We start from the raw sequence: 144,179 nt of genomic DNA on the forward strand, positions 1-144,179 counted from the left end.
ATTTTTAATATCCTTTTAAATAAAAATAGTTGTGGCTGCAATTTCAGCAAATTTAGGCAGTTTCCTGGAGACCTCTGAAAGTTGGACAGTTTACCATTTCCTTGTAGGTCTTATGTTACAATACTCAATCTACCTTTTATATCCTTGTGATATCTGGTTTCTTGTATAGGATATTGTTTCATATTCCATAACATTCCTACTAGAGATGTGCAAACTTAATGCATTTTTACCATTTACTGCATTTGCTGAATCATGGGGAACTGCAACTAAATTGATACACTCATAGTTCCCAGCTGGCCTGTGACAAGGTTTCGACACCACAGTTGCCTAATTTTTTTAATGAGGATGGGAAAAGAGACGGTGTCAAAAGCCTTCCTAAAGTCCAGAAAGACTATATCCACCACGCCACCTGAATCCAAGGCTTGTGTGACCTGGTTGTAGAAGGCAACCAGGTTGGTCTGACAGGACCTGCCTCTAATGAACCCATGTTGGTTGCCCCTAAGCATAATCTCCCCTGCTGGTCCCCTGCAGATGTGCTCCTGGAAAATTTCTCAAAGAGCTTCCACAGGACCAAGGTAAGACTAATGGGCCTAAAGTGTCCTGGGTCCTCTTTCCTTCCTTGTTTGAAAATGGGGACCACATTGGCCCTTTTCCAGTCCTCTGGCACCTGGCCAGAGCACCATGAGTACTTCTAAAGCTGTGCCAGGGGTCCTGCAGTGACCTCTGCCAATTCCCTCAACACTCTGGGGTGGAGATCATTGGGACTTGCTGATTTGAACATGTCTAGTCCCTGACTAGGTCCTCACTGACTCTGGGCCCGGCTGCACCTCCTCTGGGTTTGTCTGGATTCCCAGAGGCGGGGATGTCCCTGTCCTGGCTTAGAAAAATGGAAAAACAGGATGTCCCTGTCCCTGCTCAGAAAAAAATAACTTACTTCATTTAATGCATTCTGTAGCCTAGTGATTTATTACTTAAACTGCTTAAATTTATAATTGTGTTTTCTAGTAACTGGTTAAGTTCATGTGGACACCTGAACTCTCTCTTCTTGCTTTGGCTACAGCAGAAGGTCTGATGGCACAGATCCTAGTTTTCTCTGATAAAAAAAAAATCTCCAATTTTCAGATTTGAAAAAGTAAGTCCAAATCTGCATTTTTCCATGATTAAAATGAAATCCCACTATATATAGGACTATATATTGGTGGTGTTTCATTTTAATCATAGAAAAATGTGCATTTTGGGTTACTTTTTACATTTTTTTTTCCAGGGGGGAGGGGAGTTATCATCAAAGAAAACCAGCATCCCTGCTGATCACACCAGAACCCCATTGTATTACATGTTATGTATCAACAAAGAACAAAAAGGATGGTTTCCACCCTATGCAGTTTACAGTCTGAGGAGGGATCAAGGGAAATAGATGCAGGCAAGCAAACAACAGAATGCAAGGTAAGAATGACATGTTATTGCAAGCCAGTTGTTTCAGCAAAAGAGTGGGTTAACTTGCAAAGATTTTCATAGCCATTATAGAAAAGAAGAATAGAGGTGGTATGAAGAAGACACATGGTTATATTTAGGCCAGTGATCTAGCTCTTTTATAAATTACTTAAAAGTTCAAATTGAGGGAAGATGCTTATAAGATCTTTGTCTCAAATGTATGTGGAATAATTACAATTATCTACATTTCCAATTTTAGCTTCTGATCTCATGAAGTAGTTATCTACTCATGCTGGCATTTGGTAATTCCCGTCCCCCCCCCCCCCCCGCATGTTCCCCTACCTGCACTCTAGACTCTAGAGTATATCTAGGGAAGGAGCAGAATTGTGCTTCCCCCCCACACACTTGCCCATAATCTTTGCTACAGCAGGCCCATTGTTCAATCCAATAGTATATCTTTGGTGGGGAGAAAATGGGGCACCAGGGATGGCTTCGAGGGAGCCTGGACTACAGTGCTGATGCTTATAGATAGAGGGAGAAAAAAGGAAATGGGGGGGCTGTGCGAACACATGTATGTGTGCATGCACCACTCCCAATGGGAAAGTCTGCAGGAGAAGGAGGGAAGGGGGAAGGACCTTGGAGGAATGTGGGGGCAATGGGGCTTGGACCAGGCATGGATCAGAGCGGAGCTGGGCCTGGGATCAGGGCTGGGGTCTGCTGTGCTTGTCCCTTCCCCCACACCCAGAGACATTGCCCAGCACTGGCAGTCATTTGCCACCCACCAGCCCCACACCGATCCTGGCTGTCTCCCTCCACCAGCCCCAGCCCCGCACCACCCAGGGAGGCCCAAAATGGGGCCAGCCTCAGCTACACCACTGGGCCAGAGGGGTTGGAGCCCGTGCCTGCCCCACATCATCCCTGGGAAGAGTCCAAAGCAGCCCAGTGGCTCCTCCAGAGGTGCAACACTGGGCAGCCAAGGGGGGAGGAGGGGCACAAGATAAGACTTCCCTTCTCCTGACCATCCCTACTGTCTACAGTGCCCCACCATGGACATGAAGGAAAATGCTATGCTTCTGACTGCCACCAACTAATGTGAGATCCTAAAACTAGAAGAATATGTAGCCTAAACTGGTGAGCCTTTATGGGTTGGGACTGGGATTAATGTTTTGGAAAATCTAGTTACGTAGGAAAATGCTTCAACCCCTGAAAAGTTTCTTTCTTTGGTTTAGTTAGTAATGTACTCTGTTTCATTTTTTAAATTTCCAGTGCCACTAAATTAGTTAGTCTAATCAAGTAAAACAGTCAGTCTTCAATGAAAATGAATCAAAATTTCTTTTAAGTCTTTGGACTTCATTAAACTACAATACCTAAAGGACATTTGAGTGAAACATCACCCATAAATACAGATTTAGAGGATCATTTTCCTCTTTTTTTTTTTGTTTTAGTTGATTGTGCAGCCTCTAACAGAAATAGGCAGATCTGTATGTGAATGGTACTATGACAGTGAAACCCTCTTCATCTTATATTCTCTTCCTATTGTTACCTAGTATGACCAGACCACATTTTCCTCTTGCAATTTCTTCCTAATTCTGTTGCCTCCAATACATGGATATAATTCAGAGAGAGGCAGGAGATAAAACTGGAAACTGTATTGTAAATGGAGTTGATAGCAGTGCCTAAAGTTAAGGTTGCCTCACATTTATCATTGTAAGCTTCAGCTTATTTTTGTTTTTTCTTTTAAATAAAACTTTGCCAAACTTTTGGTCTGAAGTACAAATAATCCCACCCCAAGAGCCTGATTCTTGTTTATTGAAAATGTTGTGTGTAAAGGTCTCAATTTATAAGAATTAGATCAGGGAATACCCTGTTTTCCCATGGTAAAAATTCTTACAATCATTTAATTGAAACACTGTAGCAACTTAATTCCCAGGAGTGAAAATTTAGAATCTGGTAGGTTGTTTGAACTTGCATCAGAATGACACGTTTGCTTCCCTAAGAAAATCTGGCCAACTTTGGTCATATTTTAATACTCTGAAAATTGTAGCTCATGTATGCTCAGCGCAGGCTTTGCTACTGCATGGGTGAGACAGAATAACATTCATTATCATAATAGAATTGTGGTTTCATGAGTAAGAATGTAGAGTAAAGAATCATGAAAAGCCTAAAATCATGAAAAAGGTGGGTATAGGCCTCCTTTTACAAAGAAAGGATTAACACTCATTGTTTAGTAAGAGTTATTAATAGTTTGGATTGTGTTATGGAAGCAGAAATTATATTCATAATAAGTCACAGTAAATTTGTGATTCCCACAGTTGCTAATTCTAATAACGTTATTGCATATCTGCTGAAATTTGGTGTTTTTCTTTCAGTGTCAGTTGAGTCATGCATGTTACATTTAAAAAACAACAACAAAAAACCCCCCAACAAAGAACCAGCCCACCTCAGCATTCATGAAAAGAAAATATTTCTAGCTTTCAAAACTTCAGGGGGAAAGTTTTTGTGGGTCATGAGAACAAGACTGAATGCCTGAAGACACTCGAAGATGTCCCAACGTGTATTATTTTGTAAATCACAGTTTAGGGGCCTGCATCATGGATTTTGATTCTTAGGGTTAGCAATAGTGTAGTCCACAAGAAAAAAGTACATTTCAATTAATAATTCATAGGATGTATGTTCTTCAATATGCTACAGCATATTGTTTTTCATACACTGCAACTTCTGAGGCTTTGATACAAGATATGATAATGACAGTTTATGACTAAGAAACAAATGGTTGTAAGATAACTATATGGCATAAAAGATGGTAGAAGTTTGCACTTTGTCAACTTTTGCATATAAATCATTAGTTTATGTAGGACATTGAAACTGCACAAATCTTGATGGTTGCTGCTCTCTTTACAATGGGCTAGTTTTCTAATGAAAATGAGATAGAAATGGAGTGCATCAATAGATGTATTTTGTATATGTGAACTGAACTGTATTGTTGTATTTAAATATATGGACATGCGCAGATCAATATTGAGACTGGTCCTTATGCGGTATAAAATAGCATAGCTCCATTAACTTTGATGGTTTGACTGATTTATCCTAAGTAAAGAGCTGGGCATTCTGCCCTTTAAATTAAATAAACATCTTCTTAGGCATACAAGTGAGTGTTTTATAAATTGAAAGTAATAATAGGAATCATTGATTGTTACTGAATGACTCCCAATACATGGAGGGCCAAGACAACTGGCATAACTTCATCCATCAGAGATTTTGATCCTTCTGTAAGAAATATCAGTGCTTGAGTGTCAAGCCCCTATCCACATAATTTAGTAATTCAGTGGTTTTAATAGATGGAGGTTACAGCTAAGGCAATTAGTAGACTTGTTTTCCTTTGCACATCTGACACAACATGGGCAATAGAGGTTATATAGGCAACTGGAATGGAAGATTGGACCACAACTCTACTGGCAAAGAAGACTGGATTATACTAAAGTATATGAATGGCTGGATATTTATGTTATTGAAACTCCCATACTGTGGGTAATGTTTAGAGAATTTTTGGGAAGAATTTTCCAAGATTCAGCAAACCTCAAAATACTTAGACTTTCGCTCTGAAAAATGTTTGAAAGTTTGGGGGCTTATGCACAGTATATCAGCGTTATCTGAGACATTTTAGCCCATGAAATTGGGCAGGAAACTACTTGAAAAATACTGTAAGGCAGTTTCAGGATTGCAGCTAATTCTCAAAGAACACCCTCTATTTTGGCAATTCCAATTCAGGTGTCTTGAAGCCAGACGATAAATCATATTTAAGCATTTTGGTACTTAAAGACAATTTAAATCAAACTTGAGTCTAAAAGTGGGCGGAGGTTGGAGAAGTATTTCTATTTCCTCTAGTTCACTGATACATGTGTTTGACATATCTGAGAATTATATTGTGACATCAGAAACTGTTTTTAGTTTGAAACGTGACAGTATTCCAACAAAAAAATAAAATACCTTTTATCACTGGTTATTCTAAGAACGCTGTCACAAGTGTGTGCACGTCTATCCATAAGATATCCACATGAATTCAAATCCTTATGGTAGTAGTCAGAAATCTTTTCAGATTGTAGGCTGAAATGACTCAGTTTGGGTCAGGGACAGGAGGTAGGAACCTGGCCACCACCACACTTCTCTCCACAGCCACTGCTTCTCTCTACAGCAGCACGTATAGAGCAACTCCCACTGAAGCCCACTGCTACCAAACATTGCTGAAGCCCCACTTTTGTGGACTAGATCATACGGCTCCACAACTTGGATTTGGCCTGTAGGCTATAGGTTCCTGACCCTGGACTTACACAACTAAAAAAAGTAACACAGGATTGCTGTTTACTTGAGCCACAATAGAAGTTTTGTACCTGTGAGCATTATTTTTATTAGAGTAGTCCACAAATATATTTTAATTCAATATCCCAGTTTCCTGGAATATCCAGATAACAAAATCTCTAACTTGTGTGAACTACTTAACAAGTAAAGCAAGTGGGGGAAATAAAAGTTTGTCAATAATCAATAGCAAGTAATAAAAATATGTGAATTAGTTTCTTAGTTGATCACAGAGTCCAAAAACATTTCTACTAACTCCTGTGAAAGGCCAACATTTTAGTCCTGGAAAGCTATCTGGCTGACTGAGTACTGCATGCAGTATTATTTTCAGGAGTAAAATTAGGCAAACATAATCCTTTTAAGCACACCATATCATGATGGTGGCATATATATTATAAAGGTAAACTCCTAGTCCCATTGAATATATATATTTTTTTGCCACTATCTTCAGTGAAATAAGAATTTTCTCTCAAGAGATTAGGCTCATGGAAATTTGAAAACATTTAGCATTATGAATATATATTCCATTCTTTATTGTGCTGAAAATGGGTAAATTTGTTCAAATATATAACGCAGCCTGCATGAAGCTTAGGGGCCGACTTGAGCCTGTCAGTCAGTGGCACCAAAGGATTTTTTCTATCTGTACAATGATCTCCCATGGGTGCACTACTGCTTCTATGCAGTGTCATACTGAAGTCAAAGGCTGCAGGAACCTTCCTGTTTGGATCACTATGCAGGCTTGAGGTCATAATGCTGGTCTAAGCACAAAGCTTCAACAACACTGGTATAATTAGGTGGTACTAATTCCCCAAAATTGGGAATGATGATAAAACTATCTTAGAGCTGTATAGTTCATGCAGAAAGAATTTTACACTAGTGTAAAATTCCTTTTAACTGGTATAATTTCATTTATACTACAAGTTGCACTGATATAACTACTTCAGTTAAAAAAACCAAAAATGAAATAACACCCATAATTATTATAGCTAAGTTGGCATGCAGGCCAGGGCTTAAGTTACAGCATTTTATTGTAAAGTGCGTTGAGAAAATAATAAATGGCTGATGTAGTAATGTTGACAACTCTACTTCCATTGTTTTCTTGCATGCCTTGGCGATGTAGCCAGGAACCTACTGATTGAAACGGTAGGTTGGGTTGCCTAGGGCAGAGATTGCAGAAAATAAAAATATCTACTGTTGATCCTTTCAAGTATTTTGGGAATAATATAATGAAATATAAATATTTAGGCATTTTCTCAAAATACTTGTAATTATTTTTTCAAAACAAATGTTATGGTACATGAATAATGGTGCATAAAGCCCTTCAGTAGACTTAATGGCTATTCAAACAAAGATCACGCAAACATAATTATGCACACTTCTCCATTTATAATTCACCAGTTACAAACCAGACTAAACCCACTTTGTATTGCTGGCTTTAGAGACATAATCTCCTGAATTTATTTCCTGGATTTTTGTATTATGCAGGCCACATCCACACGAGACTCTGACTGCACAATATCTCATTACTACTGCACAGTAGCTCAATACTACCGCTCAGTAGCGTGATGTGGTATTAAGCATGACACAGTTACTGCAGTCATTTAGTAGTTGTTGCATGCAAGTACTAAATGACTGTGCAGTAACCACTGTGCAGCCAGTGTCTCATGTGAATTTAATACTCAGGGGCCTTGTCTACTTGGGATGCTGACTGAGCAGTAGCATGTTATTGCTGCTCAGTAGCATCACATGGCATGGAGCATGACATGATGGTACTGTGCAGCAAGCCTGTGCAAATAGAGAAGTATTCAATTTGGATTCAGATTCGACCAATTCAGAGTGCAGTGATTTGATCTGGAGATTTGGATCACTGTCCTGAATCAATTCGGCCGAATTGGCTTCGGAAGGTTTGGCACCGATTTGCAGATTCAGCCATAGATTATAATGGTGAATCACTGAAAAACCTGTAACTTTTGTTATTTTGTGTTTGCTTTGGATAAAAATTGTAGATATGGTAGCCCCACTTAGGGCACAAAGCCTGTCAAGTTTCAAGGAGGTAGGTGCAGAGATTTCTGGGAAACTGCACCCCAAACTATTGAAAGCTAAACTTGTGTGGTATATATGTTATAACAGATTTGGATGAAAACAACAGGGATAGTAGCCCCTTCCAAGGGCATGAGACCTGCCAGGTTTCAAGGAGATAGGTGCAGGGGATTCTGGGAAACTTCACCTCAAGCTGCTGACAAGCAAAACTCATGTCATGTATGTGTTAAGGCACAGTGGCGTGAAAACTGCAGGCACGTTAGAACCTGCTGAGGCCATGAACCCTGCCAGCTTTCAAAGAGATAAATACAGGTGTTTCTGGGAAACAGCACCTCAGGCTGCTGACAAGCAAAACTCATGACATGGGTGACACTGTGTGTCTTTTACGGTGCACCCTCATTGGTGCTAGGGCCTCTACATGACATAGTAGTGTGCCCCAATGAGGGCTCCTCCTCCCCTACAATCTCATTCCGGTCGACCACTTTAAATAAAAATGGGTAAGCAGTGCACTGCAGCACAGTAGCACCAAAAGCATCTGAGGCAGACAAACTGTCACAGATTAGAGCCTTTCTTTCCTTTCCTGCAGAAGCTTCTTCTCCAGCAGCTGCCAGAGAACTCTCCCTGCCAGCCCCAGCCCTGGGGCCTAGATTTGCCCAGGGCCCTGGGTCGTTCCAATCAGCTGACCAGGGATAGGTGCTAGGGGTGTTGGTCTAAGGACATGGCACTGGCAGATAAGGTTACTTGGGTCAATCTGGTATCTTTTAGTAGATCAACTGAATAGTTACAGAAATATATCTTAGGAAGCTTTCAGGTTAAAAACCCTTTGTCAGGCTGAGGAAGCACCTGCAGTTCGTGTGTTTGTTTGTTGTTCCTGGATAGAAGAAATAGTAAAGAAGTCAGAGGCTGGCACACAATGCAGACAAAAAAGCTAGTCAGCGTAAGTAGTAATCAAGGCATCGGGGTGAGAGAGACAGGCTGGGGTAGACAGCGGGGAAAGGGGATGTAGCAGGTAAAAGTGGAGAGGTACCTGGGGAATCAGATGTCCAGCAGGTTGTAGTATGTCACAATTCCAATGTCTATATTGAGTCCATGAGTTTCTGTACCTAGGAGGCTGATTAAGTGAAGTTTCATAGTTTCATAGTAGATTTCATTTCATAGATTTCATAGACATCAGGGCTGGAAGGGACCTCCGGAGATCATCGAGTCCAGCCCCCTGCCCAAAGGACAGGAAGTCAGCTGGGGTCATAGGCTAAGGTTAGGAGGGTCCTGAACAGATCATCTAGCCTGACCTCCTGCCACAGGCAGGAATGAATGCTGGGTCCACAAGACCCCAGACAGGTGATCATCTAACCTCTTTTTTAATTTACCTAAGATAGGGGCAAAGACTGCTAGGAAGTTTGTTCCATATTCTGGCCACCCTAAATGTAAAATATTGCGTCCTGATTTCTAAACTAAATCTATTCTCCATCAGCTTATAACCATTGTTCCTCATCACCCCAGGTGGTGCTGGGGAGAATAGGGCTCTTCCTATTTGCTGATGATCTCCTCTGATGAGTTTGTAAGCAGCCACCAGGTCCCCCCTCAACCTCCTCTTGCTGAGGCTGAACAGGTTCAGGTCCCTCAGTCTCTCCTCATATCGCCTGTCCTGCTGCCCTCTCACCAAATGGGTGGCCCTCCTATCAACTCTCTCCAGGCTGGCCACATCCTTTTTAAAGTGTGGTGCCCAGTACTGGACACAGTACTCCAATTGTGGTCTGACCAATCTCACATAGAGGGGGAGTATCAACTCTCTGAACTGGCTTGAGATGCATCTTTGGATGCATGACAAGGTATGGCTGGCCTTGCTGGCTGCGGTCTGGCACTGGTGGCTCATGTTCATCCTGGAGCCAATAATGAATCCAAGATGCCTCTTCGCCCCTGTGCTTTCAAGAGGGGAACTCCCCAGCCCATATGTATGCTGTGGATTCCTTCTCCCAAGGTGTATCACCCTGCATTTATGTACATTGAACCCCACCCTATTGTCATCTGCCCACTTTTGTAGGCTGTCTAAATCTATTTGCAGCCTCTCTCTCCCTTCAAGTGTGTCCACTTAGCCCCACATCTTTGTGTCATCATCAAACTTGGACAATGTGCTTTCAACCTCCTTATCCAAGTCACTGATGAAGACGTTAAACAGTGCAAGCCTGAGGACTGAGCCCTGTGGGGCCCCACTGCTCACATCTTGCCAGGTTGAGTACGACCCGTCCACCACTACTCTCTGGGTGCACCCCATCAGCCAGTTTTTTACCCATCCAACTGTGTAGGCATCAATGCCACAGTCACTTAAATTATTGATGAGGATGGGGTGAGAGACAGTGTCAAAGGCCTTCTTAAAGTCTAGAAAGACTACGTCCACAGTGACACTATCATCCAAGGATTTAGTTACCTGGTCATAAAAGGCAATCAGGTTAGTCAGGCAGAACCTGCCTTTGATGAACCCATGCTAGTTGCCCCTGAGCATGATCTCCCCTGCTGGCCCCCAACAGATGTGCTCCTTGATGATTCTCTCCAAGATCTTCCCAAGCACCAAGGTGAGGCTTACGTCTGTATATAGTTACTTGGGTCCTCCTTCCTCCCTTTCTTAAAAATGGGGACCACACTAGCTAGTTTCCAATCCCCCAGCACCTGGCCAGAATACCACGAATGCTCATACAGCTGTGCCAAAGGCTCCATGATGACCCCTGCCAGCTCCCTCAACAGCCTTGGGTGGAGGGCATCTGGACCTGCAGATTTAAAAATGTCTAGCCCTTCCAGAAGATCCCTAACTACCTCTGTACTTACCCTAGGCCTGACAGCTATCCCCAAGATTGTCCCTTCCTCTGGCAGGAGGGATATCCCAGTCCCTGTTCAAGAAAACAGAGGCAAAGAAACTATTAAAAATATTGGCTTTCTCATCTGGTGTAGCCACAAGCCACACATTTGAGTCTTTCAGGGGCCCTACATTGCCTGCTGCACACTTCTTGCTCCCAATGTACTTGAAAAAGGACTTTTTGTTGTCCTTAATCCTGGACGCTAGCTTGAGTTCCATCTCTGCCTTGGCCTTCCTAATAGCCCTGCTACACTCACGGGCTGAGGAGGAGTACTTCTCCTTGGTGATAGCCCCTCCCTTCCACTGGTTGTATGCCACCTTTTTAGTCCTCAGACATTCCTGAATGCCCCTGTTGAGTGATGGGGGTTTCTGAGCACTCTTACTTCCCTTGCTTCTCTCAGGGACTGTTACCCTTTGGGCTTGGAGGATCGCCCCCTTATGATACGACCATTCCTCATGGACTCCCATTTTCTGTACTTTCTGGGCCCTCATTGCCTCCCCCACTAATCTCCAAAGCTCATTGAATTTGGCCCTTCTAAAGTCAAGGGCCTTAGTCTTGCTATAAGCCCTTGACACCCTGCACTGGATAGTGAATTCCAGCGGGCTATGATTGCTATCATCCAGATGGTCAAGGACCTGCAGTCCCCTTACCAGGTCATCCCCAGTGGCCAGGAACAGGTCCAGCAAGGCGTTGCCCCTAGTGGGTCTGTGCACCTCCTGTATAAGGTGAAGGTCCTGTAAAATTTCATAGGCCTGGCTACAAAAACTGGTTTGTAAATTCAAGCAAGCACCAAACCTTGCTAACCTCATCACCAAAAGCCAACTTCCTGCAGCTTAAAGCACAAAATCTGCCAACATATCTATAGTACCCACACAAACTGCACACCAGAGTCTATCAAAGATGAGAATATCCAACTACCTGTGGGGGCACATTTCTCACAAAAAAACAAACAAACAAAGTTGGCATCATGGATGGCTTTGACCATATTGGCCCCAATTTCAGTGACCATGAACCTAAAAGTCAGCTCACCCTGCCAATGAGCCACCCCTGTACCATGTGTTTCATGGCCACCATGATCTCCCTTGCTGTATATGACTCATTCATCACCTTGGCTTGAAGGATAACCCACAAACAGCTTGACTGCTTACACTAGTGACCTATGAGGGAGAGATAGGCATGATCTCCACCCTGGGTGCTTCAGATGTTAGAGGTGAAGTGCAAGCCCTGGCATGCACAGCTTTTCCCTCAAGTACTCCCTGCATGCCTCATACAGGGAGGACACCCCCGTCCTGCTAAAGGTGGTCTGTGCGGCCATTTGGTAGTATGGGGCCATGAGTGCCATGAACTGCCTGAACCCTGGCCACTCAATTAAGGAAAAGGGCTGGCCACTCAGAGCAAGCATCTCCCCCATGTTCTGGGTGACCTTGCTCACCCTTGCAACATGCCCCACTTTCTGTCCACCTTTTCCTCACTGTTGCAGGGTGGCCTGCCTCTGCTTTGAGGGGTTTGGGGCTTTGGAGCGAGTGGGGGGCTTCCCTTTAGGCATGCTCCCACTGGTGCCAGGTTGAGCAGAAAGAAGGGTAAGAGGGTCCTGCCTCCTGAGATGCAGCAGCATCGCAATGGTGGTGAAGTGTTTCACATCCTTGCCCTGGCTGATCTGCCTTCAGCAGTGCTGGCAGATAGCATGCTTGGGATCATCTGCCACCTCAAAATGATCCCACACTACACTACTCCCCTGCTTCTGGGTTGAGGCTGCCCCGCTCTCCCTAAGACAAAACAAAAGGTGTTTGTTGTGGGAGACTCCATCCTGCAGGGGACTGAGGGGGCAATCTGCCACCCCGACCCCTTAGCCTGGGAAGTCTGCTGCTTCCCAGCGGCCCACATCCGAGACATTGCAGAGAGGATCCCACAGCTCCTCTGGCCCACAGACCACTATCCCATGCTCCTTATTCATGTGGGCACCAATGACACAGCTCGAAGCACCCCCAGCCAGGTCATGAGGTGCTACAGGGATTTGGGACCAGGGCTTAGGGGTCTGGGAGCTCAGGTGGTGTTTTTGTCAATCCTCCCAGTCTCGGGCTATGGGCTGACGAGAAGAGGAGGATCCACGTAGTGAACCAAAGACTGTGAAGCTGGTGTCATCGGGAAGGCTTTGACTTCCATGACCACAGCCCGCTCCTTGGCGAGAGAGGCAGCGAGCTGCTGGGAAGAGATGGCCTCCACCTCTTCCCCCTGGGGACGAGGCTCTTCTCAGCCAGGCTGGCTGACCTGCTCCACTGGGCTTTAAACTAAGCTTGTTGGGCGATGGGGGGACTACTGCCACTGCTGGCCCACTGAGCAACCCTTGCAAAGCCAGCAGACCAAGGCACTTAAGGGAGCTCACCCCAGCCCCAGCCCTGGCACAATTTGTGGGCAAGGCAAAAGCCCCCAAGGGGACACTTGCCTGCCTGTACACTAATGCCAGGAGCCTGGGCAACAAGCAGGAGGAGCTCATCCTCCTGCTCAGTGCAAAGAATTATGACGTCATTGGGTTAACGGAGACCTGGTGGGACTCTACCCATGACTGGACCATGGGTATAGAGGGCTATACCCTGTACAGGAGGGATCATGTTGAAAAAAGGGGCGGGGATGTAGCTCTCTATGTGAAGGAAAGCTACGTGTCCCTGCAAGCTGATGTTGGCGACCGGCATGGACAGCTAGAGACCCTCTGGGTAAAAATTTGTGGGGAATATGGCACAGGAGACACAATGGTGGGAGTCTACTACAGACCTCCCACTCAAAGTCCTGAGCTTGACCAGGAGTTCGCCCGGGAACTGACTGAGGCCACTTGCTCCAGGACCTTGGTTGTCATGGGTGACTTCCGTTACCCGGACATCTCGTGGGAAGATCACTCAGCAAAATCCAAGTGGTCACAAAGCTTTCACTCATGTGTGGATGACCTCTACCTGACTCAAGAAGTCTATGGGCCAATGAGAGGCAAAGCGCTGCTCGACCTGGTACTGGCTACAGGGGACGACCTAATCGGCGACCTAATGATCGATGGGAAGCTGGGTGACAGTGAACACGAGCTGATCACCTTCACCATCTGCCGTAAAGCTGGCAAGTCAGGTAGCAACACAGAAGTACTTGACTTCAGAAAAGCCGACTTTGACAAGCTCAAGAGGCTTGTCGGTCAGGCCCTTAGGGACCAGGACCCCAGGGAGATGGGAGTTCAAGAAAAGTGGTTGCTTCTCAAGTAAGCGATCCTCAATGCACAAGCTAAATCTATTCCAACACGGAGGAAAGGCAGCAAGAAGGCACAGCAGCCCCCCTGGCTCTCCAGGGACCTAGCGGACCTCCTACGGCTAAAAAGGAAAGCCTACAAAGGATGGAGGACAGGATTCAGCTCCAAGGAGGATTATTCTGCATTGGTCCGGTCCTGCAGGGAGCAAACCAGGAAAGCCAAGGCTGCAACTGAACTCCAACTAGCTTCAAGCATCAAGGACAACAAAAAGTCCTTTTTCAGATATGTGGGGAGCTAGAGGAAAAGCAAGGGCAACCTTGGACCCCTGCTAAACCAGATGGGGCAACTGACAACTGACGCCCAGGAAAAAGACAACCTATTAAATAGGTACTTTGCGTCAGTCTTTCATCAGTCCCATGGGACGCCCATGCCTGCTATGGGACAGGGAGATCTGGGTGATGGGGATCCCCTACCCTCCATAAATGCTGACCTCGTGAAGGAACACCTTGAGAAGCTGGATACCTTCAAGTCAGCCGGCCCTGACAATCTGCACCCCAGGGTACTCAAGGAGGTGGCGAGCGTCATAGCCCAGCCCCTGGCATGGATCTTTGAAAACTCCCGGCGCTCTGGTGTAGTGCCCAAAGACTGGAAGAAGGGCAATGTGGTGCCGATCTTCAAGAAAGGGAGGAGAGTGGATCCGGCTAACTACAGGCCCATTAGCCTGACTTCTATCCTGGGGAAGATCTTAGAAAAGTTTATTAAGGAGGCCATCCTTGATGGACTGGTGCAGGCTAACATCCTAAGGGATAGCCAGCATGGGTTTGTTGCAAGTAGGTCTTGTTTGACCAATCTCATTTCCTTCTATGACCAGGTGACCTATCACCTGGATGAGGGAGAAGAGATTGATGTCATATATCTTGACTTCAAAAAAGCTTTTGATCTGGTATCCCATGATCACCTCTTGGCCAAACTGGCCAGTTGTGGCCTTGGCTCCACCACGATCTGCTGGCTGGGAAATTGGCTCCGTGGTCGGACCCAGAGGGTTGTAATTGATGGCAGTCACTCATTGTGGTGCCCTGTGACCAGTGGGGTCCCTCAAGGCTCTGTCCTTGGACCCATACTGTTCAACATCTTCATTAATGATGTGGACGTTGGAGTCAGGAGTGGGCTGGCCATGTTCGCTGATGACACCAAACACTGGGGCAAAGCATCCACGCCAGAAGATAGCGGGTGATCCAGGCTGACCTGGACAAGCTCAGCAAAAGGGCAGACGAGAACCTCATGGTGTTTAACACTGATAAATGCAAGGTTCTTCACCTTGGGAGGAAAAACCTGCAGCATCCTTATAGGCTCGGCAGTGCTACGTTGGATAGCACTACAGAAGAAAGAGACTTGGGGGTCATCATTGACCACAAGATGAACATGAGCCTGCAATGCGATGCTGCGGCTAGTAAAGCAACCAAAACGCTGGCTTGCATCCATAGATGCTTCTCGAGCAAATCCCGGGATGTCATTCTCCCCTTGTACTCAGCCTTGGTGAGGCCGCAGCTGGAGTACTGCGTCCAGTTTTGGGCTCCACAATTCAAAAAGGATGTGGAGATGCTTGAGAGAGTCCAGAGGAGAGCCATGTGCATGATCAGAGGTCAGGAAAACAGATCTTACAATGATAGGCTGAGAAACATGGGACTCTTTAGCCTGGAAAAGCGCAGGCTCAGGGATGATCTGATGGCCACCTATAAGTTTATCAGGGTGACCACCAGGATCTGGGGGAACGTTTGTTCACCAGAGCACCCCAAGGGATGACTAGGTCGAATGGTCATAAACTCCTGCAAGACTGTTTCAGGCTGGACATAAGGAAGAATTTCTTTACTGTCCGAGCCCCCAGGGTCTGGAACAGTCTGCCAGCGGAGGTGGTTCAAGCACCTACATTGAACACCTTCAAGAGTAAATTGGATGCTTGTCTTGCTGGGATCCTATAACCCCAGCTGACTTCCTGCCCTTTGGGCAGGGGGTGCGCTCGATAATCTCTCGAGGTCCCTTCCAGCCCTGATGTCTATGAAATCTGTGAAATCCTGCCTTATTCCCCTCCTCAGCAGGCAGAGGCATAACAACAGGAGATGAATCAGTTGAGCTGCTTGCCTCCACAACCTCCTCTGAGATGCCTCTCTGAAAAAGATACCTGGGTCTAGGGGAACTTTGAGGGGTGTGGAGTACAAAGAAAGATTCCCCCTTGGTCCCCAGAATTTCTTTAGCTAGGTCCCTTGGTTCCAGATCTAGATCCTCCTTCGGGAGCGGGAGGCTGATGCTGGGAGATGAAATTGGGGTGGAAGAGACTGTCATTTTGCTGCTGGTACCTATTTCTGGAATTAAGGGAGGTGGTGCAGGTACAGCTCTCCCCCTATCCCCTCTAGCCCCTCTCCTTCCCCTGGTAGAAGACCTGGCACCTGGCTTTCCAGCATGCTTCATATTAATTTTTCCTGTGCTGGAAAATGTGATTCTGTGTATAACTAATATATATGTCTTCTTCTTCTTCTTGGACGTCTTACTGTGTCTGACTTGTTCTTCTTCTGTGTTGTGTTTACTGTTGTGTGTGTAACTAAAATAATATCTGTTGTTCTTCTATGACTGTCTGATTTCTGTGTCGTGTTTAATCTGGATCTCTATCTGACTTCTTCTGTGTTGTCTTTAGTCTGTATGTAACTACAACTAATAATAACTATATATAATCTTTTCTTCTTCTATGACTCTCCGACTTCTTCTGTGTTGTAATAAGATCTTACTTCTATGATGTATGTGTGTAACTGTGTGTAATGTATGTGCTTCCCTGCAAAGTGATGGATCATACTGCCAGGGAAAACACAGCTTTCTTTTTAAAAAGTGTTGGGAAAAAAAACACAAAACAGAACAAATATAAATTGAAAGAAAAGGATTGGATAGGGATAAGTAGAGGGATTCTAGTTAGTAAGCTATATCCAATCCTTTCCAAGAACAGAAAATAGCAGGAGACTGACTAGGTAGGAACTAAAGCCAGTCCAGTACCTTTCAGACGCTGTTGCTCAGGCAGAAACAGCTCACAAAATGTACCGGAAGCCTGCAGACAGAGGTTTATATGGTGTTTCTATATCCCTCCCCCAGAGCACTGTGATTGGAAGGGGACTCAGCAAAAGATTAGAGTCACAGGCCAGCTAGAGATGTCAGTCTTTCCCCACCTGCTCCCCCTCCCTCTTCTCAGTTTCTGTTCTCTCTTTCTGAAAGATTGCCTTCCGAAACTCTGAATTTTTCCAAATCAATTCAGAGCCTCTGAGTCAATTTGGAGGTTTTTTTCTTCTCCCAATTTGATTCGGATTCGGTGATTTAGCCTCTGAATCAAATTGTGAACCAAAGCTTTGCACACCCCTACTGTGCAGTAGTAATAAGTTACTGCACAGTCAGCATCACCTAAAAACTGTTCAGTGATGCTACTGCAATTCTGGTTACTGTGCAGCCCTTTAGTAACAACTGTACAGTCAGCATCTCATGTAGGTATGGCCAGGAAGTGTTAAATTGTGAGTGTTTAACACATACATGCATGAATGTGAATTTAACACTACCTGCATTGCTCTGGAGACCTAATGCTCAAGTGGCATAAACTGATGTAACTCCACTGTCTGGAGTGGAATGATACTGGTTTTATATGAGAGCTAATCTTTAGTTTTCCATTAATCTGAAAACCAGACAGTGGCAGTGCAAACTTGGTGCTTCACTCTACATCCAGCCATCATGAAGTGCAGCAGAGTAGTTGACCTATGTCTCTCTTTTTACCCCTCTGCATTTGTGGCTTCCATCCCTTTCTTTTCACTAAAATGAGTAATTACACATCATCTAGTGCTGTAGAAGTTTTGGTGCTTGTACCAGCTTCTTCATATGCTTTATCTTGTGTACTTCCCTCTGAGAAAATATGCAGTGTACTAGATGTAATATGCTGGTAGAGGGTAAAGAGCATAACCTACAGGTAATGTGGTAGGAGCAGAGACAGATGGTTGCCCTGAAAACATCAGAGGTACACTCCCAGAGTAGCTTTCAAAACAGAGATTGTTGTAAATTAGAATTACCTTTATTAAACAAGGTGTACTTCTCTAAAGCCTGGGCATCTGATTACAGCTGCAGATGGTCTGTGACTGCGGGGATTCAGAGGTGTAAAGGGATACATGACAAGTAGATGCCCTAAGCCCATGCTTCACTGGCCTAAGGTTAGAAAGACCTGATTCAGTTTGCATCCCTTATCTAAACTTCATTTCTCAGGTGAGAATATTAACAAGGATGCCAGTACAGTCATATTTTTGTGAAGTGGGTACTAGTTCACTAGGCAATTGATTGAAACCATCAAATATTTTTTATATGAACCACTGAGTAGCCACCAGGTCTTGTGAAAATAGATTACCTTCACTATGGATCTGGAACATCTAAATATTTGCACAGTAGTGCATACATGTGCTTCTCTCCATAAACAATAAGATAAACATATAAGAATACCTTTCCTAGTCAGACAGCACCTTGTGTATTTTCTATGAGTGCACTTCAAAAAAAACTGACTGCCTTTCTTACCCTCTGCTCCATTTAAACCCCAGAAGTCCAGCTGGTCTCATGGTAACTCTGACACCTGACCTAACAGGAAAACATCCCTGTTGGAAAACAGCCCTGCAATATACTTAAGTGCTCTAAAAGAGTCTCAAAACAGCATTTCTCTAACCTGTAGCATATAAAAATACATAACATCTTATAAAAAATTGAAATGATCTGCATAAATCATGTTTTTATCATGTGCATTCATCCTAAACTCATCAGAAAAGTATTTTTACCACATAAGATAGTATGTATTTATCTGCATAGTGACTATCCATATACACTCCTGTTTGTCTGTGTATGTGCGTAGATATATGTGTTTATATGTCTGTATATATATAAACTAGTATGCATGTGCACACACACACACACACACACATCTATACACATATATATTGAATATACAAGCTAGACACAGCAAGTATGTCTAGTAGATAACACAATAGAGTGGGAGTCAGGAAAGTTATGTTGCCTACTACTGTTTGATATCTCTATCCCTTTCTGCCCATTACCTTTCCTGACTTTTAAGAATACACTTCTTGAGGCCAGAATCATCTCTGACTATATATGTTTTTGACGGGTTATCTGGTAATGATTTGGCCCAGGGGTTTTGAAAGGGTAAAAGATGACCGGAGGGCTTGGGATTCCCTTTCCTCACCAATCAGGCCCCAGAAACTCACCCTCTATGTCCCCTGATTGGTCCTTTGGGTCACCTGGTGGGGGATAAAAGGGGCAGCGCAGCTGACTCAGGGGAGACCAGCAAGGGACCATGAGGAAGGAGTTTCAAAGAGCTGGCAAGAGCTGAGCCAGTGGGGCAAGAGCAGTTGCTCCAGAAGAGTTTGAAGGAGTGAGACCCTCAGCAGCGCGATGTGCGGCTGGCAGGACAGGCTCCCCACTGGGCTCCAGGATCCCCTACGAGAGGCTGCAGCCAGCAGGAGAAGTTCCCCAGCTCCAGCAAGAAGATAATCAGTGATCTGTGAAGCTCCCAGCTCTGCTTCCAGCTTCTCCAGCAAGATGCCAGGAAACTTGACATGCCGTAGGAGCTCTTGGAAGGTCAAAACAGCTCCAAGCAGCTTGGAGCACTCCCAACACTGGTGGCTGTGTGGTGGAGCTTAGTTGAAGTCCCAGCTTGGCCAAGTGGGGATTAGTGAAATGACAGGAAGAAATTCTTGTTGCAATGGAAGGGGGTCATTGTGTTTTCCTTCTTTCCCCCCATCCAGGTACCTAGGCCCTGCATTTCTTGTTATTTGACATTTTGTATTCTGTGCATTTTATATTTTGCCAACCAGTATTGTTTGTTCTGCTATTTGTGTTTTATATTTTGTTAAACCTGTCTTTTGTCAACTAGATGAATACGTCTATGAATGTAAGTGCCTAACCTTTATTGAATCCTGCCCCCTCGGGGCATTGTATATACCCCCTGGTTTATACATGTTATGTTCCCACTACTGGTTTTCTCATTAAAGGTATATGGTTAAGTCCCCATTGATGATCTGGCTCTGCTCTATAATGGAAGGAGGGTCCCTACACCTCTCACAGTGCTTGAGCACTTGCTCTGATACCTTCAATTGGAGAGGGGTTACATCTTGGACTACTGCCTGGGTTACATGTTTAAGCATCACCTATATATCTGTATGCCTGTTAGCACAATGCAATCTTGCAAGTTGTTGCCGTGATACAGTACAAAAAGTATAATACAGAATAGACATGCCTAGTATAACATGAACACATGTATACTATGTGCATGGGTGTACTCACACAGCACACGCACACACACATACATCCACGTATCAAATATACTATTTTAAAAAGAATACAGTGGTAGAAATGTATTAAGATTTATACAAGTACAGTATATACTTTTGCCTATCTTCTCTGAAAGATTTCTGTAGAATAGCCTTCATACTGAACCTTTAAACCCAAATAGATGAATTCATGATCTTTTGGATGAGAACGTTGTTTTTCATTTTTCTCTTTTTGCAGGAGGAGAGGGAGTGGTAGAAACCTAATGAAGATTATTGTTCATTGTTTTCCTTTTTTGGATTTATTGAACTGTGCATGCAATATTCTTTCCCTCCCCTCCCCCCCCCCCATTTGGATTTATTTGAAGTGGTGAGAATTAGTTTTCAAAAAAGAAGCTTGCAACCTTTGGATATTATCAATGTGTAATACTCCTATAAAGAACTATATTATTGATTTTTGTAAGCCTTCTAATGCCAGCATGTTTTTTGTATAGGCACAAAGTTTAACTCTCTCTGTTGATTAGAATAAATTTAGGATGTGCCACCAATAATTAAATATTGAATTCCTTTTATTTTCAATTCATCTGAAGTTTCATACGTAGGTGTAATTGAGGTGGGAAGGGAAAAATATTTCAGAAAAACAAGGATAATACAAAATATACCCATGTCGATTTATGTGCCAGCCCTGGGAATAATTATAGATGTGCTTAACTTGGAGTAGTCTGCTAACCTATCAAAGGTTGTAAAGATGAAGTTATTTGCCATTTGTAGTCATTTGCCAAAATGTAGGGTAATATATTTCAGCTTATTCTTAGAAAAATTTCCTTGTGATGTTTTAGTACTTCCTCATACATATAACTTTCCTTTTTTTTCCCCCTAGGAAAAACTAACCCTAAGCATTATGAATTTCCTTTAAATTATCTCAAAGGCAAACAAGGCTACATGAAAAACAAACTTTTTAAGACCCACAGTATCAGGTGCTTGGGAAAGTAACAATACCAAAGATAAAGATTGGTGCTCAAGGTAGCGGTGCTCAACCTCTGGCCTACAGGCCATATACAGCTCATGGAACCATGTCATCTGGTCCACAGGTCCAGAAATTTGGTGTCAGGAGTCGGTAACAAGCAACACCTCCCCCAGTACCAAATTTCCAAGCACTGAGGTCTATTTTATATGACCAGTGCATGGGGCTGGGGTCACAGGTGCAATTGGTTTTGGGTCCAATCTGTGTGCTGGATTGGGTCCCAGCTGAGCCAGTCCTGGATGCTGGATTGGGCCCTTGCAGGGCTGGCCTCACACACCAAATTAGGCCCAAGCTAGGCCAATCTTATGTGCTAGAATGAACCCTGGCCAAGCTGGCCCCATGTTGGGTTGGCCCCACAGAATAGACTGGGTCACAGCTGGGTAAGCCCTACATGCTGGATTGGGTTTCAGACAGGCTGGCCCCAGGAGCAGGATTAGGCCCATAGACTGGATCCAGCCCACAGACTGACTCTGCACCACTTATCTGGCTCATGGGGCTAAAAGTTGGGGCCCCACTGGTCTAAAGGATCAGGAACCTTTAGCTTTAAAAAAATAACCAATTATGAAATGATCCTTATGTGAATCTAAATCCTTCAGTGCAAGTCTCTGGAAATGAAAAGCTGTTTTGCCACTAATTTACTGTGTCCTCATTCCTGTATGCACATTTTAGAAGTACATCAAGATGCAAGATTTTCTAGAAGAGTGGGAACCAACCTTTTCTGTGGGCCTGACACAAGCTAAGACTAACATCTTCCCTGAGTGTCACTCCAGTCCCCTTTCACTGGTCAATCAGCTGCTCTGCTTTCTACTCCTTGCCCTACCTATTGCTTTTCTCCTTGCTCCTTCCCTGATCTACTTCCTGCTACACAGAGTTTGCCTTGGCCACTAGCCATCTCACTCTATAATGAAGTATCACAGCTTGCTCACATACAGCATTGGTAAGCACAGTTTCAGATATTCAGAGCTAATTTGTGGCAGTTGTCCCCAAAACTGATGAACTCTCAATAACCATATGTAACGCTGAACAAACAATGTTAATGCTCTACTCTCTGAATTCTTGATCTCTCAGTCTCAGCCTCAAAACCAGGAGACAATTTGATACCAGTGGTGACACTTTTTAAAGATGGAGACACCCTTCCATTCCCCATTGCTGCCTTACATATAAAATCACCAATTCACAAATATACCATATAATGATACTAATAATAAATATAACCTAATGGATAGGAGAACAGAAAAATGCAGTGAAATAGCCTTTCATTTCTGAATACTTGGATTGAACTGCTGATTATTAAAAAAACTGGACAGTTCCCAAACTTTGTACCACTACCTTAAATGGGATTTTGCATGTGAGTGGATGAATTTTAGATTAATATTTGACTCAAAAATGCTTCAGCACATTCTCCAGCACTAATAGAAATCAAGTCAAAATATTGCTCTTGTGTAGAGTTAAACTTGAATCTAAGAAGAGTAACTACCAAAGTTCAGGAAGTTACTCAAATTTCCCTATAGGGAAGCTTACAGAATGCTTCTCTTTTGGAATTCAACTTGACAATTTTTGTAATTATTAGAAAATATTTTTCTAGTGTTGCATGCTTGTATAATGAGTGCAGTACTGTTGTCCTTTTTTATCCTTATTTAAATAATATTCCCATTAAAGTCAATAATATTTGTTTAAATTTATATAAAACTGTGTTAAACTAAGGGACTTCAAAATGATTTCAAAACCCAATTTAATTAAGTCTCATAACAGGTGTTGCATTATATGCTTGTGAGCCAGGTTTTATTATATTGTCACTGTGAAATAGATGGATGGTACTTGACGGCTAAAACTTCCTCAAAGTTTTACCACTGTTTCTGCAAGCTTAAGCAATGTTTCAAGTGGAATGTATTGTACTGCAGAACAGGTGATGCTTGGTGCCATTTGACACAGTGTTAATAATTGTATGCCGCCTTTCTTATTAGATTTTCATTATCTATGCATAGGTTTAGTGTAGCAGTTGCCAACACTTGTTCAGGAGAAGATGGAATTCATTACCTGCAGTGGCTTGCTTGCATTGTTTTAGAGACGTTGGGCTTGAATTTGCCGCAGCCTACAGCTGTACACTAAATCCCATGCTACCCTTTACAAACATAATTTTAAAACATTACTTTAAAAGCCCTGAGTCATTCTAGCTTAGTTTAATGCCTTTCCTATATAGTACCTTTCATAAGCATGTGCCCCATAGCAGTAAACAAAATCTAATCAATAACATCCACTGAAATTTGACCTCTTCTTCACCCTAGATATGGTGGGGGGAGAGGTGGGGGAGGGTGTTTTTGTTTTAAATGACTAAACAAAAAGGTGAATACAATTTTGTGTGTTCCTTTATGGTTGGCTGAGATTGTTGTGTGTGTGTATAATATGTTACCACTGTAATAGCTCTTTAATTGTACAGAACATATAGAGAGTGGAACAATATAATCATAAATGTGTTCTGGTTTTCATTTAATACTTGAGTGCTCATGAAAAGGAAGCCTGATACTACTCAGTATAGTCAAGCAAAATGCAAGATTATTCACTGTAGTTTTGCTACTGTGCTGCAGTCTGGCGAGCAGAAACACCACTGTCCTTGTTGCAAAAGTTAAAAGAGGCTACCATATGTCTGGGGAAAAAATGAGTGGTGGCATTGTGGTGGTATTGTGATGCAGAGCAAAACAATGCATGGTGGCTTTGTAATGAAGACCAGATCCCTTAAGTTAGGGACAGACATTCAAAAAGCCTGAGGCTGAATTGATTCAATATTTGCAGATTAGTCTAACCTGGATAGATTAAATCAGTTTTGTAACCAGAGAGACAGCTGAGAAACAGCCCTTCCTTCCCTTGCGGGGGGGGGGGGGGAGGGTGTGGCCAGGCTCCAGCAGAATGCTCTGATTAACCCAGCAAGGAATTGATAAAGGTGTTTTATCACCCCCCCCCGCACTCAGTGTTTATCATCCCATTAAAAAAAATACAGAGGGACGATACCAGCTACCTGTTAATTCTGCCTGTTGATTGCATGGACCGTAGTCAGCATGTGGTCTGCTGGCTAATACACAGACACCTCTCCACAAGGCAGAGGAGAGTGGGGGGATTCCGTTCCTCCTTAGCAGGGAGTGGCAAGGGGGAGAGGGATGAGTATCCAGTAGTCCCTGCCAGAGCTGCAGCCAGGGAGCAAAGGAGAGGGGCCAGTCCTGCTGCAGAGCAGAAAGCTCTTCCCAGCCCAGAAACCATGCCAGGATCCTGTGGGGAGTCTGATTTATTTTAAATCAGCAAGGGGTCTGGGACAGATATTGCATAAACTGGTTTGACCCAAATCAGTTAAGTCTGATACTGTATTTAACCAGGTTTATCTCAAACTGGTTTCACCCATTTTCAAACTGGTTTATGTGCACTGAACATCAGTTCTGTTACAGGTTTAAACCAGTTTCTGAACATTTAAACCAGTTTATGTGTAATGTTTGCCCCTACCCTTAGAGAGAAAAGACCACAATAAATTACAAGTCATTCATTTTAACTACTTGATAGTACCTCATGATTACAGCTTCATATTGCTTGACAAACATTTCATTAACACTCACAATAACCCTATAAGACATGTTTCTATGCAGAGCAAAACTCAGACACAGAGGGAGCATCCAGATGAAGAGGACTACTTGTTTCCCCAGGGACAAGTAGCAGTGGCACACCTTGTGCTGCTGCTACTTGTCCCTGGGGAACTCCCATGCCATGTGTGCTCTGACATGGCAACTTACCCTGGGTGGGCTAGGGAAGGCCGGGGCCATTTACTGTGCTGGACCAAGTAGCCTTACCTGGGGCCCGGGGGTACCCCAGGAGTTTCAGCCATGTCAGGAAGCCTGGCCAGCAGCTGGAGCATGGCTCCAGCTGGCCTGGCTCCAGTTTTTGGCAACATGCAATGATGCCATGTGCTCTGTCCTGCTTTTTTTGGTGTGTGTTTTTTTGACCCTGGGATCTCCTGGGGTCAATCCCAAGGAGCAAAGTATCAGCACTGCAGCAAAGTATCAGCATAGAGAATGCCTGCATGTGGGGTGTGTGACACTACAGACAGGTCTGCAGCACCACATACCACACATCCATGCTCATCTGGACAGACCCAGAGAGGGTTTGGTGCTGGCTTGTTGCTTTGACTAATACAGCTATCTAAGGGTTGGCCAGAATTCCCTGGGTTACTGCAGTTTCTGCTGGCCCATAGACAGTAAAAAAGAAGATAACCAGGACAGAGACAGAATGCTGACTTCACATGAGTTTAAAAACTAGCTTTTGAGAGAAGCATGATTTACCAAGCTGTATATTCAGAATGTGGTCTTTAGTTACTTGTCCATAACCACATCCAGAAAGTGGGGTGGGGGAAGACTTGGGGAAAAAAAACAGGAGGGAGAAAAGAATGGAAAAAGGAGAAAAAAGAGAGAGGATTGGGGTAGAGACTATGTCATAATTGTGCACAGGTGATTTATAAACCCAATCTTTGCCCTGAAGAATCTGCTACAGAAGGGGCAGGAGAGCAATAAGGACTGGAAATGAGAGGGCCTCATTTTCTTGGCCATGCGATTCCTCACTGCCTTTGCTGTGCGCTGCTGTTCGAAGGCCAGTGCTCTGGATACACAGTCATGTGATTGATTTGCTCCCATGACTCTGGGTCAATGCTGAAACTCTTTAGGAACATCTTTAGGGTGTCCTTGTACCACTTCTTTGATGCGTCATGAAAAGTCTACTTTATTTGACTGTTCACCATAGAAGATTTTCGTTGGCAGGTGAGTGTCGGGCATTCTTGAAAGGTAGCCGACCCATCTTAGCTGCACCAATTTCAGTAGGGTGTGGATACTGGAGAGAGCTGACTGGGGAGAGCTAATCTTCTGAGCACCTCAGTGTCTGGAATCTTGTCGTGCCATTTGACCCTCAGTGTCTTTTGTAGGCAGTACAGGTGAAAGTGGTTTCGTTTCTTGGCATGATGCTGGTAAATGGTTCAGGTTTTGCAGGCCTAAGGGAGGGTCGGGAGAATATTGGCTTTGTGAACTGCCAGTTTTGTTGACATTCTGATGCCTATTCAGTCCCAGACTGACTTATGGCATCTGTCAAAGAACAGACTGGCTTTTGCTAGCCTCCTGTTGACTTTGTCATTGATGTGGACAGCATGGGGGGAGTATGCTGCCTAGATAGGCAAACTTGTTGACCATCAACAGTTGTTGGCCTTTACCTGAGAGTATGGTTTCTGGGGTTTTGTGCCAGGCACAGGATGAAACATCACTTCAGTTTTCTAACCTTATAATAACCTTATAATAAGTCAGTACCAGGACTAGCTTTCAGAAATTCCTATATTTTGGCACCAGACTGAGACTTTTTATCTACTACGTAACTTGGCAAGTAAGGTCATGCTTCTTCCTGTTGGACATTTTCTTGTCCTCTCATAAATAAAATTATTACCATAGGATTGTAAAGTAAGATGAATCCTATATATACTGGAGGAAATCCGTGTGGAGAACAGTCAGAAATTGGTGAAGTAGTCTACCACTATCTTCTTATATGCAGGTAAACAATACAACACAAATCCAATAAGATAAATCATATCTTCTATTGCTTTAGTTTAAACCTTTTGGTCCCCTTTTTCTTGAAGCCAATTGAGGGGTGCAGCATAACATCACTACTGCCTATATTAAAGGAAAAGATTCACTTCCACTAGAAATTGAACTCCAAATCTCTTTGATAGATTCTAGATCCTAGTCAACTCCATTCACTTTTGGAAGAATTAAACTTGGAAAGTGTTGTTCTCTGGTACCAGTTTCTAAGTGGCAACCCTCCCGCACCCCAAGAACAACCATATATATAATGTGTCTGTTTTCAGTTGGTGGTAACCTCATTTAAAAATTCTGTATTTTGGCTGTAACATTACACGAGAAATTTTCAAGACTTGAACTCTATTAACATTAAACTCTATGCTTGACTCATCCTTGAGTTTGGCCTTAGACCTAGCCTAAATCTAATCCACATCTGTGTTTAAAATTATCCTCCTATATGCACAGATAGTTAAAAATCACCTCCATTTTCTGTATCTTTGTTTTTCAGAAGTCTAGAGTGGGAGAAGTATTATTTACTGTGAAGACACTAAAATGTTCTTTAAAATAAAGTTCAAATTACAACTGATGCTTTTCATCCAATTGCTATTTGGAGTAATCTTGCCAAAAGTGACACCATTTGTGATCCAGACATCATTAGAGTCCAAAGAAAAGGACTGTAAATCAGTTTTCTTTCTACTTTTGTGCTGGTTTAAATAATCAGATGGAAGACTTTACTGTTTAATTTTTAAACAAAGTCTTTAATTTTTAAACATTAAAATTCTTTTCTGATTGCTAAACTGGCATAAAAGCTAGATGAAAATTGGTTTTACAGTATCTTCCATTTATATGATGCCAGTGTTGCAGGGAAGTGACATAATTTGTAAGATGACTACCACAAGCAGTTAGCTCAGAAATGCCAATTGTAAATAAACACTTCATTTTGAAATACAATTCACAGTCAGCACATGGGTAATGTTTTTCTCCATATGAACTTTCAGATTGCTGTGCTGAGAAAAATAGACCTAGTTCTTTTTTCAAGTTTTCAATTCATATTTTCTGCTCAGTGCCTTAAGTACATAGGCCTGCATTTGTTTACTGCATTGCACTGTTTGTTTACTGTAAAACTTTGTTTTATATACAGCATTGGCTGCTTTCAGAAGCTATCCAGCTCTGACTCAATGGGCACGTTTACGTGTGTCACTGTGGCAACGTTGTTACTGCATTGTGATTTAGTACTTCCTTTTGTGCATGGTTATTTTTAGCAGTAGCAGTGCACTATACTGGGGGAGTGCATCACTGCAGCAAAATAGCCGCTGGTCATGTATAGATGCCTGAGGATGCTACATCACCATAGCACATTGCTACAGCAACGTAGCCTCATGTGTAGATGCGCTCAGTGAACTGTTTCCTAGGTGGATCAAGCCTTATTTGTCTGGTTTTCAAGGCTCTTAAATAAAATTTGGCTTGATTAAAGAACTCGCATGGAAAACTTGCTTGCTACACCCCTCTAACCTCACAAAAAATCGATCTTAATCAACATCAGCTACTCACAGGATAATGGGACACTTAAGTGTACATTTTGGGGCTGAGTAAGTTCCAAATGGAGTGAAGAAAAAGGGGAGGATCTGGCAGAAAAGTCTAAGTGTTCTTAGTCATCAGTTCAGTACTTAGAAAATTTTCAATACAGACAGACACTAATATGGCAGATAACATATGCAGACACTAATCTTGGAGTCATTACAAGGGTAATTCTTTTAACTCTTCTAATTTTTCCAGTCTAGTAGGCACATGAATTCTTTCCTTTTATATCAGGAATGCACAATCTCTTGTTTTCCTCAGAAGTAATGGGCTGAATCTTAAAGTCCTTACTCTGTCCTTATTCCTGCTGACTCCAAAGAGATTTTTGCCTGAAAAAGAACTAGTAGATTGGACATAAAGGCTTATTCCAGTCAGTGCCTAACCCGGTCAGTACACATTAGTCTAGGAAAAGATGTTGATACCAAAAAACCCTACAGCTGTACCTGGCAACTCACCCCCATTGTGTATTTTCTGTACATCAATCTCATCTCTTATAACAGAAAACAAGTTATCTTTCCAATATGTCAGGGTTCTGACTTCTTCCGTTAGAAAGCATATACCTCACTTGGCATGCTCACTATCAGCCTTTTCATCTTAATACCTGTTTTTCTGTTAAATCATAAATTTCATGTTCATAAACCCACTCAGTTATTGCTACTGTGCTAAAATTTACAGGTTTAATAAATTCTTGAGCATCCACTAACAAACCAGTTTTAGTCTTTATGAATTTTCCTTTTTTATTCTTTGTGGTTTCTTATTTTCTTATAAAATCTCCAGATTATTTTTACAGGTTTCCCTCTGTCTCCCTCTTAAAGCTAAGTGGTTTTTTCCAAGATCATATGAGGAAATCCACACATATCAGAATCCAAAATTATTTTTTCAATTGAGATAGGAAAGCTCTAATCTATTTCACAATTACAATTACAAATATGTTCTTATAACAAATATATACTTCATTTAAAAAATATTCTGACCAAGTGATTAATGCTTTAAAAAGGTAAAACTGTAAAGAAGGAAAGACAATTCTACTGGTGGGAGACAATCTTTTATATCAAGCAGGATTCCTCCTTGACTTTCTACTTATAATTTAGTTATGACCCCATTAGTTTCTCAAAAGTTTGATAAAAAGTCATATTGGGCATGTCTACATGAGACACCATGTAGTAGCATAGTAGCAACTGCACAGTAGGGTCAAAAACAACCTGTGCACTGTCAGGACTGCACAGTACCAGCAGGTTACTACATAGTCAAGAGCACGTGTAGACACTCCCGTTATATCTAATCTGTAATCAAAGATGTAACTATAACTTTTTAGATCTATTCAGACAATCACAAATTATTAGGAGCTTATAACAAGGTAGCTATAGAAGTATAGAGCACAGCATGGTCTAACTGCCCAAGTATTTACTTAGCTTCATGGGGAGAATATTGCAGCCTGCAGTGAGCTCCAGGCAGCCATTACATTATCATTAGTACCAGACTTAATTCAATTCTGTTTACATGAGCTTCAGGTCCCTGTTAGGCACTACATTTAAGACATCGTTAACTTGTTAATAATGTCTTAAGTAGTTACCCAGCCACACCTTAATGTGATAAAACAAGGAATATGCCACAAAGTTATTACAGAAAATAAGTGTAATACATGGCTGTTTCCCATTGCACTATTGAACATGTGACTAGGCATTAGCTGATTAGAGTGAATTAGTTGATCTGGCCCTTGACCCTAATATGCTTCTGAGTGTTACTGGAATCCAGGCTTCCCATGCACCCCCAAGGCTGGAAGCCTCAATCTGTTACCCTTCCCAGCCTTGGGGATTCATTGGAGCCAAGGACTTTGGTGTGCCCCCAGGACTGGGAGTGGCAGTCAGAGCTCCCAACTTCAGGGGGTAGATTGGAGCCCTTGACTCCCATGCACTCCTGAGGCTGGGAATGGGGGTCAGCTGACTGGCTTGCTACTTACTAGTTCAGGGGAAGCCTGGAATTATGATCCTGGGCTCCCCCTGCACTGGCAATATAGTGAGGTTGGGATCTGACACAATCCCACAGTTGCACCTCCTGTCATGTATGTGTAGCATAGCAGGGGCCAAGATTATTGGGATCATGCATCAGATCCCATCATGCCTTTAACTGAACATCTACCTCAATCACACCTTTGACTGCAATGTGGCCACCTCCATAAAAATGCATCATTATTTATTTATTTCCTATTCCATAGCAATGGCTGGACCTCTGTATGCATCAACACCTCACCTTCCATTGTTATGGTGAGTGCTCCGTGCAGTCTTCATGTTCCTCTCTCTTTGTACCAGTATGATTCACTTTCCTTCCGTATTTCTTTTCTGCAGTCAAATCTGCCGATCATGGATCCTCAAGTCATCTATCAGCATAGTGATGACTTCCCTCTTTACTGAAAGACTGTCGTCCTTGTATTGAGGGCCTGCTACTACTAACAAGGTTATTTCTTTTCCTTATATAAAGGTGTCAACAACTTAACTCTATTATGTTTAATTCTATTGGGAAGAAAAGCAATGCTAAGAAGGGAGATGTCTTTCTGGAAGTGGATAATGGCTGTTCTCAAGTGGTTCTTTGTTCTAGAAACAGTTACAGAAGTGCTTGAAGCTATTGGATCTGATGCTAGGGAGTTGCAAGTGTGCCTGGTTTTTCTTCTTTTATTTTTTTCTAATTGTCACTAAACTGGTGATTCTTTACTCCCCTGGAATAGTAAAATAATAAAAGTAATAATAATTAACTAAGGAAGGACTTATCATAGAATCATAGAAAGTTAGGGTTGGAAGGAACCTCAGGAGGTCATCTAGTGCAACCCCCTGCTAAAGGAGTGGTCTCCAACCTTTTTAAGTTGAAGATCACTTTTGGAATGTAAAAGAAACTCAAGCTATACCATGGGAAAGGGCCGTGGAGGGGTGGGAGAGATCAGTGCCCCAGCTCTAGCCCCCAGTCCCTCCCTTACTGCTGGGGCCTGTATCTGCCCCCTCTGCCAATGATGGTGAGGGAGTGATCACAGCTGGTGCAGGGGATAGAGATGTGAGTGGCTTATCTCGGGGGACATGGTGGGGCCACGCAGCATGAGGGCATAGCAGATGCATGCCCCCAGATCTGCCTGCAGGGCAGGACAGGCTGAGCAGCACCATGCTGTTCCTGCATGGGCTGTGCTCAGGCGGTGTGGTGGCACTAGAAGTGAGGCTCCTAGCATCACAGCCACTCTCCCCATGTGCAGCATAGTCCAGTCCTGGCAGGAACAGCCCACATGCAGCCCCCATGTCCTCGGTGGGGGGGAAGGGTGTGGGGAGGGGAAGGTTGCACTGGGCTGTTTCTGCCAGGCCTGGCCCACACAGCACTTGGGGAGTGTGACCTTGGCACTGGAAGTGAGGGGTGGAGGGAGCTACAGCCCCCCTCCATGACCTTGCTCACAGCACCACTGCCACCACCTGGCCTGAGCACAGCCCAGCTGGGAGCAACCTGGCAGGAACAGCCCACAGCCCATCCTGCCCCATGGGCAGATCTGGGGACATGTGCTCCCCCTGCCCTCCTGGGCAGTGTGCTCCCCCACCCTGTGCACACCAGACAAGCCACTCACAGATCCATCCCCTGCTCCATGCTGGCTGGATAGTGTCTTCCCCTGCTCCAGCCCTGCTACCTACCTCAGAGCTGTGGCCTCTGGCTCTGCCCCACATTTGGCAGGGGGGCATGTGCCCCACTCCCATCTGTGTGCAGTAGAGGCTTCCACTGTGGGCTGGGCTTTGTGACCCAAGTACCATTGCACGTGCCCCCCAGGCCTCCACCTCTTCCCTCCCCCACCAACTGACCTGCTGGGCTGGGGGAGGTGCATGTGCACATGTGCACACACACTCAGACACCCTTCCCCCTGACCCCAGGATTAATTTCAAGGGGCTCTGGGATCTACTTGTTAATTATGATTGATTGGTTGGTGACCAGTGCTCTAAAACATTATCCATTATTTAAGTAGTGCTGAATGGTGATGGGAACGTATTGATTCTATTCTAAGCCTAGTATCTTTGGTTATTGTCTTTGGATACTGAATTAGGGTAAAGCAGTAAAGTCAGTTTGAATTATTAATTGCTTTCTGTAGACTTTTAATGACACTATAACCAAAATCTTGGTAGTAGGATGAGCTGCTCATGTCTTAGGATAAAAAAAGAGATCATATTTGAGTCAGTTATGGTTGACAAGTCAAGACCTGGGATCAGCATTGTCATTTACATATGCAGCTTTTCCCTGGAATAGCTTTACCTTAAATTAGCCATGATTGTTTCCTGGGAAAATAGTGTCCTCTTTGATACTTTACAGGTATTTGAAATGGGACAATGACTTGGACTTCTATAGGACCTCAGGATAAAAAGCTTTGTCCCAGGAGAAATCTAACATCTATTTTTACTCCCAGTTTTAGGGTTTGGTTACTGGTTATCTTGAAACCATTTTAAATCTGTGGAATGTAAAGGTGGAGTTCTACATTTCAATTAGACCAGGTTAAGAACACTTAAAGCATAAATGATTGAACATTAATGCTTGTTAACAAGTGCTAAGTGCTCTCCAGGCAGTTTAAGCAAGGATTTTCTTTGAGCTGTGCTACCTGGTTTAAGTCAACTTCTGGCTATTCACCTGAGAGAAAATCACAAATTTGCTGTCTTCCAGTATCCCAGGAGGCACTGCTTCCAGGTGGACTAGTTATCATCTAGGATTCTATGGCTCTGAACTGACAGCTGGGCAGAAGATGAAAAGGGGGGGAGTAAATGGCGAGGTAAGATAAAAGGGGTGGGGGAAAGAGGCCAGGGGCAACAGGGTATGGGGAAGGGAGAACAGAAGTGGAAAGGGGAAGAGGGAGGAGGGAAATGTTGGGTGTGGAGCTGTTGCCTCCCTGCCCTGCAAAATCACCCCTCTGACACCCTGATTCCCCCCGATGCTCAGATTTCTACCTTGCTGCACCAATAACCTATCTGCCCCCATGACCTGGTCCCTGCTACTCACTGTGGGCCTCAGCAAGGGCTGGATCTGGGCATACTGAGGTGACACAAGCTGCAGAGAGACAGGGAGCAAATAGGGAAGACAACCCCCCCCGCTACCACTACTGCTCTCAAGCTGATTTGGGCATAAGGGCAGTTATCCAGATGTGAAGCAGCCTGTCAGGGAATAGGGGGGAACAATCTGGGGGGCAATGAGGAAAGATGGGAAGATGGGGAAAATGGAGGGCAATCTGCGATGCCAATGGGGGGTGGTTGGATGGTGTGATTGGTGGTCATGGGAATGATCTACTACAGGGAGCCCTAGCGATGCCCATGCTCACTAGCCCTCCAATGGCATGTCTGAGCAGTTCACATTAGAGAGAATATTAACCCTTAATGTGTAATTGAGCACTAGTATGTGATAACCTTAACACCAACTAACAATAACATCAAAGACAAGACAGTTAGCCTTACAATTAGCTCCTACTAATTCTGCTGTGTAATATCACCCTTAGGCAGTGCTAAAGTTAGAATTGTTTTAGAGCAGTCACAGCTTAATGCTTAATGCCATCTCTGACTTGCACAACTGTGACTTCCCATTAAATGGTCTGCTGAGAAGAGGCATGACCAGAAGCTAAGACTCTATTCCTCCTCTGGGAGAGGAACACGGGGAGTTAAGTATATTAAGAGCATGGAGCCCAGAGAAGTGGACCTCCCTGAGCTCAATGCTTTCCCTCCCTGGTGGCTCCACTTCTAGCTTCAAGGTGTTAACTGCAATGACGGAAGAATGTAACAGGTCTCAGGGGCCCACCATCCTTGGAGTCTGACCTGCCTGCCTCCCTATCTCATCCTCACTTCCAATTTCTTACTTATCATGTCTTTGATGTTGTTCATCTATTGAGGAGGCAGTCCCTCAGGCCAGGAGCAGTGCCTCAGGCTCCTTCAGCTGCTGGTTCTGTCCTGGGATCTATGTTTCCTTTGTAGTATTTTCCCTTTAAGGGAGCATCCCCTTAAGCCTTCAAGAACCTGCATGGGCTTCAACCACCCAAGCCTTTTGTGTTGTTGAACCCTCAGCCCTAGTCCATTGTCTGAGACCTCAGCTACCTGGCCTTGGCTCTGGTTTGGCTGCAGCCCCTCCAGGGCTCCTGTTTCTCTATGCCAGCCTCAGCCTACTTAGGCTAGGGCTTAACTCCAGTCACTGATAGTGGTGAGTGCTTTTTGGACACCCCACCCATGACTCCTCCTCCTCTGCAGCCAGAATCTGGTCCTCTGGTCCAACTCAAACATAAAACAGTGACCAAATGCATCTTAACTCAAACATAACCACCTCTGGGATTCTAGTGTACAAGCCCTGCTTCTTAGGCTGGCTTGCTTCTGTCCCTCCAACCTAACAGGTATCTCTCTTGGCCTGGCTTGGCTCTTCACTGCAGCTAGCTCTCTCCTGGGAGCTCTGTGTCCTGCAGCAGTCAGGGTTAGATTGCCCCATACATGGTCAGTCTCCTTGCAATCATGTGACATGGTCTCCTGCACTCAGGGGCCAGCTGCTGCTAATTCCAGTTTTTTAATACCTGGTTTTTTCTAGTCCCTATCTTAGTTCACCTTTGCAGATACTACCTGTTTCCACATTTGCCCTTGGGGTTCCTGCATTCCCCCACTTTCCTAGTGTTGGTGTCACTGGACATAACCCTAGGTAACTCAGAAGGATGGAAGACCACGAGTGTCAATGAAGTCCTTCTGCTCAGGGGTCAGACGAGCCAGGACCCCCCCTTGCCCACCCTTTGTAACCCTTTCTCTGACGCCTGTAATCTCCTGTCCTTCTGGAAAACAGGTAAGCTAAAACTGTTATCTGTGGAATGCAAGGGCACCGCTCGGAGAGAGAAGGGAGGAGGGAAAGGGGAAGGAAGAGGGGGGCCAACTAGTGGAAAACTGACCGGGGTATAAAGATCTCGCTGTTGCAGGGTTAGGTGTGCAGGATTTGAGACAATACAGTCTCCCTGTGCCTTTTACTTGAGCTCAAATAAACTCTGTCTACTTCTCCCCGCAGTGTGTTTATTTGGCGCGACGCACACCGGACAATGAACCCAATTGTTGCCTCCCTTGGGCACCTTGTGCTGGCAACAGTTTTTGGCGCCCAACGTGGGGCTCGAGGCTAACATTTCACCTTGCCCGGATCCCTCCTGGGGCCAACGACTTGTGGCAACAACCGACGCCCAGCGCGCACTGGTGGTTTCATCGGGGGCCTCGGCGGAGACGTGGTTTGATTGACCCCGGAGGGCACAATGGTGCAACGCGCTCTAATAGTGGAGAAGTGATCATGGGCAACGGTGTGAAACCGGTCCTTCGGACAAGGTAGGATAAGCTCAGCAGTCTGAGCACTGCCTGTTAAGAACTGGCGACGCCCAGTGTCTCCCTGTAGGACCTGGGGACGCCCAGTGTCTCCCTGGAGTATGGGCAGGGACAAGTACGGTTGGCAGGGCACGGTGTACACCCTTAGAATGCATTCTGACTAATTGGAAATTGTTTAAGTCAGATTTAATGACTAAAAATAATTTTAAAAGGTTTTGTACAGTGGAATGGCCTCAATATCAACTGGAGGATCAGGAAAGGTGGCCTCTGGAAGGGTCAATTAACTACAATACAATCGTCCAATTACTCCTGTTTTGTCAGCGGACGGGTAAGTGGAATGAACATTTGTATGCGCAATTGTTTATGGCTTTACAAAATAAGACAGATATTTTGCAGAAGTGTAATTTGACTCCAACAGGATCGGTAGTTGTCAGTGTTGAGTCTCAGCATTCCCCCCCAACCACTGTAATGCCAGAGTCGGTGTCCCCTTCAGCTTTAACACCTCCACCATATAAAGGTCAGATGCCCCCGGTTCCAGAGATCCCTCCCTCGGTGGGATTTTACCCTTTACTTACAGAAACTGTAATAGCCCGGCCTGGGGCAGATGGGTGTGCAGCCCAGACCATGCAAGTATACACCCATGTACCTTTTAACCCGGTGGACCTGGCAGCTTTTAAGGCACAGGCTGGAGAATTTTCAACTAGCCCGAGAAAGTTTATTTCTGTCTTTGAGGGATGTTTAGCTAGTCACAAGCCTGACTGGAATGATTGTAATATCCTTATGCGAACCTTATTATCTGAAGTAGAGCGGAATCAAGTTATTTCCAAAGCAAGGGAGGAAGCACAGCGGAGGCATGAAAGGGATCCTGTCAATGTTCCTGGTCCGGCAGATGTGGTTCCCCTAGCAGACCCTAGATGGGACCCTAACAATCCTGTGGATCATACCCGTCTTACCTCTTACAAAGAACTGCTTATGCATGGACTCAGGCAATCGGCTGTCCGACATAACAATTGGGCAAAGCCGTATGAAATAGTACAGGAGCCAAAGGAAAGTCCAGTTGCATTCCTACAGCACATCCGGGATGCCATTCGGCAAAATACCAATGCAGACCCTGATGACCAGGCAACGGAGGTGATTATAAAGGGTATTTTTACCAGCCGTGTAGCCCCTGATATAAAGAGGAAGTTACAAAAGGAGGAAGACTTAAGTCTGTAGCACAAATCCTGGAGACTGTAAACAGGGCATATACTCTCAGAGAAGGAGAAAAGGACAGGAGACAAGTTAGAATGCTAGTAGCAGCAGTACAGGCTGGAGTCAGAGAAAGGCCACAAGAAGGTGGGAGAGGCAAAGGTATAAGGGGTCGTGGGCGCGGGCGCCGTGGCCCACAAGAAAGACGCCTGGGACGGAACCAGTGTGCCTTATGCCGGCAAGAGGGACACTGGAAGAATGAATGCGCAGAGAAAGGGAGAGACTGTACTCCTGTAATGGCAGCGGAAGGACAGGAGTAGGGGTGTCAGGGGAAATGGACCACCCCACCCCCGGAACCCCGAGTAAAAATGCGGGTGGGGAATTCAGAAATTGATTTTTTGGTAGACTCCGGGGCAGCACGGACCGCTGTAAATCAACCTCTTCAACTTCCCGTAGCAGACTCTCTCACCGTGGTGAGTGCCACGGGAAAAAAGACTCAGTGCCCAGTGTATACTCCTGCAGAACGTGCTCTGGGAGACTGGGCTCTTTCTCACAAATTGGTCTACCTTCCAGATTGCCCAACACCCCTGCTAGGACGAGACCTGCTTTGTCGATTAGGTGCATCACTGCATTTTACCCAGGATGAAATAACCCTCGCATTGCCCCCTGAAAATGCATGGATAATGACCCTTGCGATTGAACCCTCGGCTATGAACGTTCCCCTGGAGTGGAACCAGTGGGAAGACCGAGTATGCCCTTTGGTGTGGGCAAGGGGGGTTTTCGGAAAGGCTACACATTAAACCCCCATTAATATCCAACTACTGCAGGGAAAAGGTCCAGTACAAATCAAGCAGTACCCAATCAAAAAGGAAGCCAGAGAGGGACTGCAGGAGACTATAGACCGTTTCCTAAAGTATGGCATACTGCGAGAGTGTCAGTCAGCCTGGAACACTCCTATCTTGGCTGTACTAAAGCCTGATGGCACATATTGACTGGTGCAGGACCTAAGGGCGGTTAACGAATGGGTTAAAACTATTCATCCCCTCGTCCCAAACCCATATACCTTGCTGGGCTCCATAGGGGGGCAGTATACTCATTTCTCAGTTCTTGATTTGAAAGACATTTTCTTTACAATTCCAGTTAACCCCCCCTCTCAGGAGATATTCTCTTTTGAATGGGAGGACAGAAAAAGGGTTAAGAAACAACTTTGTTGGACAGTATTAGCCCAGGGATTTAAGAACTCTCCTACCCTTTTCGGCCAGTCCTTAGCTAAAGACTTGGAGGAGTGGAATAATAAGCATGAAGTTCTCTTGTTACAATATGTGGATGATTTATTAATTGCTGCTGTAGATTTAAACTCTTGCCTTAACGCCACTGTAAGCCTCCTGAACTTTATTGGACTTCGAGGATATCGGGTGGCTCGAAATAAAGCTCAAATTGCTCTCCCTGAAGTACGATACCTGGGATTTCACATAAGACAGGGGGAGCGCCAGCTTTCAAGTGAGCCAAAGGAGGCTATATGCCAGGTTCCCACCCCAAGCAACCGTAAGCGGCTCAGGGCGTTTCTTGGCATGGCAGGTTTTTGCAGAATATGGATCCCTGAATTTGGACTATAGACAAAACCACTATATGACTGTGTAAAAGGGGCAGACCATGACCCCTTTTACTGGACTCCAGAAGCCAACAAGGCATTTAAAATACTAAAAAGGAAACTAATGGAAGCCCCCGCCCTGGGTTTACAGAACCTTTCTAAACCTTTCCAATTGTTTGTGCATGAACAAAAAGGGATGGCTCTGGGAGTGCTTTACTCAATTGTTGGGGGCGTGGAAATGTCCTGTTGCTTATTTCTCCAAACAGCTTGATCCAGTTGACAAGGGATGGCCAGCATGTTTACGAGCAGTTGCGGCAACTGCCCTAGTACTTGAGGAAGTTGAAAAGTTAACGCCGGGAGGTGTCGTGCAGGTGTATACCCGTCATATGGTCCAGGCTCTGCTAGACGCTGTTGGTGACACTAGGCATAACCCTGGGTAACTCAGAGGGATGGAAGACCATGAGTGTCGAGGAAGTCCTTCTGCTCCAGGCTCAGAAGAGCCAAAGCCCCCCCTTGCCCAACCTTTGCAACCCTTTCTCTCAGGCGCCTGCAAATCTTCTGTCCTTCCGGAAAGCAGGCGAGCTAAAACTGTTATCTGTGGAATGCAAGGGCACCGCTCGGAGAGAGAAAAGAGGAGGGAGGAGGGAGAGGGGGGGCTAGCGGGGGGAAAAACATTGACAGTGAAACTGACCGGGGTATAAAGATCTCGCTGTTGCAGGGTTAGGTGTGCAGGATTTGAGACAATACAGTCTCCCTGTGCCTTTTACTTGAGCTCAAATAAACTCTGTCTGCTTCTCCCCCAGTGTGTTTATTTGGCGCGATGCACACCGGGCAACGAACCCAATTGTTGCCTCCCTTGGTCACCTTGTGCCGGCAACAACGCAAAGCGGGGGTCTCTGGCTCACCCAGGCTCGGGTGGCTCAGTACCAAGCTAAGCTTTTGGAGAACCCTGAAGTGACTCTGCAGCCCTGCCCCTCCCTCAACCCGGCTACTCTCTTACCTGAAATGGAAGAACAAGAGCATGATTGTTTAGACATCATAGATGCACAGTACTCCAGCCGTCCAGACCTACAGGATCAGCCACTTCTGAATGCTGATTGTAAGTGTTACACTGATGGCAGTAGCATTGTTGTAGAAGGGCAAAGGAGGGCAGGTTATGCTGTTGTGACCCTCTATGATGTTGTTGAGGCCAAGGGTTTGCCCGCCAGAACATCTGCTCAACTTGCTGAACTGGTGGCCCTGACCCGGGCGCTAGAACTGTCAAAAGGGAAACGGGTCAACATCTATACCGACTCTAGGTATGCTTTTGGAGTACTGCATGCCCATGCTGGCCTATGGAAACAAAGGGGACTGCTGACAGCCCAAGGCTCCCCAGTGAAGTATGGACCCCAAATTCTCCGACTCCTGGAAGCTGTTAAACTTCCCTCGGCAGTGGCAGAAATGCACTGTAAGGCGCATCAGAAAGAGGATCAAGACGTAGCCAGGGGTAACGCCCAGGCAGACAGAGAAACTAAAAATGCTGCCACCCTGAGGACGCCGAGACCTGCTGACACCCATATGCATGCCCTCATTCCATCAGTGGGGGAGCTCCCGGATCCGCAGTACTCGTATGAAGAAAAAGAACTAGCTGATAAGCTTGGTCTCCAAGAAAAGAAGGGATGGCTCTGCTCCATGGGCGGGAGGATCCTCCTACCAAAGAGCCTGACCCAGCCAGTGTTGCAACGGCTACATCAAACTACTCACACTGGAAGAGAAGCTCTCGCTCAGTTAATGGACAAATATTTTCTAACCTCTGGACTCCGACCTCTGGCCTCCCAGATACAGGCCAGCTGTTCGATTTGTCAAAAGAATAACCCTCGACCCAGTCTCTCAGCACCTCCAGCCACTTTGGAACCTACCCCAGGCCCAGGACTGGTTTGGCAAATAGATTTTACTGAGTTCCCCCAAACTCAAGGATTTAAGTATCTCCTCGTTATAGTAGATCAATTCAGTGGATGGCCTAAAGCCTTTCCATGTCATAATTGTACAGCCAAGACTGTAGCTCTAAAATTCATCTGGGAAGTTATTCCCCGCTTCAGACTTCCCCAGTGGATGGAATCTGACAACGGAACACATTTCACTTCAAAGATCATCCAAAACATCTCAGATGCCTTACAGATCCCCTGGAAACTCCATACTCCATGACGACCACAAGCTAGTGGTGTGGTAGAACATAGAAATCAGACCCTCAAGCGTCATCTATCAAAGATCTGCCAGGAGGCCTCTCTGCGATGGCCCTATGCTTTGCCCCTTGCTTTGCTTCATATCCGTGCCCTCCCCAAGGGAAGATTAGGGCTTAGCCCCTTTGATATTATGTTTGGAAGGCCATGGCCTATGAACGGGACGCCGGTTCTATCAGGGGAGTGGGAAATAGGATGTAATATTTTGTCATGGTATATGTGCTCTTTGTCTGCTGTTATTTCTTCTCTCCATAGGTACACTAAAGACTTGCAGCCTCTTCCGCTGGATGCTCCAGTCCACTCGTTACAGCCGGAGAATTCCATGCTCGTTCGTACCTGGAAGGATGAGCCCCTTCAAGAGAAGTGGAAAGGACCTCACACTGTCCTACTAGTTTCCCACACAGTGGCAAAGGTTGACGGACACAAGAACTGGATTCATCACTCTCGTCTGAAACCAGTGCCTACTCCACCCACGGAACAGTGGACCATCCAGCCCACCAATGGCCTTGGACTAAAGTTGCTGTTTAAAAGGGGGAAAGTTTAGAATTAACAGTATGAATTCTAGTTTAAGTTTCAAGACTACTGTAGCATTTTCCCTTTTCACTGTAGGCTTTCTTTTCCTGTTACCTTCTACTGCATTCTCCTTACATGCAGGGTGGGGAGGGAACCCAGCAGACTTCATTATAAACACCTACAAAGCATTGAAGGTTACTTTTGCAAGTGAGTTTAACCTATCTAACTGTTGGATATGTTCCCAAATCCCTTATCACGCTGCAGGACTCCCATGGCGAGCCATTCTTAGTAACTGGTCAGATATCTGTCAGGAAGAAATAGCTATTAATACTACAAAATATCATGACTCTATCTTTAACCCCTCAGCATACCCCTCCATACCTGGAATCACTCCTGGCCGGCCACACTTAGCTAACAACTGTACCAAAGAGGCTCCTTTCAGTCTCTAATTCCTCATGGAAGCCAGAGTGGAATGACTCCTATATCCCCCAGCCTATCCGCTTACGTTCAGTTCCCCCTGGGCTGCTTTGTTATGCTCAAAATGAAACCACGAACCATACCTGGTTCGCCGGCAATAGTTCATGCCAATATTATCTCTCTCCTAATCAAAACATATCCATGCCTTTGTATAATAGCTCTGGTCATGACACCGGTGAAGGCTTGTTTTTCTTTACTCTAGATCAATCCAGTCGAATGCGAGAAGGGCTTAATGGAATGGTGGGAAATGGGGAAACTTTTTGGATTTGTGGTACCTTGGCCTACAAATGGCTACCTGATGGCTGGTATGGAAGTTTCTTGCCCCTCCCCTTCAAGTTTTAACCCACCTCCCACCTGGCCGCCCAAGACGCCAAAGATCCCTCTATGCAACTCCGCCACCTCTTAGTGAGGGAGACCGATTTGGCATGATCCTTCTCCCAGCGTATGGAGTAGGCCGGTTAACCAAGCTGTATCGTCAACTTTCTGCGTTTCTTACAAAATTTGCCAATGACACGTTAGCTATTTAAAAGAGCCTTAACTCCAAGATTTATCAACTTCATTTATTATCTCTTCAAAACCGTCAGGCTCTAGATTATGTTTTAGCATCTCAGGGCAGGGTATGTGCTCTAATTGGGAACGAATGTTGTACTTATATCCCAGAAAATTCCCAAGATATTAACAAACACATTTTGTCAGCTGTGGAAAAGTCAGGAACGTGAACCCACTGTTTTTGATTCTCTCTGGAGCTGGTTGCCCAACCTCAGAGGCCTAGGAACGGGCATCCTTCACCTCCTGGTCACCGGTGTTGTGTTGTGTTTAATTACCCTCCTCTTATTTGCGTGCTGTAATGCCCTCCTGTGCAAAGTCTGTGCATCCCCATCCCCGAGCTCCTCACTATACCCCTACATTGAAGATCCCAATCCTCAAACACTCAATCACATTTTGTCTTCAGAATATGAGAAAACACAGCCAAAACTTTGTTGAGTATTCTCAAAGGGGGGAGTTGTTGGTGTCACTGGGCATAACCCTAGGTAACTCAGAGGGATGGAAGACCACGAGTGTCGATGAAGTCCTTCTGCTCAGGGGTCAGACGAGCCAGGACCCCCTTTGCCCATCCTTTGTAACCCTTTCTCTGGTGCCTGTAATCCCCTGTCCTTCTGGAAAACAGGTGAGCTAAAACTGTTATCTGTGGAATGCAAGGGCACTGCTCGGAGAGAGAAGGGAGGAGGGAAAGGGGAAGGAAGAGGGGGGCCAACTAGTGGAAAACTGACGAGGTATAAAAATTACACGGTTGCAGAGCTCAGTGCGCAGGATTTGAGACTATACAGTCTCCCTGCGCCTTTTACTTGAGCTCAAATAAACTCTGTCTACTTCTCCCCCCAGTGTGTTTATTTGGCGCGACGCACACCAGGCAACGAACCCAATTGTTGCCTCCCTCAGGTACCTTATGCTGGCAACACTAGTAACATGGTCAAGGGATGCTGGATGACTGAAATTTGGTTGCTTTATCTCCACAGAGTAGACTAAGAATACCCTATTTTCAGGTAGGTACAATGGCTCAAAGACAGGCCTTGACTGAAATGGCTTAACCTTAAACTTTTAAGGCATGTTTACACATGCTCTGGGGGTGGAGGGGGGGCGCTTTTTGGGCAACTCCCAAGAGCAGCCCTAATTAAAGCACCCACAGTGTCTCATGTATTTAGCATCCCATGCTTCAAAATGGTGTGGGGGGCACTTTGACAAGCTTTAGTTAAAGTGCACCTACCACCATTGTGAAGCAAAGGGATACTGAATACATGAGATACTGTGGGTGCTAATTAGCATGCTCCAGCAGACCTGATTAGTTGAGTCTGCTCCAATGTGCTGTAATTACAAAGTGCCTGAGCAGACATCCCATACATCTACAGGCACCCTTTGAGGGGACTTAGCACAATTTAGCACCCTTTGATGCATGGAGACTCCTGGTATAAATGCCTTTAGAATAGTTTAAAGGTAACCGGGAACACCACCCTTTACTCTCTAATCATTACATGTATTTAAAAAAGCTAACAGAACATGACATTTTCAAAAGTAAATTAAAAAACAAAACCAAAAAAAACCCCCTCCTAAGTAGAAGTAGGTCAATAAATTGGAGTTAATAACATTACATTGATTTACAGCACCTGCAAATCTAGCCCAATAGCTTTTTGTCTTATGCCATTTAACAAATTCAGTTACACTGGCACTTGCTTTCTGATATTCACATTATTCACAAAATGCAGCCCCTAAGTTATGAGAGTGAAAATCTGTATAAGAGTGAATTGCTGATTTCTGTAGGAAGCTCTTGAGTAAGTGCCAGATGAAAAAAATGGAAAAAACTTCCACAGTCAGTGCAAAAAACCCCAGAGATGTTTCTATTTTGCAAAGCAACTCAGAGTTGTTATGAATGAGAAGACTGAACAGACATGGGGGAGTTAAAGTAGATTCCACATTATGATTAAACATATCTACACTTCAGAAGATTCCCACCCACTTCAAAAAATTGAAAGGTTTAGATAAGCATGAAAAAAACCTGGGTACCTGTCCAGTGTTTATCTGACTGATTCTAATGTATGACACTTTTACGAGGCTTTGCAGTGTTCCTCACACACAAGCTGTTCAGTTTTCAATGGGATTCATCTATCAATTTGCTTTATATGAGTTTCAGTACTGTAACACCTGAGCTTCTAAACACTGGTGAAAACTTCTGAGCTACCTTGCAAGTAGGAGATAATTACTATTCATATTCTATAAACAGAAAATTGGAGCAAACACAAAATAGAACCTAGTTTCACAAAAGGCACTTGACCCCTCTATCACTCTCGGGCCTAAGAAAAGGCACTGGGGATAAAACCAAATATGCTCAGAGTCTACCTAGCACATAATGACAGCAATGAGTCTCACACAAAACACACTGGCCATGTCCAGGGCCATTTTCATTAAAAATTGGCTAGATGACTCATCCTTGAAACAAGAGACCTAGGTTCTTATTTTATAAGCTGTTTGGGGCATTCTAATACCTCTTGGTTAAGCTTAGTCATGCTGTAAAAAAAAAGAAGATTCACCACAACAAGGAAAGCACCATAAAACAGGGAAAAAAACCTCTCCAGTCCAGTGATCAACACACATCTTCTGGAGAAGAAAGACCTGACATTTCTATCCTTCCAGGTTTTTTTCTTATCTAGAAGAATAACCTGTCCATGAAATGTGAAGTGTAAGAACACTGTAGTCAATGGCATCACCTCTAATTCATGTTGCTCAGAAGCACTCATGAGATACAGGCTCCACTGAAAACCTTAGCTTGTTTTTGATTATTAAGTTAGTAACTGAACTCATTCTTCTATCTTATTGCATCCTGTAGTTTTGGAGATCTAATGTTTACTTGTCACCCTGGCTCTTAAAAATGCATACTGTCTGTGGAGTTAATGATGAATTTCTAATGTTCTTATTCCTTTTCCTCTTTCCCTTATTCTGCAAGAACTTTATAAAACATTCATTAAGCCAATAAGACTTTACAAAACATTTGTAAAAGCAGAGGGATATTTTTCAATAAGACATTGTTTCTAATTTTCAAATTACTTTATATTTTAATAGTAATTATCTATTTGTGAAGTTAGAGGTTTTACAATTAAGGTTGTTTCTTAACCAGAAACATTTTCCAAAGTGAGACTTTTTGACACATTTTAACAATTACTCAGTTATCATTGTTAAACATTTTTGACTTACAAATGGTTTGACCAATTACCTTGTAACCCAGTGGGCTGTGCATCATAATTATCTTGATCAATTTTCTTCCCAATTTGTAAAACAGAAACAAAGTTTGTATGAACAAAAATTACTAGATAAATAATGAAAAAAATGTCAAGTTGGAATTAAAGTAGGAATGACCAAGATATGGTTGTTATGGGGCAGTTCATTCTCTGTCTGTTCTCTGTTAAAAGATATTTTCTTCTGAACTTACCCTTCAAATTCTTTTCCAGCCCTGTTATGTAACCCATGTGGGTACTTGAAGGGTCAGAAATTTCATCAGTTCATAGATTGTAAGGACCTGGAAGGGACCTCATAAGATCATCGGGTCCAGCCCCCCTGCAGTAGGCAGGAAAGACAACTCGGGTCAGGTGACCCCAGGAAAGTGACCATCCAGTCTCCTCTTGAAGATTTCTTGGGTAGGTGATTGCACCACCTCTAGAGGGAGTTTATTCCACAGTCTGGACACGCTGACTGTGAAGAAGTTTCTTCCTAATGTTAAGCCAGAAACAGGAGTTTGGTCCATTACTCCTGTTTTTCCCCAAGGGTGCCCTGATGAATGGTTGTTTGCTAAGACCTTGACGTTTTTCCCTAATATACTGGAAAGCTGCTACCAAGTCCCCTCCCAGCCTTCTCTCCTTTAGGCTGAAGAGGCCCAACTCCCTTAGCCTTTTCGTGTAGACTTGCCTTGCAAATCTCTGTGTACCAGGGAGCCGAGTAATAAATGGGACTCACCTGCAGCTCCCGACAAGAGGCACACGAGGCGGAACAAGGAGCCTGCATGGCTCATTAGCCACGCGTTTATCAGATTACACCCAGCCAGTGATGTCACAGAGGAACACCGGCCGGTGGAGCTAAAAACAATGGCTGCAGCTGGGAAAGTGGTGGATGGACCCAGTGAAGGGAAACACGAAGCCCCACCAACAGGGAAGCAGTGGAGGCTAGCACGGTGGCAAAAGAGCTGGCAGGGGCTCTGATGGGGCAAGGACAGACCCCGCAGCTAGGAGCACCCCCGGGCAGTGTGGATGTTGAAGACACGGCACCAGAGGATGCGCCGGACCAAAGCCCGGAGGGCAGCGTGACCCACAGGTGGGGTACCGGGGCTACGGCGGGTGGAAGCGGCCGCACCAGACAGGAGAGACTCCAGGAGAGCCCAAAGGGGTACAACCGGGGTGGGCATCGCCGCCAGGGTCCGAGGCAGTGAGCCGGAGGAAGGGCCAGGAAAGCAAGGCGCCAAGGACAGGCCAGGAGGGAACCAAAAGAGTGTAGAATAGGCTGCTCAGCAAGTAGAGTAGCTGAGCAGTTAGCTTTTCCTTTTAAAATTTAAGTTATTGAGTAACCCTGGCTGAAGGAGCAGAGCTGGGGCAGTGCCCTTATACAGTAAGGTTAATGGGGTCTTTGTGAGACCAGAGTCTGCATGAGAAGTCCTGCTCATTGCAGGATAGGGAGTAGGCGAGGAGGTCCGTGGGTCATGCTTGTGAGCGAGCCCCATGTCTGGGGTAAGGGTCATTTAGAAACAGACCAGAGGGTATCATTCTACAGCTGGGGAACAAGGACCAACGGAGGAAGGAGGCACTAAAGGTGGTGTAAGGCTGGGGTACAGGGGTGGTGGAGCCCCGTGAAGTGACCGTCGGGGGATCCTGAGCCACAGAGTATACTGAGAACTGACCCTTAACACTGAGGAACACCAAGTCACAGCGGGCGAGAAAGAGGTCGGGGACACGAGGAAAAGAGAACTGTTCTGATGCATAAGAGATCCGCACAGGTGGGTGGGTGACAGCTATGTACAGGACAAGAACTGCCCGAGAGCAGATAATCGAAGCCCGACGGTCACACTCTGATTATATGGGTGGCTTTTCTCTGGAGTCTCTCAAGTTTTTCCACGTCCTTGTTGATGTGTGGTGCTGAGAACTGGATGCAATACTCCAGCTGCAATCTCACCAATGCTGAGTAAAGCAGAAGAATCACTTCCTTAGTTTTGCTTGTGATGCATCAGTTGATTCCAGAGTATTGTGTGCCCTGCTGGCTATAATATCGCATTGATGACCCATGTTCATACTATGATCTATTATTACCCCTAGTTCCCTTTCAGTCATGGTGTTAGTCAAATTAGCACCACCAAGCCTGTAAGTATGTTGGGGATTGTTCGTCCCCAGATGGAGCACTTTACATTTCTCCATGTTGAACTTCATCTGGTTCTGATCTGCCCAACATGCCAGCCTGTCAAGGTCTGCCTGTATCTGCAGCTTTTTTTCAAGTGTGAGCACGCTCCTCCATAACTTGGTGTCATCTGTGAACTTGGCCAGTAAACTCTTCACCTGCTGCATCCAAATCATTGGTAAAGATGTTGAAAAGCACTGGACCAAGCACAGACCCCTGAGGGACACCACTGGCCACTTCTCACCAAGGCAACACAGATCCATTCATTAGAACTCCCTGGGTCCTACCCCACATCCAGCTTCTTACCCAAATAACTGTCAAGCAGTTAAGCCCTTGATCCTCCAGTTTTCCTATGAGAAATCATGGGATATCCGATCAAAGGCCTTTTTGGAAGTTTAGGTATACAATATCAACCTTCTCTCTCTTATCCAGGTGGAGAGTTACTTGGTCATAGAAGGAGATGAGATTGGTAAGACAAGACCAGCCATGCTGGCTATCATTCCAAATCTTACCTTTTGCAAGCATATCATACATAGACTCCTTCATGAATTTTTCCAGGATTGCCCCTGGAATATACGTTAGACTAACTGGCCTATAGTTGCCAAGTCTAGAAAAGCATTACCTCTGGTTGGCCTTTTCACTTCCTGAATCAGGTAGAACTTTTTGATACAGGTCAGGAAGCAACATAACCAATCTGATTTGGCTGAGTGTTCCTCCCAAGAGATGTCTGGGTAATTGAAGTCACCCATGATGACCATGTCCCATGTGCAAGCAGCGTCTGCCAGTTCTCAAGAGAACTCCAGATTGAGATCCTCCCCCTGGGTTTGGTGGTCTGTAGCATACACCTACAGTTACGTCTCTCTCACTGAGCCCCACCCCCCACCCCTTGTTTGACACAGGTGGTTTTGAGCTACTCTTCTTTGAAGCCGATGTCAGCCTCCAGGAGGTGTACTACTCCCTCACATAGAGAGCTACACCCCTACCTTCCTTACCTACTTGATTCCTTCTGTGCAGGGTGAATCATGTGTCCCACCAGGTCTCTGTATTCCCTACTAGATCATAATACCCCTAGAGAATAGGAGAGCTAGCTCCTCCTGCTTGTTCCTTATTCTTTCATTAGTGTACAAGTCTTCCAATTGAGACCCTTGATTTCTTATGCCCTCAGCTCTTGCAAGAGTGACTCCCCTAGTGTCCCCACCTTCAGAGCTGTCTTGTGTGCCAGTCCTGGGGCATGCTCCAGTCAGTGTTTCCCTTTCCTCCCAAGGATCTTAGTTTAAAGCCCTGTCTAGAAGATTGGCCATTATGGCCGAGAACAGGGACTTACCCCTCCATGTGAGGTGGATACCATCCCTTCCCAGGAGTCCTCTCTCCCTGAAGTGTGCACTGTGGTTGAAGAAACTGAAGCCCTCTCAGTAGCATCACTGCTGAAGTCATTGGTTCACTTCTTCAATGCATTTGGTGGCAAGAGGCACAGCAGTTTCTGGAGCATTCAGAGATGCAGAAGTTAATGCTGCCATGGCCAAATTCCAACTACATGGGCCTATGATGCAGCTCCATACTCCAACTCCAGCCCATGGGAGAGTGCCCCCCCCCCCCCGCATCCTGGACTGATGGATTAGAAAATTAAGATGTAAAGAAAAATCCACAATCCTTTGACATGTGGACACAGATAAAATCACCATTACTGTTGCAGGTTTTGTATAGGATTGTTATATATATATTTTTAAGAGGCCAAATCCTTAATCCTTTGGATTTTTAAAAAATATTTCAGGACCAATGACTAAGCTTTGTACAAGCACCAAAGGGCAAATTAATCAGACAAATTATAATGAAGAATTGTTAATAACTACTTAATTACAAGCTTTTGTTCTTAAATATAGCCCATTCATGAGTTGTACGGATGATTTAATTATGGAACTCTTACATAGAAGCAAGTTACTATTTAAGCTAAAAGTATCTAAAGGAATATTGTTCACAAGTCAACATTTCAAATCAAAAGAAGTGTAATGAATGATCAATAAAAAAGAACAATCAAATTATCAGGAAAAAAATCCTCAAATGTCAAAGTTAACTTGTAACGTTCGTGCCAAGCCAAAACATTTTATAACAGAATTAAAATAACGCTTATAACATGACAAGGTTGCAACCTTAACTATAAGGCATTTTTTTCTCATGAGAAGTCAATAGAAATTTGGTTCATGTATTTGGGGGGCTTGTATTTTAGACCTTGAGATAAATAAACAAATCCATTCACCAATATTCAAAAGCTAACAGTTTCAGATTGCATTGGTGAAAAGAAAGAAACATTAAGCTATAAAGAATGTGGACTCCACGTACTTTTAATTAACACAGTGAATGCTATATGTTTTCACATGTTCAAATACAAATAAAAATCAGCGTAACTCAGATTCTAAAAAGAGAGTCACACTTGTTGTCTAGCCAAAAAAAAGAAAGAAAAGAAGAAGCAGTCCTCAAAGATATTTAAAGACAGCATAAATATTTTATATAATAATGCAGTCTGGATTATATGTTATTCCAAAGACTGCAGACTTCAAATAAAGTACAGACCATGCAGGATATCTTTCATTCTACTGTAAGCTCAGCCATAATATATGCATGCTGACATGTAGCATTGATTTTTCTTTATGTATGGCTGTATTAATTTTTAAAGTTCACACAGACAAATGTGCACCTTTCAGAAACAGAAGCAAGTAAATGAATAAGATCCTGGATAGAAACCTCCATTACGTACTTTTCATTAATGGATTGATGCATTTTAAAAAATAATCAATTCTTGCATTTTTCTGAAGGGACATAAACCTCCTTTGATATTTTTACCTTTGTAGTATTTACATATACAATTCATAAATGCCTTCTTCCTCAATTTTTAATATTAGTTCAAGAGAAACTTTATTTCTGCAAGTCATATTTATAAACTAAATAGCTGGAAGCAATCAGCACTTTTATGTTGTTTTTTTCATAGTAACAATAAATAAATAAATAAATAAATTCAACCCTGTAGCAGACTTCATGATTTGTAGGTTTAAAGCTAGCATCTACTGTGTTTTTTCAATAGCACCAAAAGCAATAGAATATATATTATGCAAATAATTTAGAGCTATTCATCACAACGTAAGAAAGGCAGTAAAAGAATGTTCTCTAGAAAACTTAAAATGCATAACAGTCATCTTTATCTCTCGTTTTGGTATCAACAGCCTGATGCAAGACTTTCATCATATTCTACAAGATGACTAGAGCTTTTACTGTTTGGAATAATTATTGTCACTGAAACTATTGCCAGAGAAGTGGTATGGAGCACACAGAAAATACCACTTTCATAATGTAATTGTAAACTGGATGAGAACGTAACATTTTTCTACTTGAGTCACGTTGTCCCTGCTTTGGATATGACTATGTATTCTCTGTTACAGGATATTGTCTTTAGAATTTACAAGGCCCTTGAAATCCTATTTATAGAAGAGCTGAGATGCTTCATGTCTTTCAGTAAAGAAGCCCATAGACTGATAGTTGGCTGTTTACTCAGGCAGAATTATTTTTATCTTTTTGAGACTAATCATCCTATTAAAAAACTTTAGACAGAGATTAATGACAGCTACAAAAAAGAACCTGCACCTCATTAAGGTTTCTTTCGTTGCTTTTGGAATTAAAAAACAAACTAACGGTAATGCCAACTATTATTTCATTGACATTGATGTTGGGAGGTGGGGGGAAGAAAAAGGGGACAACTTCATTTGCTAACCAGCACAAATAAATCTACTAGACTCGTATCCAATTAAGATACAAAAAATAAAGTCAAATATTGACAATGGACATGAATAGATAGGTTATATTATATGATATCTGAGTCTTATTTGATCAGCTGTTGGTTAAGTTAATTACTAGTAAAGCAAGCTTTTGAATACTTCAGACGTTTTATGGCAGAGAGTACAGAATCCTCTTCACTGATTTACTGGAACTGTTTAGAGTGAATGTTCACACGTAAAATTCATCCCCTGTGAATGTTCACACGTAAAATTGAGTTGTTAAATCTAACAGGGAAATGAAGTAACATCAACAGGACTGTTTATTTTCGTTTCTCAGAGGCCAAATGTGTAATGGAAGAGTGACAGCTCTATCTCTAAAGAGGAAACCTTCTGTGCCAGCCTGCACATCTAAGAACCTGAATTCACTTTTAAAGATGTGATTCACTCCTTTTCATAACAAAAGGTTAAGTATTATGACAGCAACTGACATAGAGTGGGATTGGGTGAGGATGGTTAAGAAGGAAGTTTCTCTGGAAATGTACAGTATATAAATTAAGCTGTAAAACAGAACAAAATTGTCATTTTTAAGATGAACACTTTCCCCCGCGAAGATGGTAGCAATATAACATCTTTTCTACAATTACACTTGTTACTGATGCCAGTTCCTGACCAGCTGAGTAGCTGATCTTCTTCCCCTGGAGATTGCACCTGATTGCTGAAGGAAGGAAAATGGAGTAAGTACAGTATATCTGTACTATAACAGATGACACCAGGAGATGTGCAAGGCTGAAAGTTGCCATTGAGTCAGTGGCAGGGTGACATTATCTTCAAATTCTGATTCCTTGAAGAAACAAAAGAATGTTCCATTTTTTCTGCCAGATAAATAGCTCCACTTTAAAAAAAAGTTCAGGTCCTTAACACCCGATGCAATCTTGAAAATCAAGGGAAAAATCAGCTGCTTCAGAAAAGTCCTCTAACAGCAGTTTCTAAAAAAAAAAGTTAAAATTAGACGTGAAACAATAAATCACTCTGAAACAGGAAACTTTTCCATTTGCAGTCTGCAGCAATGTTTTATCTTGGCTTGCCGAGTCGTGCTTCCAGTGAACGACTTAATGCTATCGTGGAACGCAGTTTAGGACAAATATTCCAGAATACCACTAAGGATACCTCTAAGTTATTTCTCTTTCTCTACCTTTCTCGCTGTACTAGGTGTCCTGACTAAAGCCAGAATATTGATTAATTATGGAGGTTATCTTGCTGATGCTGTCCTGATGATAATGTGAAACTTGAAAGCAGTCTTGAAAAATATGTTCTCCTGAAAATGCAGTGCCCTAAACTATGAGCAGTTCTTAGTACAGATTTCGTCTCAAATACTTATAGTCTAACCATCACCTGCCATAGCCTACAAGTCTCCATCTTAGGAAAAAATGGTCCATAGTACTCAAGTCAGCATTAGATTTTAACTTTAGGCCCTGCCCTCGGCACGAGTGGTTATGTAAAATGTACAGCTGCAGGAGAGGCCTGTGTAATTTGGATACATTTTTCTCAGGCACATTCTTCCTCTTTATCCTCTCTTCTCATGTATGGGGGGGCTGGATATTTGCCGCAAATCTATCAGTGATAAAGTAAGACATTCATCATATCAGCTCAGTTGTACTGAGCAATATGGGAGGAGAGTGGATCCAAGGCCCTATTTGCCTCCACTCCTTCTGCACATTCCCTGTTCTGCGAAGGTAGTGTACCAGCATAAAACATCCATTTAATTCCATTCAGCCTGATCCAAGGACTGGTTAGGATTTATGGGTGCCCAAAATGGAATTTTTACACTCTCTTACTTCTCTGTGTGAGTATTTAATCCTGTCACAATCTGTCCACTAGAAAGATACCAGTGTGTTTGAAGTGCTTTTATCCCCTCAGTAGAGTGCCAGCTCTCAGCCAATCATGCTTTAAGTCAAGAACTGCACAGATTTCCTTTAGAGCTTGTCAGCACTGATAAACTGGCTAGAAGAATCATTCTTGAATGACACGAGACATCTTCTTACCTCCGGGGTTTAATGTGCCATCTCCTTAGCTTCTTTAGCCCAAGTTAACCCAAAGAACAAGAGATCAAAAAACCCCCCAAAACAACAGACCTCATCATTCCCCGAAGACTATTAGATTGACAATGCAAGTAAATGGATATATAAAATTGATTGAAAATACTGCCTTTAGATTTTTTGAGTGCATATTGAGGACATAATTTATATAAAACTCTTTTTTACCTACATAACCTAGATGGATTTCTTTAAAGAATACTTGTCTAGCAGAATAGATGGCTGTGCAGAGTGTGAGGTAAATGAGAATATGTTACTCTATTAGGTAGATCAGCTAATACTTACTTCAGTGGCACTCTGTATCACAATAAAGCTAGTAAAGACATGCCATAATGCAGACATTATTAACTTATTACTTACAGCAAGGAACATTTTACATCCTTTCACTATTTCATCTAGTCCCTGAATTAGATTGGAAAAAGGAAGGTCAAAAGAAAAGTATCAGTACAATGTCTATAGTCCAAACAGTACATTTTTTACAGGAACATTTTTTTCTGCTAAGAATACAGGATCACTTACATTACTTAAGCCTGTTATGAAGAAGTAGTAGCAACTCCATATATAAGGTGTCAAGACTCTTCTATAAAGCTGATATTGATCCTCCCCAGCATATATAGCCTCATAGATTTATACATTTTGAGACCAGATGCATTATGTTAACTAATTTAATCTCACATTTTATAAATCAGAAAATATCATCCAGTGATTCCTGAATCTAGCACAATAACTTATTACTGAGCTACAGTAAAACTTTTAGAACGTTAATCTTGATTCAAAGACTCTATAGTAATGAAAACTATAGCTCTTACTTTTGTAGCATTTAAAATTACCGTTACCATCACCATGTGCTTTTGTGTATGACATATAATCAAAACTAGATTAGTCAAATGTATTGCATTAAGTGGGGCTGAAGGTAAATTGTGAATGGGGGTATATAAGTAGATTATTAAAATATACATTTGTAAAGAAAACAGAAATTTAACTTGCTGTTATGCAAAAATCTCTGCAAAGCTTTAATAAGGAGTTATTTCTAGCCTACAAGATTCATAATCTCTGTGGTCAGAACCCCTGTAGACCAGGAAGGCATAAATGCTAGTTGCCACTATTTTAGCTAGGACAAATTAATTTTATTCCACTTTCTTCCCTCCATATCCACACAAAAATGAATTCCCAAAATTGTTATTCAAAGGAACTAAAAGCCAGTGTCCCCTTTCTCTCAGACTATTGGCAAGACCTCCATATGATAGTCACAGATGTAAGCACAATGATTCAGACACTCCTAAATGTGAGATGTAAAAATGTTGCCTATTAGATTAGTAATAGCAATAATAGTTTAGCCTTACATGCTTAATTTAGCAAAGCGCAGAACCATTTCCATTCACAAAGGTATGCAGGTATGTATGTATTTTGCTGAAAAAGATTCTATTGTGATTTGTTTTAAACAATGCAGTTGCCAAAATTAAGCAGACAACCCCTCCCCCTCCCCCATAAAATGTTTGGGTTTTTTTTTTCCATTGGCACATGGAATAATATTGGGTCAGAACAGGATTCATCTAAGCTACCTCCTGCCTCTGACTATGGTCAATACCAGATGTTTTCAAGGAAAGTACAAGGATAACCATAATGGAATAATCTTCTGATGTGGAAATCTTTACTCAGCTTGGTTTTCACATGCCCTGAAGCATAACCGTTTTGTATTCATTTTAAAAGTAACTAGATGTATTCTTATGATAAAATTGAATCTTCATTAAAATCCTACTCAAGTTTTGGGTTCCTATTCTGTCCTGCCTACTCTTTGTCTTCATATTTAGACAGCAAATGGTTCATGGCAGTTTTGTACAGTGCTAAACAAATAGCTAATTCTTACAGCCATAAAAATATATAACAGTACTAAAATAAGAATATGCATCCACCTCCCTTCATAAATGACATTCAGATTTCAGCCTTTATCTGAATTTCTCAGCTCAGGTTCTTTTCCATAAAGGCCAGATTGTCTAAGTAGACTCAAAAAACCTAAATGCAATTCTATTCTACTTTGGTTATGCCCGTTATAATTGATTAATGTGCCACGTGTGCCATAAGGTACGGGTAGCCTGCATGTAGCACATCAAGGACAAGGCAGACAGCACAGAAGCAGATGAGGTGGGGAACATAGAAGTAGATTAGGCAAGGAGCAGAGGGCAAGGAGCAGAAAACAGAAATTGTTTGAAAGAAAACATATATTCATTGTCCTGGCTGATTTTTTGTGACTCAGCATTAAGGATAAGATGTTTAGTCACATGAAGGAAATTGGAATGACGCTCAGGGAAGGCACAGGGCTAATTTGTGCCAAACCTGCTGAAAAGGTGAGCATACACTACATTAATTAATTTATTTTTGTAACGTGATGCCATCTTGCCTTTAGTGGTGAATCACAAGAAAGCAGCTATGAGCATGAAGATCCATCCAATTTATGAATTAATTGTTTTTCAGGGATTTGAGCATGGTGGAATAGAATTGCACTTAGGTGTCTAAATCCATTTATGCATCTAGTAGGCAGAAGAGAATGTGGCCCTGAATCTAAAGCTGGCACAAACTGAAACAATTAGTAATTAGGTTTCAGGACACAGAATACATTTTTGGCTAATCTCTAAATTTATCATATTACATTTTGTCCACTGGCATGTTTGTAGAGTTTAAGACAAGGGCTTCTTTATGAATTCAGGGGTTGAAGCTAAGGGAATCCAATGAACTGGAGCAGTCTTGAACTATAAAGAGTATTACATATGTATATGACATTTAAATGTCAATACTTCAAGTGAAACTTTGGTCATAGGCTGAATTAAAGAGAATTCTAGATTTTGCAGATATGTATATGTAGTGTATATTTACATATAAAGGTATAGAGTACATAGTGGCTGAGATTTAATTTTTTTTTCTTATCCTTTTCAGATAGGAATGTGTTAAACATTGTATCAGTGGAAAAATATATTTTATTTAATGAATATGTTAAAGATTGGGCTTTGTTTAGAATTAAGAGCACTTTTTAATTAGGTATTTCATAAACCATTTGTCTTCTCTGAAATTGATAGACATTCTATTTCTTTCTGAATCTGATTTTCCCCCGGAAGACTATCGGATGATTTACAACATAGCAGTGTATCTTACTCTCATAAATTAAGGCAGCTTTTGTTGACTTTCATACACCTATTTTTTCTTCCTTTTAATTACAACATTTATACAGGTAATTTACTGAGCCATAAGCTGCTTTCTGACGGTTCTTGTAGAAACTATTTACATTATTTATGTTCCTAATATAGGGCTATTCATAAAAATGTGAATGGCACCCACCATCTTTGTTCAACATAGGCATTCTTATCTGTTTTTAATAAAGAGTACATTCCTATCCTATATATTTACCCAAAATAAATAAATAAATAGTGACACAGAATAAAATGCAAAAAAGCATAACTAAATGTAAAATATTAAAGGCCCGATTTTCAAAATGATGAATGTCCATTTACACACTTAAATGGTAAATATAATGAAAATGCATCATTTGTGTATCTAAAACCCGTTGGGCGCTGTTCTTTGCCAACTCTGGGCATTTTTACACATGCTCTGGGAGCCATGGGGGGTGGGAAGGCGCTTTAATTAGCTAGTGCTTTTAATTAAAAGTGCCCAAGCATCACATTTATCAGCATCCCCCCTGCTAAAAATGGCAACGGTGCACTTTGAACTAAAGCTCATCGAACAAAATGCCCACCACTATTTTTTGGTGCAGGGATGCTAATACACATGACACCACAGTCTGCTGTAGTGCGTTTATTGCCGTGCTCCAGCAGACTTGATTGATCAAGTCTGTTCTAACACACTGGCTTTCCAGTGTCAGCGCTGCTCCCTGCATGTGTATAGGAGCCCTTTGGCTCTAAGTGGGCATGTCTACACAGGGCGCTTAGTGTGCCTAAGCCTAATAACACTGTACAGTGGCAAGGCAGTTAAAAACCATATTAATAGCCCACTGTGCAGTGTTATTAGGCTAATGTGAAGAAATGTCACAAAATATCCATGAGTTGGTGCTACTGCTTAGTAACTCTAGTCTAGTAACTGCACATGTAGTTAGTACTTTATTAAGCAAGTACTAAACTAAATGAGCAGTATCTAAGGCGTATTAATAAGTGTGTAATTGCACTCAGTGAAAACTGTTTATTATGCCCATATTTATCATAAAGGCCCCCGAGTCACAAATGGACTTCGTATTACATACTTCGTCATACAAATTATACCTGGCATTATGCATAAGCGCTCAATCTAGAGCCCAAATGTTCTTTTGAGTAGGTAGATTGACTTCTGGATGATGGCCAGGTTGGAGGAAAAAATCCTACTCTCACTCTCAGAAATGTTCTGTAGAGACTACTGAACCCAGTACTTGAAAGAAAGTTTTCAAAAGTGGCTAATTTTTGTGGGGTCACATTATGAACTTCTCTCTCACACTAAGAAGTGTAATTCCATTAGCATAACCTGGACTACAATACTTCATGGAATTAGTAATCAGTCTGTTAATATTTTCACCTCTGTTGCCAACCATATCATTATTACATTTCACATAGACCCATTTGTCAGCATAATTCTGCTTCGGACTGTAATTTAAGGAGAAAATACTCTTGGGTAATAGATTCATGTTAACAGAAGTATATTGTGGATAGAAATGTATGTGGAAATGAGAAAATGGAGATTGTTGTGTGTGCCCCTTTATTAAAATATAATTTCCATCTATGAAAAAAAGGACTGTCTATAATTTGCTGTTGCAGGTAGGCCTTTCTGCATCTCATCCTATTTATGAGTATAGTACCATGCATATTTCAGGTACTTCATCAATGTGTCATTTATACTGCACCAATAAAAAAACTGGAATATATCTGAGGGTAACAAAGCTGCTGTAAATGACGGGTTGAGTATTTAGTTCTTTCTTTTTACATGCCCTGACTATGCCTGTTATTTTAAGTTTGAGTCTGATGTGACTGCCTGAAATTAGGGGAGTCAAAATTCTGACTTGTCTCATTCAATAATATGAAACAAATATGGGTTTTACTATTACGGAGTCATGAAATCCTAGTGGGAACAGTAAAATAACTACTGAAGCACAAGGGCTTGAACTTAAAAAATGTGAATATAAAAAGAGAGGAAAAACTTTATAAACCACCAACTTGCATACTTACAAGCCTTAATTTGTATATGTACCTACCTATGTGAATATTATAAATCAGATTTGACAGATCCATAAATATTTTTCCATGCTTGTTTACTCTTGAAAAATCTGGCTCCAAGTTATCAGAGACTTGATTTATTGGAAAATGTGTTCAGGGTTTTGCCTATGAACCACTGCTGACATGGTAGATGAGATTGAGAACATTGAACTACTAGTTCTACATTTTCAGACACAGACAACTGGCAATGCCGACTTTATGCTGTTCTTCACTCTTAGTGACATCTGACATTAGAAGTCATGAGTCATCCATTTTAAACTTTTCCCTTTTTTCTTTGTTTCTCTTTTTTGTTTAATGAATCATTTTGCTATGAGAAACTGTTTGAAGCTGCCAAAGCTGTTTTACTGATCAAGCATCCCATTCAAACCAACTAAAAGAAATCATTTCAAAACTTATTATAATGCTCTATTGGAATTAAAAAAAATGAGATAAACTGCAACAGCATTACTGGGCACTGCTTTAACAAGAAGATAATGTATACAATTTTGGAGATAATTAGAACCAATTCAGCACTGAAAAGTTTAACATTTTTTTCTCTTCCTCTCCCTTTGTCCAGTCTCCTCCCCACACCAACACACACAACACACACACACACTTTCCTAAGAGGTGACATCTTACTGTTTCTTTGTCTTTTGTTCATTGATAATGTTGGACCATACATGGCAAAGGAAGAGTAAAATAATCTATCATCTTAAAAAAATGCTGGAATCTTTGTTTTCAAGCCAAGAGGAAAAAAAGAAAAGGAAAAAGGAAAAGAAATAGGTAATAACAAAAAAGATTATATTTTCATTAATAATCATAGATTCATACTGTTATAGATTTAATGTCTATCTTTATCAGTTTCTAGATTTCTTTTTGGTCTTGGATTGAAAACACAGTTTCCAATTATTTCAGTTTTCTAGATAACGTATTTTTTACTCCTCCCCTTGCCTTCAGAATTAATTCTTTTATTCTAGCATCAAATTACTTCTCACCATTTAAAGTGCTGTAACAGTGTTTTCTACTAAGAGATAATCACTCTCACTAGAGATTTACAAAAGAGCTGTGTAATACCACGGAAGGAGACTAATGATGAGCAAGCCTCTAAAGGTTTCAGGGTGTTATTTTTGTCTTCATAATTATTCTAAAGTCCATATGTTCATGTGGACCTTATCTGAATTATAACACAAACTTGTGGCTTCTTTAGGTCCCCTTCCTAACTGCCCAGTAAATTACTGATTCCTCTACTTCGAGACTCTTGAGAAGCAATCTACATATCCTTTACTCCTCAGCTGACTTCCTGTACCTCCTTTTGGGGTACTCTCTCTTCTTTTTCAGGGTAATAGCTGCTTTGTATGTCCTTGGGGATCATCCAATTGCTTCTGAACCATACTTTGTTTCACCTTTGGAATGGATCAGATTGCACCAAATATTTATTGCCGGACATTTGCCTCAGACTCCATCCCTTCCTTCCCTCTGCAAGGTCTCCACCTTCACTTATCATGTTGAATTACCATGAGTTGAACTCTACGTTATAGTAAAAGAAGCAAGGCATATGCTTTTTCTTTTAATTAGCCTACTAGGTGGGTGTTTGTTTTGTTTTGTTTTGCTGTAATTGCTCCTTACCTTGATTGTAGTTGAAAGAAACTGTTTTTGAATACATAAAAATAAATAGATTCCCCCATTTCATATTTTCCACTCCATAAGCATTATCCTACCAAGTTCATGGGACTGATCGTAAGCTAAGAAGAAACATTGTTGTGCTACCTGTTTGTTACGATATTGATAATAGTCCAATGTGCACAGACTGGTCACATGAAATGTTTCCCCATTAATTCACATACGTACCCAGAGCTATTTTTGGATGAATCAGAAACAGCAATCTGGTATATGAAGACGATAAGCCATGGTTGTTGTATCTACATTTTTGGTCAATCCATATTTGCAGACCACCTCTTTCATTCAGCTATGTCATGTAAAGCACTGTAACTTGAAATGCATACAAACTGCTCACTAGTTATATGTTCAGGGAGAAAGCTAGTTTCTGAGCCATCTTCTTTCCATTCTGGATTTACCCTTGTCACATCTCCTGTTTTATTTTATTGTGCCCAAAAGTTAATATGTAAAAGGAGCTCAGTTCTTCCTGACCTGCTGTGCTGGGAGAGAACCTATACTACTCCAAGATCTAAGTGTAGTTTATCCTGGGCACAGTACAGCTTGTCTTTTAAAACTATGTACTGTGGTTGATCATTGAGCTGCCATTGTTTAACTATGAGAACCATTTATTCAGCTGAGAACCAGTTAAGAGCTAGAGAAAGGGAGAAAACTGAGGCCTTGAGCACATCCTATCCTTATACGAGCACTGTCAGAGACTTAATGTGATTGCTTACATGTGGGGCCTTACATTCAAACTTCCCTTTGGGAGGTAAGTAGTAATTAGGGGTGCCTATACATGAGCAGTGAGGTTGCTCTGATGCACATCAGAGCAGATTTAATTAATCAAGTCTGCTGGAGTGTGGCAATTGCCATGCTCCAGCAACCACCTCTGTCTCATGCATCAGTGTCCCTGCACTTAAAATGGCAGTGGGAGTGCTGGAATTAAAGCTTGTTGAATGAGCTTTAATTCAAGTGCCCCCATCACCATTTTTAAGTGCAGGGACACTGATATATGAGATATGGAGACAGTTTCATTAGAGCAGTTCTCAGAGCTGCTCTAAAGTACAACCCCGCACCCCCAGATATATGTAAAAGTACCCTAGGTTAGTGGTTCTCAATCTTTTTCACACTAGGGCTCAGTTGTAAACATTGATAGCCAGTCCCAACCCAGTGCCCCTCACTCCTGACCTGCTGCCTCTACCCCCAGGCCACAGCCCCCAGTGTGTGAGCCAGGGGGTGAGAGCGTGGAGCAGGGTGGGGGCCCAAGCAGCCCCTTGCAGGCTGCTAGCTTGGCAGGGAAAAGCCACGGTTTTCCATATTTTTCTCCTTTAAAGGAATATCCATTTTTAAAGCTTATTGATCCATTTTTAAAGTTTGTTCATGACCCTTTCATGACCCAATTTTGGGTCATGTGGGTACAGGTTGAGAAACACTGCCCTAGGTGACTGAAGTAAGACTGTAAATTGCATTTTGGACCATTTATACAGACTTTATAGATCCTACTTTCCACTGTACAACTTATCTTCGTCCTTCAAAACATGCTTAGAAGAGATCTGCTCAATCCACTTATGCTGTATAGAGATCCTACTTCTTGAGAAAGGTGTTGTCAGTTGAAATCTGGCATCTCCTGCCTTGCCTTTGTTATAGTTACATTAAGGTATGTTACTTGCATATATTAAGTTTGCTTAAAATGTTTGTGAATGCATGTGACATTAATTGTAAGTATGCTGCCCTGTGGTTGACCCCCTTGCATGGATGACTGCTGCCTCTTGAGTCAGCAGGGCAGGTGACATCCATCAGCGACAAGTGGGTAGTCCCCCAGGGCTGATCTCATTAACTGAAGGGGTTTCCTCCCACAGCCAATCTCACTCAGGAAAAAGTGGCCACACCGCTTCTGGAAGCAACACAGCCACTTTTGTTAGTGGCCCCATTCCCTGGCTGGCACTCGCAAGGGGGGCACCAGCACTTCCACCTGCCCCCCTGCCTGTTGTCTAAACAGGGAGCGTGGCCTATCAGGAGATGCACCAGCACTTTCAGGGGGTGCACGTGCACCCCCGTCCATCCCCTATGCATCACCCCTACCCCTCTGTTGTATGTAGGTCACTGGTGCAGGCTCAGTGGGTCTAGTAAAATCTAGAACCTCTATTGACCTGTGGTGTGAATGTGTATGTGTGACTGAGGAAAAAGTATGAGAATGCATCACAGAGCATGTGCGAGTGACGTGTCCATCATCTGTGGTTTCTGGAACCTTTGTGTGTGGGGAGGGTATAAATGTGACCGGGGACCCAGTAAATAGGGACTGCAAACAGGGGAAGCAGTTTGCAAGCAGTTGCTGGAGGCAAGAGGAGGAGAGAAGCCAGGCACCAGCTCCTGCCTAGGTAAAGTAAGTGATCCAGCTGTCTGTGCCTTTGGTTTTGCTCAGTGTTTGTTTGGCGGGCTGTGTGTGTGTTTGGGATGTGTATTCTAAGAAGCAGGGAATGATTGCTGATTTTTGACTGCTGAGTGATTGCTGATTGTTGAATGATTGCTGAGTGGTTGCTGCCTGGGCCTGACAGAAGCCATAGCAAGGGGGCTGAGTCAGCCCAGGCCCAGAAGGATATAAAGGAGACTCCCCAGGTGACCAAGGAGCCTGTGACTAAGGACTGCAAACAGGGTAAGCCGTTCACAGGCCAGTTAGTGGGTAGTAGCATAGGCTATTACCATACAATGATGGGGATGTGTCATACCACACAGCTTTCTGCCTTGGCCCTAGCTGGTGCTCCCCCCACCCTTGCATCACTGAGGCGTCCACCCAGACAAAGCCCATGGTTCTGGCATCCATCTAGATGCACCAGCAGAGTCATTGGTGGAAGTACCAGCTCTAGAGGAAGGAAGGCAGCCCCAAAGAAGACATGCAAGGTCATTATGATAGGTGACTCTCGCCTGAGGGGGACTAAGGGGGCGATCTGCTGCCCCATCCCTTAACTCATGAGTTCTTCTGCCTCCCAGAGGCTCGCATTTGGGATGTGGTTGAAAGGATCCCAAAGCTTGTCCAGCCTTCCAACCACTACCCCATGCTCCTCTTCTATGTGGGCATGAATGACACAGCCAGGAACAATCCTGGCTGGGTCATGACAGACTACAGGGATCTGGGGGCTGAGATCAAGGGGTTGGGGGTGCAGGTAGTTTTCTTCTCAGTCCTCCCAGTTGTGGGTCACGGGTACAGGAGGGATAGATGCATAGAAGTAAACAGAAGACACTGTTGTTGGTGCTACCATGAGGGTTTTGGCTTCTTCAACCATGGCATGCACCTCTGGGACTGCAGCCTGTTGGGAAGGGATGGCATCCACCTCACACCAAGGGGGAAGAGGCTTTTCTCATCTAGAATGGAGGATCTCCTGCATAGGGCTTTAATCTGAGATCGCTGGGGGACAGGCCATCAACCACTAGCACAAGCCCAAAAATGGCAACCTCAAAACCAGCATCCCAGGGTACAATAGGAAACTTTCTCTGACACCAGCCAATGGACACTCATTTGAAAGCCTAGGGCCTGCAATGGCAGGAGTAGTTGCCTGTACATTAACACCAGAATCATGGGAAACAAGCAAGAGGAACTGGTCCTCCTACTAACCAACAACCAATATGATCTCTTAGGATTCACAGGACTCCACTTATGACTGGACCACAGGCATAGGCGGATACACCCTGTATAGGAGGGGTCATGTTAGGAAGAAGGGTGATGGAGTTGCTCTCTATGTGAAGGAACATTGCATATCCCTAGAAGCGAAGATTAGAAACAAAGAAGGGTAACTTGAAACTCTCTGGTTCACAATATGGGAAGAGCATGGAGAAGGGGATATGACCATAGCAGTTTATTACAAGAGGAACATCACCACCAAATCAAGAGGAACAGCTCAACCAGGAATTTTCTGGAGAATTGGCAGAGGCTGTACACTTTCAGAGCATGGTCATCATTGGTGATTTCAGCTACCCAGACATCTCGTGGGATGAGCACATAGCTAGATGCAATCACTCACAAAACATCCTCACTTTCATTGAGGAGTGCTATTTAACACAAGAAGTCTATGGGCCAACCAGGGGCAAGGCACTCCTAGACTTAGTTCTGGCTGAAGGCAATGATCTAGTGAGCAACCTAAGGATCAAAGGGAAACTGGCTGACAGTACCCATGAGATGATCACTTTCTTGATCCACCAAAACTCAGGGAAATTGGTCAGTAAAGTAGAAATCCTTGATTTTAAGAAAGACGACTTTCACAAGCTGAGGGTATTTGGTTGGTGAGGCCCTGTGGGACCCTGGTCTGATAAGGAAGTGGGTAGAAGAAGAGTAGTTGTTCCTTAAGGAAGCAATCCTAAAACCTCAAAGGAAGTCCATTCCCTTTCATAAACAAGGCATCAAAAGGTCTGGAAGACCCCCTTGGCTCAACAGGGAAGTCATGGACCTCTGGAAATTAAAACAAGAAGCCTACAAATGATGGAAATCAGGAATAACTACCAAAGAGGAGCACTCAGTAACATCCTGCACCTGTAAGGAGCAAATCAGGACAGCAAGAGCACAAATTGAATACAAGATTGGTAACCATAATCAAGGACAACAAAAAGCTCTTCTTTAGATATGTAGGAAGGCAAAGAAAAGATAAGGAAATCATAGGTTCCCTGATTAATGAAATGCGAGGGCATGCTTCAGGGCCTGGGGGAACTAGGGGGAACAAGAAAGAATGGGCACAAGCTGAATCAGGATTGATTCAGACTAGACATCAGAAAAAACTTCTTTACAAGCCAAGTGCCAAAAGTTTGGAACAGGCTACCCCCCGGAGGTGGTACAGTCATCCACCCTGGCAATCTTCAAAAAGTGTCTTGACACCCATCTTGCTGGGGTCATCTGATCCTGCCTATGATCTGTAAGGTCCCTTCCAGCTTCTAATAACTATGAAGCTATAAGAGTATGTGAGAGGTGCAGTGTAGGTTTTGGTCTGTTATTGTAAGTTGTGAGTTTGACAGTGTGAGTTTGTGGATTAGCACATGTGGAGAACGAGGTGTGTGACTCTTCCTCTGAGTTTTCACCACCTCAGATAGAGCACTGAAGTCAGTCACCTCCCAAAACATGGTCCCTCAGTATGAATTGCAACCCATACTAGAAAGAGACCCTATTCTTAAAGAGATCTTCCCAGAGCCACCCATCCTAGCCTTCAAACAAGCACCAAACCTTGTTAACCTCATCACCAGAAGCAAACTTCCTCAGGGCCAGAACACACCAAATGGATCCAGACGATGTCATGACAAGAAATGCAAAACCTGCCAACGCATCTCCACCACCCTCACAAATACTACATCCCACAACAGAGCCATCAGCATTCCCGGATCTTACAGCTGCACCTCCAGAAATGTTATACATCTCATCCAATGCACAAAATGCCCGGGTGGAAAATAAGTAGGAGAGACCAAACAACAACTGTGCACCAGAATGAAGGCACACCGGAAATCTAACAAAGACAGGAAGACCGAATTACCTGTGAGGGCACATTTCTCACAAGATGACCACTCTCTCTCCAATCTCTCAGTCTTGATCCTCAAAGGAAACTTACAAAACACTTCCCAGGGACAAGCCTATGAACTATACTTCAGCAACCTCCTGGATACTAAAAATCATGGACTAAATATAGTTGTTGGATTTATGACACAGTATAACCTGCCTAACATCTGATTCCTCAGGTCTCTCTCCACTATTCATCCCCCTTCCCCATTGACTCCTCAATCTACATTTTCACTGACTACCTCTCTTGCATGCATACCAGACCAGCCTCTGGCTTCTTTACTTTTCATTCCATCCAGGAAGAGCACCCCCAAACTGCTGAAACTTCCTTAGCCTGATGAAGGGTTTTTGAACCCAAAAGCTTTCTTAATAATTGTTTTCTAACTATTTAAGTTGGTCTAATAAAAGATATCAGATTCACCGAAAGAACCTTGTCTGCCAGCCTCTGTGTGAATATCACTCAACCCCTAGGTGAGGGACTGTGAATATATTAGACCTTAAACCCTCCATCTGTAAATATTTGTATACAATATTTGTATATAGTGGTTTAGTTCTACTGTGTCATTAACGTGTTAGTTGTTAGTTGTGTTTAATGAGTCAATAAACCATGTATTCATTCCGGTTGTATTAAGGTTTCAGTGTTTAATTTATGCAAATCCATTAATTGGCTCGAGGTGGTATAGTGAAAGATCTGTGAATACTTCAAATGAGAATTGCTCCCAGCCCTTATTCTGGACTTTGAAGGCTAATTAGATTAAGTGAGTGTTTATGATTGGTTCTCAAAATTTCCACCCAACAGTGTGTAAACTACAAGTTTTTGAAATATTAGTCATAAGTGAGTGTCTGTACATGTGCTCCAATGCCCTGTAATTATTCAATTAATTGAGTCTGCTGGAGTGTGCTAATGAGCATGCTCCAGCCAGCCTCCATGTCTCATGTATCAGCATTCCCTCACTTCAAAATGGTGGCAAGGGTGCTTTAACTAAAGCTTGTCTGACAAGCTTGAGTTCAAGGGCCTCCGCTGCCATTTTGAAGTGCAGGGATATTGACAGATGAGATACTGTGGTGCTTCAACTCGAACATCTGGTGGCTGGGTGGTAGCATTTTTGCCTATCATGTGGGACAGCCAAGTTCAAGTCGTAGTGAGGTAACAAAAGGAAATTCTTGTTGCAGTGGAAAGGGGCCCTTGTATTTCTCCCCATCCAGGTAACTAGGTCCTCTATTCCTTGTTATTTGATATTTCAGTGAGGACTGCAGGACCTGAACCTGTTCAGCCTTCACAAGAGAAGGCTAAGGGGGGACCTTGTGACCATCTATAAACTCACTAGGGGGGACCAGAAGGCTTTGGGAGAGACCTTGTTTTCCCCAGTGCCCCCTGGTCATAACAGGGAATAACAGTCATAAGTTGTTGGAGAGTAGGTTTAGATTAGACATCCGTAAAAACTCCTTCACAGTTAGGGCGGCTAGGATCTGGAACGAACTTCCAAGGGAAGTGGTGCTGCCTCCTACCCCGGGGTCTTTAAGAAGAGGTTTGACGCCTACTTGGCTGGTCATTTGAGCCTAGTTTTTTCTCCTGTCCAGGGAGGGGGTCAGACTTGAAGATCTACAAGGTCCCTTCTGACCCTACTTCTATGAACTCTCAGAGCCACTCTAAAGTGCTCTCCCACCTCTGGAGCACATGTAAAAATGCCCAGTAAGGCTTCATCTAGCAATGATTTGACATTTGAGGAAGATGCAGCCCCTTTCACCACTTAGCTGAATACTTAGTGTAGGCACTGGCAACATTTTGAAGCATTGCGTTGCTTTAATTAAGCTAGTACTGAAGGTGCCACATCTAACCTGCCTGGTGTTGCTGCCACTGCTTCCACCGCCACTTCAGTGTGGCCACTTCTGCTTCCCCCCTCATGCTGCTCCCTGCTTAGGGACCAATTGCCACTGTGCCACCAACAGCACAGCCGGTGATGCTGATCCATGTGTAACTCCAGCTATGGCCTGTAGCACAACTGGGAATGTGGTGGGGGGGTCAGAAACAGGAACTAGCCCTGGGCACTATCAAGGGGGTGCCAGAATTACCTCCCACCAAGACTTTGCCATGGCAGGGCCACCCCTGTACTGCCCAGCCATAGGAGCTCAGCAAGTGCAGCCCTACACCCAACAGGGTACTTGGGGATCAGGAGGTGAGTGGGGTGAGCATAATGGTGCCCCCCACTGGGAATGCTTGATACAGCCCTGTGCCCAGTGAGGCAGGGGAGTAAATAAGGCACTGGGGTGGCTCCCAGGAAGCCTGCATCCCAAGGCTACCACTGCTTCATCTCTATTCTAGCAGTAGCACCTGCCTTCAGGATACAAAAAACTGGGGCAGATAAGATTTCTCTTCCCCTCACCCACTGTTCGTGGTGGTTCACATACTCCCACCACACACACAACTAATGCTGAAGGAGTTCTCTTTGACCCCGGCAAGGTACTTAGGAGTCACATTATGCTTCTACCTGCAAGTCATAAACTGATGAGCCCTGACCTAAGGCACTTTTTAAAGGAATGGGAGAGCCAAATTCTAGCCTCTTTCATCCAGAGTTGAACATATATTTTTCACTTTCCTCAAAAGTGCTCTAAATACCTAATCACACATGGGCCAAAGCATTGTACACCTCCTCTGTTGAAGCTGGACTATAGAGTAGCTAAAAAAGGGAAGGTATAGAACCAAAAAAAAAAAAAGGAGTTGTGTCCATGATATAGGTATTGCCCTGTAATGGAGAGAGTATGGGTTTCATGGGTCTGAAATTCCTAGATATAGTGTAAGAATCCTACATGCAGGGGATATTTTTTTTCCTGCTGAATAAGATGTAATGAGAATTGCAAAAGGAAAGCTTTCTTTTCCCTGCATCCTGAGTATAATAATTGATAATTTTAGAAATAAAAATCTAATTTAATCTGAACTTCCTTATGTTCCAAATCTTTATTATTAATACACAATTCTGATATTCTTATGAAAATATTTTGGAAAATAAAATGCCAAATAATTGTGCTGAGAGTGAAAGGCATCCATATGGATGACTACTGTAAGGAAAATGGTTCCACTTTTGTCAACAATCTTACAATTTCGATTCATGAATAACTTATGCTCCATTTATGCTCCAAGTCTGTGTAAGTTCCACTGGAAAGTTATACAACACACTTTTTGCATTTAAATTGCATTAACTTGGAACAGATAAAACTGAATTGAAATAACTGATACTTGGGGATACCCCAAATATTCATGAATAACTTGATTCATCTGGCACCTGCAAAAACAAGTCAGGTGTTTGGTAATGACCCCCAAATGCCTTTTCCTGGCCTTGTTATTGCCTCATTAGCATTCATCCCTGCCACATCTTGACAAAAACAATAAGTAGAAAACAGAAAGAAAGAAAACATGCTGTTTCTTAATTGTGTTATGGGCTTCATAATGGACTTGTGTAATGGACTTCTCTGAAAGCAAATACAAGAAAACTAAAATGAAAACTGTGTGCATACATATTATATATACTAATATTTATTATTTTTTATTTGATATTTTATATAAAATGCCCATATATAGTAAATGTAAGTATATATTTGCATGGGTACATATCTCAGAGAGAGAAAGAGAAGCCTTTCTATATAAATAAACAAATAGAATAAAAGACGGGTATACTCAAGAGGACAGGAGGTAGTGGAGAAACTAATAGAAAACGGCGAAAGGCAGTTATAATAAATCACCAATAAGAACACATGAAAGAATGTCTAGAGATGAAACCCTTACTTACTCAAAAATTAGCCTAAATAATATCTCTTTATACTGGTTATCAGTAATATTGCCTGCCTTCAAAAAGGCAGGCAATATTAGTATATATTGGAGCCTTCTTGTAGCGATCTAGCCATGTACAAAGAGTAGGATTCAGTTTATTCCAAAGCATGTAAAGAAAGAGAGGCAATTCTTACGCTTATTTGTTTGTTCTGTTTAAAAAAATCAGGTTTTAGCCATCCCCAGTATAAAATATGATGTTCTCCAAACATGTTTTATGAATGTCCTCTCATACAAGTCTTACAAGTTAGAAACCAGATTTCAGTTTATTAGAACAATGTATCCCAACCTATGATGCTTAATATAATTTTTTCTTCAAGAAAAAATCAGAGAATGAGACCAAAAAAAAAAAAAAATTAAAGGTGTTTATGTCCCTTATAACTATGTACCATATTGCTCTCTCCATGTAAATTCCATTAGATACATTATAGTGCACTGGATCAGTGAGTTAATAGTTTAATTAGAGTGTTGAAGATGCATATTTTCCAGATCTTTTTACATGGCCATAATCCATGTATGCCAGTGAAATTTATAGCTGTATGATCAAACCAGGCTGTCAGTTTTTCCTAGCATTCACTTGTATTACTCATAAAAAAAATCATCTAAATACATCACCTTAAAGGAACCTCCAGCTTTAATTGGTTTTCTTTTAGGTAAAAATAAATAGCGGAATTGCACATGCACATCTTGTTCTCTCTGTTACAGCAGCACTATCAAACTGAAGATGTAAGAGGAAAAAAATCAGTGACATATAGTGCATATGTCTCAGAAGCTGCTGTCTTGAGAAACTGGATTGCAGCCCACATGTTTAACCTTTGATTTAAAATGATTTAACACACGCGCACGCACACACACAGAAAAAGAGAGAGAGAGAGTTTCTGGTCATGAAACTGATTGCAAAAGTCAGCTTCCTGTGGTTTTGAGATGGAAGTCACAGTGGGACCACAGCTCTGTTCATCACAGGAGAGTGATGAGGATGGTGGTGTCAGGTTCCAGCTCTCAGCTCCTGAAGGTCATTCTCAGCCCTGACACCACTTAGAGCTGCGGCTCAAAATTATTCCAGCAGAGGACTGGTTTATCTGATCAGAACTTCACCAGGAGCATACCTCTGTCTTGATACATACCTAAGCCAAAAGGTTATGCAAGAGCTAAGGTACGTGGCAAAGTAAGGATCAGGGTAGATGGATCAGCAGGGGTTTTCTCAACATAAGGGAATTCTCTATTGATGCCATGCCACCCTTTCATGTCTGGCTCATGTACAAAAGGGCCATAACAGGTTGTAGAATCTGATCTATCTATCTATCTATCTTTTTAAGAAAGGATTAATGAGAATACCAAAAATTTTCAGCAATGGTTTTACAGAAATTTCAAAATATTAAAGATAGATTGATCGATGGATCAATCGATTGATCTGTCTTTTTAAGAAAGGATTAATGTGATTAATCTATCTATATACCTTTAGTATTTTGAAATTTCTGTAAAACGATTGCTGAAAATGTTCAGTATTCGCATTAAACCTTTCTTAAAAAGACAGCGCCAAGTCTATTGGTGCAATGACTTAACATGACAGAAGTGTATAGGTCTTGCCTACCTGCACAGGTGCCCTTTTGCAACTCAGGTTGTAGTTTTCAAACCAATGCATTTCAAATTAAACAAGTCAGGACTGAATTGAAATAGGAGCATATATAAATGATTTAAATCATGATTTAAATAAATCAGCTTAAAATCACATCTCATTCTAAAATCAGGCAGCTTCTCATGCAGTAACGGTACATTTCACTTTAGCATCAGATAATTACAGATTTATTCCATAAATACACCTCTCAAAGTGAAATGAGCATCCATACAGGCTGCATGTCCATTTAACTATGCTGATTTTACTCTCTTTTCAAGTTGTTCCATAGGCAAGATATTAAGCATGTCTCCACGGGGAAAATATTATCAAATAGATGAAGAGTGAATTTGAAGCACTATATCTCTTTCTGTGTGAACTCCTCCTATGGGCAATCTTATTCTGCACTGTCTTTCTGAAATTGAGCCTGTTTCCCTTAATTAAACTAATGTACATAGAGACATTCTAGATACAACCTGGGCTATTTTCCTGTAGAGGCAAGTCTCTAGTTTTGTGAACCTTTTTATGTTGCACTGACCTTCACCTCTCCCTTTTCCAGAGGTGGTGTGTGAGATTCTGGTACATTTTTTTCTCACGTGAGTACAGCATAGCTAAGCAAAGGCAAAATATGTCATGTTCTATATCCTCATGTCCACATCAACTGCATATGTGAGCCTAGAGTCATAGAAAACTCAAAGGAGGAGCATTTTGACATGGGTCACCCTGGTGAGATATAGGACATACAAGAATAAATCTCTGGTTTAAGAAGGCAGATTACATTTCAGAAAGATAGCTGCAAATAGAAAACATGGCTATTTTTATGTTACGTGCTTTGGCTCATATCCCTCATTTTGAAATTAAATTACTTAGGTTTAAACTTGGTTCTTGAGGGGGAAAAAAGATAAATTGTTCCCTTGCCGCCAGACACGCAGACTCATCTTTTATTAAACACAAACAAACAAATGAGGAATTTAAATATTCTAGAATTATGGCATAAATCATACAGCAGTAATATGAAGAGCAAGGTTTTTGTGCTGTAGAAGAGTATAGTATTGTTTATAAGTACCCAGAACAATTGTCGAGATTTATTTTTAATTTCATTCTGCTCTGGCAGCCTCAGCTACTTTTAAACATAAAAAACAAAAGCACACATTACATTTAAAAAGTTTTATCTATAGAGGTATAAAAAAGTGCACTTTAGAAATGCTATTGTGAATTAAGTTTCCTCCCTCCCCTGCCTCAAATGGAGAGGAAAAAAAGAAACACAAGACACTTCAAAAGGAATAGCTAGATTTCACAAGGCATCTGTTTAGCTCCAGTTCCAGTTAAAAATGACATTCAGCTGCAAAACATCAATATGTCAAGAACATTACTAATATCATTTTTTGACAGAATAACATATTTTGAAGAAATTATTCTTCTCCCTATCCCTCAGTCCCACTTAACCACACATAATCACTTTCCCTATCCATAGATACTCTTCTAGTGAATCTTTCTTTTGTTGAAAAATGAAAATCTCTGTGTGACAACTTGGATTGACCAGGTTATCTTCAAATTACTGGAAAGCAGGGTTGGAAGGGACCTCATAGTCTCCTCTCAGGATCATCCATGATCTATACATCCCAGTCAAGTGTTTGTCTAACCTGCTCTTGAAAATTTCCAAGGAGGCAGACTCCACAGCCTTTCTAGTTATCTTGTTCCAATGGTCAATCACCTTCACAGTCAGGAAATTCTTCCTAATCTCCAACCTAAATTTGCTCTGTTGCGACTGGAGGCCATTGCTCATAGTTTTGTCCATATGGCAAATAAAAAGTCCATCTCCACTCTCTCCTTAATTGCCCATCAGGTATTTGAAGATTGTTATCAAATTGCCCCTTAGTTTTCTCCTATCTATACTAAATAACTCTTTCAACCACTCCTCCTAAGTCTACCTTCCCAGGCCCCTAATCATTTTTGTTGCTCTGAGCTTGACTCTTTACAATCTATCCATATCCTTCTTGAAGCGTGGGGCCCAAAACTGAACACAATACTCCAGGTGGGGGTCTCATTAGTGCCAAATAAAGCACAAGAATCACATCCCTTGATTTGCAAGAGACACTCTTTGAATACAACTTATTATGCTGCTATTTTTTTCTGCAGGAAGAGCACAGTTTGCTCACATTTCGCTTCTGGTCCACTGTCACCTCTGAAGCCTAGGCAGTAATTCATACCCTGTATTTGTAAATGACAGTGGTTTTCAACCTTTTTTCATTTGCGGATGCCTATAAAATTTCAAATGAAGGTGTGAACCCCTTTGGAAATTTTGAATACAGTTGTGAACCCCTTTGAATTGTAAGCATGGGTATTTAGATACTTTTGATTTATCACCAGGGATCCTTGTTTTCTCTGATTAAAAAAAATCTCCAATTTTTGGATAAGAAAAGTAACCCAAAATCCACATTCTTCTGTGATTAAAATGAAACACCACTATATATATATATATTGCAGTATTGGCAAATCTTTATCTCTCTCTCGTTTGTTTTTGACAAAAAATATTTCAGGTTAAAAAATATGCCCAGATCTATGTCTATTATAAATGCATTACTCTCATTCATCTCCACAGCAATGTTTATCATAGTACACCCATAATTCTAAACTTAGAAATATGTTATCCAATATTATATTTTTTATTACCACATTTCAAAAATATATTGTTACCAATGCTTGGGATTATTATTGCAAGCTACATGATATCTGCTGTTTTACTTACAGATTCAGGTCCCAGGACCAAGTGATTACATAAGAAATTCAGCTTGCATTAAAAGGGTAGTTTTCTAATCCTCCCATTTGCAAAGAAAAAAATAAATTCACAAAAAAGGCAAATAAAAGGAAAAAAGTTACTTCTTTTTCTCTTGATTTAGGCTAATCTTATGGTTTTTGTGGGCTTTAATCATTGTTTGGGGATGCTTGGGGTTAGTTACAGAAGAAACCAACTTTTATTTTAATTCTCTCATTGATTTTATAAAGTGCTTGATCTTCACTCCTGTTGTTTCCTGCACTATCTAGACTTCTTGGCTGGATAACTCTAGGCAATCTATCCCATTTTATATAATTCCCATTATAACTTCAACTCTTTTTTTCTGTAGATGATTTCTCCTTAACTGCTAGATCAATAAAATGACATGCAAACATGATATAAAAGACATACTATACTTAATCCAAAATCTAATAACCCAAAGTGGCTTCCCTTTGGATTAAATAAATAACATATAATCTTATATCTTGATTATTGCTCACTTGGGATATGATAGCTTTTAGAAACCTTGTGAAAAAAGGAACACCTTTATTAGCCGTATCTCACATTCTTTATAAATTAAGAACGGACAATATTGAATCAATAAAATCTTTATGCGCAAATATATTGATCACATAAATACTGCACCTTGGCCAGAATCTAATAGCAAGAGCATGTTTCTGTCTGAACTGAAACAAAATATGGATTTAACATTAAATCCTGTTCACTAAGACACAAGGTGAAAACATTCCAAAATATTAAATGTGGAATCTAAAAAGAAAGTAAAGTGATAGCCACTATTCAAGAAGTAACTTCTAAAAGTGAAATGGGGGAGTAGATTCCCTCAAGTCATTTGGCAGTTGCAGGCAGAATGTGATCTAAATGGTTTAGACTCATCTCTTCCACCTTGTGTTTTAGTTCATTAATCAAAGAGTCAATGCAGTGAATTGGCCATATCCTGATTTCAACAGGCCTGTCATGGCACAATCAAATTTGGGAGCAATGTAAATAAATATAAGACACAGAGCTTACAAGACAGAAAACCAAAGGGGTCTGTAACCATTGAGAGAAAAAACAGAACCATTTGACTAAAGAAAAACAGTTATACAAAACAAAAAGATCTGCCTAACACTGATATGGAATAGAGAGGAATTCATTCTGGATTCATAGTTTCCAGCCACTAGTTTCATCCACAACTTAATGGCATGGGAAACTCATATACAGTATAACTTCACAAATCTGGTTTTCAGAATTCCAGAATTCTCAAAAAGCCGGCACTTTTTAAAAATACACTACATCGGGGAGCAGTGGCAGCCAGTCCCAGAGCAGAGGCAGTATGGGGAGCAGTGACACGGGGTGGTGGATGACAGTGGGAGCTGCCGCATGCAAGCTTCCTCCTCTGCATCTGGAGGGGGACAGTCAGGGGAGGGAGTAGCACTGGCCGGTCTCAGAGCAGCAGCTGCATGCTGTTTCAAAAATTCAGAATTTTCAAATCTCTGGAAGGTGCTAGGATTCAAGGATGCTGGATTTATGAGGCTATACTGTGTCTTCCTAGCTAGCCCAGGTATGGACATTACTTTTACTATGTAAGTGATCGGAAACGGCTATGTACCAGTAACAGAACAGAAGTTCAGCACTTATAGATGTCTCAAAATGGTGGAACCCAGTCTAAGATTTGCCTTTAAAAAACACATGTTTTGCGTTCTGTTCATTACCAATCTAAAATATGCCACTTACAGAAAACCATGTAATTTAGATTGATTCTGCCTTGGGCTTTTTGAATGTTTGTACCTAACCTATGTGTCCATGTTAAATCCAGAACAATGAAGTTCCAGTTCTGGTTGGGACTACTGGAAACCACCACCAATTAAATAATAATAATAATGATTATACTATTTGGACATAGACATGGAGATGATGATAGGTTTGCTTTTCCTTTCTTCTGTCTCAGCAAGCAAAAGAAGATTCTTTGTCCTGCCTAATCCATGCTGGGTTCCTGTCAGCTGAATATGAAAAAATAATGTGATATGATGCTACTACATTGTACTTAGAGCTAATTTACAAGACATTACAGTACAGAGAAGCTAGAAGGAGGTGCACTGCATGCATAGGAAGTTCTGGAAGTAATGGGTGGGATTTTTGAAGGACTTTGGAGCACAGTGTTAAAGACTTGTAAAAATCCCATTCACGATGACACAGGGCTCCCAGAAATCCCTGCAGTAGATTTTTATAAACTTCTGATACCTGGGACATCCTTTTTTCAGGATTAAAACTGACAATACACTTCACTTGTACACCTGAAAAGGTGTGCGTGTTTGTGTGTATGTGTAATTTTTTTTTCAAAACACAGTCTATACCATTCCCTTGCTAAAGCAAATCATACTGAAGAACCTGGGGTTTTCCTAAGTCAATTGGGGCAGAGGGTTGCTAGGCCTCCTCAAAAGAAAACCTGGGATGTAAAAGGAAATCCTGGGCATTGGCCTATGGCCTGGCCCCACACAAGGCAGTAATAATAATTAATTAGTAATAATCACACTCAACAATGATGAGGGGTAAATAACCATATATTGGATAAACAGCAAACAACAATAAATTCACAACAAGCAAGATCCGATAATAACAAAGCAATAATCCCAATACAATGAAAAGATACCCAACAACAATACCATGCATTAGCCAGGTAGCACTAGAAAGCAATCAGACTCTCTCACTCATGCTCAGAGATCCTGGTTTTCTCTGATTAAAAAAACAAAGCGGTCCTCATTTGATCTCTCTCTCTCTCTCTCTCTCTTTCATTTTAATCACAGGAAAATGTGGATTTGGGGTTACTTTTTTAATCCGAAAATTGGGATTTATTTTTTAAGAGAGAAACCCAGGATCCCTGGTCATGACATCATTGAGGTTGTCCGTCAAGGATTCCAAAACCTTCAGACCCCTAGTCATGATGCACATGGGTAATGTTTACACAATAAAAGGCGAGGCCAAGAACCCATTTTCAACAATACCAGTGCTGAAATGTACTATAAAAAAAGGATGCATCTTTCTTAAGTAAAGGTTTAGTCTCTAACCAGTGGCTATCAACGTTTTTAGCCTCAAGGCATGATCCCTCTATAAGTTTTCTGAATTTTGCAGCACCCCAGGTGAAAAATCACTGAGATAGTTTCTGAATTTAAATCTATGTGGATAGAGGATTTGAGGCTAGAAGAGCTGTGTATGGCAGGGGCAGTATCTCAACCTGCTGTGCCCTGCTTATTCTGTCTGCCCTATCCCAAGTTCTGGCCTATATGTGGCAGCCCCTGTTGCTAAAGCTGTTTCTGCAGGGTTTTACACACTGGCAACCATTCCTGTGGTGCCTTTTGTTGGTTTTGGGAACATAGGAGGAGAGGTGGGGATAACTGGAGCTGCAAAGCTCAGCTCCATCAGTGCATCTACCAGCCTATTTTCTTGCAGCAGAGCACACCACTGGGAGCAGGGCTGGGCTAGCATGGGGGCTATCTGGTGTTGGAAGCAGGGGTGGGAAAAGCAGCAGCAGTAGCTGCAGTCCCCAGAGGAGCATCTGTAGCCACTACTGGAGTAGCTAGGTCAGGCTTAGGGGGAGAAGCACAGGGGGATTTCGCAGCACACTTCTGTTGTTTTCATTGCACACTAGTGTGCCATGGCTCACCCTTTGGAAACCACTGATCTAAGGATTATGCATAACCTTAGCACTGTTTTGGAAAAAATGAAACAAGCACTCCCATAACACCCTCCTTTCAGCATTGTCCAAGATGATAGGGATGTGTCCTTGTTCACACAGAAACATCAACAGGGATCGTGGTTTTCTCTTATAAAAAAAACCACAGCAATTTCAGTATATAAAAAAAAAATCACCCAAAATCCATGATTAAAATGAAACACCACTAATATCTAGATTAGTTTCATTTTAATCATGTCAAAATGTGGATTTTGGGTAACTTTTTTTAATCCAATAATTGGGGATTAAATCAGAGAAACCCAGGATCCCTGCACATCAATAATCCTTTGAATTGTTTATCTTGTTTTTCCTTTACTGTGGACTCTTTGGAGTAGAGAATTGTATGCTCTGTTTTGTAGGGCACTACATCATTTATGGGACTCAATATATAATTAGTAGAGACGGTTAAAAAAAGACAATTTTCTTGTCTGCTTTCCCCACTGTTGTTACTGTTTGAAGAGCTGTACTTTTTATTTTGAAAACTAAAACAACCCCCCCCCCCAACTCTACACTGAAGCTGTGCTTTCTGTACTCAAGCTTTCACTATACCAATAGATACTCCAAGGCCATCTCCACAACAGAAAAAGATACTCTTTTTTTTTTTCTTTTCACGTGAAAAAAGAACACTGGTAAATAGAGAAGAATCTCTGAAGTTTTTGAGAACAAACAATTTAGTTAAATTAAACAAATAAAATATATTACTAAGACTTCGTAATTGTTCATGGGAAAAAATTGCCACGCCACTGTGTTTTGTTTGAACAAGGATAAATTCTGATTCATTTACCAGGCTCTCTCATCCCACATTTCTCCCCTTGTAACTATGAACTGATGTAATAATATAAAGAAGAATCTGCAAAGCTAACCCTTCATTTGTTTCACGAATCAGTATGACTCCTACTTTTTTGTGTTGCATGCTACTAACGACTAATGATACAGGTGGCAGTGCCCAAAGGGAGCTCTCAAGGTTTTGAAACTCAAACAGCATCTCTTCCCACCCAAAGAGAAACAGTTTAGCTTTTATGGGCTCTATTATTAACTACTGCTACTGCAAACACGTTTCTCTCTGAAAGAAATGTCAGCATGGTATCAGGCAAGTCACTATGGCATCCAGAAGCTGAGTATGTTAAAAGGCAGATAAAACTGAAATTTATTTTAGCCAATCTGAAATGTGCTTTAATTAAAAAAAAATGACCTGCAAAAAGAATTTGCAGCTCTATTGAAAAGTATTTTATGTTCTTGCACAATTATCAGGTTTGCTTGTATTAAATAAAATGTGAAGGTTTAATGCAGTTCAACAATTGCATGTGCATATTATATTGAGCATTTCATAATGTGCTTGAGAGCTGCAGAAAATGCACTATTGATTTTTAACAATATGTTTCATTTGGGTATTAGTATAATGCACTGTTTGTCAATATGAGATTGTAGCTAGAGATATGCTGAACTACCCAAAAGTAATTTAGGTAGTGACAAAAAAATATACTTCACCTACTATATACCACTTATTCAGTGCTGTCTGGTGGCCCATGAACAAAGTAACCAATTTGTACCAGTTGTGTGGTACAGAAATTGGAAATGCAATTATTTTTTTTTCTTGCCTCTATTTCACTTTTACTGAGAAACAAGTCAGTACAACTGTAAAAGTTTACTTGCAAATATCAAGGCCCCCACTTCTTTCCCCTAAGGGTATTTAAATGCTATTCATGGATCTAATTCTAGATGGGCAAAAGTCATTTTTATTACTTACATTGTTTTTAGAGTACCTTCCTACCCATTTGGCTAAACTTGTCCTGAGCATGTCACAGCCATGTATGTTCAGTGGTGATTCCATTCTATCTGGAAAGGTGCCTAACTGTGTATAAATCCCTAGAAGTGTGGTTAGAATAAAAACAGGTGGATTGTCCATTTATTGGAAATGAGGGGTGAAAGATTTGGGTTTGGGTTAAAGTTTGGGATAAAACTGCAATACCAGTTTTATTAAGTATATCAGCTACCAAACATGGTAGTTTGACTTCATTTATTTTTTGCTTTGTGGTTCAACAAGAACAATAGTAATTGAATAACTCCCATATATTGAACTAAACATGTATACTAGGGTCTGATGAGTGTCAGAGTATGTTAATATATCAATACATTACTTAACGGCTATTCCAAGTACTTTATTATACAATGAAACTATTTTATTATATCTTATAAAAAAAAGAAAAAAAATACCATACAATCATTGTTACCATGGTAGCACATTTTCTTAAAAGATAGTGCAATCACTGCTATTGATGTATCAGTGTAAAATATGCATTTCTGTTGTAATTGTTTCCATATTTTGCTTACCATTAACCAATGCAATCTGACATTGAAAACTTGAGTCTATCTGGGAGATGGGAGATGCAAACATGAACTAATTTTGTTCTGTGATGCACATTTAAATCTAGAGTAGTTCCACTGTAGTTATTTGAGTCACTTGGAGTTTACATCCATTTAAGTGATAGGAAAATTTGGCTCTATTTGTATCTCTGTTGCAGATTTAGCTGCTTTAATATAAATGTATTTGCAATGAAACTGCCTCCAGGCCTAGGTACCATACAAATGTAGCATACTCTTGTGAGGACCAGAAAAAATCAGTAATGGAAACTGCAAGTTGCGAATACAGCAATTTCCATTACGCTGAGGAAACCATCCTCAGATGGGAAAAGGTAAAAACAAATTTCCAAATGTACATCTTTAGCTCCAGTACATATCTGTTTATCTTGAATGAAAATGTCTAAGCAAACTATTTTTACTACAGGGAAGAACTGGTTTACAAACCAAATCTAACGGTGACATTTTCAGCTCCCTGGATTAAAAAAAAAAAAGGAAGAAAAATGTAGGATACAATTTAAGCCATATATGTTCATGCATTATATCAAGGGGAAAAATCACCCTTGTGCAAAGAATAGGAACACACCCTAAGCACCAGTTAAGTGCAATTTAAATTTTAATATAGGTCTAACGTGGAGTTTGTATGTTGTACAGGCTTTAGACCATCTTTTTCTACAGTGAGTCAGGGAATGATTCATCCCATCTCATTCCATGGAATGTTTTAATAAAACTGACATTTTTTTATTTTTCCATTTAAATAGCTACATTTTGAACTAAATAGATTTCCTTTTGTTTGTTTGTTTGTTTGTTTTGTTTGGGGAATAAGTCTATTTGACTGGGGGAAAGGATTCCATTGCAAAATCTGTTGCATTTTTATCATGTAGACTCTACTCAAAAGAGGTGAATTTCACCCTTGTTTCTGCAAACAACATTGTTGTAATAACAAATGCAAAGTACATTCTTATTTATTATATTTTACGTTTAGCCTCAAATTTCATTTTATTACAAACAAATCCAAAAAGCACATTTTATGCAGTATACAAATACATATAAGCCTATTTTGCACTTATGTACTGAAAAAAATATTCTTTTTTTTTTTTTTAGTCTTCATGATAGTATAGTTAGGTCTGTCAAGGGTTTGATCATAAACCACATTTTTCAGGGAAGTGTGACTGGGCTATGAAGCCTATGAGGCCTTAAATTTTTCAGAGAATGCAATCACAGCAAGAGGATATCTTTTCTACCTTTGATAAGCAATCATTGAAGATATTTTCAACAGTAATACAACATATGTATATAGCGTCCTTAGTTTAAAAATCCGATGGTAGTTTATAGCACAATTCTTAATCTTTTTAACTTCTGCCCATTACCTCACCTTTCTAACATCAGCAAGAAAATGCACTTGCTGAAACTTTTTATGATGGGGAAAGATCCCGATTAGCTGGTAGCCACTCTTATTTTCCTGAATTACTAACAACAGTAAAAGACAACATAGAGTCGAGAAGGACAAGGTTTAGGATGGAACAAGAGGGATAGAGATCTGGTATTAAAGTGGGAGTCACAGGCCAGAGGCAAAAGCTTGAAAAGTAGCTCAGGTGGAAGGTCACAACAACAAGCAGAAGGAGAACTGACAAGCTGAGCATAAAGCAGAAAAGCAAGCTATGAAGCAACCTGAAACAAGTAGTAGGAATGGAGGATAGGGACAATAAACAAGTTCCCCAGTGAGACCAGGTGAATTTTTGGTTTAGTGCCATGGTTGCACTCTAGGCTAGGGACAGAAGTTACACATAAACCAGTTTAAGTGATAAGAAACTGGTTTAAAACTGAAACAGAATAGAAGTTCAGCGCACATAAATCAGTTTCAAAATGGCTGAAATTGGTTTAAGATAAACCTGCTTGAATATAGTATCAGACTTAACTGATTTGGGTCAAACTGGTTTTTGAAATTTCTGTCCCAGACCCCTTCTTGGTCCAAGTTAAACCACAATCCTCCAGCATTCCAGTGTGCTTTCCAGGCCTGGGCTGGGCTGGGCTCTGCTGCCTGCTCCAGCACAGAAGGGTTGTAAGGAGTAGAAAAGACTGCTCTGTCCCCCTCAAGGCAAACCCAGTCTGGGCTCTGGTGCCAGGGGTGGGGGTTAAACTTCCCTTTCCCAGAGTACAGAGCTACCCTGCCCTACTAAAATCTTACTGCTGACTGTGACTGTGCACTACAAATCTCAGGGGAACCTGGAAGCAGGAGGAGGAAGTGATGAGCAACTCTACAGAGTCCAGCTGCTGTGATTGTGGACTGCAAATCCCAGAGACCTCGGGGAAGCAGGAAGAAGATGCAGATACATGCATGCTGACTATGTGCCAGAGAGTTTTATTGTAGTGCCCCCTGGCTTTTGGCCTGAGCCATTGCAGGTATGAATCAAAAATGTATGTCTGTTAGGGGTGTGCGAAACAGGCCATGTTCTATTCAGATTTAGATTAGGATTTGACCTGAACTGGGGACAGTGATTTGATTCATAGATTCAGATCACTGGCCCTAGTTTGATTCAGCCGAATCTGAAGTTTCGATGCTGATTCAGAGAATTAGTGATTTGGTCACAGACACTGCTTTAAATGTTTTTTCCACATAACCTGAGGTACCAAGTGCAGCTTGTGAATGCTGTGATGGTGAGGCAGATGGAGTATCCCACAGGAATGCAGGGGGTGGGCCCCCACATGTTCAGCAGCAAACCCAAAAGTACTTCTGGACCAGAATTACTTCTGGTCCACTTCTGAGTCCACTTGGGAGCATTTTGGGGTGCCCCCCCACGCCCCTCAATTCAGCAATTGGCCACAGGGGGACCATGGGTGCTCCCCCAGACCCATGAGGCACCAGTCATTGAACTAGGGGGGCTGAGAGCCCTGCATGCTCTCCACCAGACCTGGAAGTGGACCGGAAGTGCTTCTGGTCCACTTCCAGGTCTTCTGCTGAGCACACAGGGGAGCCCCCATGCTCCTGTGGGATGCTTCATCCACGCCACCATCTCAGCATTCATGAGCCGCCAGGTACCTTGAGGTATATAAAAAAACATTTAAAGCTGTATCTATATCCAAATTGCCGAATCTTTCTGAATATCTCTGAATAGATTTGGAGGCTTCTAATTTAATATGGAGAGATTAAAGTCTCCTTTGATTTGATCTGGATTTGATTCGAGCACCAAATCAGGCCGAATCTCTGCCAGTTTGAATCAAGGACCAAAGCTTCGCACAGCCCTAATGTCTGTCTGGTTGTTTCTTAGTTTAATCTCTGCACTTTAGACTAACCTGCAAAGATTGAATCAATCCAGCCGCAGGTTCTTTGACTGTCTGTACTTAGCCTAAGAGAAGTTAGACTAGAAAAGCTATCCCAGGTAATGGGCATAGTAGTCAATGGAATTGCCCCTACTTTTTATCTAATTGTATCTAATCTTCAATCTATCTTTTCCTGTTTGCACATGGCACAGTTTACAGTAGTTGACTGCCATTTTCCTTGTAGCATTTGTCTATAATTTTCTTTCAACATTTATTAAGCAATTTAGTAACTTTTGTAGTTGTTCTTTATTCTTAACACAACATTGATTCCTGGTAATAAAGCAGGATAGTTTTTCATCCAAATTCATAAAAAAGAAAAGAGAAAGCACAAGCTCCTCCCAACCATGAAAATAAAATATTACATTTTTATTAATAGAGCATTAACTTATAGTGAAATTCAAGCAGTTTCCTTATTACTAGCAATATTAATTCTTTAACAAAAATGTTATGTTAATACTGTATTTATTTTATCCTTAACTTATTGCAGACCATTGGGCTCTAATGAACTCTCATTTTCTTTAGGGTTTTTTTTTTGACAGAATTATTTCCTTTTGCATTTGTTAGGGGTGTTAACCTCATTCCTCTTTACAGTTCTCCTGGGGCACATACTGGTTTTGTTTTGCTCTCTTACCCAGCAGATGTTTTATGCTCTCTTTTTGCCTTTCAGTAATGTTACCATCATCATCACCATCAGCTTCTAAATGCATAAGTTCACCAGGGATACAGTCAAAACTATCAGCAGTCATTAACATTGGACCCACTCTGGCAGTTCTTACAATTAGCAACATTTGAACTGCATTTGTTAAGTTTCATACAATTCTCTAACTGTATGTCATAAAAGCAAATAGAGTTGATATTGCAGTTTAGTACAATAGCTAGGGCAGAGACAGTGTCATCTTTACTATGTGAGCTAGAGCAGGCAATCTTTTTTCATGCTGGTGAGAATTGAGCTCAGTGAGACTATTCATGTACTCACTATCTGGAAAAATGGCCATAAAATAGGACTTTGATCCCAACTGATACCTCTGAACACTGCCACCAGGCACATAATAAGTTAAAAATCTGAGTGTCTTACACATTCTCAGATAGTGACAGATCACCTAGTATGATAAATATTTGCATTGTCAAATAAAGTACCTATCTTGATTTATATCAGTACCATGAACCAAATGATCTAATAATTATTTTCTTTATCTTCTTTAGTAATAACGAGAACACTGGAAACAATCATTTGTAATAATGGCACAAATGCTACCATCTAATGCAAAGGAATAAGATATAAGCCAGATGCCTTTGCCATTTCATTCTGCATGGTTTGATAATAGAGTATATATGTAGAGGATAATGAGTTTGAATTACAAAGTGTTCAGACCACACAATATCTGGAGTTTTAATTTAGGTCTGTATCAAGCTATAAACCAACAGCCAGTCAAGTACTTCAGGTTTTCACTCCAGTAAAAGGACAGTACCTGAGATCCTAGCAATGAATTCCAAAACTGCCAGCAGAACCCCATAAACATCAGAGCTGAATACAACAGAAAGTTATAGACAATGAGGAAAAGGTCGTGACACACTGGACCATTGTAAACTTTTATTACAACTACCTTCATGTTTTGAGGTATTCTGTAATCCAGGCAAATGTGTTTATATAAGTTTACATAGACTGAATTGAATTAAATGAGTTTGTAATGAAGTATTAATTATTTTTAAAACACATCTTAGAGCATATACTATATGTCTGAGGAAGCCTAAATATATAAACTGGCCACATCCATATGAGATGCTCTCTGCACAGTCATTGCTGTGCAGTCATTTAGTACTTGTATAAACAAGAACTAAATGTCTGCACAGTAACCAGAGTTACTGCACAGTGATGTTCCTGAATGGCTTTTAGGTGATGCTGACTACACAGTAGTTCATTCTTACTGCTCAGTAGTATCATGTCATGCTTCATGCCACATGATGCTACTGTCTAGTAGTACCAAGCTACTACAAAGTTCCACTGGACAGGATTAGTCACCTCATGAAACCTACCTCACTTAGCTCTAAAATATGGCTAGAGGTGGAGGTGATGCCCACCTTTTGCTTAATAGCCACATTCCTAAAATTATTTGGGATTATTTGGGATTTACACATTATTCATCACTGGTGCTAAGTCCTCTCTGAATGACCCAATTTGCCAAGTGTGCTCAGAGTACATCTGACAGACACTAACATCATTAACTTTGGCATAAAATGCAGATTAGCCACCCGCTACTTCCTATATAATAGCTGTGTGGTCAGAGTACTTGCACAGAAAGTAAGACAGTAACAAAAGGGCAATGAAATACGGTAAGTGGCTTGAATGCTCTCACTTACATTTTATATTTGTAAGATTGTAAGATGGTTGATTTGGAGTTTTGCACAACAAAAAAGGGAAAGGATATGTATGCATCATTGAGCACTAAAGGAATCCTTGAATTTACTGATGTGTATATCACTTACGTGTGCTAATGGCATGGATAACAGTTTGACATGTGAGGAAGTATGGGCTGGATGAATTGACTGTAAGGTGGATAGAAAATTGCCTGGAGCATCGGGTTCAGAGAGTAGTAATCAATGGTTTGATGTCTAGTTGGCAGATGGCATCAAGTGGAGTGCCCCAGGGGTCGGTACTGTGGCCACCTGCATTCAATGTCTTCATCAATGACCTGGAAGATGGCATAAAGTGCACCCTCACCAAGTGTGCTGATGACACCAAGCTGTGGGGAGTAGTAGATATGCTAGAAGGTAGGGTTAGGATTCAGAGTGACTTAAACAAATTGGAGGATTGAGCCAAAAGGAATCTCATGAAGTTCAAAAAGGACAGGTGCAAAGTCCTGCCCTTATGATGGAACAATCCCATGCACAAGTACAGGCTGGGGGCTGACTGGCTGGGCAGCAGCTCTGCAGAAAAGGGCTGGGGGTTACAGTGGACAACAAGCTCAATATGATCCAGCAATGTGCCCTTGTTGTCAAGAAGGCTAATGGCATTCTGGGCTGTATTGGTAGGCATGTTGCCAATAGGTAAAGGGAAGTAATTATTCCCTTCTATTCAGCGCTGGTGAGGCCACATTTGGAGTACTGTGTTCAGTTTTCAGCCCCCAACTACAGAAAGGATACGGACAAATTGCAAAGAGTCCTGTGTAGGGCAACAACAATGGTGAGGGGGCTGGGGACATGACTTATGAGGAAAGACTGGGGGAACTGGGCTTATTGAGTCTAGAAAAGAGGAGATTGAAAGGAGACTTACTAGCAGCCTTCAACTACCTGAAGTGGGGTTTGAAAGAGGATGAAACTAAGCTATTCTTAGTGGTGGCAGATGACAGAACAAGAAGCAATGGTCTCAAGTTGCAGCAAGGGACGTTTAGGTTAGATATTAGGAAGACTTTTCTCACTAGGAGGGTAGTAAAACACTGGAACAGGTTACCCAGAGAGGAGGTGGAAGCCTCATCCTTGGGGGTTTTCAAGACCCAGCTAGACAAAACTTTGGCTGAGATGATCTAGTTGGGGCTGGTCCTCCTTTGAACAGGGGGTTGGACTCAATGACCTCCTGAGGTCCCTTCCAACCATAACTTTCTATGATTCTATGAAACTGAGGGTAGGAAAAATCAGTTAAAGGTAGAGTGGCCTAAATTTGAAAGTCCCCAAAATTAAATGTCCATGACCTTAATTTGCCAAATGGCTAGTCCATATTCAGATATTCAAACACTGGCCCTTGAAATAACTGTGTCAGAAAATAACCAGAAAATCTGTACCTATTAAAAGACTACCTTATCTTAAATTAAATCAAGTAAAATATAATACTATGAAAAAGTGATGATACTTCTTATACAACTTCATCCATTTTAACAAGCCAAACTATTTTTAATTTAATAAAGATAAGATAGGATTTTACCACCAGCTGAATAATTACAGGGAAATAACAAACTGAACTGTTATTTTCTATCTCTGTATTACTGTTAATGACTATGATTGTTAGTGATTAAACTTTGGCATAGGTTAAACCATTGAATACTAAGCTACACCCACTCCCAGTCAAGAATGGTCTTCAGTGCATGTTGACTACTAATTACTTATTTTAAAATTGAAAATGAGACCAAGTAATCAAAGGAGAGATGAGAATGACTGAATATTCTTTTTCCCGCCAAGAAACTAATAGTTGCATACTCAGAATAAAGTGTGTTTTAAGACTTTTTTAAATCAGCAGGAAGTTAAATAGTTATAAAGAAAGGACATTTTAAACCGTCAAATCAAATCAGTTTGTAAAGTGCTAAATGGTGGAGATTAGCACTACAGTTACACCTCTTTTTTATACATATATAATTTTTAAGTGTATCCATCACAGCTATTATGAATAGACAAAAAACACTGCCATCTTGCAAATCACCATTTACTTAACGCAACCATCTTTTTTGTGCATTTCTTAATAATTGGCTCATACCTTTTTGGAGTTAATCACCTGCTAATTACAACATTTTTTTCTGGGGTGATCAGGTAGGTACAATTTCAGTCCACTACAGGAACTACAATGGTGGCAAATTTGTACTCTGATACCTGGCTGACTAACAGAGATCCTAATGTGTAATATTTTTAACTCCTTTGGCACTGGGATAGGGGAAGACTTGGGGATATAAATCACTCTTACCTGCTGTTAAGGGTGATAACATCTGTAATAATTATGTAATTTGATAAACTACTTGGAACATTTCTTATGTCATTTTAATCCAACCAGTATTCATATAAAACAAGCAAATACAAGAAAACCCACAGGGCATTTAATTGAATTAAGTTATAAAAGTGTATAAATATAAGCATACCCTTATTTCAGTTTTCTCTCTTTCCTACGTGCAACTATTCACTTCTCCTTCCCATGAATAACTATGTGTAGCCCCTTGTACTGTAGGAGGGAGCTTATCAAAATGTGACATGAATATACTCAGTTGAGTGATGGGCATATATTGCATCTATCTTGGGAAGGTCAGTGAGACCCACTTAAGCATGTTCATTGGGTAAGTCACTGTCCAATGCCAAGTTACAGACACTTGGTAGCTAGTGGCCATGTTGAGTGTGCCATTAAGGTCTACAGGAGTAAACACAATCCTAGCAACCAGATTTAAGAGCTGTGTAGTGGTTAGTACCCCACAGGACAGAGTTGTGTGAGAACTTTCTCTGAAGAGGGACAGGGTTTGGTGGACTGAAAATGGATTGTACCTTTCTTTTTAAATGACTGATTCAGGGATCCTGGTTATCTCTGATTATCTCTGATTATTAAATAATCCCCAATTTTTGGTTAAAAAAGTAGCCCCAAATCCACATTGTTCCATGATTTCAATGAAACATTACTAATATATAGATACATATAGTGATGTTTCATTTAAATCATGGAAAACTGGATTTAGGGTTACTTTTTTTTCTTTTTACTGAAAATTGGGGATTTTTTTTCAGTCTGAGAAAGCCAGGATCCCTATTGACCATGGCTGAGTGAGTTCTAGCTCCTGCTGGCAGAGGGATAGTAAATCTGTCCAGTATCTCAGGCACAGAAAGTGGTTAAAGGAAATTTTAATAACTTTTCTCTCAGTTAGAGAGGCTGTTGTCCTGCTCTGAGCACCAGGTGGGGAAAAAGAAATATCCATCCAGAGGCTTCAGAGGAAGTGGATACCATCTGTACTAAATGAGAGCAGCTCTCAGAGGTTTGAATAGCCCCAGAAAGAAGGTGGTTGATTCTGCGTAAGCCAGAATTTCAGCCATAGCTATCAAGAACTGAGCATTAAGACTTGAAATGGAGTGGAGCTGGGGGGTGAGGGGTGTTTGTTTTTCTTCTCTGCTTCTCTTTTAGGGACTCAGAATACAAGGACTTCTAGATTAGTACTTGTGTTTGGCAGTATTATCCTATGGTGGGGTTAATCAGCTTACTCTATCCTAATAGCACTGCATGTGTAGAAGCCGATGCTTTACTGGGGAGCTAATTAGTCAGCTAATTAGTCAGTAAATATCTCATATAGATGCATCCACTGTAAGGTTTTTAAAATAAAGTGTAAACAAGAACGGTCTCAAGCAGGTATGTTTCTAATAGAGTTGAATTACTCTGATCCTCTTTAGGGGCGAGTGACATATAAAACCGATGAATCATTACATATATTTTTAACATCAAAATGAGATTAAAACAAAACCAACACACAAACAAAATTACACCCCACGCCCCATGGCTTCTTGACTTGAAGCAGGGATTAATTAAGAAAAAACAGTTCATGTCAGAGACTGGTTAAGTATCACACTGGTACCTTCCAAGGGCAGCAGTTGGGCAGTGGAAGCCATGATTTTGCATTAGTGGTTATGTTCTAGTACAGTTGTTTAGTAAAAAGAAGACCCTGAAACCAAATAACTTGCATGGGACCCCTAAAAAGTAATCCCTGCTGTTATTCCTTCTTTCTTAAAACAACTATTAACCTGTGCTACCTGTGCTTTTCCAAGACAACCTTAGCCTCAGCTTTTGCATGCTATACAGCCTTACTTTACTTTTTCATGTCCTTAAGTGCTTTGATGAATAGGGCCTGTATCTTCTCTACAGTGGCAAAGTTATTCTAGGGAATAAACTTCTATCACCTTCTTTTTTGTCCCAGCACAGAGATTTTTGATCATATTTAAACCTCTGTCACTTTTAACGTGCTTACACAGCTATTGTTGCTGCTTTCCTATGTAGCCTAATGTTATTAAATGCTTTTTCAGTGACCAAAGTCAAATAACTTAACTGGTTCATTTTTTATTGTTACATACACACACACAGAAACCAAACATAATTTGAAATGAACATTTAGAAAAACAATAACCGCCATAACTCTGCGTTGATTTATAGAGGGTGGGGGTGGCACAGGGATCTAAATATAATTTCTGACATACCTGGTCTCCTTAGAAACATGAGTTTGAATTCCCACAATGTTTTCATCCTTTAGCCTTCTACAGATTATAAATGCCTTGCATGTATGATTAGACCTTGAAATAGCATTACTCTAATGAATAAATTGGCCCTTGGCAAATTGAATAATGTACATTTCACTAGACTGTAGCATCTCAAACAATATCTTAATAAATTTTAAAAAGCATGTATAACATTCCTGGTACCATTGAAACAAGTGGGATTTCACTATTCACTTTGTAGAGGAAGTATTTTACCCTAGATATATGATTACTTGTCTCATTGCTATTTAAAAAAAAATTTTTTTTCTTTGTTTGATTTTGTTTTTTCCGGGGAGGGGGAGGGGAAAGGGGTGGTCAGAAGGAGGAAGTCCAGAAATGGCAATTTATTCTGCTTCTTTTTCACCATCATTTCCCTATTGCATTCTGCCTGCTGCTTGAGGGTCATTTTGACTATACAGTATAGACAGTAGTTAGTTCATGAGACTTTGGGATAAACCATGTTTAATGCTGCTCCCCTTCTTCAGCAGTGTCCACAGTTTCTGGTCAAGATTGTGTTGGGCACTGTACAGGAACATATACATATATAGTTATAGTCCCAGCACTGAAGATATGGTAAAGTACTGACATTTTGGAGATCTCATCTTTAGTTTAGCAAAGTGCTAAAACTGTTATCTTCAGTAGAACTGTGTTGTATTACTGTCCTCTTTCCTTCATGTTAGGAAATTCTGTGCAATTTGTTATACCTCTATATGGTTTAAGCCAGGGGTCAGCAACCCCCAGCACGTGTGCTAAGCATGGCACGCAAGGCCATTTTGCTCGGCACGCCACCACCAGCCCAGGCTCTAAGCAGCTGCTCCCAGCCATGGAGCCCAGGCTGCTCCTAGCAGGTGACTGGGAGGCTGCAAGGAGACCAGGATCCATGGGCCAGCTGCAGCCATGTGGCTACAAACAGCTATTCCGAGCTCTGGCATGTCGGCACTCCAGCACCTTCCAAGGTAGACATTGTGGGTTTTTTGGCACTTCAGCCAAAAAACATTGCCTACCCCTGGTTTAGACCCTTGAATCTTTTATATTCTGGGCCATGGGTCAGCAACTTTCTGCCTGAGGGTCAGATCCAGTCTGTAGAGCCATTGAATTCAGCCTGCAGACATGGGGCTTTCAGTGACATTCAGCACCAGAGGGCTTCAGCAGCAGTCATTGTACCCTGCCACTATAGGCAGTAGCAATGGCTACAGAAACTCTCCCTGTGCTGCCACAGGGCTGCCCTAGATGTTCAGGCAAAGGTGTGATAGGATGTGATATGTGATTTGGCAGGACACGTGATTTGGGGATACAGCATCAGCTCCTATTATGCCTTATTGCTGAAACGGGGAGCATTGGACTGTCATCTAGGACTCCCCCTTCACTAGCAAGTAAAAAGCTTCCACAAATGTAAATTCCATAGCTGATGGGACTTGCAGCTGTGGCAGCACCCCATGGCCACTGGGACCAAGAGTCTGCAGCTGTGGGGTACTGCCAAGATGGAAATACTGCCAAGATGGAGAGTCCCCAGCTGCAGGTCTCGCTGCCTCAGCAGCCATGGGTCACTGCTGGGCCTGAGAGTCCCCACAGCTATGGAATTTTAATCCCCCTGCCACATGCACAAATTAAAGCTGGATAGTAACAAGCTATAAAATTACTGCACATTTTCAAGCTCTATCTTTATAGCTGGTTGGATATTTATGGTGTGATAGTAGCTTTGCATCTGGAGCAGGTCTAAATTTATTGCATAATTAACTAGTTAATTGCATAATACGTGTAACATGGAGAGGGACCCACAGGGAAAAGCAGCGATGGAAATTGGGTCCTACCACTCACCTTCTCAGCTGTCTCTGACACAAGCTGGGTCCCTCCACTTCCCACACAGAAAAGGTTGCTGACAGCTGTTATAAGCTAAAAATTAGCTTCTTGTCTTTTTATTACAAATTATTCCCTTCTGTTTTATAATCCATGTAAAAACAAAACAGAACAAAACAAAACAAACCCAAACACCAAATGTATGTCAAATTCTTATGTGTTCTTCTGACAACTGCTATAAAGACAACATCATACAGCTACATGAAATTATGATGAGTGAAATTCAGAAACAGAAATGAAATAATTTACAGTTTACTTTATTAGAATGGAGTGTACAAGATACTGAAATGGCTGGTACATTTTGCTCCCACTAAAATTAATCGCAAAACTCAACAGTGCATCATTCTTCTTCAGAGTAGACTATTAAACACAGTTAAAACTGTAAACTCTAATACTCTATGTATAGCAGGGATTTTCCTTTTGTACAATACTGAAAAACTCACTTTTAGGAGCTGAATATATTACTGAAAAATGGCTTCTCTATGTAGTCAGGGGTGCAATGATAGTTGGGGGGTATGTGGGCAGAAATTAATAGTAAAAATGTTATACAAATAAATATATTATTAATATACTTATATAATTATAGTAATATAATGCATTGTTAAAATACTACATAGTACATGTATAGGCATTATTGTGTTAATTAATCCACAATAATATTTATATTATTAATTATTATAAATGTTTGGTAATTCCCAGAGTCCCCAGTTTCAAATGGTGGCTGCTGAGCAAGAGGCTATATAAATAACAAAATATAAACCTTGTAAAGGAAAAGAAATTTACTGTTAAATTAAACTTAATTCTGGTCTGCAGTGACATGATGAAAAAATAAACATTAGCTTCAAAATCAGTTTAATTTTAGACTACAAACATTACGTGCATAATCTCTTTTTCTATGATTATTGCATGGCATCAGTACATGACATATGTTAAGTTATTTAAGTACATTAAATGTGCATTTCTCAGTTTAACTTAACTAGAAAGGGTTCAAGGAAGGGCAACATAGATGTTCCACAAAATATAGATTTGAAATCAGTAACAGATAGATCCGTCTTACAGCCAGTGTTTTCCAGTACCAGAATATATACCCAATGTGTTTGTCAACATTAATATTTTATAAATATTTTAGTCCTCATTCAATTGATTACCTCCAGCCTTCCTGAAGGGTCTACTGTAGTTCTGACTTTAGCAGATATCCTGATAGAAAACAAACATTGTGTAGAATGCTTTCTATTGTATCCTTTCTTTTATTATCAAATAATGCAGAAATGTTTACTGTACCCAAACAAACAAAAGCTTATGTGTCCCAGATCCCAAATGTTTTATTCTTTTAAAAATAAATCTAGAAGGAATAGACAAGGTTAATATGAAACCTGGAATTTATCTCTGACATCCAGTAAAATTTAAAACCCATCTGGATTGACCTGTAATCAGAGTTCTGAAATTTTAAATAATACCAGTTCTAAAATGCTGAAGTAAAGTGCCAAGGCAATAATAACTATATTTTTTCACAACATCACAAATTGAATAAATTTTCTGCAAAAATCACTTCTCAGTACGCCACATATTCATCTGTGGGCCTGGTGATCTCTGTAAGTAAACAGTATCACAAACTAATTCTTGTTCAATGAACCATATAAAGCTCAATCTCAAGCAATAAGTGTTGCCTTTCCTTCCTCAACCAAAACAGAAACCTAATAGTATTTTTCCATGTATTTCTATACTTTAAAATTGTCCTAAGATGCTTACAAACGGAATTCCGCTCTTCTCCAGATCCTACACAGATTAGAAGATCCTTTACAAAGATACTCAGTCTCACAAACAAACTTCTTCCAGGACAAATTTTATATTACTTGATAGTAACATGCATAGAATTATAGAATCCTAGGGTTAGAAAGGACCTTTAAAGGTCATCTATTCCAAGCCCCCTGCTCAAGGTAGGATTATCCCTGACTAACCCATTCTAGGGCATCTTTACACATGCTCCAGGGTCAGGGGAAGGGGCAGGAGCTCTTTAAATAAAGTGGCTCTCAGGAACTGCTCTAATTAAAGCACCCTCAGTGTCTCGTGTATTCAGTGTCCCACATTTCAGAATTGGAGCAGGGATCTTTAATTAAAGCTCATTTGATTAATCAAGTCTGCTCTGACACATGCTAATTGGTATGCATCATAGCAGGCATCTGGCACATGTGTAGGTGCCCCAAGTGCCCTACTTACCTGTTCTTAAGCTTTCAAGAATGGAGATTTCACAACCACTCCGGATACCTGTCCTAATGGTTAACAAGTCTCACAGTGAGAAGTTTCTTCCCAATGTCTAACCCGAGTTTTTCTTGCTGAAATTTGAGACAACTGCTTCTAGTCCTGTTCTCTACAGCCAGAGACAAAAGGATATCTCCATCCATTTTATAATCACCAGGGATCCTGGTTTTCTATGATTAAAAAAAAAATTCCCCATTTTCAGGTTTAAAAAAAGTAATGCAAAATCCACATTTTTCCATGATTAAAATGGGGGGGAGGGGAATATATATATATAGTGGTGTTTCATTTTAGCCACAGGAAAAATTGGATTTTGGATTACTAATTTTAATCTGAAAATTGGTGATTTTTTTTTAATCAGAGAAAACCAGGATCCCTGATAATCACCCTTCAGGTATTTGAACATTGGTATCAAGTCCCCCCCTTTTCTCCAGACTATGGGCACTACCTCCTTGGGTTATAGAGAACTATTAAGATGAGCTCTTCTCCTTAAACTATATTTCAGCTGTCTCAGTCACTTGGTATCAGTTCAGAATGGATATGACAATAGTTTTTTGCTCTTTGAGAAAAATGTTTACATGAGTCACTAGTATATTTCTAACAACTTCTCCTTATTTATGAAAAGCTGTTTCCTTTTTTTGTCCCTGTAAACAGAAATCCCTTAAATGCCTTTATCAGGAAAAAATATTCTGCAATGTATGTTAAAGAATTAATCAGGAAATAAGCATGGATGGATCTCTGTATTAAATCCCAAAGCACTGAATCAGACTTTAAGGGGAAAAAATCTTGAAAATAATAGTTGTAAGGCTATTATTACATTACAGAAGTATCTGACTTCTGACCTGATGCTCTTTGGATGTATGAGAATACTACTTTGCACTTAGATATATTTTCTTCATCAAGATACAGAGTGAACATGGATGAGTAACATACTAATGGTCATGCTTTCTTTGTGTATTTTGCCAAGAGAATTTAGAGAGTTGCAACTGGAAATAAACCCTATACATAAATAAAATATTATGGGTCAGATCAAAACTGGTTTAAATCTATTAAGTTTCATTGTAGCCACTGGAGCTTATTTAAAACAGCTAAGAATCTTATCTTAGGTTTTTAATAACAGGAAAAAATATCTGGCTTTTATAATGGCAGAGATCTGAACAGGTGATTGTATTGGTCACTTCTGAACTTAAAATCTGTGCTTTCTATTTTATTTATTCTTTCTCAGGCCAGTGCTTACTATTTGCCAGGAAACTGTCATGCTGTTTAATATCTGTAGTATTCAATTTGTTTTGCTCGCTGACGTAAATTATTAAATAGTGCCACTGCCACTCTAAATTTGTGGAATAGTATTTTCAAAGAAATAAAAGCATGCTTTGTACATAAATCGTTTGCCTTTCTCTCAGGTTCTCTGGCATCCTAATACCACATAGCTAAAACATGAATTGCTTCCTTATTCTGTCAATAAAATTCATGAATGTTTGCTCAGTATTTCCTAATGAAACTGTTAATGTCAAGAACTTGGATGGCAGAGAACAAGAATGAAAGTAGAACAGTATATTATGACTGGTAGTTAAATCATTTACTGTACTGGAAAAATTTCCATATTGACCCAAAAGAGCAATCTTGTGCTATTTATAAAATCTGGGGGAAGAAGTATGAGTCTAGTTAACTCAGAACACCAGAGCTCCTTCAGCCTAATGTATCATCCACTGGGTGAGCATCAGACAGAGTAGGTTGGGGGGGGTTTCTGGCACAGAACCTGAACAGAAAACTGTTTTCTTTGAGAGGAAGAGTACTGTCTCACTTGGTCAGTAATAAGGCAGAGTATTCAGAGCTTTTAAGCAAATGGACACTCTGGGTAAAATTTCATGGAGCTGAACACTGAAAGTTCCTATTTTGGCATCTAAAACACAGACTGACTTTTCTTAAGAACTTGATTCTCACTAAGGTACTTGAAAGAAGTGGTAGATTTTGAAAGTCCCCTTCATCTTGGTATCTAACTATGGGCTAAGCTCCTTAAAAATAAGAAAAGAAAAGAAAAGAACAACAAAAACAACAACAAAGCTCTTTGACCAACAGAGACTGGTGTATCACCATTCTCTTTATAACCTCCTTTCCACTACTTAAGATTGTTACCAACAACTCCACTTCTGAACCCTGAACTGTTCTCTTCTTCAGAAAAAGTAATCCCATTTCTTCAAGCTTTTCTTCATAAAACATGTCTTCCAGACTTCTAATAATTTGTGTTGCTCTTCTCTGGACACCTTGTAATCTTTCCACATCTTTCTGGAAGTGAGCTCCTCAAACTGAGCACAATACTCTAGGTAAGGTCTTAACAATGCTGAACAGAAGGAAAGAACCACCCCTTGACTTGCAAGTGACATTCCTATTAATTAACCTAGGATGCTTTTAGTTACTTGTTTTTATGCAACATTATCACCATGTTGGCTTACATTCAGTTTATGGTCCACTATAAACACGGTCCCTTCTGGTTATTTTGGTGGTGTAAAGAGAAGACTGGTAAAGGATTTCTGGATTTGACAAATAAGTCATACACCAGAAAGAAAATGGTCTGACAGCAACAACTTAAAATATGTGGTCCCGATTCAGAATCTAGATTGATTTATAAATATTATAAAAATCACAAAATAAATATATGACAATGCATTTAATATCACTTGGTAATGATCTAAGGAAGTTGATGAATAACACAAATAACAATTAGCACATAACCTGCAGTTTTACATCTCTTAATAGCTCTTTACCTTAGAAGAAAAAACAAATCACATAATTGGTCTCCCATTATACGGTTGTTACCATGTAAAGTAGTTGGCACTCAGCTAACTAATCAGGTGTGATTACAGTTTTACAACTTGTGCCTATTTAAGAAGGAAATCTTACTCTGTGACTTCTAAAGTGAAAAGTAGATACCAGAGTAACAAACAAAGCGAAGTTTAATAAGGAGTCATAGATAGGGTGCTAAGCTAGAATTCACAGTAGAGCTTGGTGAATACTAGATTTTTCAATTCAGTGGCAAAACAAAAATTTAGAAATAAAATGTTAATCAGCGCAGGTCAGGTGGAAAATGAAGTTTTTCAAAATATTTTGTTAAGTGAAAAAAAATGGACCAAAAGAAAACATTTTACTCAACCCAAAATACTTGAATTTGTACAAATGTTGTTGGAAACAGGGAATCAATTATTTATTTATAAATATTTCTCATATTAACCTTTTATTTTGAACTGGAAATTAAATGGAAAACACTTAGGAATATTCTTATGGTGTAGGAAGAACATGCATGGTTTGGCTAACAGATATTTAAGGAATATATAGCTACAATTATTTAATGGATGTATAAGTCAAAAAGAAAAAAAAATTGTTAAAATGTCTTCAAGGAAGAGAAATAAATTCCCAGGATGAAACTGAGCAAGGAGCATCTCCATGAAGCTGTAGAGCAAAAATTCAATAGAAGTGACAAAATCCTTTCAAATTAGGGCTAGACATGCACTACTAAGGAATGTTCTTGGGAACATAACATTGGCCTAAATGATCTAGTAAGTCTTTGAATCATGGGAAAAATAAGGATTTGTTCCACAGGTAAGGTTGTCATGCATAATTCTTTGGAATGGTATTATTAGATGTAGCAATATTGAGGAATAATCTATGATGATATCATTAGTCTAAAGCTCCTTGAGGTTTACATATATAAATCACTCCTGGCAGGAATGCTCTTTCACTTTGTTAATGTATACATTTAATTTCTGAATTCACTGAAGGCAAAATGGACCCAGGATTTAAACCTATATATAGTCCTATGAATACTACAAATGATACCTTCTGTATCAAGAGGGCCTCAGTTATGGCCTCAGTTATGTTACACTGGTAGAGATCACTACTAACTTTTTTGCTTAAAGGAATATATAGTAATGCCAACTCCAACATTTCAAAAGCACAAGATTGCCCCCCTTCTCTTGATTTTTGAATTTCTCTTGCTGTCTCTCACAATTATCACTGCCCATAATTATTGCTTAAGGTAAAACTAGCTGAAAACACAGAAAATGGAAAAAGGGATAAAATGCAACATGGGTATACCAAAGTTAGATTATGCCAGACTAACTTGGTATCTTTCTTCTAGAAGATAACTGATTTTTGTGACCAAGAAAATGAGGTAGATCACATTCAACTATACTTCAGCTATTCCACCATGTGGACAATTATTAGCTAAGTTGGAGAACCTGGGGATTAGTATGAAAACTCAAAGTAGATAAAGATATATCTAATAGAAATGAAAATGGATGGTACTGAAAAGTGAACAGTGTACCATTTTATTTACCTGTGTGCCATTTTATTTAATATTTTCATCATTGACCTTACAATCAGAAGTAAGAGTGTTCTGATACAATTTGCTAAAAACACAATGATGATGGATAGGTATTGTCAATATAGAAAGGAACTATACAGGAAGGAAGAGATGCCTTCAGGACCATATTCTAGCCCATTATAAGGCCAGAAATGGAGCATGGCAGAGAGAACCTGACTCTGCATGATAGTGGCTAGAACATTCAGCTATGGGGAGGGGAGGTCTAAGTGGTGATCCCTGTCCCTGGGTTATTTTTAGCTTTCTAATCAAATTATCATTTAATAACAGATGGTCAACAAATGTGAGTGTATCTACACATTCATTAATGTGCTTTAGGTAATGTGCATTAAATCTAGTACCTCCATTGTGAAGTACTAGAAAAATGCACATTAGCCTTTTTTTAATGCACATTAGGCTAAAGAGCCCATTTTTTGTAAAGCTTTAAAGCACATTAAAGCACGCATGTAGATATGTCCATAGAATGGGGGCAGATTGGTGAGGATTTTTGCCTTACCTAGTTTTCTTTTAATGTAATACAGACATTCGGGATAACATCCTAAATATCAGCAGAAAGCAGGTTCTGTACAAATGCAATGGATACTTGCAAATTCAGTGGATACATACTATTGAAATATTTGTTGTGCATGACATTTTTAGTAAAGCAGAAATGAGCAGGGAGCATGAGAACAATTGAATGTAAACATGTGACCAGTTACTTCTGTGATGTAGTAGAAGTGCTAAAATAAATGATTTTTCATTTTATTTTCACATAGAAACTTAAATGCCAAAAATCTATAAATAATATAAGGACTAAAGGATACAAACTGTACTTGATCTTAAAATTAAGAACCATTGCTGCCACTACATGACATTGTCAAAGGATAATGGTCTCCTGCTACCAAGTCCTATAAACACAATGATGTATCAAAGACATTTATTTTCAAGTTATTGATCTTATGACAACATTCTATTACAATGACTTTATTTCTATTATGCCAAATGATAGATGTAGATTTAATAACTTTATATGATTGATGTTGATACAGTAAATTGACAGTGACTCACTTTACTATCATTAGCCTAAAGCTTTTAGATTGGCTTAGATGCAGGGAACAGAACAGAACATAGATTTCAGAAATGCAGAGAAGAATTTACCAATAGAAGTAAAATGTCTCTTCCTATAATTATCATTTTTTTCAGTAGCTGAAATGACCTTTATCAATTAATATTTCCGCAGTCCTGCTGTCATAGATCAAGTATCTACCTTATTAAAATAGGATTAAACATCATGGGATATTCAGATAACTGATTGCAGAATGTTGGGGATAACATGCACTGCAGGAATTCTATTGTCACCTTTAAAAAAGTGAGCAAGGACTGGGTAGAACTGGTATCCCATTCTTTGTTCCCTAATATGCTGGATGGGGGAAGAAGTAGTTTACTACTGCACAAATTATGTCCTGCTTGCATACAATACCATCTTCTGAGAACCCAAGGATATCAACAAGTGAAGTCTGACTCTGGGTCACAATCTATTCTTTGGTCTGCTCACATAATGGTACATACATGCACACAATTGAGTTACTCAGGACATATTGTGAGTTTATAATCCAGTTTTGCTGAATGCACTATGGCTAAGTGGAGAAAGTCAAAAAGCCAGAGACTGAATCAATTCAGTCTTCACAGGTTTCTCTAAGCTGCATAGCTTGAATCAATAATGAAGCAAACTGATGTTGACAAAATCAGTTAAGTTTGATACTACATTCCTCCAGATCTATCTTAAGCTGGTTTTGGCCATTTTGAAACTGGTTTATGTGCACTGAATTTCTGTTCTGTTAGTTTTAAATCAGTTTCTGATCACTTAAACCAGTTTGTCTGTAATGTCTGCCCCTAGCCTATGGGACAAAATGTTCTCCTAGGTATTCATACATAATATTCACAGCCTTCAGTGGGAATTGTACTCATGAAAACAAGCAGACTTTGGTTTTGTCAATCGGATTTTTAATCAGTAACACCTATCTGAACAGCTATTATGGGGTAGAATATTTGGTAATAATATCATTTATAAAAACAGCTCCATGGCAAGTATTAGATTATTTATAAAATATAATTCTGAATGGTTGTGAGATTAAAGATAGATATGATCTGATAAGATCTCATAGATATGATATAGCTTACTGCTATATCAGAGGAGTGCATCAGGAGCTTGGTGAACAACTGTTCACTAGGACACCCCTAGGGAAGACCAGGACCAATGAATACAAACTCCTGGAAAGCCGCTTCAGCCTAAATACCAGGAAAAACTTCTTCACAGTCAGGGTATCTAGTCTGTGGAATAAACTCCCTCCAGAGGTGGTGCACCCTGGCAGTTTTCAAGAGGACTTATTTTTATACTATTTAAACAAAAGGAGTCAAAATCCAGATTGGTAAAGTAAGCATCTAAATGCACATTTAGTGGATTTTAGGAACTTAGGGCATTTTTACACATGCTCCCAATGCAGCTCTGGGTGCTTTTAATTAGCAAGCCACGCTAATTAAAAGCACCCGCATGTCACATATTTCAGCAGTGAAGCATGCCTTTGTGCTGAGAAAATGGCAGTGGTGAATTTTGAACTAAAGTACACTGAATATGTTTTAAAGTGCACCACCGCCATTTTCTCAGCACAGAGGTGTGCTGCACTGCTGATACACATGATGTGCAAGGCTGACAGAATTGCTGACAGAATACATCAATTTACACGTACCAGTGGACTTGATTAACCCAGCATGTCAAAGCAGGTTCCCTGCATGTGTGTAAATGCCACTGAGTTCCCAGATACAGGATACCCCTACTTCCAAATACAAAGCTCATTTACATGCCTAAACATATTTGGTACTTCCATTTTGGACTGCAAGATAGGATTTCTGTGCATGCTCCAAAGCAATCCAGTTTGAGTATCTGGGCATCCAGCTCCCATAGAAGCATTATTGTGATTCAGATAGGAGGAAGGTCATCACACTATCCCTGGAATGGCTACTGCACACTGTTATTAGGCTACTGCACGGTAAGCATCACACAAAAAAAAATGTGCCAGTGCTACTGGACAGTAACTGTAGTTACCATGCATTTAGTTAGTACTTCATTAAGCAAGTACTAAACTAACTGTGCAGTAACTACTGTGCATTAATGAATGTGTAGATGCACCCCATGAAACATATCTAATCTGTACTCACGGTACTGAGTAAACAGCACAGTGGCCTCTGCCATTTTCACTCTAAGAAAGAGGACAGGGAACTCTTCAGCGTGGAGAAGAGAAGGCTCAGGTGGGACTTGGTGGTAGCCTGTAAGTATATAAGAAGGGTGCACCAGCATCTGGGAAAACAGTTGCTCACCAGAGCTTCCCTAGGGATAACACCGTCTAATGGCCACAAACTCCTGGAAGGCCGATTTAGACTGGAGATAAGGAAAAACTTCTTTACAGTCCGAGTGTCCAGTGTCTGGAACAGACTCCTCCCAGAGCTGGTGCAAGCACCAACTCTGGACTATTTCAGAAAGCGTTTGGATGATTATCTTGCTGGGATCATTTGACCCCCATAGACTTCCTACCTAAAGCAGGGGAGCTAGTCTCAATGATCTTGCGAGGTCTCTTCCAGCCTCTAATGTCTATGAATCAATGGCTCTAGGAGTAACCAAGCTTTTATATACTAGTTTTGTGGTTATGTCATTTATCTAATAAGCAGGAGTCCTAGATTTAATATGATAGACCTAATGGTTCATGCAGTCAGAATGAATCAGGGAGACCTGTGTTCTGTTCCACAGTCCCTAGATCTTTCATGTACTTTACATTAGGCAATCATTACGTTAAAAAAGCAAAATATTCCCATGAGCAATGACCAATCTGAGGACGATCAATTTTGTAAATCCTTGGCTACTTATGTAGCAGCTTTGGTCAAAAGCATTTCTCATTCCTGTTTAGCTGAAGAGTATTTTCTTTTGTCCCTTATGAGAACTTAAGCAGGCATTGTGACCTTCAGATTAAAGGATATTAATACATTTAACATGCACCCTTAACATTCCATGGAAGTTAGTGATCAGTGAAATAAACTCACTGTTCAACTGGCATCTCCTTTGGAAAATATACTATACCACTGGCCTATACTGACTTCCAATGAATAATAAATAGTTGAATGACTTTTAAATGCTAGGAAAGCCTCAAATATTTTGGTATCTAGCTACTGGCTCCCTCTTGTTACGGTAGCACTGAAGGATTTGCTGGTAATAGTCTAGTGAACAGTCCCCTGATTTAGAAGTAAGAATGCCTTTTTTCCATAATGTATTTTCAGGCTTAAAACTTGATCTCTCATTTGGACCTAGCAGAGGTCAGATTTGTTAACCTACATACACAGCACGCTAATATTTTTTATCAAAAGTCTGGTGAAAAGACAACGTGAAGGATTATGGGGGGTGACTGATCTTGATGATCTAAGGTAGTATGATTGTTTTTCTGTATGTAAGTGCCTCTATTTTTGCTTGCTATCTGTACATTTTAAATGTTGCAAAAGCACTTAGCCTTTGCTAAGGCATTTTAAAATCCACATAATGAAATAAATGACAAATACAAAGGATCACTCTTGCAGTCTTTCTGTATACAAAACTCCCACCATGATTTCTGTGGGAGTTGATTCTATTGAATAACTGGATGATCAGGTTCATAGATTTTTATTCTGACCTATAATTAGGTTTTTCCTCAACTAGGAGAGGAGTCATTAAAATCTCAAACTTTACCACATTGTGGTATTTCCTCTACTTTTTATTTGTATTATTCCCTATATTTAGGACTCCCACAGTAAATGTAATCATTGTGAGTTGTAAGTGGCTCCCATGGCAAGCATATTTATCAAATATTGTTCACGAACATGTTATTACTCTTATACACAGGGCAAACATTTCAAATTGCTCACTCTTAATTGTGTCCAACATACATTTTTATCACATTCATTTGCCCTAGGAAAAACTTTTATGTGTAGATCAGACAATTACATGCCAAACCACTCAACTGTGTATGTTCAGTAATCTAATTTGCATGAGAAGATATGGATATGTGTTTATACAAATGCCCCCAATCATACATAATATAGACACAGTTATACAAAGGGTCTTAGAAAAAAAGTTGGCCCATACTGCAGAACAGACAGGACAAGGCACGCTTATGTTAAATACAAAGGGTTTGCACATGCAGAACAAAGACACAGCTAAATCTGCTATTGTGATGCCCAGCTGGTTCTCTCCAGGAGTGGAATACAGGCAAGGAAATGAAAAGGACAGTATGGGGGAATAGATATCTCATGTAGCCCATATGTCTTTGCTTCACATCACCATCAAACTTTGTCTAAAAGAATCATGTAGGAATTCAGGGTTACACAAACAGTGGAATTTTTTTGGAAAGACAACATGAGACCCCCTTCAAGTTAAAAAAAAAAAGAAAAGAAAAGAAACAAGCCTACAGATACAGGTTGTATAGTAAAGTGTCACTTGAATTTTTAAATATGATTAAAAAGTACATCAAAATAACCAATTTCCCTTTTGAATCAAAGAGTTTGTGAAGAACACTGCATATTTTAAAACAACTGTTTTCTCATCTTATGGCTCTCAAAGTTCCACTAAAATTGTTGCTGAATTCTGAATAAAACAATAGACATCGCAAATAAAAACACCAACTGACAAGTAGTCTCACAGAAAAGGGCACTAAGAGAGGTGTAACCTGGCCTTTTCTTGCTTAATGTGCTTTTCAGTTCTTTCTTTGCTTGAAGGGTTTTGAACTTACATATTCTGCCTCCTAAGATAGTGCCAAAAACATCTGGAGAATTTGGAAATGGAGTAGTGACTCTCAGTCTTTCCTGTTGATACTGTTTTATTTCTTAATTCAACAGTCATTGGAGCAGGGCTAAGGCCCTACCTTGTAGGCAAGTGTCTGAACCCCTAGGCTAGCATTTCAGTCTCGCTCTCTTGCTGTCTTTCTCAATGACTATTAAAGTACTATACACAAAGTAGAATAGCTCACACATAAAGAAGCATCACCTCAGGGTACCCTCCAGCTTGGTGATTAGGCAACTCTTCAGGGAGGTAAAAGACCCAGTTTCAAATTCATGGTGTCTGACTTAGGGCAGGGATTTGAGTCACATTCTCAGGGTCTTGTTACACAGCAATTCTGGGTGGCTCCTGGAGCTCTTAACCCCTGAATTGTCTGCACATTAACACCTGAAACTTGTTTTAAGCACTAGCTATGCAACTCAAAGTCATGCCACTTCAGGGCAGGATTATCTCTGATCTGTGTCACTCTGCTTGTGTTGCACTATGGGGTAGCCACTCTAGGCTACATCTTAATGTAACACCCACCGACCCCCATTCCCTCACTGGCCTGGATTCAGCCCACTACCTTTCCATCCTGCTTGCCCCAGCACCCCAGCTCTCTGCCCCTCCTATTCTTCCCCCACTTACTTGTGGCTGCCCACAGTCTCCCGGGGAGCAGGCAGAGAAGGGTTAACCTGCCTGCTGAGCCACTGCTGCTCCTGCAGCTCCTTTCTGATCTAAAAGAGCAGCAGCCTGGCAGCAGTGCAGGCCAGGCAGGCAGATTAACCCTTCCCTGGGGCAGACAGCACAAGCAGCCAAAAATCATTAATGCTTCAGGGCTGGCAAGATGTAACAGGCAGGGGGGAACCCCAAGGGGTAGGAGGTGGTGGTGCAGGGAACTGAGGGAGCCTTGTAGGGACCAGAAGGCAGCCTGGAATGGAAGTGGGGGATTCCTACCTTTCAGTCCTCCAGATCCCTGATGACCTGAAAGGTAAGCGCTCCAAACCTGAGCTAGCACTAACATTTATCAACATATATCCAGCTCCAAGTATAAGGTGTAACAAGGCCCTCGCAAAGTCACACCTACAGAGCATTTTGCAGTGTAACTCTTTCAACCCCTGAGCAATCAGGTAAAAGGTAGATGCCAGCATCACATGTTTTGTGAATTTAGGTATATATATATTTTTTTTCCAAACTCAGATGATGAATGTATTTGATGCAAATTAACGGTTTCAAATCGGTGATTTTACTTAACTTACTATTTGCTGAAAAAGCATTCACTCTTCTTGAGAGTATCTTTTTACATTACATAATGTAATTTCTTGGGACAGACAAAACCCGAATGTGTTTGGGCACTGGCATTTATAGAGACTGATTTACCCTTTATATTTCAGTATCCTTTGCTGAACTGTCACATGTGGCTTCTTAAAGGCACTTTGAATTAAGCATGTCTATTAATGTAAATTCCCAATTTAGGTGTATTTAAATTTCATCTGCAGTTTCAACTGAACACGATATCCTTTGCTACCTGATCTAAGGAGTTATGTGTTGCTATTCAGTTGTTTCATTCCAGAGCCAAAATACAATGATGGCTGAAACGTTTTTAGACTCTCTAAATACATACATTTAGATAGATGTTTTCAGAAGACTTTTGTGATTACCATAAGCAATGGAATAATAATAAAATTCTGTCCCTAACAGTTACTCAGTGCTTTCTAATGAGTTCGACACTATCATTACAAATATGGAAGAACCCATTCTGTACCATGAAAGAGGACGAAAATATTTTAAAACAAAGCAAAGCAAAATAAAATGATTCCTTTGTGCTTCCTGGCCACAGTCATGTCATTCTGATCCATACAAATGTCAGAAAGATTAGTATTGAACAAGGATTAAATTTATGTTCTTGTAAAACAAAACTTCATATAATACTATTTCTGTTCACAGCAATTAAGTTAGTTTCTGTGACAATTACCAGATGCTCATAACTTTAAGGTAAATTCACAGTTTATTATGTACTAGTGACACTATAAGTATGTGGGTATGTTTTCTTGCATATCTATATATAGATATCTATAATAGATATAGGTATAGCTAGATATATCTGTATCTCTGTCGCTAGATCTAGATATATAAGCAAATACATGGTAAGGCAAGAAAACAAACCCATATAGTTATAGTTTCACTAATACATGATAAACTGTGAAAATACACACACACACACACACATATTACTTGACACTGTTTTAAATGCTTTCTCAAATTGTTTCCCCAGAAAATAAGGAAAACTGCAACTGATAAATAATTCTTTATTTCCTTGTGTTTTTTGTCCTTGTTGTGTCTGTCTTTTTACTGTAACTTTCCCTGCTGTCGAAAAAAATATGATATAATCTTGATCAGAATAGATTACCAGTCATCTTTTCATATTTGGTTCCCATTATTATTCAGGTACTTATAATCTTTTTCCCTGTCCACCCGACTTCTGTGTACAACTTCTCTTCTTACATTACTCTGCTTCATTCAGCAGCCCAGCTGGGATATTTTGGCCCTCAAAGAAGAAATAATGGTGCTGACATTTATGTCCATTTGGTTAAGCCCTTTTCCATTATGTTATGCGGTTTACAAGAGAGATGAAAAGACAGGAGAAAAATAGTATGAAGATAGAATAGACAAAATGTGCCCAGTGCTGTGATGGGCCTTCAAAGGAAAACTGAAAACTAGAAAGATTATCTTGTTGATTACAATGTACTCTAAGTGCCATTGCATAACAGCTCAGTCACTAAATACAGTACCTTATACCCATCAAAATGACAAAAATATCTTATAATATCAGATTAGATAAAAGTATGTGAGCAAAAAAGTGGTACATTTTATACAGCTGTATTAAGTCTACCTGTCTTGGAAGCTTAAAAATTATCTTTTCATAAAGGCTTGCTAGCCTTTAGTCTCATTTTCTCTTTGAATACTAGTAACAATGCTTCTTCACAGAGAATACATGAAAAAAATGACTGTCCTTTGCAGAAGGCGGTATATGCTAACAGAGGCCACAAATAGGCATTCATTTCTACCAGTGGAAATTTTTGAAAAAAATTCCACTGGTAGAAAAATTTCTGGGAAAGGGAGTGTACAAGTGTTCAGCTTGTAATCTCCCCCTGTACCGTTCCCTGTTCCTTCACCAGACCTGGTGATCCCTGGCTGGGGAAGGCACCATGAATAAAAACCTAATTTAATGCATTTTATAGTTTCATAGTTTCATAGTAGCTAGAGTTGGAAGGGACCTAGGTAGATCATCTAGTCCGACCCCCTGCCTTAGCAGGAAAGAGCACCGGGGTCAGATGACCCCGGCAAGGTGCTCATCTAACTTCCTTTTAAAAATCCCCAGGCTAGGAGCCTGCACCACTTCCCCTGGAAGCTGGTTCGAGGCCCTAGCCACCCTGACTGTGAAGTAGCGCCTCCTAATATCTAATCTAAACTTACCCTCCGCCAGTTTGTGACCGTTATTCCTGGTCACTCCTGGCAGCGCACGGGGGAACAGGGACTCCCCCAATACCTGCTGATCCCCCCTGACCAGTTTGTAGCAGGCCACAAGGTCCCCCCTTAGCCTTCTCTTGTGGAGGCTAAACAGGTTCAGGTCCCGTAGCCTCTCCTCATAAGGCCTGCCCTGCTGACCCCTGATCATACGAGTGGCCCTCCTCTGAACTCTTTCCATATTGTCCACGTCCCTCTTGAAGTGTGGCGCCCAGAACTGGACGCAGTACTCCAGCTGCGGCCTGACCAGTGCCGCATAGAGGGGGAGGATCACCTCCCTGGACCTGCTCGAGATGCATCTGTGGATGCATGACAGGGTACGATTGGCCTTCTTGACTGCCTCCCCACACTGTCGGCCCATGTTCATCGTGGAGTCAATGACGACTCCAAGATCCTTTTCCGTCTCCGTGCTGGCAAGAGGGGAGTTCCCCAACCTGTAAGTGTGGTGCCGGTTCTTCCTCCCCATGTGCAACACCTTGCACTTATCAGTGTTAAACCCCATCCTATTCTCATCCGCCCACCGTTGCAACCTGTCAAGGTCAGCTTGTAGCCTATTGCACCCTTCTAGTGCACCCACATCCCCCCACATCTTAGTGTCATCAGCAAACTTGAACAGGGTGCTTTCTACCCCCTCATCCAAGTCACTGATGAAGATGTTGAACAGTGCAGGCCCGAGGACCGAGCCCTGCGGAACCCCACTGCCCACATCCTTCCATGTCGAGAAGAACCCATCCACTACCACCCTCTGGGTGCGGCCCTCCAACCAGTTGGCGACCCATTTGATCGTGTGGGCATCGACACCACAGTCTCCCAGCTTTTTGATGAGGACAGGGTGAGAGACAGTGTCGAAAGCCTTCCGGAAGTCCAAAAAGACTACATCCACAGCAACCCCTGCGTCTAATGATTTGGTGACCTGATCGTAAAAGGCCACCAGGTTGGTCTGACAAGACCTGCCACTGATAAACCCATGTTGGTTGCCCCTGAGCATGCATTCCCCCGCAGGGCCCTCCTGGATGTGTGCCAGGATAATTTTTTCAAAGAGCTTACCCGGGATTGAGGTCAGACTAACTGGCCTGTAATTTCCCGGGTCCTCTTTTTTTCCCTTTTTGAAGATAGGGACCACATTGGCCCTCTTCCAGTCCTCCGGCACCTCGCCAGAGCACCACGAGTGCTCATAGAGCCGTGCCAGGGGTCCCGCAATGACCTCAGCCAGTTCCTGTAGAACCCTAGGGTGAAGATCGTCCGGACCAGCGGACTTGAACACGTCCAGCCTCTCCAGAAGTACCCTAACTAACTCCTCACTAACCCTTGGCCCAGGCGTGTCTCTCTCGGGGCCCGAGGGGGGCCCAGCAGGGAGGTGGCTGAACTGGTCCCTACTTAGGAAGACAGAGGCAAAGAAATCGTTAAATATGTTAGCTTTGTCATCTGGCGTGATGACTAAGTTGCCCATCGTGTCCTGCAGGGGCCCCACATTACCCGGGACCCTCTTTTTACCCCCTATGTATTTGAAGAAGGACTTCTTATTGTCCTTGATCCGGGAAGCTAGTCCTATCTCCAACTCTGCCTTGGCCCTCCTGACTGCCCCCCTACATCCTCGGGCGACTATAACATAGTCCTTCTTGGCGATGACCCCATCTCTCCATTGGGTATATGCCTCCCTTTTAGCAAGGAGACATTCCCGGATGCTCTTAGTGAGCCATGGGGGTTTATGTTCCCTCCTGCTCCCTTTGACCCTTGTTGGGATTACCTCCCTTTGGGCATGGAGGATCGTCTCCTTAAGGAGCAACCACTCACCTTCGACATCTGATTCCCTTCCCCTCTGGGTCCTCAGCGCTTCCCCAACTATCCTCCTTAGCTTGTTGAAGTCAGCCCTCCTAAAGTCTAGGGCTGTTGCCTTGCTGCAGCCCTTTGCCACCTTACGCTGGATGGTGAATTCCAGCAAGCGATGATCACTGTCTCCCAGGTGGCCCATCACCCGCAGCCCCCTCACCAGGTCATCACCCGTGGCCAGCACTAGGTCCAACAAGGCGTCTCCCCTGGTGGGACTGTGCACCTCCTGGGTTAGATGGAGGTCCTGCAGTCTGGCTAAGAACCGACGTGAGCGATCAGACTTGGCTGACTGCTCCTCCCAGCAGATGTCTGGGAAGTTCAGGTCCCCCATGATGACCACATCCTTAGCCCTCACTGCCTCTGTAAGCTGACCTAAGAATTCCAGGTCGAGCTCTTCTCCCTGGTTGGGAGGTCTATAGTAGACTCCCACCGTTAAGTCTCTCTCCCCTGGACTGCCTTTTACTCTAACCCAGAGCACCTCAGAGTGCCCCCCCTCTACCCCCATGCTAATTAACGAGGAAGTATATTCCTCCTTGATGTAGAGTGCTACTCCTCCACCTTTCCTTCCTATCCTGTCCTTCCTGTATAGCCTATAGCCCTTGACACTCACCGCCCAGTCATGCGATGAGTCCCACCACGTTTCTGTGATCCCTACTATGTCAGGGCTGGTGACAGCTAGGAGGAGGGCGAGTTCCTCCTGCTTCTTCCCCATACTTCGGGCATTCGTGTAGAGGCATTTGAGGCCTTCAGCGGTTGTGCCCACTGACCCCCTAGTCTCAGCAATGCCCCGTCCCCCATCGCTTACCTGTTTCTCCCTTTTGACCATTGGTCTGGGCTCGCTGGCTGTTGCTGGGCCTGGTATCTCATCGTCTCCTCCGCCCTCATCTTCCCCCTCCCCCGACGAGCCTAGTTTAAAGCCCGCCGAAGGAGGTTCACCAACCTGGAAGAGAAATTATTTAATTTATATTAAATAAAAACAATATTTTATTGTTGTATTCTAAGCAGGGGTTTCAAACAGAAAAATAATGTTTTGTTATCCTTAGCGGTCTGTTAAATAATGCAGCTCACATATTAATGCCAATCATAAAAACTTTGCAATGTTGAGAATGATAGGGAGAACGATTATTAAAAAAAAAAGCATTTAAATTGTTCAATTAGGTAAATATGCACTAAATAGGAAGTTATTCCTATGTTCTCACTTTCCAAAAAAAATCTTCTATTACAGTCTCTTTGTTAGAGATCGTATATCTACTCCATTAGAAGTTTACCAGGCAGTGCTCTCTTATGTAAGGTTTTCTAAAATCAGGTTTCTTTAGTATTCTGCAACAAAAAAATAAACCAAACAAAGGTAATAAATTGCCAACAATTGTTCATTTTAGTTCTGCTTGAAATAAAATTAAAACACTATTCCTCACTATGGATGCATAGTGCCAGATACCGAACTTCCTCAGTTCCTATCAAGTGCCTGATTCTAAGCTCACTGAAATCAGTTGAAGTCTTTTAATTGAGTTCAGTGGGCTGTGTATCAGGCTCAACGCGAGTGGAAGCAGAAGGTGTTCTCTCCCCAGCACACAGGATTGCTCAGCTCTCATAAGATTGAAGCATACATGTTTGATTAAAAAAAAAAGGATTCGTCAAAGTACTTTAAACAACAGGGTGCCTTATATTCAGAGAGTAGGTAGTCATCACATGAGGTCCTCTATAAGCATCTCAGGCATCTAAGACTGAGGCATCCAAATGTTTTCTTCGCTTTTGAAAATCGACTCATTTAAACAAACATATCTGCTCCAATAAAGAGTTATCAGTGGGGAATGGGAATTCAGTGAAAAAAATCTCTGAAGTGAAAACCCCCACAGCACACAAGATCTGAAATAATGTACCCACTTCAGTTACAACCCCCCCCCAATTATATAGTATGAAATGTCTGTGTACGTCAGAGAGCCAAGTAATTAATCAAGCCTATTACTAAGTCTTCAAGCCACTCCAGCTGTATGTGAAGGAGGTGTGAAAAAAATTAAAGTTCAATAATCTAAAAAAAATACTCTAGATATATTCCTCTCTTTGTGGGTTGGTAGTAGCTGTGGAGGACTCACACTAGTATTCTCTCAGTAGGTGATTTTTTGAGATAAGTTTTTCTGAAATAAATCCAAATCCTATTCCAAAATTAAAACTCAAGATGGATTTGGCCTTTTCAGTGCCAACAGTTTTCTGAATCAGACACATTAAGCAAGCTCCAGTAATTTTCTGACTCACTTATGTTTTTAGTACTCTTTATAAAGCTTTTGAGAGACTCAGCTTTGGAGCAGCTGCACTAGACTAACCAGCCAGGTGCTTGTGCCTGCTTTTTCAATGATTGTTATTTGTATTCCTATGGTATCTATGAGGGAGGCCTACTAGGGTATATAGGAACACAGAAAAGGACATGACCTCTTGGCGAGACAAGGCACAAGTGTGTGTAACAAGCAACGGTAGGAACAAGGAGGACGAGGCCAAGGGTAACAACAAAAACATGTGGTTCATAGGTAAGATATATTCACAGTGTAAGAGTTATGTCGGTGATGTTTAGGTGTATATGTACACATTGGTATTTGCATTCTCAAGGCCATATGCTTTTTCATCATAAACTGATATTTATGAATTAGGTAGAAGTGAATCTACGAAGAAGCCATGGGAGGAAAGGTTTTATTGAACAGTAAATATTCCGGGTGTAAGAGTTACTTTTGGCAGGGCAGGGGGGGTGGGGGGAACAAAGGCTAGAGAAAAAGTAGATGAGGTGATGGAGGACATGGGGCAATATGGTAAGATGCAACAGAAGATAGATAGGGATAGACAGAGTGGTAAAGTTGACAACAAAAATAGAAACCAGTACAGGGTAATGAGAACTGGAGAAACAGAGGAACAGAGGAAACACCCATGAAAGATGGAGGAACAAATTGTAATATTAAAGTGAGAGAAGAAGGGGAAGAATTCTGAGCAATATAAATCAAAATATGAGAAGGAAAAAAAGACAAACTGTTTTTCAAAGAAAGGCAAAACAAAAGGTGATGAGAAACAGTAATATGAGTTAGTGTTCAGACAACATTGGGATCAAAGGGAAGAGGAGCCCAAAAGCATCATGGAACCCATGATTGACTTCTTTTCATCCTCTGACCTCAGTCTCATTATATTGCAGGGTCAAAGGACCCCTGATTGTCATCTTGTTTGTACATTTTCTTGTTGAAATACCTCAGTGAGAAAGGAAGCCAAGGAATTATATAACCAAACATAAACACAATTATTTTCCGTTGTAACTAACAAACCAGGTGTAACCTAGTCTTCATTCTCCAGTGTCATAGACTGATCTACAGAATGCAGAAATTATAAAAAGGAAGAGTCCCACTTACTTTTCAATATATTGTTTGTATTTTTTAACTTTGCAATCGTATGCCATTCTTACTTAGTAAATGCCAGGAACAAAGTGCACACTTTAAAGTCTGAAAGTGAAATTATTTAAAATGTAGCTGATGGTAAGGAGAAAATTGGGGCTCTTTCAACATATGGACAAAATCTGTTTTCTGTAATACTGAGCTTTTACTGATATTACCTGTAATAGGAAGCAAATGCCAATTGCCTGTTACATTTTTTTGTTTTGGAGATATGACTTGAATCTTTCCTTGTGCTTAGCTCTAGAAAACAAGGCTGTTCCCTCTGCTCATCCAGATTTGATTTTTTCGGTGGGACTCCATTATTTTGTGACGATGTACTCTCTTTCTACTGCTTTATAGAACTTTTACTTGGAAATTATTTTTGAATGAATACACAGCTAAAACTTGCTGTGATTCTCCAACTAGAAACAAGTTCAAAACAAATTTGAAAGATACGAATCTTATGTCATAGTGAAAAAGTAGATATTCTTCAGCAGATCACAAAAACTGGTAGTGACAAGCCACATTTTCAATAGCTCTCAGACTAAAGAACCAAGCAGGAAGATCATAATGAAACTACTATGTAGCACACATTAAGACATCCAAGGACTTGCACTCCAGGGCCTTTATGATAAAGAAGCTGAAAATAAACCCTTAAGTAGAGAGTTGACTACAACTTTATTCAGCTGCTTTGTTTGTTCGGCAGAAGATGTACCTGAGATTTCAAAGTGGCTAAAGAAAAGGCACTGAAAATTCGTAAGTCCAGTTATTTTAAACGAGATCATGGAAATAATGACTCTAACCACTAAGAGGCTTCCTGGAGAAGAATTTATAAAAGTGTGATACAATTATTGTAGATAAAGGTACTCTCTATTAAAGATCAAGTGCCTTTATGCCTGTGATGTGTTGATGACATGAATGTTCATCTAAAAGTTTCTGGGTTCAGGAGCGTAGCCTAAAAGGTGAATTATCAGTAATCAAAAATAATATGCAACTAGACTGGATGATTGAAAACTATGAGGGAGCCACTTTTTTGGTAGGTTTAATATCACATGTAGCAATCATATTGCAACAAGAGGCATAACAAATTACATATGTTTGTTGCTGTAACAGGTTTTTCATTTGGCATGCCTGAATACTGTTAAAATAACATCTTAACAAGGTGCTCTTGAAAATATTTACATAGGATCAACATTAGAAAAAAGTCACCCAGGCTAAGTACAGACAGTGAAAAAGCCCGAGGCAAAATTGATCCAAATTGATGCAGGTTTCTCTAAACTGCATATACTGGATCAGGAGCAAGTGGAACTCATGTTCACTCTTCAGTTGGAAGAGGCACATAGATGCCTACACTGGCTGAGGCCAGAAGGCTGGGTGCTCCCACACACCTCCCAGCATGCAGGACAGCTGAATACAGCTGAGCACCTGTGTTACCCCTCATTGGGTGTCAAGCACACACCTCTTCACACCGCCTTGTCATTTGTTTGGTAGCTGGAAGCTGAATACAGCCAGGGAGGGAGGTATGTTTGCACCCAGTCAACAGCATTGCTTGGGGTAAGGGCTGCAGGAGTCCACCCCAGGCAGGACAGAGGTGGGGGAAAGTGGGACTTCTGAACTGCTCCTGGGAGGCAATGCCAGCAGTGCACCCTGCATTCCCAGCCAGGTAGGTGGGGCACACCTCCTCTTTTGAGCCCTGGGACCCAGGACACTGCACCAAAGCAGCTCCAGGAAGGGCTTGCATGATTCCCCACCCCCCACCACCTAAAGCCAATGCCAAACTCCGAGCTGTAGCCACTTTTCTACAGCTGCAAGGGCATGCCTGCCTCCACTTCTTGGGGACCATAGCTCCACACCTGCACAGAAGCAGCTTCAGCTGGGAATTCAACTGGGAATTTGGGAAGGGACAGGGAAATCTAACCCTGTCCCAGAGCCACTTCAGTCCATGGTCCAGAGTGTCCCTTTCCTGCCTCAAGCCTAAGGACCCTTCAGAGGAGTAGCTCTGGAAAAGGCTCACAGTATTTTCTCCCCCAGAGCCTGTGCCAAATTCCTGGATGAAGCTGCTTCTCTGCAGATGCAGAGCTACAGACCCCAGGGAAGCGGGGTGGGCAGCCATGTCCTCACAGCTTCAGCTGGAAATTTGGCACTGGCTCCAGGGGGGTGAAATTCTCCGAGACCTTCCTGGATCTGCCCCAGCACAGGGTCCTGGGGCTCAGATGGGATAGGGGATGGACACTCTGTGCCCTACCGACCCAGATTATGAATGTAGAGTTTGCTGCTGAAACCGCCTCTACCACCAGCTCGTGAATTCCTTCCCCCCCAGTAGCTGACAGACAGAAAGTTTGGAGTCAGGGCTGGCTAAGTGCTCAGCTGGAGCAGTTGAGCCATGGCTCCCTATGAGGGGGGAATTCACAGGGGCTACGCAGACAACTGGGATACTGGCAGATAGCAACCTTCTTTGATTCATGAACAGGGGTCCTGGTTTTCTCTGATACAAAAAACCAACACAATCTTCAGCATAAAAAAAGTAACCCAAAACCCACATTTTTTTCCATGATTAAAATGAAACATCTGCTTCTAATTAATTTTTACCAAGGTCAGTATTAAATCAAGATTTGAACAGAGAAAGGATCAGATTATTCATGATCTTGAAATTCCCATCACTTCAAATGCAACAGAAATGCAAATTCAAGACAAGTTTCAGGTTTATGACTCTGATTTCAACCATGAATGGATGATTACTCAGCTTCATCTGTTGCAAGCCAACTGTCAGTAAGAAAGATTGTTGAAGTCTGTTCAGAAATATCTCAGTTTGCTCAGCCAAACTGAATGTTAGCTGTTTTCCAAAGTGGTGAAGTTGATAAAAATGATTTGCTGGGACCAGTAACCAATGCTAGAAGTGCAAATGTTCTGTTGTTCAGTAATCACTCATTGCCAGAGTTTCTGACAGAGGGTTGCTTAATTCAGTACCTGAGTTCAAAAAGATCAGCATGGCATAATAAGAAACGGCTCATAACATAAAAATGGGTTCTAACAGGCTCATCATGATAGACCATCACAGAGATAGAATCCCAATGTTATTTTCTAGTAAAAATTGGCAACAAACAACCAGCATACCATAAAACAGGATTTCAGATAAACAATCTAATAAATAAATTAACCAGCACTGTTCAATTCACCTGTGATATATGCTGCACTCAGAAACCTCAGCACCACTGTTGTCATGTTTCTATAAATATATTAAGTCTGGTTGTACCAATAATAATCTTGGAAGTATCTTTGGACAACATAGTTTTGTAAGTTATATTTCATATTTCCATAGGCCCTTTTTAACATATTCCATTTCTCAACCTTTTTTCTAAGCTTTGCATCTCACAACACTTGGATGACTCAGAGCTCCAAGGGTAGCTTGTTCAGGCTGAAACATGAAGCACACAGGAATCTTTAGGTCCCTAAGAGGGACTTATGTAGACCCTGGGTGCTTGAGGCTCCTGGTGCATGTTCAGTTAAGGGCATAATGGGATCTGATTTCTGATTCTAACAATTGTGCCTCCTGCTGATGGCTAAAATTTTAAATTTTTAGAATGTTAGTGTTTGTTTAGTGCTTATTGCTTATCATTTAATGTATTCAGTAAGAGTGTGGCAAAATGGTGTGCTAGAAAGCAAAGCCAGGCTCTCGCAGCCTAGCAGGGGAGCAGCTTTGTAACAAGACAATTCTCACACAGTCCAGAGATAGACATGGTTTTTTTTGGGAGTAGAGTGTCTAATGAGCCCTGAGAAGAGAAGCAGACTAATGCATTCAAATCATAAGAGCACAGCTGCAGGGATTAACAGGCCCTGGTGCCTAAAAGTCCCAGTTAGTAGTGGAAAGATTCCAACTATATGATCACATCTTACCAGACACTGGGTGAATCAAGTGCACTTGAACAGTACTTCCATTGGCTGGACAGGGTACATCAGGCTGGACCATGAATTAGCACCAGCTAGGTACACAATGAATGGACTAAAAGTATGAAACTTGAGGGGAACAAAGAGACAGCGTGTTATTGTTTGGCAACTTCCTCTAGGCAAGACTACCACAAACTGAAGCAAGAGACCCATAGAAGACAACTGAGTGCTGGATCCATCTTCCAGAGGGCATCCCTGGGGCACAGTGCATGGTGTAAGCCTTTGTTTGCTCCCTAATTGTCATATGCTGATACAGTGTATTAATAAAGGTCTCCAAGTTATCAACCGGATGTGTTGAGATTGGTCATTTTAGGAATATTGCACTCTGCCCACAGTTGAAATCAGGCCAAAACTTGCCATGCCACATGTGCCTGGCAGGACATGTGCTTTTGGGATCAGGGATCAGATCCAAATCATGCTATTACTATATGCCAGTTAAGGGGGATCCTGGAATCATGACCCTGGGATTCCCCTGCTCCAGCAAGTTGAAAACCAGGTTCCTGCAGCCTGGCATAAACCTTACCCCAGGACCTCACCTGAGCCAGTTAAAGATGTTGGTGTGGTTCTGGAGCTGGGACCAACAATCAGTTTCCCAGGACCTTGCACCCCAGCCCAGCTGCTGAGATCCCTTTGACTCAGGACTGCACAAACAATGAGGTGAAGCTTCATGCAAAGGTTTGTAGCTGAATATTGTTGTGGCTTATTTCCTGGCTTGTTACCCTGTTGCATGTCTGAATGTATGTTGGGGTTATTATTTATGGTGCAATTAGCAGGTTCATTCTCTCTCAATAATGTCTGCCAGTGGCCTCAGTCACAAAACAAACAAACAAACAAACAAAAATAATCCAGACCAACTCAACTCCAGTGACCATAAAGCTACCTGGGTACTTAGAATCATGCCTTTTTTTGGTTGAATAGCTCCCTAGGTACCCAAATTGTGCTTCTGGTCATGCTCAGAAGAAAGTAAGATCAAGCACCTACTCACCTATTTCTCAGTAAATCTTTGCAACCTAGACTGGTTCTGGAAGATGCCTAAGATCTGCCCATGGTCCCACTCCATTAATTATCTGCACCACCTGAGTGGCACAAGCAGCACTGAGTTCAATACAAAGCACAACATCCACAAACATGACAGCACCATTCAGGAAGTGGGAAACATTAATTCTAGATTCTTCTCAGCCTCAGATAGATTCAAATAAACATTTCCCACTTTCTGGAAGAGTTGCAAAGTCATCATGCTGTAAAATAGTTTGAGACTGTCCGTGTTGAGAATCAGCTTGAATGAACACTAATGCAAGATTCATGGATTTAGAATGAAAGTAAGCAAGACGGACTCTGACTATAGCCCAATGATGATGGCATGCCCTTGGAATGGGGTTCTGATCTGGTGAGATAAATATACTTCTGCTTCGATCAATATTTTTTTATTGTTGTAAATGAAGTACCTACATTTTGAGAGAAGGTAAAATCTCCCTTCTTACAAAAATGGGAGAAATTAATTAGAGAGGTATAAGGGGGAAAAAGCAAGTGTATTACAGATGAAGAGCAAGAGAAAGAAACATTAAAGAGGTGGATTGAAAAGCAAGAAAAGAGGTGTATTTTTGGGTAGGAAGAAAACATTTTCTATATTTAAGCTGTTATATTTAGTTGTATTTCTTTGAAAGCTGCCCTACGTATGTTGGTTGTTTCACAATTTTTGTACTCGTGCAATTTTGTGTGTATTGTGCTAACATAGTGTTGACATTTTGTAGCAAAATCATTCAGTATTCTTAGTTTCTCCTTTTATTTTTAAATGCTGTCTTTCTATTTACATCTGGCAATCATAATATACCTGACAAGTATGCCTGTCCAACTCACACAGTGTAAGACTTCTTAATTCAACTGGAGAATAAAAAGGGAGTTGGTATCAGCCATGGGTCAAATAAGGTGTCCAGTTGGCTGAGTTCAGCGTATTTTCTTGAGATCTAATCTTTTTGTCAATCCCACATCATAAATATAGGTATGGACAGAGGAACACATTGTACCAGTTTAAAAGCTGGGAGAATAGGGGGACTTACTGAATATTGGCTGTTTTCTTGTATCCGCTCCTACCCTGCAATTAATGGAAGTTAAATGGTGGTACCGTAGCACTGTTATATTCAGATATTCCCTTTCCCTTCATTGTTATTCTCTTTATTTATTTATGTATTTACTTGGTTTTCAATACAGCCACTGAACTGAAGAATCAAGTATTCACACAACACTAAGTACAAATTTAAACAGTTCTTTATGACTCTATCAATGTTTAGATAAGTGGAGAAGAGTTTCTACCTTTTACTGAGGCTCATGCTTATCTTCTGATCCTACTTAACACTCCTCACAGGAGATAACTTTTATCTCTCATTTGTACATGTCAAGAATAAATACTTGATCTGGAAATACACCAGCATCCACCAATTAGAAATATATATATATATCAACAGCACCCCCCCCGCCCCCTCCCAGGGCAGGATACCTTTTACTTTTACATTCTTAAAAGTTCTAATCAACTCTGGAAAATGCACCCTATACATTTTCTGTCATGCTATCAGCTCTAATATAATAAAGTATACATTGTAAGTAATATAAGCTTGGTTGGTAAATGGGTTCCCCCTGCTTTCTTTGCAATACTACTTTGTTTAGTTCTGAAAATAACTGAATCACCACCTCAGAATTCTTCCTTGATGCCAATAGGAGAGAGGTGCTTCACATTTTACCAGCCAGGAGGTAGGGGCACCAGATGAAGTCCTGCTTGCGCTTCCCGGTTGGTGATATTGGCTGTGGGGGGACCCCCTCCCCTGGTCAGTGAGACAGCCCTCCTGGCTGATGACTGGCATGTGCCCCACCCCCCAACTCAGGTGGCACCAATCACCCATGATCCAGCACATCAGACCAGATTTGACTTGTCTTTGTGCTGAGAAAATAGTGGCACTGCACTTTGAAATAAAAGAAATTCAATGTGCTTTAGTTCAAAGTGCACCACTGCCATTTTCTCAGAGCGTGGATGCTCTGCATCACTGATACACATGGCATGTGAATGCTTTTAATTAACACAACTTGCTAATTAAAAGCACCCAGTGCTGCATTGGAAACATGTAAAAATGCCCTGAGTGACCAGCTTTTGGTTCTATATTATTTCTTTTCATTAGTAATTACATCTAAATAGGCTCTTACAATTATGATCTGTCCAACACAGTTAGTGAGGCATTAAAGCTCAAGAGCATTGGTGAAATGGGGGTCCAAGAAGGGTGGTCGTTCCTCAAGGGAGAGATGCTCTAAGTACAGAAGGAGACAATCCCATTGCACATAAAAGGGGGCAAAGGGGACAAGAAGCCCTCTTGGATGAACAGGGAAGTCCAGGTAAACATAAGGGCAAAGAAAGGGGTATACAGGCTGTGGAAACAGAAGGTAGCTACCAAGGAGGAGTATACCTCCCTGGCTGGCACTTGCAGGCAATCAGTTAGGAAGGCCAAAGCAAAATTAGAACTTGGGCTCGTGACAAAAATTAAGGACAACAAATAGCCCTTCGTCAGGTATATAGGGAACAAAAGGAAGGTGCAGGAAAACATAAGACCCCTACAGGACAAACTAGGGCAATTGGTGATAGAGGGGGGTGACAAAGCTGAGCTCTTCAATAAGTTCTTTGCATCTATATCCTAGACACAGACCAAGACAAATCTCCCAATTATATCATAGACAGATAAAGGAGGGACTCCAGCCTACCAACTGATAACACAGACTTAGTGAAGGGGCACTTGGAGGGTCTGGGTGTGTTCACATCAGAAGGCCCGAATAAACTTCATCCAAGGGTGATGAAGGAATTGGCCAGTGTCATAGAAGAGCCATTGGCACGGCTGTTTGGGCACTCGTGGTGCCCCAGTCAGGTCCCTGAGGACTGGAAAAGGGCCAATGTGGTCCCTATTTTCAAGAATGGGAGGAATGACAAATTGGGAAACTATAAGCCAGTTAGTCTCACCTCTACCCTTGGGAAAACTCTGGGAAAAATCATTAAGGATCACACCTGTGGGAGCCCAGCAGGGGAAATAATGCTGAAAGGAAATAAGGACAGGTTCATTGCAAATAGATCCTGCCTGACTAACCTTGTCTCTTTTTATGACCAGGTCATAAAATGCTTAGACACAGGAGTTGAGGTAGATGTCATCTACCTAGACTTTAAGAAGGCCTTCAATATGGGATTGTATTCCGTTCATATAAATAAACTGACAGGCTGTGATGTAGATGATTACATAGACAGATGGGTGCCAAATTGGGTTAGGGGTCGCACCCAGAGAGTGGTGGTGGATGGGTCAATATCAACCTGGAATGATGTGGGCAGTGGAGTCTCACAAGTCTCAGTCCTTGGACCGGTACTATTCAGTGTCTTCATTAGTGACTTGGATGAGGGTGTGGAGAGCACCTTGTCCAAATTCAAAGATGATTCCAAATTATAGGGCAAAATTAACACAGCAGAAATAGGGAATGGATCCAGGTAGATCTGGACAGGTTGAAAAAATGGGCAGAATGAAACAGGATGCAGTTGAACAAGGACAAGTGCAAAGTGCTGTACCTAGGCAAAAAGAATGACCAACATACTTAAAGGCTGGGGATGACCTTCTCAGCAGCACATCAGTGGAAAAGGATCTTGGCATCATAATTGACCCCAAGATGAACATGAGTCATCAATGTGACCAAGCGATTAACAAGGCTAACTGCACTTTATCATGCATTAGCAGATGCATGACAAACAGGTCCAGGGAGGTGAAGCTTCCCCTCTGTGCGGCACTGGTCAGGCCACAGTTGGAGTACTGCATTCAGTTTTGCGTGCAGCACTTCAAGAGGGATGCAGAGAATGTTGAGAAGTTTCATGGGAGGACCACTCATGTGGTTAGAGGCCTTCAGGCAAGGCCCTACAAGGAGAGACTGAGGAACCGAGATCTCTCCAGCCTTCACAAGAGAAGGCTAAGAGGTCATCTTGTGGCTGCCTATAAATACACCAGGGGAGGGCAGCAGAATAGGAGATTCTCTCTATACTAGGGCACCCCATGGAGCAACTAGGAACAATGGCCACAAATGTACAGACAGCAGACTTAGGTTGGACATTAGAAAGAAATTCTTCATAGTAAGAGTTGCCAGAATCTGGAATGGGCTTCCAAGGGAGGTGGTGCTCTCCCCTAGTTTGGGGGTCTTCAAGAGGAGACTGGCCAAGCATCTAGTTCAGGTCATCTGATCCCAATGTTCTTTCCTGCCCAGTGCAGGGGGTTGGACTCGATGACCTACTTAGATCCCTTCTGACCCTAACATCTGTGAACCCATGAAAACACTGGTCTGCAAGTTGGCACCTGCATTTTGTTTTCCTGTTTCCCAATGGTGTTAGAATATACTTCCTCAAGTAACCTATGGAGGTCAAAGATCAGAGCCAGTCTAGTATTGATGTTCATCACAATGGCTGCTGAAATATAAATGGCAGAGAAACTGGCTAGTCATGTAATATTTCCCTAAGGGCTTTTGACCATTTCAGTGTTACAGTGTCTCTTGGGTTAAGTACGGTGGTTCAAAAAGCCTGAGGCAGAATTGATTTAATCTTCATAGGTTTTCTAACCTGTGTAGCTTGGACCAATAATGAACTGAACCGATGTTCATCATTCCCATTGGCAAAGCAGGCTGAGCTCTGGCTACTGAGCACATGCTCCTACCCCTTGCAGGCAGCCAGAAGGAGGGGAGAGCCAGAAGACAATCTCTCCCCAGATCACCCCCTTGCCAACCCAGTCTCTCTGAGAGCCAGGGAGTGAGTGTAAAGGAATGCACCCCCCAGCAGGAGTCTGCATGGGGAACCTCCCCAGGGGGCTTTTCCCACCACACACAGCTGGCTGGGAAAGCCCCAGTCTCACCCCCTCACCAGCCCAGCCTCTCTAAGAGGTTGGAGGTTGACTACACCCCCTGGCCTAGCACCAATCCCCACCAGCAAGAGGCTAGCAAGGGGGTGGAGCTGGGTCTTTCCCAGCCTGGCTGACTGGGTTGTGGGTGGAGGGAAAAGCTGTTCCATGGGGGCTCTCCATGCAGACCCTTGCTTCAGGGGTGCTGGTGCCAGACCAGGGGTGTGTGCTCTGCAGACCTGGGCTAGGAAGGCTTCCCCTCCCCACCATCCTGCCAGGCTGATGGGAACAAGCAGGAATCAGTCTAGGAAGCAAAGGGTTTACTCTCTCAGGTCTGTGACAGCTGGGGTTGCGGCCAGCCCTGCTCCACTGGAGCAGACAGCATAGCCTTGAGCTGCAAAGCATTCTGGTATGCTGGGGGACTGAGAGGTTACTCAAGTTGGGAAGGGATCTGGGCAAAAGTTCCATAAGCTGGTTTAACTTAATTCAATTAAGTCTGATATTACATCTATCCAGGTTTATCTTAAACCAGTTTTGGCCATTTTCAAGGTGGTCTGTGTATGCTGAACTTCTGTTCTGTTACAGATTTAAACTGGTTTCTGATCATTTAACTTCTGTCCCTAATCTTGAAGTCTGAAAATCACCCCCACACAAATAAAATAGTACTAAGGCAATGATAAAATCCACATTGTCCATCAGTTTCTTTAGGAAGATAATTTCTTACTAGAAACTAATATAGCAACTTCATTATAATGTGACAAAGTTTCTGTATATCAGGGAAGGCTTCCTGGAAAAACAAACAATACAAATATAGGATAAAATTAAGTTTGTGAACTAAGTAAAAGGTGAAAATCTTGGGCACTGGATTTTTGGGGGTTTTGTTTTGTTTTTTATTCTCTTTCACTTTTCTTTCCTATTTTTTTTAATCATTCCCTGCAATTCATCTTTCTCTCAGTTTCTCCTGTGCTGTTTTGTTTTGTTTTTTTTCATCACAAGGTTCAAGGATAGTTTGTAGTAAGTACATTAATCTCTGGTAGGTAGAGTCACTGGGCCAGATTCTGTTCTTAGCTTCACTAATATGAATTCATAGCATGTACCCTAGTTAAATCCTTCAGAATTATTTCAGATTTATATCTGAATAGCAGAGATCCAAATCTGCTTCGATACAGTATTTCTGTTATGTTTTAGCGCTATTGAGTCTGTGGTTCCTTCTTGGGCTAATGCATCAAATCTGTAATAAAAATAGCAGTACAATGATTTAGAAGAGGCAAACAATCTCCTTGGAACAGCATTCCTCTCTGAGACATTTATCTCTGATGTATGAATATGTTTAACTTTAAGGGTATGAATTTTCTTTTTGAAGTGAATGTATGAACAGAGAATCAGGAACTTATACCAGAACATTAAGATTTATTGGGTTCTTGAACAACACAAAGCTATAGACAGGCCAGGAAAGATTTGGACTCTTCCTGGATAGAGTTATACAAAGATTTATTTTTTACATGTTTCCTTAATGACAAAACAAATTACTTGCAGTATGAAAATGTTCATATTTCCAGTCAGTGTAGAATGATTTTTGGCACATTAATATAACATTTTTACAGCTTATTTATATTAGGCAATCATATTAGCTTATGCATAAGCCATATGATTAACTATGCAAATTAGCAGTCTTAATTTTGCTAATGCTTTGTAGTGCATGTGAAATAGTGTTGCCCACATATTAACCATATGAAATTGTCATTCTCTTCAGCAGGGATTCTGAGTAAGTCGGTGACAATCCAAACTTCCCATTTGGCCCTGTCTCATCTCAAAGTCGCCAGGCAGAACAGTAGCTAGCTCAGGTGCATTTCCAGGGCTTCCTAAGAGAGATGGGAAGCACTCTTGTTTGAGTTGAGTTTTTCTATGCTTTGACTTTTGCAGGCTATTTGATAGGTCATCTCTCATGTATGTATGCACATATGTATTTATTCAATTTATATGCTACCCTTCCCAACAAAGGCTTAAGGCTGCTTACAGTAAGAGAGACAGAACAACTTAGAAGGGCAACTAGCTTAAATAAAACAAAATAAAAATAAAGAGATCCACTGAACAATGTATTGGCTTAGTTCTAGTTGCTAAAAGCTTACCCAAATATACAGGTCTTACAGTCAAAAGATGCCTTGAACTGTCAAAAGATGTCCAGACTCAGGCTCACATCAGTCTTGAGACAGGGATTTCCAAGGTGCTGAAAGGCTGGGGTTATGTATACCTGGTGGCCCACCATTGTCAGAAGGCAGACAGTCATGTTCTGCACCAGCTACAGCTTCTGTACTGCTTTCCAGGGCATCCATATGTAAAGTTCATTGCAGTAGTCTGGCTTGAAGATTATGAAGGCATGGATGATGGCGACCAGATCAGAGTTTGAAAGAAGGGGTTGCACCAGATGGCATGGTGAAATGAATTACTACCCATGAGAGCTGCCTGAATATCCATGTTCAGCACCCCAAGCCTATGAACTTGAGTGACAAGGGAAAGCTGAATTCCCCACACCTAATTCAAGTGGTCTGCCCACCACATCTATCTTGTTTGGTTTCAGTGTCCATTGTTTCACCCATATCCAGTCCCCAACTTGGCTAGGTACTAAAAAACTAAAAATACTATGGGGCTCATGTCAGAAAATAAAGACAGATAGACCTGGAAGTCATTCACACACTGATGGCACCCCACTCCAAATGTCCAAACAGTCTTGCCCAGCGAGCACAACAAGAGGGACCCTATAGGAAGGGTTCTGAGAAGATATGGGGCACTTACCCATCACCATCCTCTGGGACTTGTTTGTTAAGAAAGAGGGGAACCAATTTAGAGCTGTCCCAAGAATATCCACCAGGTCGTATAAATGCTTTACCAGCACCTCATAGGTAACTGTATTAAAGGCTGCCAAAAGATGGAATAAGACCAACCGAATACAAGTAACCCTGTCAATTATCCAGGTGAAGATCATTGACCAAGGCCCTGAATGCAATCTCTATGCTATATCCAGGATGTAATCCAGACTGTCAGGGATCCAGGAAACTGATGGTGTCCAGACAGACCTGGAGCTGTCATGAAACAATCTGTTCAGTGACTTTCCCCAAAAAGTTCATCCTGTCCTCCTGAAGAGAGGTGTTTACAACCCCTGCTAGCCCTCATCTCCCCAGAATGGATTTTCAAAGGCAGAGGTCCAGGTCACAGCTGGTTATTCTCACCCCTGCAAGCACATCCTCTCCATCAGTGAGTGATGGCAATTTAAAATGATCCATATAAACAGATCAAAACTAGATTCCCTCAACCCAAAATTATGAGGCTTCAGCAAAAGTGGTAGTCTCCAAGCCATGTCAGAGATAGGTGATTTGGTCTGCAAAGTCAGTTACAAACTCTCCAAAGTGGAGTGAAGTAGACTCAATTTTGGGGCAGAGAAAATCTACAGAGATAAACTGATGTCTTTGAAATCACCCAGGAAGGCAGAGTTGTGTCTGTCTTTTAGACTGTTACCTAAGAAAGTGTGGAGTGATGTTTTTGCTTATCTCTCAGCTGGATCAAGTGTTTCAGGGTACTGTGATTATCAGGTTAGCTGGCTTTTCCCACGGTTTTAATGTGTGCCACCATTTTCAATGAATGATGTACATTTAGGATACTGAAGAAAAACAAAGAGATAAACATAATATTCATAAAAGTTAACACAAGTATTTTTCTCAGCTAGAATCATGTTACAGTGATGCTTGCTGAAAGAGGATTAACCCCCATTTTGCTTTTGTTCCATTTAAGAAGGTTTCATGCCTTGAACAGGACTTCAGCTCATGAAATACAGCATATACTTTAAAGACAGAGAATGAAGCACATGATGCAGCCAGGAAATGATAAAGCCAGGGTACCCTGGCAATATTGTTCCATGTAGTTTCCCTGTACATGGGAGTTATGGCTCACAAGCAGAGAGCTACTGCAGTGCTGATTCACAGCTCCCTTTTTCATGCTAGCATACAGCAGCCTCACCAGGGGAAAATCTTCAATTACACTTGGGCTCCTAAGCGATTTAAACACTTTAAAAAAAAGAACCATGGGATTTTGTTTTATATATATTCTTGTGTGTGTATGAGTTTGTGCAAGGTCTCAGATGTAGTTGTTGGGGATGTAGGTTCTGTCATGTGGTTTCCAATCCCTGATATACTCATGGGGATTCAAAATGTCATAGTTTCATAGTTTCTAGGGTCAGAAGGGACCTGAGTAGATCATCTAGTCCAACACCCTGCCATGGCAGGAAAGAGTAGTGGGGTCAAACGACCCCAGCAAGGTGTACATCTAGCCTCCTCTTAAAGACCTCCAGGGTAGGAGTCAGCACCACTTCTCTTGGAAGTTGGTTCCAGATCCAAGCCGCCCCAACACTGAAATAGCACCTCCTGATGTCTAACCTAAATCTACCCTCTGCCAGCTTGTGACCATTATTCCTGGTCACTCTTGGTAGTGCTCGGGGGAACAGGGACTCCTCCAGTGCCTGCTGGTCCCCTCTGACTAGTTTGTAACAGGCCACTAGATCCTCCCTCAGCCTTCTCTTGTGGAGCCTGAACAGGTTCAGGTTCCATAGTCTCTCCTCGTAGGGCCTGCCCCTCTGCCCCCTGATCATGCGAGTGGCCTCCTCTGGACCCTCTCCATGTTGTCCACATCCCTCTTGAAGTGCGGCACCCAGAACTGGACACAGTACTCCAGCTGCAGCCTGACCAGTGCCGCATAGAGGGGGAGGATCACCTCCCTGGACCTGCTCGAGATGCATCTGTGGATGCATAACAAGGTATGGTTGGCCTTCCTGACTGCCTCCCCACACTGTGGGCCCATGTTCATCTTGGCATCAATGATGACTCCAAGATCCTTTTCTGCCTCTGTGCTGACAAGAAGAGAGTTCCCCAACCTGTAGGTATGGTGCCGGTTGTTCCTCCCCAGGTGCATCACTTTCCACTTATCGGTGTTGAATCCCATCTTATGCTCATCTGCCCACCCTTGTAACCTGTCTAGGTCAGATTGCAGCTTATTCTTCCCTTCTACCATGCCCACATCCCCCCACATCTTAGTGTCATCAGCAAATTTGAACAGGGTCCTTTTTACCCCCTCGTCCAAGTCACTGATGAAGATGTTGAACAGTGTGGGCCAGAGGACCAAGCCCTATGGAACCCCACTGCCCACATCCCTCCAAGTCAAAAATGACCCATCCACCACCACTCTCTAGGTGCAGCCCTCCAGCCAGTTGGCGACCCAATTGACTGTGTGGGTGTCGACACCACAGCTCCCCAGTTTCTTAATGAGAACGGGGTGAGAGACAGTGTCGAAGGCCTTCTGAAAGTCCAGGAAGACTATGTCCACTGCTGCCCCTGCATCTAAGGATTTGGTGATCTGATCATAGAAGGCCACCAGGTTGGTCTGACAGGACCTGCTGCTAATGAAACTGTGTTGATTGCCCCTAAGCATAATCTCCCCTGCTGGCCCCTCATTGATATGCACCAGAATAATTTTCTCAAAAAGCTTGCCCAAGATTGAGGTAAGACTAACTGGCCCATAGTTTCTTGGGTCCTCCTTCCTCCCCTTTTTGAAGATGGGAACCACATTGGCCCTCTTCCAGTTCTCTGGCACCACAACAGAGCACCATGAGTGCTTATAAAGCCATGCCAGGGGTCCTGCAATTACCTCAGCCAATTCCCTCAGTATTCTAGGGTGGAGATCATCCAGACCAGCTGATTTGAATACATCCAGTCCCTCCAGAAGTTCCCTAACTAGTTCCTCACTAACCCTTGGCCTAGGTGTGCCTCCCCTGGGATCCAAGGGGGGCCCAGAGTGGGGGTGACTGTTCCAGTCCCTGCTTAGGAAAACGGAGGCAAAGAAATAGTTAAATATGTTGGCTTTGTCGTCTGGTGTGATGACTAAATTTCCTAACCTGTCCTGCAGGGGCCCCACATTACCCAGAACCTTCTTTTCCCCCCCTATGTATTCATTATAGGTCACCAAGTGAAGAAGTGAAGATGGATGAGGAGGTGACAAATCTATCCAAAATGTATGAGGTGGGAGGCTTCAGTTTTCTGGACATCTGCTGGAAGAACAATATAGCCAAACATAAAACATTGAGCAGGTTCCTAACTTCTGTAGAGATCAACTTCCACTCCAGAAGGTGGAGGATACAGCTAGGAGACCATCTATTTTGGATCTTGTCCTGACTAACAGGGAAAAATTGTTGGGGGATGTGTAGGTGATTGTTATTGTTTCCTTGAGAGGAAGGAATGACAGTATGATAGAATTCCTGATTCTAAAACAGGGAAAGCATGAGGTCAGCAAAATAAAGACTGATTTCATATGACTGAAAGAGTTAATAGGCATGGTGCCATGGTAAGACAGATTGAAGGCTAAAGATGCCCAGTAGGGCCTGGAGATTCAAAAGGGCACAGTATGGAAAGCCCAGCAAAAAACTGTCCTGATGCAATGGAAGCACAAGAAGAACAGCACAAGATTAATGTAGCTGTACAAGAAGCTCCTAAAATGTCTCAAATAAAAAAGGAAATTCTAAAGGCATGGAAGAATGGATAGGCCACCAAAGGACAATAGCTGTAAACATCTAGAACCTGCATGGACAAAATCAGGAAGGCAAAGTTAAAGAACAAGCTCTACCTGGAAAGGAGGTTAAGTACAACTAGAAGAGATTCTACAGGTAAGTTGGCGATTAAAGGACCAAGCAAGTTATAGTTTCATAGTTTCTAGGGTTGGTAGGGACCTGAGCAGATCATCTAGTCTGACCCCCTGCCATGGCAGGAAAAATACTGGGGTCAAATGACCCCAGGAAGATGTTCATCTAACCTCTCTTAAAAACCCCCAGGGTAGGAGCCTGCACCACTTCTCTTGGAAGCTGGTTCCAGACCCTAGCCGCCCTGACCGTGAGGTAGCGCCTCCTGATATCTAACTGAAACCTACCCTCTGCCAGCTTGTGACTGTTATTCTTGGTCACTCCTGGCAGTGCTCGGGGGAACAGTGACTCCCCCAATGCCTGCTGATCCCCCCTGACTAGTTTATAACAGGCCACAAGATCTCCCCTCAGCCTTCTCTTTTGGAGGCTGAACAGGTTCAGGTCCCGTAGCCTCTCCTCATAGGGACTGCCCTGTTGTCCCCTGATCATACGAGTGGCCCTCCTCTGGACCCTCTCCGAGCTGTCGACATCCCTCTTCAAGTGTGGCTCCCAGAACTGGACGCAGTACTCCTACTGCGGCCTGACCAGTGCCGCATAGAGGGAGAGGATCACCTCTTTGGACCTACTCGAGATGCATCTGTGGATGCATGAAAAGGTGCAGTTGGCCTTCCTAACCGCCTCCCCACATTGCCGGCCCATGTTCATCTTGGAGTCAATGATGACCCCCAGATCCCTTTCCGCCTCCATGCTGACAAGAGGGGAGTTCCCTAACCTGTAGGTATGGTGCCGGTTGTTCCTCCCGAGGTGCATCACCTTGTACTTGTCTGTGTTGAAACCCATCCTAGTCTCATCCGCCCACCCTTGTAACCTGTCTAGGTCTGATTGTAGCCTGTTGCATCCTTCCAGTTTGCCCATGTCCCCCCACATCTTAGTGTCATCAGATTTGAATAGGGTACTTTTTACCCCATTGTCCAAATCACTGATGAAGATGTTGAACAGTGCGGGCCCAAGGACCGAGCCCTGCAGAACCCCACTGCCCACATCCTTCCAGGTTGAGAAGGACCCATCCACTACCACCCTCTGGGTGCAGCCCTCCAGCCAGTTGGCGACCCATTTGACTGTGTGGATGCCTACACCACAACCCCCCAGTTTCTTAATGAGAATGGGGTGAGAGACAGTGTCAAAAGCCTTCTGGAAGTCCAGGAAGACTATATCCACTGCTACCCCTGCATCTAATGAACTGATGATCGATCGTAAAAGGCCACCAAGTTGGTCTGACAGGACCTGCCACTGATGAACCTGTGCTGGTTGCCCCTAAGCATGCAGTCCCCTGCTGGCCCCTCCTGGATGTGTGCCAGCATAATTTTCTCAAACAGGTTGCCTAGGATCGAGGTAAGACTAACCGGCCTACAGTTTCCTGGGTCCTCCTTCCTGCCTTTTTTGAAGATGGGAGCCACATTGGCCCTCTTCCAGTCCTCCGGTACCTCACCAGAGCACCACGAGTGCTTGTAAAGCCGTGCCAGGGGACTTGCAATGACCTCGGCCAGTTCCTTTAGAACTCTAGGGTGGAGATCATCCGGACCGGATGACTTGAATATGTCCAACTCCTCCAGAAGATCCCTTACTAAATCCTCGCTAACCCGTGGCCCAGGTGTGCCTCCCCCGGGGTCCAAGGGGGGCCCAGCAGGGAGGTGGCTGTTCTGGTCCCTACTTAGGAAGACAGAGGCAAAGAAATCGTTAAACATGTTAGTTTTGCCGTCTGGTGTGACGACCAAATTTTCCAACGCATCCTTAGCAGTGGAGGGCTCATCTTGAGGTGCATCCTCCTTGGTCGTACAACCCTGCAGGGAAAGAAAATATCTGTCAATTTCCATCTCTGCCTCCCTGATTCCCCTCAGCCTGCTAACCTCCTCCTGGAGGTCCATTCTTAACAAATCAGGGGGAACTCTTAACAGAAGATGGAAAGAAACCTTGATTTCACTGTTTCCAGCTCAAAATGAGTCAATACAACATCAAAACAAAACTGTTGGTGAAATTTCGCAGTCCTAGTAACACTCTAACCTGCCACAGGGAAAGCAGAAGAAACATGGTAGGCAATGTCCTGCTTTTATAAAAGCCTTTTATTATTTGTCTTTTATTTCCAAATAAATTAAGCTGTAGCCAGATACCGAATAAGTATTATCTAGATAACAAAGGGGGTAAACTGAGGGATAAGATAACAAAAGAAATGGTCAGAGAGCTTTTGATAGATCTGAATGACTTCAAGTCAGCTATGACTAATGAACTTCATCTTAGGTTACTGCAGAAACTGGCAAAGGAGATCACAGAGTCTTTGGGAATGATCTTGAACTCCAGTGCTACAAATATAAGGTGCTACAGCTTGGGAAAAGATAATAAAAAATACAAATATAAAGTGGGTGACATCTGGCTTGATGGCAACACTATGGAAAAGGTTTTGGAAGTCTTGGTAGCTCACAGTCCCATATGAGTCTGCAGTATGATGCAGCTACATAAGCAGTGAATATGGTTTTGGGATACATCAGTTGAAGCATTAGGTGGAAGACATTGGGTTGTGATAATGGTACTGGTTTGGCCTTATCTGGAATAGTGTGTGCAGTTTTGGGCTCCACATTTAAAAAGGATGTGGAGAAGTTATAAAGGGTCCAGAGGTAGGCAACAAAGATGAAAAAGGGCTTGGTAAGCAAGTCACTTGAAGAGAGGCTAAAAGAGCTAGGCATGTTCAGCTTACGGAAAAGGCACTTAAGCAACATGATAGCAGTCTTCAAACACTTGGAGGGCCACTATAAAGAATGGGGGGGAGACCTCTTGTCTCTTCCTGCAGAAAGGAGGATACAGACCAATGGCTTGAAGTTTCAGCAAAGTACGTTTAGATTGGATGTGAGGAAAAACTTCCCTATTAGAGTAGTAAGACAGTAGAATAGATTGCCCTGGGGAAAACGTGGACTCTCCACCACTTGAGTTCAAGAAGAGGTTGGAGAGCCACTGATCACTGTAGCTATGCCTATATTCTATTCTGGGTATTTCCCATGCTTCTAGGCTTGCTGGGCATCCCCATCCTCCTTTCTGCAAAAATATATCAGGGTTTTTTAAGCTTCCGTCAGAGGCATTGGATTTTGACTACAGCCAAGCCTGGGAATTTTGACTGGGGTGACAATGCTGCTGGGACCAAAGCCAGCCTGGCTGGGTCCTGTCCAGACAGTCTTTCCCCTCCTCTCAGACTGATTGCCATATTTGGGGCCAGGAAGAAATTTTACTCCATGGTCAGATTGGTGCAGCTGGTGGCAGTTTTTTCCTTAACCTGTAGTACAAAGGAGGTGGAGGGTGGAATATGGCACTCTCCCTGGGGGATATCTTGAGCATATATTGACAACATTTTATAAAAGCAGGAAGTTGGCTACCATGGGTCCTCTGCTTTACCCGTGGCAGTTTAGAGTGTTATTAGGACTGAAATTCCACTGGCTATTTCGTTTTGATGCTGTTTTGACTCATTTTGAACCTGAAACAGTTAAATTGAAATGAAATGAAGGGATTTGAAACAGCCTTGAAATGAAATGAGAGTACTCTTTTGAGTTCTGAAGCTGAAGCTGGGCTTGCGAAACAGAAAGTAAGAAGTAGAAGAGGGAGCGGGAAGAGTGGAGAAGGACTGCTTTAATATTGACTGACTGTTTGGCTGCCTGAGATGCTGCTGATGCTACTGCGCTGTTGCTTACTAAGTTATTACCTGTTGTTATTTAAAGTGGTGGACTGGTTGAGGCTGTAGGGGAGGAGGCAACCTCACTGGGGCACACTACCATGTTGTGTGGAGGCCACAGTGTCGGTGAGGGTGCACTTTAACATGCACACAGAGTCAACATGTCACAAGTTTTGCTTGTCAGCAGCTTGATGTGCAGTTTCCCAGAGATCCCTGAACCTATCTCCTTGGCAGGCTTTATGGCCTCAGCAGGGGCTACCATGCCTGCTGTTTTAACCCCCTTGTGACTTCACACTTACAAGTGACACAAGTTTGGCTTTCACGATTTTGAGGTGCAGTTTCCCAGAAATCCTTATACTCATCTCCTTGAAACTTGGTAGGCTTCATGCTGTCATAAGGAGCTACCATACCTGCTACTTTCAATCAAATATGCCAAAAAATGAAAAAGTTATAGGCAGTTTTGTGCTTCCCTATTATAGCCTATGGGCAAGACATCAAAACAGCGGCAAAACAGTGAAACAGTTTTGATGAAACAAAACAACACTCAAAACAAAACACTGTACTGGTGAAAGGGCAAAACAGAAGTCAAAATGAAATGGTTCTGTTTCACACAGCCCTAAGTGTTATGCCTGTATTGTGTTGGAGTTGATGATAATCTTATGTAAAGTTCAGATTATGAGTTATATGGGGATTGGAAAGGGATCCTGTTCTCAGGCAGAGGTTTGGACTTCTCTGTAATTTATGATACTATGAACTTCAATTGTCCCTGCTGCAGCCTGAGGTCATTTCTCCTAGTTCTCTTCCATAGAGCCAGAGTTCCCATAGAGGCCCATCTCCATCCTTTCTATAATCACACTTCAGGTATCTGAAGGCTTATGAAATCCTACCTGTGTCTTCTCCTGTCTAGACCCAAGTTCTTTCAACATTTTCTCACAAGGCTTGCTTTCAAAGTCACAAATTATTTTGTTTTGCTCTGTGCTAGATTCTTTCCACTCTATCCCCCACTGAACACAGAACTCCAGGTGCTGAACAGAGGAGAAGAATCACTTTCCTTGATTTGCAAGTGACACTTATTAAGTTACCAAACAATGCAGGATGCAGGAGAGCATCCTGGAGAGCCTCACTTAATACCTCCTCCCACTTAGACATTGAGTCACTGAGGACTACTTACAGAGCATGATGATCCAACCAGTTACATATCCACCCGAGTACTTTTGTGTAGTCTGCATTTCCTTAGCAGGTTAATGAGGATGGTGTGGGAGCGTCAAAAACCTAAGTTCAAGGAATTTCACATTCACTGCTTTCCCCCATCCACAGAACCTGTCACCTGATCCTAGAAGAGATTCAGATTGGTTAGGTATGAGTTCTACTTGGTGAATCCATGCTGACTATTCACCTTATTCTCTTCTACATGCTTCACAATATGCCTCATTCTTCTCTAGATGCTTCCTTAATGACCTGCTCTGATGACCAGCTCTGTGATCTTTTAAGGTATCAAGGTCAGGCTGATTGATCTATAATTCCCCATATCTGCCACCTTTCTTCCCTTAAAGACGGGCACTATACTTGCCTTTTTCCCATCTTCAGGGACCTCACCCAACCTCCAGGAGTTCTAAAAGATAGACAATAGCTCTGAAATCACACTAGCTAATTCTTTCAGTACATCCCATCTGCTCCTGTTGACTTGAAAACATCTAGCTTCTCTAAGTAATCCCTAACCAATTCTTGTATTACTCTGGGCTTTCTGTTTCCTTCACTATCTTAGCTGCCAACTGCAGTCAGCATCTGGTGGCTGCCCATATTTGTAACGACTGAAGTAAGAAAAGCATTAAAAACTTCAAGCTTCTCTGCATCATCTGTAACTAGATCGCCTTCTGAATTCTGAAAGGGACTTTGGGCTTTTTTGGTCTCTCTCATTCTTGCCATGCTTATGTCATTTGACAGTTGCATGTCAAATTGTGCTTTGGCCTTCCTAGCGCTTTTTTTGTTCATTGTCATTGCACTATTTTTATATTCTTCTTTAGTACTATGACCATGTTTCCACTTTTTATAGGATCCTTTTTGGGTTTTAGCTCATTGAAGAAATTGCTCTCAAGCCAAATTTGTTTCTTGTTGCACTTCCCATTCTTCCATCACTTTGGGATAGCTTTCTTATGCACCCTTAAAAGGGCTTCCTTAAAATGCAGCCAACTTTCCTATGTTACTTTTCCCCTCAGAGATATGCTTTCCAGGGAATCCTGCCTGCCAGTTCCCTGAGTTTAAAATTTGTTTTTCTGAAGCTCAGTATTCTTATTCAGCTGCTCCCTTTCCTTCCTCCTCTTAGGATGATGAACTCTATCCTTTAATGGTCAAGGTCATGCAAGTGACAGTGAGAGAGAGAAGGAGCCGGCAGGCTCCAAGGCTCCCAGGCTAAGCAGAGGGTCAGCAGCCCCAGGAACGCAGCCCCAAGAAGCCCGGCAGAAATTCCCCTTACACAGGTGTGTTGGGAAGGGAGGGGCCGATATTTCCCCCGCTGGTATAAAGAAGAGGCCGGGACCGGAAAGAGGAGGAGGAGCACGCTGGTGCATGCTGCAAGGAACGCTGAAAGCAACATTGAGTGCTGGTAGGAGCCTAGCAGAGAGCAAAACCCCAGCGGGGTTTTGCAGCCCCGTTTTCTGGCCCCTGCGGGGGGCAGAACTGTTTGTTTGCCGGCTGGGAGCTGGCTGAGCCCAGTGGGAGAAGGGTACCATGGTGGCCCTAATAGAGGGGCACGATTGACGTTGGGTACCGTAGTCCCTGTAATAGGGGCACAGTTCAGTAGTGAACTTAAGTTGTTAAAAAAGAATCTCGCCAAGCCCTACAAGGGGGCCCTCCGAGAGCCAACAAAGGGGTGCTTGACCCCTTGAAGGTCAAGCTTGAGTTGGAAGGTGGCTGCAGACAGACGGAGCAGCTACACAGATCAGGGGAACCTTTTTGGTTGTTGTGTTTGTTTTGATTGACCTTTCTTTTGTGGATTATCTGGGAGGAACTGAGGATACGTGGCTGGACCAACTGGTTGGCCACCCCCCGGCGGAACAGGCGAGGGTGTAGGAGTGGCAGAGCCCTCAGAAACTCGGGACCTTGTGAGACACCGGGGAGACTCATAATTGAACTACACGCTGAGACATCTGAACCAACTCCATTAATATCAAGTCGTGGGAGGAGAAACGTACACATGTGAGACCCCAATTATAGCTGATGACACCCTAGGCAAAGCCCAGGCAGTGTCAGTCAGGTCCACAGGGGACGGTGATCACCCGGCAGTGACCTTTCACCATCACTATTTCTGAGCAGTAAATCAGGGTGACTTTTGTTTTTTGTTGGCCCCCTACTACCTATATCAAGAAGTTATTGCTAACACACTCCAGACATTTGCTGGACTGCTTATGTCTGCTTTATTTTCCACCCACTACCTGTAATTCAAGTTCCCCTTGAGAACCAATCCTTGCAGTTTGAAAGCTTTTGTCACTTGTTTAAAAAGGGGCTTGTCCATGGCTTTACCCCTGGTTAGAAGGCCTGTAGTAGACACCAAACATGACATCCCTCCTGCTGCTCTCCACTCTGACTGTTATGCAGAAGTTTTCAACAGGCCTCCATTCCACCTCATACTGTACCTCAGAACACATGTGTATCACTTTTATATATAGGGCAACATCTCCTCCTCACCTAGGGTCAGGGTCAGAACCACAGGCACTTCCTGCCCTCTGCCATGTCTGACCCCCACGTGTGTCTTCTGCTCCAACTTCAAGCCCTACCTTCCCCACCACCAATGGTGCCATAGCTTATTTTTCAGTTCTGGCCCTGCTATAGGCCAGGACACAAGCTGTGACCATGGCAGCACTGGGGCCAGAACCAGGGGTGGGTTCAGGGGTGTTGCTGCTGCAACTAATGCTGTGCATCTTAGCTGAAGGCAGAACCCTGGGTTGGGGCGGCAAACATCATGTGAGGAGGAAGGCACCAGGGTGCACAGGCAGCAGGACCCAGGGCAAGGGGGGAGGTCAGGCAGATAGAAGGACAAGTTTTTGGGGGGAGATGGAGTAGGGGGCAAAGTGTGAAGGGATAAGGGTAAGACCAGTTGGCCCCCATGCTCCCTGCTCCATACCGTGTTGCCCTACCACTTCCCCTCCTACCACCTGCTCCATATAGAATCTGTATGTTTTCTTCAACTTGGAATCACCTTGGAGTCAGGTAAATATGGTAAATATATGTATAATGTAACTAGATATAGATCTATAGATATAATTTTACATAGCAGTATATAAAGTGACATGTGTGTAAATTTCATATACCATTAATAAATTTTATAAAGTGAGTTACACACACACACATGCACACTTAATCTGTTAAAAAATTAAACATTTTGAGATTTACTAAATTTAGTCCAGCTTGTATTTCATACACACTGGAATAAGAAGTACACATGATACGTAATGCTATGTGTAAGACTATCTAAATCTGCCATTTAAATGGATCCTTCTTAACAGAACAGCTGTTGGTAACATGGGTCTACTGAAATAATAATTACTGCGGTCTCTAAATGCGCCTCAAATGACATACAATGCCAACAGTTATAGGCAGTTTTGTGCTTCCCTATTATAGCCTATGGGCAAGACATCAAAACAGCGGCAAAACAGTGAAACAGTTTTGATGAAACAAAACAACACTCAAAACAAAACACTGTACTGGTGAAAGGGCAAAACAGAAGTCAAAATGAAATGGTTCTGTTTCACACAGCCCTAAGTGTTATGCCTGTATTGTGTTGGAGTTGATGATAATCTTATGTAAAGTTCAGATTATGAGTTATATGGGGATTGGAAAGGGATCCTGTTCTCAGGCAGAGGTTTGGACTTCTCTGTAATTTATGATACTATGAACTTCAATTGTCCCTGCTGCAGCCTGAGGTCATTTCTCCTAGTTCTCTTCCATAGAGCCAGAGTTCCCATAGAGGCCCATCTCCATCCTTTCTATAATCACACTTCAGGTATCTGAAGGCTTATGAAATCCTACCTGTGTCTTCTCCTGTCTAGACCCAAGTTCTTTCAACATTTTCTCACAAGGCTTGCTTTCAAAGTCACAAATTATTTTGTTTTGCTCTGTGCTAGATTCTTTCCACTCTATCCCCCACTGAACACAGAACTCCAGGTGCTGAACAGAGGAGAAGAATCACTTTCCTTGATTTGCAAGTGACACTTATTAAGTTACCAAACAATGCAGGATGCAGGAGAGCATCCTGGAGAGCCTCACTTAATACCTCCTCCCACTTAGACATTGAGTCACTGAGGACTACTTACAGAGCATGATGATCCAACCAGTTACATATCCACCCGAGTACTTTTGTGTAGTCTGCATTTCCTTAGCAGGTTAATGAGGATGGTGTGGGAGCGTCAAAAACCTAAGTTCAAGGAATTTCACATTCACTGCTTTCCCCCATCCACAGAACCTGTCACCTGATCCTAGAAGAGATTCAGATTGGTTAGGTATGAGTTCTACTTGGTGAATCCATGCTGACTATTCACCTTATTCTCTTCTACATGCTTCACAATATGCCTCATTCTTCTCTAGATGCTTCCTTAATGACCTGCTCTGATGACCAGCTCTGTGATCTTTTAAGGTATCAAGGTCAGGCTGATTGATCTATAATTCCCCATATCTGCCACCTTTCTTCCCTTAAAGACGGGCACTATACTTGCCTTTTTCCCATCTTCAGGGACCTCACCCAACCTCCAGGAGTTCTAAAAGATAGACAATAGCTCTGAAATCACACTAGCTAATTCTTTCAGTACATCCCATCTGCTCCTGTTGACTTGAAAACATCTAGCTTCTCTAAGTAATCCCTAACCAATTCTTGTATTACTCTGGGCTTTCTGTTTCCTTCACTATCTTAGCTGCCAACTGCAGTCAGCATCTGGTGGCTGCCCATATTTGTAACGACTGAAGTAAGAAAAGCATTAAAAACTTCAAGCTTCTCTGCATCATCTGTAACTAGATCGCCTTCTGAATTCTGAAAGGGACTTTGGGCTTTTTTGGTCTCTCTCATTCTTGCCATGCTTATGTCATTTGACAGTTGCATGTCAAATTGTGCTTTGGCCTTCCTAGCGCTTTTTTTGTTCATTGTCATTGCACTATTTTTATATTCTTCTTTAGTACTATGACCATGTTTCCACTTTTTATAGGATCCTTTTTGGGTTTTAGCTCATTGAAGAAATTGCTCTCAAGCCAAATTTGTTTCTTGTTGCACTTCCCATTCTTCCATCACTTTGGGATAGCTTTCTTATGCACCCTTAAAAGGGCTTCCTTAAAATGCAGCCAACTTTCCTATGTTACTTTTCCCCTCAGAGATATGCTTTCCAGGGAATCCTGCCTGCCAGTTCCCTGAGTTTAAAATTTGTTTTTCTGAAGCTCAGTATTCTTATTCAGCTGCTCCCTTTCCTTCCTCCTCTTAGGATGATGAACTCTATCCTTTAATGGTCAAGGTCATGCAAGTGACAGTGAGAGAGAGAAGGAGCCGGCAGGCTCCAAGGCTCCCAGGCTAAGCAGAGGGTCAGCAGCCCCAGGAACGCAGCCCCAAGAAGCCCGGCAGAAATTCCCCTTACACAGGTGTGTTGGGAAGGGAGGGGCCGATATTTCCCCCGCTGGTATAAAGAAGAGGCCGGGACCGGAAAGAGGAGGAGGAGCACGCTGGTGCATGCTGCAAGGAACGCTGAAAGCAACATTGAGTGCTGGTAGGAGCCTAGCAGAGAGCAAAACCCCAGCGGGGTTTTGCAGCCCCGTTTTCTGGCCCCTGCGGGGGGCAGAACTGTTTGTTTGCCGGCTGGGAGCTGGCTGAGCCCAGTGGGAGAAGGGTACCATGGTGGCCCTAATAGAGGGGCACGATTGACGTTGGGTACCGTAGTCCCTGTAATAGGGGCACAGTTCAGTAGTGAACTTAAGTTGTTAAAAAAGAATCTCGCCAAGCCCTACAAGGGGGCCCTCCGAGAGCCAACAAAGGGGTGCTTGACCCCTTGAAGGTCAAGCTTGAGTTGGAAGGTGGCTGCAGACAGACGGAGCAGCTACACAGATCAGGGGAACCTTTTTGGTTGTTGTGTTTGTTTTGATTGACCTTTCTTTTGTGGATTATCTGGGAGGAACTGAGGATACGTGGCTGGACCAACTGGTTGGCCACCCCCCGGCGGAACAGGCGAGGGTGTAGGAGTGGCAGAGCCCTCAGAAACTCGGGACCTTGTGAGACACCGGGGAGACTCATAATTGAACTACACGCTGAGACATCTGAACCAACTCCATTAATATCAAGTCGTGGGAGGAGAAACGTACACATGTGAGACCCCAATTATAGCTGATGACACCCTAGGCAAAGCCCAGGCAGTGTCAGTCAGGTCCACAGGGGACGGTGATCACCCGGCAGTGACCTTTCACCATCACTATTTCTGAGCAGTAAATCAGGGTGACTTTTGTTTTTTGTTGGCCCCCTACTACCTATATCAAGAAGTTATTGCTAACACACTCCAGACATTTGCTGGACTGCTTATGTCTGCTTTATTTTCCACCCACTACCTGTAATTCAAGTTCCCCTTGAGAACCAATCCTTGCAGTTTGAAAGCTTTTGTCACTTGTTTAAAAAGGGGCTTGTCCATGGCTTTACCCCTGGTTAGAAGGCCTGTAGTAGACACCAAACATGACATCCCTCCTGCTGCTCTCCACTCTGACTGTTATGCAGAAGTTTTCAACAGGCCTCCATTCCACCTCATACTGTACCTCAGAACACATGTGTATCACTTTTATATATAGGGCAACATCTCCTCCTCACCTAGGGTCAGGGTCAGAACCACAGGCACTTCCTGCCCTCTGCCATGTCTGACCCCCACGTGTGTCTTCTGCTCCAACTTCAAGCCCTACCTTCCCCACCACCAATGGTGCCATAGCTTATTTTTCAGTTCTGGCCCTGCTATAGGCCAGGACACAAGCTGTGACCATGGCAGCACTGGGGCCAGAACCAGGGGTGGGTTCAGGGGTGTTGCTGCTGCAACTAATGCTGTGCATCTTAGCTGAAGGCAGAACCCTGGGTTGGGGCGGCAAACATCATGTGAGGAGGAAGGCACCAGGGTGCACAGGCAGCAGGACCCAGGGCAAGGGGGGAGGTCAGGCAGATAGAAGGACAAGTTTTTGGGGGGAGATGGAGTAGGGGGCAAAGTGTGAAGGGATAAGGGTAAGACCAGTTGGCCCCCATGCTCCCTGCTCCATACCGTGTTGCCCTACCACTTCCCCTCCTACCACCTGCTCCATATAGAATCTGTATGTTTTCTTCAACTTGGAATCACCTTGGAGTCAGGTAAATATGGTAAATATATGTATAATGTAACTAGATATAGATCTATAGATATAATTTTACATAGCAGTATATAAAGTGACATGTGTGTAAATTTCATATACCATTAATAAATTTTATAAAGTGAGTTACACACACACACATGCACACTTAATCTGTTAAAAAATTAAACATTTTGAGATTTACTAAATTTAGTCCAGCTTGTATTTCATACACACTGGAATAAGAAGTACACATGATACGTAATGCTATGTGTAAGACTATCTAAATCTGCCATTTAAATGGATCCTTCTTAACAGAACAGCTGTTGGTAACATGGGTCTACTGAAATAATAATTACTGCGGTCTCTAAATGCGCCTCAAATGACATACAATGCCAACAGAGGAGGTAGAACTAAAATAACTGAGAAGAAATGCAATTAAAATTATATTGCAGTAATGAAAAACATCTTACATAAATTCGGAATAGATGCAGGAATTTCAAGTAAGATCAGGCCATACCATATTACAACACTATTATTGGAGTTTAATAAGCTACACTGTACTCCTCTGAAAATACTGCAATATATGAATGCAAAAGGATAAGTTTAATTCAAAATTGGGTATCCTTTCCATATAATGGTATGATTTCATTTTAAAATGAAAATGTACTTACAATTCTTATAGCAAAGTTCCAAATAGTTTAGCACTATAATTGTACTTTATTTCAGACAACTCCAAATAACTGGAGCTCCCGGAGGTGGCAACTTTATGCAGTTATGTTGCAGAAGGTGATCAAAAGTGTCAAATATTTACCATTCAGCAATGCAGTTTTACTCTAGGCTTAAACTAGAAAACAAGTTAATAATAATTCCCCAAGAATTTTCTTTCTATTTATAACACAGCCATTTATAAGACAGAATTAATATCTTGATAAAAAGAAATGGGGTTCCATACGTTTTAACTATACTTTAAATAAAAAAACACAATAAAAGAAAAAATAATATATTCTTAAAATGTTATTTTAATGAGTAGATGAATTTAGACAATTTAATGAATACTTTAGAGTAAAAGAAATTACACATTTCTATATAGTATATGTTACATAGTGTATGCATTTATATGTGTGTGTATTGATATGTATATATATGAGAAAGGGGGAGAAACAAGATTTTATGTTCATAGCAAATGTTAGAAGCTTCAAAACTTTAATCAATGTATTGATGTCTAGTTGCTATAATATGAAAGTTCCATCGAAACCAAAATTAAATGTCTTGAGTTTTGGGTTTTGTAATCTATTCCTCTGATACCTAATTTTTATTCTTGGAATAGAACCCCTGCTTCCCACATGTCAAATGAACACCACAACCACTAACTTATTAGTTATTCTTCCTTAGTTTCTTCTGGTGGAGCTATTTTATTTTCTATAAGTAATTCAACATTTCCTATGATACCAAATTCAGATTTCTAGATAGCTCAGTGGTTAAGGTTAGAGCTAGCCTGGAACCTTTTTCCCCCATCATGGGAAAATTTTAAAAGTTCATAAATATTCCTGTTATGTAGTGGACAGGATTCCAAAAGCAGTAAAAAGAAGAGTGATCAATAGCCCATTGGTTACATAGACTCAGCTGCCATGAGAAAGCACTAGTTTCAAGTCTTGCTTAAGTCATACCAAGGTCTCAGGATTCTTTCTGTAATCCCCAAATTAATGGTTATTCTGGAAAGGATTTTCCTCAACCTTTCTTAGTGAAGTTGTTTCACTTTATATAAATAATTAAATATTCATTGACTCAGAGTCTGAGAGACTGAATCACTGTAGCTCAGTAGTTAGAAAAATAAGGGGAAGACCCAGCTTCATTTTCCCATGCCACTGTGTTGAATTATTTATAAAAAATAAAATAGCCTCAACAAGAAAAGCTGAGAAAAACTAACTAATACACTGGTGGTTGTGGCATTCTCTTAACATGTGGGAAACAGAGGTTCCATTCTAAGAATAAAAAGCTGAATCTGGATTTCCCACATTCTGGAAGATGACC

The sequence above is a fragment of the Crocodylus siamensis genome, chromosome 1 (genome assembly GCF_052110815.1).
Source record: "Crocodylus siamensis isolate JL-2025a chromosome 1, ASM5211081v1, whole genome shotgun sequence".
Taxonomy (NCBI): Eukaryota; Metazoa; Chordata; order Crocodylia; family Crocodylidae; genus Crocodylus; species Crocodylus siamensis.